The sequence below is a fragment of the Mesoplodon mirus genome, assembly GCF_964341445.2.
Source record: "Mesoplodon mirus genome assembly, chromosome: 18".
NCBI classification, from domain to species: Eukaryota; Metazoa; Chordata; class Mammalia; order Artiodactyla; family Ziphiidae; genus Mesoplodon; species Mesoplodon mirus.
Window position 1 is genome coordinate 8,091,040 of NC_138994.1, and position 105,552 is coordinate 8,196,591.

At 52.2% G+C, this 105,552-nt stretch overlaps 2 protein-coding genes across 6 annotated transcripts; both read right to left on the bottom strand.

Moving 5' to 3' along the window:
- Positions 1 to 11,372: 11,372 nt before the first annotated feature.
- ARHGAP27 (Rho GTPase activating protein 27) lies at positions 11,373 to 44,381 on the bottom strand (the record flags this gene model as incomplete). 5 transcript variants are annotated; one of them, XM_082605096.1, is made up of 19 exons in its annotated part: positions 11,373 to 13,092; positions 13,199 to 13,304; positions 13,461 to 13,595; positions 13,682 to 13,759; positions 13,950 to 14,048; positions 14,122 to 14,244; positions 14,398 to 14,503; positions 15,480 to 15,578; positions 18,152 to 18,256; positions 18,787 to 18,877; positions 19,183 to 19,250; positions 19,641 to 19,724; positions 19,794 to 19,874; positions 20,093 to 20,275; positions 20,527 to 20,934; positions 40,984 to 41,658; positions 42,949 to 43,081; positions 44,019 to 44,128; positions 44,317 to 44,381. In XM_082605096.1, the coding sequence occupies 16 exons, from the start codon at positions 41,638 to 41,640 to the stop codon at positions 12,915 to 12,917; spliced, it is 2,601 nt and encodes an 866-aa protein (XP_082461222.1). In that variant the 3' UTR covers positions 11,373 to 12,914. The 5 variants fall into 5 exon arrangements, with proteins under 5 accessions (XP_082461222.1, XP_082461221.1, XP_082461219.1 ...); XM_082605095.1 differs by having other exon boundaries at positions 44,011 to 44,128; XM_082605093.1 differs by lacking the exons at positions 44,019 to 44,128; positions 44,317 to 44,381 and having other exon boundaries at positions 40,984 to 41,720; positions 42,949 to 43,032.
- Positions 44,382 to 45,870: 1,489 nt separating this feature from the next.
- PLEKHM1 (pleckstrin homology and RUN domain containing M1) lies at positions 45,871 to 92,606 on the bottom strand. The gene is made up of 13 exons (XM_082603435.1): positions 92,567 to 92,606; positions 92,089 to 92,250; positions 88,246 to 88,334; positions 85,345 to 85,592; positions 82,943 to 83,569; positions 74,027 to 74,432; positions 64,449 to 64,710; positions 60,164 to 61,087; positions 57,733 to 57,878; positions 53,934 to 54,127; positions 49,553 to 49,616; positions 48,866 to 49,023; positions 45,871 to 48,102 (listed from the first exon to the last, which is right to left on the bottom strand). The coding sequence occupies exons 3-13, from the start codon at positions 88,291 to 88,293 to the stop codon at positions 47,991 to 47,993; spliced, it is 3,189 nt and encodes a 1,062-aa protein (XP_082459561.1). The 5' UTR covers positions 88,294 to 88,334; positions 92,089 to 92,250; positions 92,567 to 92,606; the 3' UTR covers positions 45,871 to 47,990.
- Positions 92,607 to 105,552: the final 12,946 nt, after the last annotated feature.

The window sequence follows — 105,552 nt, forward strand, 5'->3', positions numbered from 1 at the left end:
GGACAAGGTGTGAGGTCCCTGCCCTCGTGGAGCTTACATTCTAGTGGGACAGAAAGCAAACTGATCAGCAACCAAAACATCAACCTCCTCCGGGAAGCCTTCCCCTTCCCCAGCCGCCCCTCCCCAAATCTGATGCCTCTTCTCTGGCCCCCTGTACCCCTCCCCCACTGCACTCACCACCCTCTTCTGTGAATTTCTGTCTGTATCTGCCTCCACTTAGGAGATAGGATGGCTGGGATTCCTGTCTTTTCCATCTCTTATTCCCACGGATCTGGTACTTGATGATAACTGTACCTTTGAGTTGAATTTCAGACGCTGAAAAGGTGAGGCATGTTGTTCTGGGCTGAGGGGCCAGCAGGGTACAGTGTAAGTGGCTGCATGTCGGGGGAGAGCACGGGGTGCAGGGGGTGGGGTGAAGGCGGCATGACCGTTGTCACCAGATCTTGGAGGGCTGCTCAGGTTTCAAATGGGGGTCTTGCCGAGGGAATATGTCCCGATTTACTAAACTGCCAAGGGAGCCCTGGACTCGATCACCTGTGAAGTCACATCTGAATGAGTTGCCCCCTTCAGTTACTCTCCTCCCGTCCTGCACAGCAACTCGTAAAAGCTGAAAACTAAGTGTCATTGTCTCAGTCAGCAAGTGCCTGGCTTAGGGAACCTGTTAGGCTAGCAAGAGGTTAAGTAGAAGTTAGAGTCCTCTCGTGGGTGACCTATCCATATAAGGTGGTAAAGGGAACTGGGATGACTTGGGGACATCCTAACCTTTGAGACTGACGTCATGGTGATAACCACTCACCCACAACGCCTCGTGTGGTACCCATTCTCCACAGAGATGGATGAGGCCCCTAACACGGGGCTGAGTGTCTGATGCTCTTACAGGCATGCAAAGGGAACCAGCCCTCGCCCCACCCCACCAGGAAACTGCAGAGAAGTTAGAATCATTTGAAGTTACAATCATTCTTTCGTTCGGCAAATATGTATCAAGGGTCTCCTCCTATAAGAAGGTGCCAACCACTAAGGGAATAATAAACCATGTGTAGGTACACCTTGGAGATATTACAGATTCAGTTCCACACCACCACAGTAAAGCAAATGTCTCAATAAAAGGGGTCACACAAAGTTTTTGCTTTCCCAGTGCATATAAATGTATGTTTATCCTGTACTGTAGCCTACTAAGTATGCAATAGCATTATGTCTAAAAAAATGTACATACCTTAATTTAAAAATACTTTATTGAGCTTCCCTGGTGGCGCAGTGGTTAAGAATCTGCCTGCCAATGCAAGGGACATGGTTTCGAGCCCTGATCTGGGAAGATCCCACATGCCACAGAGCAGCTAAGCCCGTGAGCCACAACTACTGAGCCTGCACTCTAGAGTCCGCAAGCCACAACTACTGAGCCCACGTGCCACAACTATTGAAGCCTGCGTGCCTAGAGCCTGTGCTCCACAACAAGAGAAGCACCCACTCACGGCAACTAAAGAAAGCCTGTGTGCAGCAACAAAGACCCAACGCAGCCAAAAAGAAAATAAGTAAAATAAATAAATAAATAAATAATACTTTATTGTTTAAAAATGCTAACCATCATCTGAGCCTTCAGAGTCCTAATCTATTTGCAATAGTAACATTAAAGATCACCATAACAATATAATAATGATGAAAAATTTTGAAATATTGTGAGAATTACCAAAATGTGACACAGACATGAAGTGAGCAAATTTGTTGGAAAAATGGTGCCTGTAGGCTGGCTTCACATAGGGTTGCCACAAACCTTCAATTAAAAAAAAAAAAGCAATATGTGTAAAGTGCAATAAAACGACGTATGCCTGGATATTGTATGTGTTCATGGGCGGGATGGCGCAGAGAGGGCGGGCCTAGCCTCTTGTGGGGCCTGGCATCAGATAGGAAGAGGTGCTTGAGCAGGGCATTGAAGGATGGGCCAGTGCGATCACCAGGTAGAAGGGCGTTCCAGGGGAACAGCATGCACAGACACTTGGGGGTGCAAAAAGGTGTGAAACAACAGGGCTTGGGCAGGGACCATCAGGCAGCTGGGTGTGGCTCCATTTATCAAGGCCATCCTGTGTGCCCCGCACTGGACCACGTTGTTCCACTGATCAAGCCCATCACCCTCTAAGGTGATTTATAGATGAAGAAGCTGATGCCCAGAGAGGCTAGGGAACTTGTCTGAAGTCCCACAGCCAGTGGCAGAGCTCAGATTCCAACTCAGGTTCATCAGGTTCCCAAATCTGTGCTCCTAACCACCACGCTGAACTGCCCCATGACATGATGCAGGACCAGAGGAGCCAGGTATGACCATTCAGACTTGAGTCCTGAGAGCAGAGCTCCCTGAACGCCGGTCATTTGCCCTCCATCTTCAAGAGACCTGTCATGTCCTCAGACTTTCATTGTCTGAATGCTTGTCTTTATTTTTTTTAATTTTTCTTTATTTTTAAATTTCTTAATTGACCTACAATGTTGCATTAGTTTCAGGTGTACAGCAAAGTGATTCAGTTATACATAAATATTTTTTTTCAGATTCCTTTCCCTTATAGGTTATTACAAAATATTCAGTATAGTTCCCTGTGCTCTAGGTAGGTCCTTGCTGGTTATCTATTTTATATACAGCAGTGTGTGTATGTTAATCCCAACCTCTTCATTTATCCTTCCCTAAATGCTTGTCGTTAAATGTTTCACTTTTTTTTTTTTTTGCGGTACGCGGGCCTCTCACTGTTGTGGCCTCTCCCGTTGCGGAGCACAGGCTCCGGACGCGCAGGCTCAGCGGCCATGGCTCACGGGCCCAGCCGCTCCGCGGCACGTGGGATCTTCCCGGACCGGGGCACGAACCCGTGTCCCCTGCATCGGCAGGCGGACTCCCAACCACTGCGCCACCAGGGAAGCCCTAAATGTTTCACTTTTTAAAAACTAAAATTTAAGTAATTTTTTCTTGACATACACACATACGAAGAAGTACACAAATCAATTAACTTTCACTCATGTTAAAAAAAGCAAATTTTCACCCAGGTCAATAACAGAATATTGTGAGCCCTCAGCAGCCGGTCTTGTGCCACCTGCCAGACATAGCCCCGCCGGTAGCCACTCCCTGAGTTGTAACAGCATAGATTAGTATTGTTTGCTTTTGAACGTCATATAAATGGAACCATAAAGGCTGTTCTTTTTATGTGTCTGGCTCAACATTTGTGTAGATTAACTTATTCATTCTCACTTTTATACAATATTTCATTATGTGTATATACCAGAATGTTATTTCTCCATTCTACTGCTGACATGTAGCTTGTTTTCAGTTTCTGGCTGTTATGAGTAAAGCTGTTATGAGCATTCTTGTGCACGACGCTTGGTGAACACATGTACTCATATCTATTGGGATCATACCCAGAAGGTGAAGTCCTGGGTCAGAGGGGAGTATGGAAGTGCCCAACATGAGTGGATATGGCCAGTTTCCCAACGTAGTTGTCATAAATTACATCCTTACTACCAGTGAGTCAGAGCTCCGATTACTCCACAGTCCTGCCAACGTTTGATACTGAAAGTCTTTTTCTTTTTAGTCCTGGTGCAAGTACAGGGATATCAAACTGTGATTTTAATTCATACTTCTCTGATGACTAATGTAGTTGAGCACTTTTCATCTGTTCATTGGTCACTTATATATGGTCTTTTTTCTTTAAGTGTTTAAGCCTTTTGCTCATTTTTCTATTGATTTTTAATTTCTATTCCTTTTTTCTTATTGATAAGTAAGAGTTCTTTATATACACTGGATGTTAGTCCTTTGATGGATATATGATTTACAATCTTTTCCCAAGTAAATTTATTTTATGGGCCATTACTACTATAACTAAAAAACCAATATCACATGTCACAGATAGTAGGCAAAATACATAAAATAAAAATAAGACAATGTTATTACATTCTAGCTAAATATCTCATGGCTGGCAGAATGGATAGAATCCTGTTAAGAGATGAGCAAGTGAAAAAGACATTCTAGCAACCCGTGGAGACTTTCTCCTTGATGTCTTCAGAAGGTCGGAAAAGATTAGAAAAGATATAATTTTCTCATTCTGCAGCTCCATGTTAATGATCACCCCAGTGCACCCTTTGTCCTCGAGCCTCCTATAATTAGGCCACCCACTGTGTGAGGCCTGCACAACAGTTAGGAGATGTGGATGCAAGGAGGGTTCTAACGAAGGGGTTAAACTAAGGGGTTGACATAATGAAACTGATGTTTTAGGAAAATCGTTCAGATAACAATGTGAATAAAAAAACAAAAATAGAGACGAGGAACCTAAGTTAGGAGAAGTTGAAGAAGTCCAGGTGGTTAAGTGTCAAGGGTCTAAACCAGGGGTGAGCCAGGGACTGGGGGTGAGCGTGGGGACTGGAAAGACAGGAGTTAGAACTGGGCAACGTAGTGGCTGATTGATGTGTTAAGAGAGAAAAAGAAGATGTCTGGGTGACTGTGGGATTTCTAAGTCGGACTGGGAGGAGGGGGATAGCAAAGACTGGAGAAGCAAATCACGGGAGGGAGGAGGTGGTGAAATCTATCTGGAATGCGTTGAATTTGAACTGTTTGCAGGACCTCACAGGGAGAGTCTCCGTTTTTTTATTCATTTCACAAATATTCACTGAACACGTATGGGTGCCAGGGGTACAGCAGTGGATCAGACAGATAAGATTTCTTCTCTGATGGAGCTTAACATTCATGGGAAAGATGGACGGTGGGAAAGACAGGTAAGGACCAGCAAAGTATGCACGTGGCTCAGGGCTCTGGGCCATGGGGTGGATTGGGGGCCTGTTGGAGTCAACGCAGCAGTTAAAGCTGTCAGTGTGAGTGAGCTTGCCTAGGGAGAGGGACAGAGTGAACTGTGCAGAGGGGAGGGTGGAATGCCAGTGTTTAGAGGCAGCAGGGGAAGGAACACCCTCAAAGTAAACCACGGAAGAGTCATCAGAGGTGGAGGAGGGTGGAAGTGGGTCACAGGAAGGGGGTTTCAAAGATCTTTCAATGGATGCATTCATTCATTTATTCAATCAAACTTTACTTGGTGTCTTCTGAGTACCAGGCTCTGGGGAATCAGAGATGAATGTGAAGTCTCTGGGGGAAGAAGCTGTGTGAACTACAAATGATTAGGCAAGGCTGCATGAGAAAGATTCTATTATGGAAGCAGTTGATGTATGTCGTGGGAGCGGAGAGGATGGGAACTCCCGCTTTTTGAACCTACTGTGCGCTAGGCTTCCTGGAGGGGTGGGCACGGAGCTAGAGAATGGGGGCAAGGGCCTTGACAGAGAAGGACCAGCCTGAGCAAGGGCGAGGAGGTGGAAAGCTGCTTGGTGAGTTCTGGCAGCCAGGATCCACAACACAGGAGGGCTGGAGCAAGCCAGAGGACCAGAAGCCTGGGACAGGCTTAAGATCATGCCGAGACAGTGGGCTGAATTCAGAAGGTGATGGGGCCAGTGCAGATTTCGAGGAGAGTGCCTGCCACCAAGCCCACGGGAGTCAGAGCCCCTGGCAACGCCCCTTCTCTTCCCAGCCCCCAGAGGTTAGGAGGCGCCCGCACGCTGCGCAGCCAGTGTCCACTCTGCACGCTCCATGCAGCCCGGAGCGCCCTGGAGAAGCCCCGGGAGAAGGGGTGGCCACGTGCTGGAAGACATCTTTCCGAGAGGTATGTGAGAGCCGGGTAGAGTATGGGGCGCTCCAGGGTCTTGGGAGCATTCTCGGAAGAGTGGACGGAGAACTGAGGGCATCTGTCAGGGATGGAGAAGGGTGGATGGGGCGGGAGGTGCCAAGGTCCATCCTGGTGGCCTGAGCTCCGAGCCACCTCCTGATGGGGAGCCCTGGGCTGACAAGGGCCAGAGCTCTCTCCCTCCGCATCTTCTACTAGTCCAGGCCTCACCTTGCCTCCTCCCCCACTACGGGTCATCAGCCTCATCCCCCAGCCTTGGAACTCAGGGCTGCACTGAAACTTGGGGGCGAGGGCTGGAGGGGGACAAGACTCTAGGTTCTCTTGGCGCACGCCCACAGCGGCCCAAAGCGCCAGCAAATCCTCCCTGGTGTTCGGGGTTGGGAATCGCCCTTTGGGCAAAAGACCTCTGGCGCCCCCTACTGCCAGCTCAGCTTCAACGACCCCAATCCCTCCTCTCTGCTGCCGACCCTGACCCATGTGGCCGGAACACATCGAGGGCCAGTTTCAGTGGCAGGAAGTGATGAGGAGCCCCGACACAGGTCTGGCTTGTGATGTTTACCTGGACTCCAGCAGCTTCCTAATTGGTCTCCCTCCCTCCCTCCTCCACCCACAGCTGGGAGAATCTCTTTAAAACATATCTGTGGAATATTACTCCGTGATAACAAGTAATGAACTATCCGTACTCGCAATGACTTAAATGGCTCTTAAGCACATTATGCTGAGTGCAAAAAGCCAACCTCAAAAGGTTACATGCTTTTTTTTTTTTTTTTTTTTTTTGCGGTACGCGGGCCTCTCACTGTTGTGGCCTCTCCCGTTGCGGAGCACAGGCTCCGGACGCGCAGGCTCAGCGGCCATGGCTCACGGGCCCAGCTGCTCCGCGGTATGTGGGGTCCTCCCGGACCGGGGCACGAACCCGTGTCCCCTGCATTGGCAGGCGGACTCTCAACCACTGTGCCACCAGGGAAGCCAGGGAAGCCTCGAGGTTACATACTTTATGATTCCATTATATAACATTCTTGAAATGACACAATGATAGAGATGGAGAACTGAAAAGACTGCCAGGCCTTAAGAAAGAGAGGGAGGGTGTGGCTATAAAAGGGCAGCAGAAGGGATTTCTTTTAAGGTGATGGAACAGTTCTGTATCTTGATTGTGGTGGTGGTTATATGAATCTATACATGTAATAAAATGTCATAGAATTAAACACAAAGACATACAAAAAAATAAGTGCATGCCCAAAATGGTGAAATTGAGTGAGGTCTGTAGTCTAGTTGTGTCTAATGTCAATCACTTTTCTGGTTTTCATAACACTACAGTTATGTAAGTTGTCACCACTGGGGGAAGCTAGGTGATGGGTACACGGGTCCTCTTGGTACTATTCATGTGACTTCCTGTGAGTCAATAATTCTTTCAAAATAAAAAGCTTATGAAAAGAAAAAAAAGCATACCTGGCCATATCACCTAGCTTTTTTTTTTTTTTTAAATACATTTATTTATTTATTTATTTTTGACTGTGTTGGGTCTTTGTTGCTGCGCGCGGGTTTTCTCAAGTTGTGGCGAGCAGGGACTACTCTTCGTTGTGGTGCGCGGGCTTCTCATTGCGGTGCCTTCTTTTGTTGCGGAGCACGGGCTCTAGGCACACAGGCTTCAGTAGTTGTGGTGCACGGGGCTTAGTTGCTCCGCGGCATGTGGGATCTTCCCAAATCAGGGCTCGAACCCGTGTCCCCTGCATTGGCAGGTGGATTCTTAACCACTGTGCCACCAGGGAAGCCTCCACCTACCTGTTTATCTTGTGGCACCTGGTGGGCCACATAGGATGAAGTTCATGGAAGGAAAAGTGCCAACTCCTTTAGTATACCAAGCCCTCCTCCGAGGCTGGCAACAGAAGAATATTCCCTCTTGGAGGGCACAGGGGGCTGGACCTCACAGCCCCCATTCTACCTGGGGGGACTCGCTTGTTAATCCCAATGCATCCCCTCCTGTACTGGCCTGAGGGCATGCTCTTCCACCTCTGATGCTCTGGTCGCCAAGTGGACAAAGTACGCTTCCCTTAACACTGCTGGGCCTCAGTTTTGTTTGTTTGTTTGTTTTATTGTATTTCTCTTAAAAAAATTTTTTTAACAATCATGTAAAGTTTTAAATCAGGAAATAAACTCTTTTAACTTAAAAAATTTTAAGACACATCAAACTTCCTATCTAGATATAGTCATGTATGAAAATCGTATCTTAGCACTTTTCTATATCACTTTTATAAATGGGATCATTTCAATGGCTGTGTTCCTCTATATGAGTTAGAAGGCTAATTAAGCATTGAAAGGCAAGTTTTTCACCAGCTAAATATTTAGTCTTATTTCAGTAAGATATTTCATTTAGACATAAAATTTCACAAAACTACAGCTTGGGAGTGGTATAGCTATCTATTGAACAGAAGCTACTTACATGTGTAACACAATACTAAACCTTGATGAAAATGTTTCTGCAGGTATGCTGGTGCCCTCCTGGGTATCACAAATACATCTGTGGGGATCATTCTTGGATAAAAGTCTGCTCTGGAGCTCCGGGAAACAAAAGCTGAAATAAATTATGTTTTCAGACAATGCAAAGTAAGCTTTTAAGCTTCCACGATGTTGGGTGAGGCATTATAATGAGCTGGTTGGTCCCCATTTTTTAAAGTGCAGCAAAGGATAACCAGAATGAATTTTCAAGATTTCTTATTCACTTTCCCCTTAAAATGAAACTGGAGAATGGTAGTCAGTGCTTGGCTATTGTTAACTTTACCCCCCAAAATGTTGATGAATGAATGAATAAGTAATTTTTACTCTTCAAAAAAAAGAAAGAAAAGAAGAGGAAGAGATGAGCTCTCTCTCTCCCCCCATGCCGTGTGAGGTCACAGCAAGAAGGCAGCCATCTGCAAGCCAGGAAGAGAGCCCTCACCACAACCCCACTGTGCTGCCACACTGATCTCAGACTTCCAGTGTCCAGAACTGTGAGAGATAATTTCTGTGGTTGAAGCTACCCAGTCTGCGTTATTTTGTTATAAAAGCCCATGCTGACTAAGACAGTATTTCCCATAAAAACTCGCACCTGAATGTTCACAACAGCATTATAACAGCCCCAAAGTGGAAACAATCCAAACGTCCATCAATTAGTGAATGGATAAAAAAATGTGGCATATCCATACAATGGAATGTTATTTGGCCGTAAGAGTGAATGATGTACCTCCATGGACTACATGGATGAACCTGGAAGACATGTAGCCCTTAGCCTAGCGGGGAAGTGAAGGCTATGAAAGCACAATTACGTTACAGCGAGGCAAGTATAATGAGGGAGAGAGGCACGTGTGAGAGATGTGAGGCGGGGTGTGGGGGCAGGTGTGAGCTGAGGCTGAGAGGAGAAGGAGGAATTAGCCAGGAGAAAGGGAGGAAGACAGGGGACTGTGGGCCCAAAGGCATGCAAGCAAGGAACATTCTGGAGTGTGCTGGGAGCTATAGGCATGGGCACAGCTGGTGTGCGAGAGGTGGGAGGCATGGCTGGGGAGGGCCTCAGAGGCCACACACCAGAGTGCCATGGTCAGATGGCTGCTAAGTGGACGATGGAACTGGAAGTGGAGGAGTCCATCCAGATGAGAGGCTGAGCAGGGGTGGGAGAGGCAGATCCAGGAAATCTTTAGGGGGTAGAAGATAGGGACTTGGAGGCTGACTGGATACGGAGGGGAAGGAGCCTTGGGGGCATGGATGTTCTGTGCCCTGAAATAGTGGGAGGGGCTGGCCTCAGTTTTGTTTTAGGCAGGTTGCACTTGGGGTGCCTGGCAGCCACCCGTGCAGGTGAACATTTGAACTGGGAACACGGAAGCGAGCGGTTCAGACTGGTGACAGAGATCTGAGTGATGCACATGCAGGCTTGATGACAGTCCCCAGAGTGGAACGGATGAGCGCCATCAGGGAGGGTGGAGAGGAAAGAGCAGTGGGCCGGGGCATCACCATTTACAGGCTGGGCAAAGACCCATGTTGCTGTGAGCAAAGGACAGCTTGTCTAGGAGGATGACAGGCAGTTCACGAGTCCACTCACATGAGGGCTGGGCGTGTCCACGGGACTTAGCAAACAGGTGGGCACTGGAAGCCTTTTCTAGGGCAGTGTCAGGGCAGACGCCTGGCTGTCGGAGGACCTGAGGTATCTGCTGGGAGGGGGCCAGAGACTTGGGGAGAGGCCGCCCTGTGACAGCCCTTATCAACTGTGTCACTTATTTTTGTCTATCCCCCAACCAGATGGCACTCCAAGAGGGCAGATACTCTTTCTATATATATGAGTATATATATACTCTTTCTATGTATCTTTGTGTCTCCAGACAAAATCCAATTCACCCCAGACGTATTCACTGTGCATCTGCAGTGCTCAGCATGCACTGTGCTCGCAGTTGAGGGTTTATGGCTGAGCTCAGCCTTCTGGTGGGGCTCACTGTAGGTGCTCAGACTGTGTGCATGAAGCTCTGGGCAGGCTCTGCTGCCAACCTGCCGTGTGACCTCAGGTGAGTTACAGCTTGTCTCTCCAGGAGTTTACTCTTTGGCAGTAGGTGATTTCTGAAGCTCCTCCTGGGGATGGCATGTGATGATTCTGGGACTTCCGTGCCTGCAGCTGCCCACATTACTTGCTTCCCACCAAGCTCTTGGCAGGGTCAAAAGCTTGGGGTGGGGTGGGGAGCTGACATTTCCCAAGACCTTCCTGCCCAAGGATCCTCCTGCCACTGTCCTGCCACAGGTCCCCATTCATCGTGGTCCACAAGGCCCTGTGCACTCTGCCCCGTCAGCCGCTCCAGCATCACCTCCCACCCAGGCCTGCTGGCTTTGTAGGCTCCAGTCACGATGGTCTTCTCTCAGATTTTGTTCTCTCCACAAGTCTTCTTGCCTCAGAGCCTTTGCACGTGCTGTTCCCTCTGACTAGACACCTTTCCCTTAATTCCTCACCTTGTTGACTCCTCCTCATTCTTTAGTGCTTGGCTCAAATGTGGCTTCAGCAGAGACATCTTGGCCCCCTGGGGGACAGTCACACCCCAGTGACACACCTTCAGAGCACCATGTGCTTTTCTCAGCTCCCCTACCAACACGGGTAACCAAGTAGTTGGGTGCTTAATATCTGTCCAGTTCTGCCCTTAGACCTGTGACAGGGGTCTCTGCCCTGCCATGGGTCCCACTTTAGCTCTGGACCTTCTCTGTCTGTGCCTCTCCCCCCCAGGATGAGGAATCTTTGGCGCCCCCTTGGAGCCCAGGCCCATCCCTTTAGACCATGCTCCTGACACTTGGGACACCAGGCTCATTCCCTCAGAGGGTGGACGATGTGGGGTGACCAAGGGGCAGCAGATTGCACTGCTGTGTTCACCTGTGTGCACCTCCCCTTGGGCCAGGATGCTCTGAGGGTGGGAAGATATGGTGGGTGTGGCTGAGAGCAGAGCCAGCTCTTCTCATGCCAGCCACCTGGGCATGGAATTCGGAAGAGTCAAAGAAGTTTATGTCAGAACCTGGCCTTTGGGGATTCCCTGGCAGTCCAGTGGTTAGGACTCCTTGCTTTCACTGCCAAGGGCGCAGGTTCGATCCCTGGTTGGGGCACTAAGCTCCCACAAGCCGCATGGCAAGGCAAAACAAAAAAACAAAAAAACCCTGGCCTCCCAGGTCATTATGAGATATTTGTCAAAGTAGGAGAATAGAACACATTTTATTGAACACTTGTTAGCTTGATTTATAGCTTTACATATGTTGACGTATGGTATGAGGCCTCCACGTGTACTCTTGCCCCAGCCCCTCTGGCATTAGGGGTGGGCTTCGGTCAGCCCTGCCCGCCGAACCATAAGCTCCACCACGGAGGCAATGTGCATAGTGCCTGGCACAGAGGAGCAGATAATAAATATTGGCTGTGAGAAACAAATGAGATAATCCAAGCAAAATGCTTGGTATGGTGCAAATGTCAATAAATATTAGCTATTATTGTTTGAACACATGAACGGGTAGGTGGGGCAGGGGGCTGAGACCCATATACTGAGGTGGTTTGTGTGCAAGAAGGGAAGGGGGGCTGATGAACGCAGCGTTCACGCTTCCTTTTCTGAGGATGTGCCCTCCTTCCCCCTACCCATCAGGCCTCTCTCCCAGCTCTTCACGGCAAAGTGGGCACCAGGGAGGCCTACCTGACGGCCAAGGCACTGAGAGAGGCTAGGAGTTCCTGCCAGTGCTATTTCCCCTCCCCGAAGAGAAGAACACCTGGGACAGATTCCCTCTTTGCCTGCAGGGACCTCCCCAGGCCCAGACAGAACCCACTCAGCTTAGTTTCCCTGCTTTACCGTAAGGCCATGCTGGGGTTGAGGGGTAGCTGAAAGGATTGATTTCACCCTCACAGGAGGCTGTGCTCTGGTGTGAGAGGAGCCTGAGCTGGGGAGTCAGATCACCCACCAGACCCTGAACAAGGCACTTTGCCTTTGTACGCCTCAGTTTCCTCATCTGTAAGACGGGATTACTAGTAGAAATGGTGCATGTCAAGTGGCAGGTGCAGGGTACACACTTAGGGACCAGGAAGAACCCTTGAGCAGAGCACAAGTGGATCAGGGAGGGCAGAGGCCCAGAACCCCAACAGGAAAGTCAATGAAGAGGGTCTACAGCCAGCCAGTGATTGGGCCTGGCAGGAGCTTCAGCCCAGAGGCCTGGGGAAAGGCAGCTTCAGCTGCCCGCTGGAGGCCCGGCTCAGTCCTGTTTCCGCAGCAGGGAGGTTGTCGATTGCTGCTTCATGATGGGCACAGTGCCATGCACGGGGCCGGGGACCCACAGGGTCTCCCTGAAGGCCTCCACCAGGTGCAGGCCTGACGAAGCCAGGAAGCCCTTCGGCCAAATTCCTCCTCGCAACAGCGGCCGTCCCAGAAAACTCTCCCCCCACCCCTCATTCTCGCACACGCACAGTAGGTGGCGCTGTGATAAAGAACAGAGCCCAATTAACCCGCAAACAGGCCAAATCAGAGGAAAAAAAAAAAAAAATCACATTTTGCGAACTGCCCACCAGGGGTCACCATACCCTCAGAACCGAGAGGTGCAGAACTCGCACCGGCCTGCGGACTGGTGGGAGGCGGAGGGTCTCAGAGATAGAGTCCAGCCGCGTGGCTTCCAGCCGCCCCGCTTCTATGCAGGACCACTGTCGCCGCCCCCACTCCCAGGTCCGCAGCGCCAGCAGCGGGGGGTAGGGGCGCGGGCCCGCGGTCAGTGCGGCGGGAAGACATCTGCGCACTGCTGCAGGATGAGCTCCACCACCTGGTTCTGGAACACCATGGTCATGGGCATGCTGGTTTCCTCTGTCTCGGGCCGCAGCAGCGTGGGCCCGAACACTATGGCCACGCTCTGCACGGACATGCGGTTCTGTTCTCCGTGCTCGATCACCCTGCGGTGGGGGTGGGGTGCAATCAGGGCCCAGAGCTGGGGGGAGGCGTGCGGGGGAGGGTCCTGTCAGGCCCGCCTCCCCATTCCAGTGCGGCTCCCCGGCGCACCTGCACAGGTGCTGGAAGAGCAGCCGCAGCGTGTCGTAGTTGGGGGCGGGCAGCGTGCGCACCAGGTTCCGAACACAGCGGCTGCGCTGGGCCTGGTCCTGCAGCTCTGGGCAGGGGAAGGGTCAGAGGCGGAGAGAGGAGAGGGAGGGAAACAGAGAGGCTGACTTCCAGTATTTTGCGGGGGCGGTCCCAGCCAGACGGGTGCCTGAGGCAGCCCAGCCCCACCCCTACCCCATCCGCCCCACCTCCCCCAGGCGCTCACTGATGGCCGCGATGAACTGGGGGAAGTGCGAGAAGGGGAAGAGGGGCTCGGGCAGCTCTCGAAAGAAGAGCTTCAGGGCGCCGGTGATTACGTGGACGTCCTCCCAGCGTCCGTCGTCCAGGTCCAGACGTTCATCTGCGGAAAGGGGGGAGGGGAGGAAGAGGAGGTCAGCATCCCTTTGCGCCCTCGGACCTGGGGCAGGGACAGGGGACGGGCCTCACCGTGGTCCACCTTATAGCGCAGCTTCTGGATGGTGGCCAGGTTTCCACTGATGCGGTATAGACCGTCGATGTCCAGCCCTGGAGCAGAGGGAGGCGCTGACAGCGGGTTCCGTGGGATGGCCCTAAAGCCCCTGCTATGATTCCTGCTCAGGAACTCCCGTTCTTTCCCCCTCGACCCTGCGCTCCCCGGGGGTTCCGTCTGGGGCCCTGGAAGGAGGCCTTCAGGCTCCCGGAATGCCAGGCCCAGCCGGCCGGCGCGCGTACATACCCCGGGCCTCGACGGTGCGGATGCACTGCTGCACGAAGCGCGGCACCTGGCTCTTCTCGCGCTCACACAGCACGGCCAGCGCGCAGCCGAACACCTGGTCTGGGGGAAAGGCTCGTCAGCGTCGCCTCGCCCCTGCGCCACCGGCGCCCAGCTCTCCGGGTCCCTCCTGTACCTCTGATGTAGCCCTTCTCCCGCAGCGACTGCAGCGTGGGCCGCTTCAGCAGGAACTTGCGGAGCTTTTGCCGGACCTTGCTCAGGTCGCTCTCCAGACCTCCGGGCCCCGGGGTGGGCACGGCTGCCCAACGGGAATGGGAATGCGAGGGCTGGGTCAGTCGGTGGCGCCGGGGTTGGCCCGGAAGCCCTAGCCCGGTCGTCACCACCCCGCCTCCCCCACCCCGCCCAAAAGGATGCCCACCACCCCCTCCACCAGCCTCACCCCCAAGCACACCTGCACCAGGCCGTGCTTCATCCTCCTGCCAGCTTCCTAGGCGCTCACTCGACCCAAAGTCCACGGTGCTGCTCTCACTTTCCTCCTCGGGGGGCAGGTCTGCGGACTAGAATCACACAGCCTCAGAGAGGAAGAGCCTTGGGCCAGCCGCGGGTCCTTCTGGGATGGGGTGAGAGACCCGAAGTGCCCTCCCAGCAGGCCTGGACTGGAGACCCCCAGGCAGGGAGTTTGCTGTTTCCTTATCCAGGTCAACCCCCTTCACCTCCACCAGAGAACCAGAACCCCAGAACGCTCACCCCCCTTGGCTGCATGGAGCCCTCCAGGTGTTGGAGACAGTCATCCTGTTCTCCCCCACCTTTTCTTATCCTGACTACCCCTACCGACCTCCCAGTTCCTGGTCCACTTTCCCCATAATTTTCCTTAGCTCCTCTGTACACACTCCAGTAGGTCAGTATTCCTCAATATGTGGCTCCCAGTTCGAGCTTGCAGTTTGAGCTGGGGCCAGAGCGCTGCCAACGACCTCACCGGCATCGCCTCCCTGGATCTGGATTCCTACCTCTATTAATACAGCCAAGCAGGGCACCCAGTGTGTCTTGGTCCCTTAATAGGGACTTAAGGATCAAAAAGCCTCAGGTAGTTTCCAGGTGAAGAGCTGTCAGAGCGGGCCTGCCCCATCTCTACTTATGCAATTGATATATTGAACTTAAAAGACAATGCTAGACTCATCAATTCAATCCTTTTAAATTCTGTCTTCTGGTTTCAGCCTGTCTTTCCAGCCTGAGGCTGTTTAGCAGAGTATTTACTTTTCTCTTGCCTCAGTGTGGGATGGGACACTCCTCTAGGATATGCCCACCTGGAGAGTCCTCCTGTGCGGCCAACCCCAGAGGCTGGATTCACTTCCTTAAGAAAGGCTAATTTCTTCAGCAGCCCATCTGCATCTGCAGAGAGGGCTACTTACCCACCGGTGCCATGGAGCTCCCAGTGCCCGAGTGGAGGGTCCCACCCACAGTGGACACAGCTGCCCTGCATAATGGCTGCCCATCCCCTCCCCACCAGCCTTGGCGGACCCCAGCTCTGCCTACCAGCTCCTGGATGCCCTGGGCGATGGCCTGATGCCAGGTGCTGATGATGGCCTCCGAGTCATGCTGGATCAGGTACTCTGAGCCATCTCTGCTCCGCAGCTGGTGGGACACAAATCACTCAGTCATCTCTGGTTCGCTGGGTCTGTCCCAGGGGGGATACAGAGGTAGAGGTGATCTGTTCCTGTCCCCAGGAGCTCAGAGCCTAATAGAGCAAGGGCCTCACCCCAAGCCAAGGTATTTCACCTCATTAAAGCGGTAGGTGACAGTATCTCCGTGTTACAGATGGGTAAACTGAGGCACAGTGCGCGTAAGCAACTTCCTCGTGGACACATAGCTAGTGAATGAAGGAGCAAGGATCTGAGTGCAGAAGATCTGCACATCTGTCAACGGCCTGGTGTGCTTTTCCCTGCCCCATCCTGTCTCTGCATGAGCCACAGAACACGGCAGGCCTACCCAGAGCACAGGCCAGCAAAAAAGTCAATGAAAGAAACTCCCGGTGGGAGACCCCAAAGCCACTATTTTATACTATTGAGGAGCAAGCAGATATTAACAGCCTGGGCTATTTTTCAGCTGACTGCTGTTTCCCTAACAAAGTCTACAAAGAACAAGGCAACTTGGATGGATCTCTCCTCAACCTCTGGCTCTGAGACCCAAGCATTCAAGGTTGATGGGAATGGTTGGTTGCCACAGCTTTGGGTCAAATGAGAGTCAGAGTCAGCAAAAACTGTCTCAGACAACACGGTACAAACTTCCAGAATCAGAGAGGGCTGTGTTTGGCTGTCTACCTATTTAACTCAGACTTGAATGCTACTTAAAATGCTTTCCAAGACAAAACCAAACAAACCTGCAAGTTCTATCCCATCCCCCTCCCCGCAAAGACTAGAGAAGCTTCAGTGGGCACACCTCGTGTGTGCCCACACATAGCACAACCTCGTGCTAACCTAAACTGACAGGAGCCCTGTCTGTTATCCCAGAGAATGGCCTAACAATGCCTCTAAAACAATAGCCATTATTTTTGGCAGCTGTCTCAAAACATAATCAGTTCATATTTGAGTTTCATACAGAAGGCACACCTGTCTAGTTACATATCAATATACTGCTCAAGACATTCATTCTGTTGACTGCACAGGCACGCCGAGCTCAAACCAGCCATTCTCAGGGGACTGTTACTGAAGTTTTCTGTGACTCTGGGGTGACTAGAAAGACCGGCCATCCTCAATAATATAGAATTTGGGGCGGTCTCTTGAGAAAAATCCAAAGTCACCTACAGGTCACCCCTGAGTGGAGGAAGGATGGCTGCCAGCCAGTGGGAAGCAGGGGCCTCCAGGATTTCCATTCAAGACTGTCAGCCTTCCCATCGGCCTGAGGAGCTCTCAAGAGCACCATCTGCCTTCCAGTCCTTGCCAGAAAAGACAACTCAGAAGCATCTCCTCTGAAACTTTCATCAAAAGCCCGGTCAGAGAAGTGACATTCAGAGAGCCCTGTTTGAAGGATGTCCCTCCAGATCAGGAAGGAACATACCTAGCAAATATGATGTCCCTCCTCAATCTGACGTCCATGGCAGACATTGCTAGTCGATTACAGCGCTAAGCCTGGAGAAGGCTCCAGACCTACTGATCAGAGTGGCTCATGAGACAAAACAGGTTTCCAGCTCTGCTCTGTGGATACTCTGGTTCTAGAACCGAATGAAGCTGGGTGAATTATCATTAAATGACACACTCAAGCTCCTTGCAGAATTGCTTTTTCTGAGCTGAGATGGAAGGTCATGCTTTTTGGGCTTTCATCAGATGTTAGCTGAACCAGCCCAAGAGTCCCTTTACTAAACTAGAACGGAGCTGCACACTAGAAACTGATTTCCCTCAAAATCTAGGAAGGTTTCCCCCCGCCCCAATAATAAGAGCCATGTAACTGATTGCTGTTCTCTTTTCACTCTGGCGACCAGGAAACCTGGAGGTGATTTTTTTCAGCAACGACAACTTTAGTACCTGTACATCATCCTAATCCCTCTTCACACTGCCCTCTTCCTCTAACTTGTTTTGTGGGTCCTGGTTTTCAGTGGCTTTTACCAGCTCACCGTATGCATTTTTATTGTGAGCTGCCTCAAAACATTTGGGGACTGAGGTGAGGGTAAGAGTAGTTTAAAAACAAGACAACACATGGACAGTGAAGGGAAACACAACAGTGAAGATGGTGAAGACAACACATGGACAGTGGCCTGGGAGGGTCTTGCCTGGGCCCCACCTGGCCTCTCTCTTCCTGCTGCAGAGCCTGAAAAACATGTCCACTACCCTAGTTTATTCACTGCCAGTTGGAAGCTGGGCTCTTACCAGCTAGAGCAGGTGTCCCAGCGTACCAGAGTAAGTAGCTGGGGACCCAGAGCCTCCTGTCTGTCTCAGGCCAAAGCAGCTGGGGTGAGGACTGCGCTTCTAGGCATGACAGTTTCATTTCCCAAGGACCAAGGACTCCAGTGAACTCCACTCCTGGAGAGGGAGCTGCAGAATCTGTGATGCCAGGAAACACTGTGGACGGATCCCCAGGGTGGAGGCAGTTTTGGTTCTGACCCCCGAGAATTCCAGCCCTAACTCCCCAGGTCCACCTTCTTGGGGCTTGCTTAGTGAGGGTCCCTAGCCATCAGTAAGCCCCTTCTCCTCCTCCCCCACCCCACCACTCACCTCCAGCACATTCTTCTTGCTGGATTTGTCTTTGGGGGCCCAGGCGAGAGAGGCCCCCTTCAGCTCCACCGTGTACTCGGGGATGGAGAGCTTGGAAGGCTGCCTCTGTGGGAAAGGGAAGAAGCATTGGAGGGAGCACGGTTACAGCGCACCCTCAGCTCAGCTTGGGCCCGTCACAGCGTCCTGGCTCCAATCTACCAGGCTCCCTTGGCTTCAGGGACAAAATGGGGTCACAGCTCTGGGGACAGGGGGCCCAAGGGTTCCTGGACCCCAGAGATCCTGGTACTTCCTAACCATGGAGCCTGCAGGCTGGCTGGTTGTTTGCTACCTGCCCACCTAGGAGAGGAAAGGAGAAAGGAGTGCAGCCCCGTCTCTGCGAGCGGGTGTGTCCAGTCCTCAGCCTCCCTGCCCACCAGGCTGGAGCTGTCCATCCTCAAGGACTGGTCCCCAGGCCCAAGGTGGCTGGAAGTGCTTGTCCTGGAGTGACCTGCTCTCATCACCCACTGCCAAGGCCCAGCTCCCTTGACACTCATATTCCATCGTCTCAGACCTAGCCTTTGGCAAGGCTGATGAGGTGAAGACCCACAGGAGTCAGGAGCAGATGGGGTGGCCCCTGCTGGGCGCCTGGGCCTTACCAGGCCACCTGCAGTCGAGGTCTTCGAGTCCTTGAAGAATGTCAGGATGCCGCCCTCCAGCACTGTCCAGGAGGCACTCCAGTTCTTCTTCCTAGGCGGGGCAGTGGTGGCAGGGTTTGGGTTCGGTCCTGGGCTGAGGCCCCCCTCCCACTCCCAGGAGCAGGGCGCAGGGTTTAAGAACACAGCTTGGGGCACCCAACCATAAGGGGTGGACTCCCAGCGCTAACACCTGGTAGCCAAGGGACCTGGGGCAAGTCACTTCCTCAGTGCCTCAGGGTCCTCACAGGACCTCATAAAGTCGCTATGAGGGTTAACAAGAGCCTGGCATACGGGAAGTGCTCAGTAAACGTCATCGTTAAGCCCCCCCGTGGAGTCTGGGGGCAGACGGGTTCTCACCGGAGCCGCTTTCCTTTGTCCACCGTCTTGGTTCGATGGAGCACGCCTGCCTTGTCCAGGGTCTTGATCTTAGAGAAAGGGGAAGGAGGAGGCAGTTAAGGGCGGAGCCACGGTGGGGGCGGGGTGGGGGGGGTGCGAGAGGCTAGCCCCCGTCTCAGCCAGCCACTCCCCACAGGTTGGGCCTGAGACTCCACTGAACCCTCTTTGCCGGCACCTGGCCGCTGCTTGGTGAGGTGCCTGCTCCCACAGCAGGAGCAGCAGCACGAGAGACTTCCTTCCAGCTCCGAGCCTCGCCCAGCTCTGAGCCTGGGATGACCCAGAACCCAGGTTCATTCAGCCCAGGCTAGTGCTCCGGGTGGAGACGTGCCTCCAGACCCAATCCCAGCCTCCAGAGCCTCCAGAAACACCTCAGTTTTTCTGTGGGGGTCCTGCCAGGTCCTACATGCCGCCTCCCTTACCTTCTCCTCAGGTGGGCTGGCCTGGGCCGGGGTCTCACTGTCCTGGCTGGATTTGTGGATGCTTCGAGGGGCAGGGACAGGGACCTGGGAAGAAAGACACTGTCATATATAACCCCCCCCCTCCCCGGCACTCTCCCTTCTCCACTTGGTTACCTGGGGCAACTCCCACTGAACGGAGGCGTCATCTGGATTGTAGAAGTAAGGCTTCCCGTGCTGGTCCTCCAACCTCATCCACTGTGGGGAGAGGGATGGTCAGGGACCTAGCTCACCTCATGATGGGGGAGCAAAAGGTTCCCTCCAACCAGAGCCCAACATAGCCCCAAAGAGTTTACACGGGCAGGTGTGGGTGATTCGGTTTTGGGCTGACTTGGAGCCCGCGCGGGAACTTCAGTTTCGAGTGTTAAGGGGAGCGACCCCGAGGCTGTCTGGGACCATCTGCCCACTGCCCCTACCTGTTCTTGGGTGAAGTTGTTAGTGTACAGCGTCTGCCCATCCTGGCTCACGTGGCAAGACCAGCCTGGGGGTGTGACCAAGGGAGAGGCGGGGCCGGGCTCACCGCAGGAGCCCACGGGGGGATAGTCTTCCTCTGGGTAACTGGTCAGCAACTCGGGGTAGTCCGTCTCAGGGGTGGGGGGCTGCAGGGAGCAGAAGAGTCAGAGGCTCTCAGAGCCAGCAGTGACCCCAGGGGCTCGGCCCTTTCGGTCCAGGCCACGCCCCCTCACCCTAGTTCCCCCCCCCAGCTGTGGGAGACAGAGGCGGGGTCAAAGTCTCTCAGAGATAGCCCCGCCCACCCACGACCACGACTCCTCTCTCTCTGAGGCCCTCAGAGCCAGCCCCGCCCACCCTGGCCAGGCCCCGCCCTTTCAGACGAGGCCCCGCCCCTCACCCTCTGGTTCCTGGGGCTGCCGGGGCTCAGGCCAGGCTGCATCTCCTGCTCGTCCTCCGGCTGGTCCTCGGACTCGTCCTCCCAGGCCGTCTCGCCCGTCAGCGGGTTGTAGAAGAACACCCTGCGGCTCTCCTCATCCCAGTACTGGCCCCACTCGGTCTCGAGGCTCTCGTGGCTGCCCACCGAAGCCGGAGACGTGGCCGGGCTGGCGGCGCCCTCGGCAGTCTCGAAGGGCGACTCCCAGGTGGTCACGCCCGTGTCCGGGTTGTAGTAGTAGGGGCGCCCGGTGCCCGCGTCCGTGTGCGTCTCCCACACCGAGCCGGGGCAGTGGGCTGCGGCGGCGCCAGGCGACGTGGCCCGAGGCTGCCTCTCTACGTTGGCGTACACGGGCTCTGGGAGGTCATCCACCTGCGGCAGGAGGAAGGAGACGTGACCTTCAGGGCAGCCCCGCGGTCACATCATCCCCACTCAGGCACTCGCCACTTGGGCGACTTTCAGCAAGTCACAGCACCTCTCCGCCTCGGTTCCCCCAGCTGCAAAATGTCTGCCCTGCCCACTCCGGAAATTGTAGTGAAGAGAGAATGAGGAAATGTTCTTGAAAGTGCCTTGTAAAGTATGAAGTGCCCCAGATGCGTGGGACAATTAGATTATTTATTAACAGTAGTAAAATATCGATAACGAAGTTCTCCAGCTGCACACTCACAGGTGTGAATCAGAGTTTGCACAGGAACAGAAATGGCCTGGGCCCAGTTCTTTCTCATCCCAGGCGCCAGGACACTTGGGGGCGGGGCCCTGCTCCATTCTACAGCCCCCACGAAGAACCCCCAGCCCTCCTTCCTCCTCTGTCAAGAAAGCTCTGAACTGGAACCAGTACTGCCTCCGGTTCCACATTTGGAGCTGGAACTTCCCCAATACAGGGTTTGCAGGCCTCAGAATCAATTGCAGACAAGAGAAAGAGAAAGAGCCAGATGGGAAGAAGGAAGGAGGGCAAAGAAAGGTGAGCCCCGTGTCCCCCTCCAAAGTAAAGTGAGGTGGGCTGGAGGGTCCAGTCACACAGAATATAAGCCTGGTCATGCTTAACACCCTCACGGCTCCCTGCTACCTGCTGGGCAAACTCTAAGCCCTTACCAGGGCCCCAGAGGCCTTCCGTCACCTGCCTGTCTTCCCCCCTATTTCCTGCCACTCCTGGCCCTTGCCTTGAACTTTAAGCTCCAGTAGCACTGGGTTGCTGGAGGCCCCCAGCCTCTCTGCTGTGTCTGCTGCAGGCCTCGGCTCCTTCACAACCTGCTTCTCCTGGCTGACTCCTATTCCTTCTTTAGGACTCAGCTCAGGTGTCAGGATCCAGATCTCTCCTGAGATTTCTCCTGTGTGCCCACCACTCCCAGCCTAGCACCCACCAGAAAGATAAATAATGACACTATCAAACCCCAGGCAGCAGAATAGCATGAGGAGATTAATACTGTTTTCTAAGAATGCATAATGGTACAAGGGAAAAGCAGATTTCAAAAATGTAAACTTAGCACAATTCCAATTTTGTGTTTTTAGAAACTCTCCAAAATGCTAATGGAGGTCATCTCTGGGTAGGGTAATTATAGGACTTGGATTTGGTCTTGTTTAGTTTTTTTCTTTTCTGCAGCATCAAAATTTTGTTCAATAAATCTTTTTTTAAAAATCATAGAGGGACTTCCCTGGTGGCGCAGTGGTTAAGAATCCGCCTGCCAACGCAGGGGACACGGGTTCGAGCCCTGGTCCGGGAAGATCCCACATGCCGTGGAGCAACTAAGCCCATGTGCCACAACTATTGAGCCTGTGCTCTAGAGCCTGCGAGCCCCAACTACTGAGCCCACGTGACACAACTACTGAAGCCCGCGTGCTCTAGGGCCTGCATGCCGCAACTGCTGAAGTTTGTGTGCCTAGAGCCTGTGCTCCGCAGCAAGAGAAGTCACCGCAATGAGAAGCCCGCACACCGCAACGAAGAGTGGCCCCTGCTCGCCGCAGCTAGAGAGAGCCCGCGCGCAGCAACGAAGACCCAACGCAGCCAAAAATAAATGAATTAATTTTTAAAAAATCATAGAAGTTCCTCTGTTGCTGTAACACCTTCACTAAGCTATAAACCAGGGGTCCCCAACCCCCTGGCCACGGACCAGTAGTGGTCCCCCGCCTGTTAGGAACTGGGCCGCACAGCCCAAGGTGAGCAGCGGGTGAGCTGCTGCGCCCCACCACTCCCCATAGCTGGCATTACAGCCTGAACCATCCCCCCCCTCCCGCCCCCTCGCCCCGGTCTTCCATGAAACTGGTCCCTGGTGCCAAAAAGTTTGGGGACTGCTGCTATAAACTACTCGAGAGGGGAAGCACCTCCCGCTCAAGGCAGCCTCTCACTGGGCCTTGGGCAGGCGCCTACAAAAACATTCACTTGGCCAGCAAAGATCTGCCTGCTCTGTGCCAGGCACTGTTCTAGGCACTGGGAATGCAGCCGTGGACAAATGGACACAAATCTGCCCTGGCGGAGCTGACACTCTAGTGCATATGTGTGTAAATGGTGGTGGGGTGAGGAGGGCACCAGCCAGGGTGATAGGGAAATGCACCGCACCTCAGTGATGACTGCTGCTAACAAGAAAACAAAAATAGAAGGGGGTGTTGCCATTTGAGACAGTGTGATGGGCCCCAGGCATGGAGGGGGCAGGAAGACGTGTGTACACCAGTCCACTCCTCTCCCTCGCTCCACAAGCTCCTGTGTGGCTGAAATGGGACCTTCGCATGACTTCTCTCTCTGTGTCCACAACAGCCCTCCTGTGGCATCCTGTATTCCAACCACACTGGCCTGCTGACCCTCCCCCAAACACAAAAGGCATCTTCTTACCCCCATGCCTTTGCTCCAGATGTTCCTGCAGCCTGGAAACCCACCACCCTCCCTCCCCATTCCCTGCTGGTCCAAATCCTGCTCCTCTGCTGGTGCTCAGCTCACAAGCCTCACCTGGGGGAGGCTTTCTCCCTCGGATGAGAAGTCTAACCCGCTGGCACTCTGCTTGTCGCTCTGTTGGGGCCCGATGGCATTCTGCCTTGGTGGTCCGTTCATTGGCCACCCATCTGCCTAACTTCTCTGCCCCCAAAAGGCAAGAGTTTCTTGAGATCAAGACCCAGGATGATGTAACTGACCATAGTCGACGCCCAGGAGATGGCCCAATGCCCTGAGCCACACAGCCGATCCATCAAAAACACTTACTGAGACCTCCCTGGTGGTCCAGTGGTTAAGACTCCGTGTTCCCAATGCAGGGGGCCCTGGTCAGGCCCTGGTCAGGGAACTAGATCCCACATGCCACAACTAAGAGCCCGCATGACGCAACTAAAGATTCCGAATGCTGCTACTAAAAGGTCCCACATGCCGCAGCAAAGATCCCACGTGCCGCAAATAAGACCCGGCGCAGCCAAGTAAATAGATAAATATATGTTTTAAATGCTTTATAACAAAACAAACAAACAAACAAACACACTTACTGCATGAGTACGCAAGTCAATTCCATGCCAAACTTCAGTAACAAACAAAAACCAAACACACCTGATATTACAGGAGAGACTGGGGTTAGCTTTGAGCAAGAACTTCCTGAAAATGAGAGTTCAGGCACAGGAACCAGGGAAATCCTTGGGAGAACAGGATGCAAGCAGCGGGTGGAGGAAAGTGGATGACCGGACACACCTCCTACCCACCCCAGCTGGACCCACTGAGGCAGCGGCCTTGCTCATCCCGGGGACAGGGGCTGGAAGGGTGCCAAGGAAGGAGACAGGCTCTTGGGAGTGGGGATTTCCACGTGGCCAGGCTGCTGGCCTTGGCTCTGAGTCCACAGGGAGCCCCAGGCTGGTCGGGCTGATCGGGACCTTGTACAAGGAACACCCCCAGCCGGTAGAGAGGAGATTTGGGAGATAGAAGTTGAGGCCCCCCATGTGACTGTCACCAGGAAGAGAAGACACAGAATTACACTGGGGAGCTCCAGACTGCAAATCAGAGGCCAAACGGGGGCAGGGCAATGCCCCTTGGAGGGAAGCACAGTCTAAGGATTGGAGCTGCCCCAGAGACACAGGCAGCTTTGGAAGGTTGTGAGGGGCCTTCGTCTGAGGTGGGCAAGCAGAGTCGAACCCCTGCTAGGGATGCTGCAGCGCTGTGGAAAGAGCTGGACTGCAGTGGCCCCGAGGCCCTTTCAGACTCTAGAACTCTCTGTAGAGCCCCCGCAGTGCTGAGATAGAGGTACTTTCCTCTCCTGGCAGAGCCTCAGACAGGCTCAGACTGGCTCCTGGAAGCCAGGTGGTGAAGCCAGGCCCTCCAGGCCCTCAGGCCTTCAAGGAGGAGCGCTCCCCGGTTAGAGCAGGGCTGCCGCCCCTCCCCCAGCTCCTGGAGGCCCAGACTAGATGCAGACACAGCCCGTCAACAGGGGTCTGACTAGGGCACCAGGGGCTCTTGGGCCCCAGATCCCAGTCGTGTTAGAGACACAGGGGACACTGAGCGGGAAAGAGATGGTGGTCTCCCACCTCAGTCCGGAGAACAGAGCCAAGAGGGGCCTGGCTGTCACCACACCCAGCTGCCCCTGTGCCCCTCTCAAATCCAGTCCCCTCCCCTCGCCCACAGGCAGGTGACGGGCCTTGCCTCTCCCCTCCCCCCGCCCCAGCCCCGAAGCAGGTCACCACCTCTCAGCATCCCTATGCCGCCCCTCTCAGACAGGCGGGGCCTCAGGGGAGGAACGAGAAAAGGAGGGAGGAGTCCCAACCTCCGGGAGGCTCCCTCATCGGGGCCGGAGGATGGAGGCCCGCCGGCAGCGCCTGACCCCACAGACCCCTCTGCCATCCCCTTCAGAGGCTGAGCTCTCCCCCCCGTGCCAGGGTCCCCCCTACCTGTCCCCGCAGGCCCCGACTCCGCCTCCTGGTCAGCTTGGCCATGATGTCCACCATCCTGGGCCCCTGAGCTGCTGGGATGGAGCCCTGGGAAGGCTTTGGGGGTGGAGCTAAGAGGCACAAGCCCAGGGCTGGTACAGGGCAACAGGGAAACAAGAAGTTGCCTTGCGATGGCGGGAGGCTGAGCCTCCAGCCCATTTCCTGTCAGGGCTGCGGAAATGCTGCCTGAGAAGGAAGCCGCCTGAGACAGGGTGGGGTGGAGTCAGGTAGGGGTACCTCGGGGCAGGGGTATTTTATGTCCAGGGAAACCACTGACCCCCCCCACTCAGTGCTCTGAGTACCAGGGAGTTCTGAATCCCAGGCCCAGACACAGACGCGGAGCGGGCTGCACAGAGGGCGGCACTGGGCCCGTGGGTGGGGGAGGGGTGGGCTGCACAGACGGGGGCCAGCAGAGGGGGCAGCTGGGTGCTGGGGCCTGGGCTGGTGTAGACAGGACAACGAGTGGCCGTCAACTCCTCCAAGGCCCAGGGAGGATGTGATGGAAAAGAGGAAGCTTGTGTGTGGGGGGATGTCTCAAAGAGGAAGGGGTCTGGGCAGACGTGGTAACGCAGGGAGCTGGTGTCTGGACCCCTCCAGCCACGCGGACGACAGGCGGGGTTCTGGCCACACCACCATCTACCCGCCTGACCGCCTGGGTCCGCCTCCTCCAGCCTTGGTCACCAAGACGCATGTGTGCACCCTCACCTGCGTGCCCACACACACGAGCAGGTATGCCCGGGCCCCTCCCCCACCCTCCATGGACCCAGAGAAGGGGATGGGGACTCAGCCCCCCACCCCACCCTACCCTCAGAGCTTTCTTCTGGCCTCTCCTCTCTTCACCCCCTCACCAGGTGGGTGCCCACAGAGGGCACAGCAGGTCCTGGATGAGAAGCTGTGGCCTCTCCTCCGAGCCTTTGGGGTCCATCTTGTCTTTATTAATCCCCTCAGAGGTGCTTCCTCCTCAGCCCCAAGTGCCCACCACCCGGCAGCCCGCAGGCTCACCCGCAGTGGCTGAACAGGACGCTCTGACCCTCACCCTCCCACCTGCATCCCAGGGCCCTCATCTCCCATTTCAGCAATCCCTCACCCCCCAGCCCTGGCTCTCCTTCCTTCCCGGCCCACATCCCCCAGGCTCTCCTCCCCTGCACCCACTGTGGGCTCAGGACAGGGACACCCAAGTCGAGCCAGGCATGGTGTAGATTTGGGGTGTGGAACACTTGGGGAGACCCCATTCAGAGCAAGTCTGAAGCCTATGCCCTACTCTGCCCTCAGGGCTCTAGTATCACTTCACTACCTTCCCCTGTGCCCCAACTCAGAAGCCAGCAGCCCAGGGGCAAGACTAATCCCCCAGAGAGGCCTGGAGTCCTCACTTGTCACACATATGGCACATCACATTGCCCCCACCCTGAGGGCCAGGGAACACACACACACACACACACACACACACACACACACAGTCACCAAGAGAGAAGGAGCCAAGCCCCAGAGAAGGGAAGAATCTCTGTAAATTCCAGAGCAGCTGAGCCACCAGGGAGGAGCTGGGGTGGGGAGGGAAGACAGGAGGACAGGTGCGGGCACCTAGGCCCTCAGCACTGCCCCGCAGGAGAAACTGGGGAGCAGGGTCTCCCTGTGGCAGGGACCAGGAGTGACAGTGAGGGGATGGCTGGGACCACAGAAAAGGCAGGCAGCACCCCGCCCACTGCTCCTCCCCTCTAAGAGGCCTGGCTCCCACGCCTGGGGTCTCCCTCTGGGCTCTGGCTCCACACTTCAGGGACCGAGCAAAACCCACGCAGCTGTGGCCTGTCCTGGTCACCTAGGCTGGCTCCTGAGGCCTCCTGCCTGGGCTTCCCCTCCCCCGGGGAGAGGAGGTGTTGACCACAGCGGCTCCCCAGCAGGGTCCTCCTCGCTCACCACACCCTGGTGCCTGGAGAGGCATGTGCGGTGGGGAGGGGACACAACAAGCCAGCTGCATATCGCCCATCTCTCCAAAACTCTCATAGAAGTATCGGGCCAGGAGCAGGTGCAACCAGAAAACCCTATCAGCTCTCTGGGACCAGAGGCAAAAGAAATGCCCACAGACCAGTGACTGAGCCTAGGGGCTGGCTAAGGGGGGCCGGGGGAGGGGGGACAGGAACTCCTTGGCTGCCTCTGAGCCTGCTCTGTGCCACCCGGGCTGGGGTGGAGGGGGGAGCGGGAATGAGTCGTGATCTTTGTCCTCAGGGCCTTAGCCGTGTACAGAACCGCCCCTGTTCTGACGTCTGTCCCTCCTCTGAGCACACCTTCTCCAGCACAGAGTCCAGGCCTCACTCCGTATCCACCCCTAACCCTGAGCGAGGGGTGCACCACCGTGCAGTGGGGAGCCATGCCTGGCCCCGCCCCCTGAGAGGCACTTAGTGTGAGATTCCAAACACAATGACCTGGGGTGAGGTTCTTCTCCTGGGTTTGGGGCAGAAGCGCCATTCAATTAAAGGGAAAAAAGAATGGAGCCAGAGTCCAGAGACCTGGCTTCTTGTGTAGACTCTGTCTCAGTGTCTCTCTGGGCAGCCCCTGGAATCTCTGGACCTCAGTTTCTTTATCCATAGAATGGGCTGTCATTCTCTCCCCCCCTCAAAGGGTTGGTTGGTACAAAAGAGTCAGGCAGGTACCTGAGTTCCCACACCCACATGGGGACATGGGGAAGAAAGCAGGGTTGCACTTCTGCTTTTCTGGTTTGGGGTTTCAGTTGGGTGCCCTTGGCTCTGGACTCTGCTCCCAGCCTCTTGGTGCCCATCTCCTGGGTGCTTGGTGTCTCATCTCTGCTTCTCACTCCACTGTGCTAGGAAAGCTCAACCAGCTTTATTAGCTTAACAACTTGCAACTGTATCTCCAGGTTACTTGGTGGGGTGAGGCCTGGGGTGGGGCCCCTTCGCCACTTACCACCCCCTGTGCTCTGAGGAAGGCTGGCAGACACCCAGGAGGTCTCCTGCTGCTGGGCCAGGAGGAATCAGAAATGGTCTGTTGAGGACCCCACTGGCCAGCAAGCGCGGTGATTATGAGCCAACCTCAGGAGGTGGGAAAATGTGACTGGGTGGTCATCTTCTGCCACCCCCTCAAGCGAATCTGTCCCTGTGCTCACCTTTCCTTCCCTCCCCTGATGGAGGTGCAGGGTCCTCCTGTCCAAGCCGACCTCCCCAACGGGCCCGGGAACCCGACTGACTGTCATTTGCTCAGAAGCTGCCTCACCTCTACTCTCCAGGCCCTTCTCCAGCCTTTGTCCCTTTGGCATTTCAACAAACTCAAGGTCTCTCCATCTTGGAAAGAAAAAAAGTGTGTCCCAGGACTCAGCCCTCCCCTCCTCCTTTTCAGAGCCAACTTCTTGAAGGAGTGCGTTCACCCACCATCTCGCCCAGATACCCAGCCCCCTGCCCGGGTCTCCCACAACCTCCTCAATGACTAATTTGGTCCTGGTCTGTCCTGACTCCTCTCTGGTCCTTAGTCCTTATAATTCTCCCCGTCCTGGACTGCCTCAGGCCGTGGCCTCTTGGTCTGTCTCCTTCCTCTGTCCATCTCCTGGGTGCTTGGTGTCTCATCTCTGCTTCTCTCTCTACTGTCCTGGCAAAGCTCAACCAGTTTTATTAGGTTAACAACTTGCAAGGTTGAGAAATCCAACTCCCCCCTCCCCCCGCCCCAGGATGGCCTTGGTACACTGAAAAGACGCACAAACCGAGTTCATCTTCATCCTCCTCCCCATCTCAGCATCACCTCTGCTGCTCAAGCAGAAACCTAGAATCATCCTCGATTCCTGCTTCCCTTGTATCACCTGTCTCAGAGCCCTGGCGATCCAGCCTGCGGAAACCTTTCAGACCTCCCAGTCCCCAGGTAACACCAGGGTTAGGGGAGCACGGGAACATCACCACAGGGAAGCCAACATTCAGATCTAAAACAGACATTCTACAGGACAACTGGTCTGGTCTCTTTAACAAGTCCACGTCAGGGCAGAAGAAAAGGAAGGGGGTTGTCAAGGGAGATTTAAGAGACAAATGCACTGAATGCATAGGATTGGATCCTGGTTTGAACCGGCTGTGAGAGACTTGTCTTAGGATAATGGGGGAAATCTGACTATGGCTTGGATCTTAGAGGATATTAAGGCATTAATGTTAATTTTGTTAGATATAATAACGGTATCACGGTGATAGAGAAAAAGATAATTTTTTATCATTTTTAGGAGGTGCATGCTGAAGTTTCCAAGGGTGAAATATAATGAACTCTGGAATTTGTAACTTTTATCATTTTATTCTTGGCAAAAAAGATAGAACAAACATGGAAAACAGTAACTGTTGAATCTAGCTAATAAGTATAATTATATTCACTTCAGTATTCTTTTTTCTTTTTGGTATGTTTGAAAAATTTCATAATAGAAAGAAAAAAAACCCTCAAACTTTTTTTTTTTTCTATTCTTCATCCTCACTGTTGCTACTCCACAAGGTATTCATTATTTCTTATCTGCAAACAGACCGGCCCTTCCAGCTCTCCCCTACTCCCAATCTGTCATGGACAAAGGAATTTCTCTCCCTTTAAGATATAGTTCTGGGGCCAGGGATTTCGAAATATAGCAGCTTAAACATGCCCTGCTTCTCTTCTTCTCCCAGCTGCTACCCTCTACTGCCCAAACCAAGTGGGAGCTGGTGCAGGTGAGTGGGCAGGACCTGGCTGGCACAGGTGAGAGGTCCTGAGACAGAGGCTGGGACCCGGGAGACCCTGGTGTAGACTGCCCCTGCCACGGGACTTCACCTAGGGTGAAGGCAGGGGGAGCCTTGTCCAGACCCCTTGCCCCCAGGAGCTGACGGGGAGCCAAGCAGGTGGGCTAAACACCCTCTGTCCTTAAGGCTGGGCCTGCCGAGGAGGCAGGGAGAATTCACACTGGCAGAGACCACCGCTGCTCTAGGGACCCCCCACCAAGCTCACCCCCAGCCCTGATGAGCAAAGACTCATAATAAACTCCACTCCTCTGATGGCCCAGGGGCTGGAGAGAGGTGGAACAAACAGAGCCACCAAACTGGCCACTGCTATCAGACCCCAGTACGACTGGGACGCAGGACACGCTAAAGACACCATCACAAATCATGGCAGGAAGAAGCACTTGTCAGTAAAGGGGGATGGGACGACTGGATGACCATCTGGAAAGAAAAGGTGATTAAAGGTGAGTCGCCATCGCTCTCTGTCCACTCAGACATACCCCCAAAGGACCAAAGATTCAGATGTTAAAAGTGAAGCCGTAACAACCATACTCAGAGAGGAAAATATAAGCAAAATTCTCTTTTAAAAAAAGCCTTTGTGGGATTTCCCTGGAGGTCCAGTGGTTAAGACTCTGCACTTCCAATGCAGGGGGCGCGGGTTTGATCCCTGTTGGGGAACTAAAATCCCACATGCCGCATAGTGCAGCCAAAGGGGGGGGGAAGCTTTAGTAACAAAGACTCTAAATCTAAACGCCATAAAATAAGTGAGTTATACATTTGACTACATAAATGTATTTTAAGAAAACTTGTGTGGCCAAAAATTACCATTAGCGAAGTCAAAAGACAAACTTTGACAAGGGATTACAACTCATGTAATAGACAAAGGGTGATTTTCCCTACAGAAAGACCTCCTGGAAATCAACAAGAAAAAGACCAATAATTCAACAGATAAATGGGCAAAGGATAGGAACAGGCCATTCACAGAGAAAGAGAAACAAATAGTCCTCAACTATGTAAAAAGATGCTCATTCTCACTGGAAAGAGAAATGCAAATTCAAGCTACCTTAAGATAATACATTTTACTGTCAGATTGGCAGAAACCAAAATTTTGATGACACTCAGTTGTCAAGGCTGTGGAGAAACAGTCGTGCTCATTTGCATTGGTGGGAGAGCAAATTGGTATAAGCCCCACCCACAGCAATTTGGCAACATCTAACAAATACCTACTGTTTACCCTTCAACCCAGCAACTGTACTTCTGGGACTTATCCTCGATTTACCTGTACAGGTGTAAAAGATTATTTATTATAGTGTTGTTTGTCATAGCAAAAGATAGGACACAATCCAAGTGTCCATCAACAGCGGACTGGTTAAATGAATTATGATACATCCCTACAATGGGAAACCATGTAGCTATAAGGAAGGATACTTTCTGTGTACAATCTCCAAGATACACTGTTAAATCAAAAAGGCAAAAAATAACAAGATGTAGGACCCTGTGTCCTGCATACTATCTTTGTGTATGAGAGACAGAAAACAATCAAATATATATTGATACCAGTTTGTGTTTGTATAAAGAAACTCTGGAAGAATAGAAAAAGAATTAATAAAAGTGGTGACTTTTGAGCCAATGGAGAACAGGGCATGGAAGCAACGGTGTGTGTGAGAATTATTGCTATATACTTTTTAATATTGCTTTGATTTTTTTTAAACCATGTAAGTATACTACCTGGTTTTAAAAAAACAAAAACAGCCTGGAGGGGTGGGATAGGGAGGGTGGGAGGGAGACGCAAGAGGGAGGGGATATGGGAACATATGTATATGTATAACTGATTCACTTTGTCATAACGCAGAAACTAACACAGCATTGTTAAGCAATTATACTCCAATAAAGATAAAAAAAATCAAAAACAAAAACATCTTGAGGCTATTCGAAACATAGAGGGCTGGAAAATATAATTACAACATAAACAAAAAATAAAAACTCTTAAGGAGATTCAAGTAAGGCACAAAAGAAGGAAAAAAAGGACTATTTTAGAACTCAAAATATATTGTTGTACTACTAATTGAAGGAGAAGATAGTCACTCTTGAGATTCAAATGTGTGGCCTGGGAGATCAAGCAGAAAAATATCTCAAACCTCAGAGCAAAAGCACATAGAGATGGAAGTAAAGAGGGAAAAGATAAGAAACTGGTGGGATCCAGCCAGGAGAGCTAACATGCAAAGGAAAGAAAAAGTAAAAGAAACAATAATCATGTGACAAAAAGATTTCCCTAAGCTGGAAAAAGACCCAAGTCTACAGACTGACAGTGCTCTGAGAGCTCCAGGTGGGTTGCTGAGAAAAAGAATCCTCATCACACACATCCTCTACAACACACTGGATTAGGAAGCCCAGGGAAAAGCAGAAGCCACTAATGACGAGCAAAGTGCAGCAGGACAACAGATTAACAGGGAGAGAAAAAGGGAATCAAGAGCAACCTGAGGGCCTCCCTGGTGGCGCAGTGGTTGAGAGTCCGCCTGCCGATGCAGGGGATACGGGTTCGTGCCCCGGTCTGGGAGGATCCCATATGCCGCGGAGCGGCTGGGCCCGTGAGCCATGGCCGCTGGGCCTGCGCATCCGGAGCCTGTGCTCCGCAACGGGGGAGGCCACAACAGTGAGAGGCCCGCATACCGCAAAAAAAAAAAAAAAAAAAAAAGAGCAACCTGACTGAAGGGGAAAAGAAAACCACAAGGTAAACCACTAAATGTAAAATAAACCATTAGTGGGATTTCCCTGATGGTCCAGTGGTTAAGACTCCGTGCTCCCAATGCAGGGGGTCCCGGTTTGATCCCTGGTCAGGGAACTAGATCCTGCATGCCGCAACAACTAAAGACACCACGCGGCAACGAAGATCCCCGCATGCCGCAACTAAGACCTGGTGCAGCCAAATAAATAAATAAATAATAAAATAAAATAAACCATTAGTAATAAAATCAAGGACAGTGTATCAATTGTTAAATGAAATGTGAACAGATTGAATTATCCCATTAAGAGACAGCTTGGGTTTTAAAAAAAACAGTGATATGATATGTACAAGAAATACACTTAAAAAATGATAATGGTTGAAAATAAAAGGATACTGAGAGAGCAGCAAGTGCAAAAATTAAAATAAAATGAAATAAAAAGGAAGTATGGCCATATTAATAACAGAAAGGTGGAATTTCAGGTTTAAACACTAAGCAGGATAAAAAGGGACATGGCATAATGATACAAAGGAACGATTTGTGATGATAGGACAGTCAAAATCTGTATGCTCCCAATCGCATTATAGTTAAACAGAAAAGCAAAAACTATTAAAAGTACAAGAAGAGGGCTTCCCTGGTGGTGAAGTGGTTACGAATCTGCCTGCCAATGCGGGGACACGGGTTCGAGCCCTGGTCTGGGAAGATCCCACATTCCGCGGAGCAACTAAGCCCGTGCACCACAACTACTGAACCTGTGCTCTAGAGGCCGCGAGCCACAACTACTGAGCCCGTGAGCCTAGAGCCCGTGCTCCGCAACATGAGAAGCCACCGCAATGAGAAACCTGCGCACCGCAGCGAAGAGTAGCCCCCGCTCACCACAACTAGAGAAAGCCTGCGTGCAGCAACGAAGACCCAACACAGCCAAAAATAAATAAATTTTTTAAAAAAAGTACAAGAATAAATTTAGAGAGAATTTGAGTGGGAGATTTAATAAACCTCTATCAGAATCAGAACAAAAGACAAAAAAAGAAGCATACAAAGGAAATGCATCTGAATAATATAATCAATAAAATTGATTTGATACATATGGACCCTTACATCCCTTAAACAGAAAATATATACAGTTTTTGTAGGTCTATGAAAAACTTTGAAAACTTAAAAAGGAACACTTTCCTGGTAAAATACGAAAAGGCCAAAATTAACTACAGAACCAGTGGAAAACTTGAAAAGACTAATTACCATTGATGAGAAGAAGAAGAAAAAAATCTGTCACTGCAAAAGCACCAGGTCCAGAAGGCTTTGCAGGAGGCTGAACTGTAGAAACCGTTAGGATTCACCTCTGACATCCCCTCCCTGGACAGGAGGATTGTAGATTTCCCTCTCACCTGAGAGATCCCGGGAGGGGGGCTTCTCGGACGTGCCCCCCACAGCACCGTGCAGTGGCATTTGCCACAAGATACTGTAACTGTCATTTACTTGTCAATCTCTCCCCCTGGACAGTAAGCTACCTGAGGGCAGGGACCACCTCTGATTTTTCATTGTCTCCCAGAGCCTGGTAACATCACCTGCCATTTACTGAATCAAGGAACGTGGAAGTGAAAAAGTACAGCATAATTGTCAGCACACTGGGATGCCTGTAAAACTCCCCAACATGTAAGCCTAGGAAAGCAGAATGGATGGAGAGAAACCCAAATTCTAAATCATTAGACTGAAGTTCCCCCTCCCACCCCTTTATCCAAATATTTGCAAAGGGGTTAAACTATTTTTATAGGGAAACAGTAATTTACAAGTTCAGACAAGGCGAGGAGCGCTCCAGTGTATAATGAGGAGTGAAGGTGGCTGGCAGGGTCTGGAGGCAGGTCCCTTCTGGGCTTCCTCTCTCGGGCCCAAGTGGGCCCAGCCTCCAGGACAGACATGAAGCCTAGACATGGAGTCCTGGCCCACTCACCTTCATGCTCCCGGTGGACCTCCAGGCAGGGCGAGGAGAGGATGCAGGGCGGCACCATGGAGCCCAGAGCCTGGGCTGGATAAAGGGTCCTGCAGGCCTCACCTTGCCTAGGCAGTAGCTCTGGAAATCCCCTCAACACCACAATCCTTCCTCAATTTGGAAACAGTCTCCGAATTTTACCAAGCACCCCTTCCCGGGACCCAGCGCCGGGAGCCCCATTTCCCTCAACACCAGCCAACATCAACTATCCCCTCACTGCTCCACTTAGATCCAGCTCCAAATCTCCCCAACACTCTGCCGTGGAACCTTGGCCATGTTCTGATCATCAGCTACCTCCGGTCATGATCATGGGCTTTCCCATGCCCAGGACCTGGCACTGACTGGCCATCGGGGCTGGCTTTCAGTACCGACTGCCTGACCCCTCCCACTGTTGGACTGACAGCTCCAGGAAGGGCAGAGAAAATAGATACAGAGTGAGGCCAGCTGCCGGAGCCCAGGAAGGAAGTGGGGAGGCAGGTGGGCTTGCCGCAGGGTCGTCTCAGGAGGCCTGGGGGCTGAAGGGAACCGGGTGAAATGAGGCCCAGGCTGGGGGAGCGGGGGAATCACCCAGTGACAACAGTCTGCAGGGTGGGAGGTTGCTCCTTTCTGCCTTGGGGGCAGTGGGCAGGGGGGCCTCTCAGTGGGCAGGAATGCGGGGTGAGGATGGGAGGGAGCTCCCCAAGAACCTGCTCTTTCCCGAACCAGGTCATAGGCTGGGCAGTGGGGCTCCCGGGTCAGCCTGGGGCTGCAGGTGAGTCACGGGGAGGGTAAGTTCAGGCCACATGTCAAGAAAGTAGCTGGGTCACCCCAGGGCAGCTGCCCTTGCTGGGTGGGGGTGGGCTGAGTTGTTGGAAGAAGGGCGTATGGACAAGGGGACTCAGTAGGTCCTTCGCTTGGCCTCGGCTCCCCTGTTCTTACCAGCCCCCCGTTTTAGAAGGCCCCCTGGCTGGTCCCAAAGGGGGATCCAGGTGGGTCAGCCCAAGGCCAGTTCCCTTATCTCCATCACAGCTGCCTGGGGCTGGCCCTGGAGTCTGTCCCAGGGAGTGCGTGCCAGGGCTGGGATCCAGAGAGGAGAGTGGGGCACCTGGCAGCAGGGGTCACCGGGTGGGTTCTAGGGTACAGGGAAAGGCCGGGAGGGGAGTCGGGGAGAGCGTGGGAAAACCACTGTGGCACGCCCCTCCTCCCCCCAGGGTCCCAACTCTTTGGGAGGCGAAAGGTCACTCACGGTTCCTGGCAGAGGAGGAGGGAGCAACGAAGGCCCTAGGGTTCCTTCCAGTCCAGAACCCGCTCAGGTGCGGTGCCTCCTGGGCTGTTTGCATAAGCAGCTGCAGAGGCCAGGGCTGTAACGCCTTCCTCCCTGGGGCCAATGCCCCGGCAGCAGGGGCGGGCTCCAGTTCAGGTGGCCAGCCTGGGCCTTCCCACCTCTGAGTCATCTTGGGGCAGCAATGGTGACCACACCCTGAAATCCCAGAGTCAGGACGGCCCCTCGCCCAGGGGTGACCCCGCAGCAGCCACCGTGGAGGAGTCTCAGAGGCCCCTTCCTCACCAGGCTTCCCTGGGCTCTCAGGGTGCCTCCCGGCGGGTGTGCGTGGCTGGCGGGGATACAGCCCCCAGCTCACCTCCCGCCCGCCTCAGAAGGGTGTGCTTCTGGCCCCTCCTGGGACATCTCATTCTCAAGGGGGGCGTTTGGAATCCCTGCCTCCTCCGTGCCCCCATGCCCACGGCTGGGCACATATGGAGCACACAGAAAAGTGAACACTTGGGAATTCCCTGGGGATCCAGTGGTTAGGACTCGGCGCTTCCACTATCAGGGGCCCAGGGTTCAATCCCTGGTCAGGGAACTAAGATCCCGCAAGCCGCGCGGTGCCGCCAAAAAATACCCAGAAGTGAACACTTGTTTGCGTTGGGTTTGTACTGTCCTTGCTGAGAACAGGGTGGCCAAGCCTGAAAGCCACCTGGCTGAGACTGAGCCTGGTAGCCAGGGTGGGGTTTGGGGTCTGGAGGCCTGCAACTGCTCTGGAAGCAGCTACCTCCTGGTCGTGTGACCTTTGGCCAGTCACTAAAGCTCTCTGAACCTCTGTTTGTACTCGGGACAAACGTTGGGGGGTACCCATGCCTGCCTTCCGGGCTGCTGGGAGGATAAGTCTTTGAGAGCCCACAGGACCGTTAGCCCCTTTGGCACAGGGACTGTCATGTCTTACCGTGCTTTGTGTCCCAGTGGCCAGCACACGCTAGATGCTCACTGTGTGCTTCCCCAGCCAAGTGAATGGTTAATGACAAGGCTATGAAATGCCCCACGTGGTACAGGCTCCTCTCTTCTGGCGGGGACAGTCCCTGCCTCTGCCAATTGTCCTGCCCTCCTCGCCACCATCTCTGCTTGTCCAATGGTCCATCAAGTGGACACTGTTCCTACCCCGCCAATGACCCCATGTCACCTCCATGCACACATCCTTGCTCCTCCTCAGAGGAAGCAGGTCCCTTCCCCTCTGCTCTGGGTCCCTCCCTCACTCCTTTCTCCTGGGATCTCATCCCTTCAAGACCTCCTCACCATCCTCAGCCTCCCCCTCTTCCTGCACCTTCACTGAGATTCGGGGGAGTCTCCACCCTAGATCTGCACCCGCATCTGACCACACGGGTCTCCCTCCCTGCTAAGCTTCTGAGAGTTGTCTACATGCTCTCTGTGTCCTCACCTTCATTTCTCTGACCCTTTGCTCTCTGCCTTCAGCAACCCCTTGACCAGCTTCTGATAAGGTGGCCGCTGACCTTCTGGTGGCCACTACCGATAAATGTTCGATGGCCTTCATCTAACTCCCCTTTTCTCTGGGCACTTCCCCTCGGCTTCTGGGCCAGCACTCTCCTGCTCTTCCTCCTTGTTCCCTGACTGTTCTTTCCCCTTATGATCCTCTCTCCTCCCTCTGTCAGTCACCCAAATGCAGTAGCCCCAAGGCTGTTCGGGTGCTCCTGTCCTCAAGTCCACATTCTCTCCACACCCATGGCTCCTCCATCACAGGCTGAAGGTCTCCTCCTGGACGGCAGCCCCAGCTATCCGACTGCCTACTGGACCAGGCAGGGCCAAAGTGGGCACCGCGTCTTTCCTCCACCCCTGCCTCCCCAGTTATCCCGGCTGTGAACAGCACCACTGTCTGCCCCAGTGTGCAGAATGGGAGACTGGAGCTCCTCCTGATTTCCCACCCACCCCCTCGACCCATCAGCCACCAGGTCCTGCCGAGTCTACCTCCCAAATCTCCCATTATCACTGCGTGCCTGGGAGACCATGAAGGTCCTCATCATTCTCCAAGGCCCAGCCACAGGGGTTTTTCCTCAATCCCCCTCCCTTCTCTGCTGAAAGCCTTCCAACAGCTGCAGGATAAAGTCCAAATTCCTGGCAAGAGCCCATGAGCCCACGCTCAGCAAGACACCATCCACTCCCGACCCCAAGCCCCCATTCCTGAGCCCCAGCTGTAAGGCCCCAAAGGTGCCGCATCTTCCCGCACCTCCACCTCTGCCCACGTGCCCCGAGTGTAACTCCATCACAGGTGGCCTGTGTCAGGCACTGAAGCATCTGTCCCCTCCTCCCAATCTCCCATCCCAGACAGTGAACCCCTCAGAGCTGGAGCTGTGCCTCAGTCACCTTTAGATCCAAAGGCTCACCTGGTGCTTGGCAGGTGTTCAGTCCATTCACATGTAGTGAACGGAGGGGAAAGGTAGGACCTGCTTCTCCTGCAGCCTCCAAGGAGAAAACAGGCAGGCTCACCTTTCAGGAAACTGCTTCTCTAAATTCTACCTTGAACAACTGAGAGCAGGGTGGGATTTCCTTCCCAGGAGGGAGCCACCTGCCCACCCCTGGCGTTTGTCAGGGATGGGGTGTCAAGGGAGGCCCACAGCTGACACTCGAGTAAAGCACAGTCACAGGGAGTGTGGTATTATACCCATTACACAGGGGAGGAAACAGGACCAGAGATGCTAAGTGACTTGTTGAGGTCACACAGTGAATTAGGGCCAAATGTGGGACTGGGCAGAGCCTCTCTGCCAAAACCCAGGTGTCTGGGAGACACCCCAGTTCCTCCCTGTACAAGCCCTACCGCCATCATCACCTGTGTCCACATACTCCTAACACACCACTGCAGCTGCCGCAGCTACAGGAAGGAGGGGCAGTGACCCTGGCTCCTGGGGTGATTTCTCTTCTCAGGAGGTACCAGGATGCGGGGAGTGGGGTGGGGGGGTGGTGTCTCCTCTCCCTCTTTCTCCCATCTTGGTCCTGGGCTCATAGGTGGAGTCCCTTGGGCAGACCTGCAGAGCCCCGGCTCATGGTAAGGGGGCTGGCTCTCCCCGTCCCTCTTCAACACATTCGGCAAGGCTCTGGGCCAGGCCCTATGCCAGGTGCTGGGGTTCAGAGAGCAAGGCCAGTCCCTCACCTCAAGGATGGAGGAGTGCACCTCCAAGGGCCAGACAGACATTCCCACCATCACAAGGAAAGAGAATGTGGAGAGGCCCCGGAGTGCGCTGCCGAGAGCCTGCTCAGGAAACGGAGGGGCGCCGGCATCCAGCCATGTATTCCAGAGGAGCTGTCTGGTGGATTAGCAGAGGCGCTTGGCTGAAGGATTCGCCCCATCCCTGCTCCGCCCCCGCTCCGCCCCCGCAACTCTCCCCGCTCCGGGTCTGGGTCCCTATCTCCTTCCCCACCCACCGCATGCTGTTCTCCGCTCTGGCCACCAGGGGGCGGGTTGGCCCTTGCAGAAACCTTAGCAAAGGTGGCGTGCACCCGGAGGAAAAGATACCCAGTGGGACCTCAGCCAGTCTTGGCTGACCGCCTACTACGTGCCAAGCACTTCCACGCTTCACCTCGTTTAAGGCTCTCAACGCCTCGAATCCTTTGGTATTGTTCTGCATGTACACAAGAGGGCATCGTGGCCGGGGGAATGAAGCGGCTTGTCAGGAGCTGGCAGGTGACCCAGCAGAGTCAAATTCGAGTCTCTGCCTCAAATCCTGAACACTGCACCATAACGATACCGGGCGGAGGGAAGACCCAGGAACTCACAGATGGGGACGGTGCCTCTTTCTTCCCAGATCCAGTCCCTGCACGTGGCAGGCATCAATATTTATTGTCATCATATTGGGTCCAAAGAAGGAAATCAGAGACTCACAAGCTGCAGGGGTCGTCCATCCCCTACCCACTTGATCTAAACACGAACTGAGACCCTGAGAGAGGAAGTGGATTGCCCATAATTACACAGCTGTCAGATGTGGCACATGTCAGAGGGGGCCTGTGCCCTCCACCCCCCCACCTCTCCCTGAAAAGTCCCTAAACTTGAAGAAGTCCAGGCCGCCGAAGGATTCTGAGGATGTAAGAGTTTTAAAAAGGTGCTCTTATTTTAAATGATATTTAAATAAAAATTTAAAATTTCCCAAATTTACATATCCAAATTCTGAGGCAAAAAGAACATCCTTGAGATAACTGGACTTCTTTCTGAAACAAAACCATCGAAATTACAAAAAAAAAAAAAAAAGGAACTAAAATGTTAGAACCAGTCAAAAAAGGAAGCAGACCCCTGACTTTCACATCCATTATCTCCTCCGACGCCCAAGCTCATGTGAGAAAGGCAAGTCAGTAGAGCCGGCGGCGGCAGGTCCACAGTCCCCTATTTCATTCCGGATACGTTTCGGAATGGTTCGGATTTTAGAAGATTAACCGGCGCACACACCTGCCACGGGTGACATAACTCTCCCAGCAAGGCTTGGGCAGCAGCCTGTAATCGGGTTTATTTGCACTTCTGCAGCAAAACTTGAATATTCACACTAAATGGGATAAATTAAGACCGTCCACGGCCGCACATCGGTTCAAGTCAAAGTTTGCCATCAGCTGAGTTACAAAAACCCTTTGGGCTCCAGGGAGCTTTGACATTTGGGAATTGGAGGTAAGAGATCGTGAGTGAGCCTGTACCCTTCTCGTTTCGTGGTTGAGGAAAGTCAGGCTCGGAGTGAGTGGTCCAAACCCGGCGGACACCGCTGCTCCGTGGAGCCCGACGCAAGACTGAGCGGGTCTCCTAGCGCCGCCGCTCGCGGCGGGCGTAACTCCCGCCCGTCTGCCCGCTCCCGGCTCCCCGTGGCGTACCTGCTCCGGGTGCTGCTCCAGCGGCTGGTCGCGCACGTCCTGGATGGCCTCGTAGACGTTTTCGGAGTTGCTGCGCGCCAGGGGCCGCGGGCACAACCAAGAGCCCGCCACGCTGCAGGCCTTGAAGCTGCCCCCGCTCCCGAGGAGACCGGCAGGGGGCGCGGCGGTGCGGGCCAGGTCGTCCAAAGACTGCGCGGGCCGCACAGGTGCCATGGGCCTCGTGTACAGGCAGGCGGGCAGGCAGGGCGCCAGGCTTCGGCGCTGGGTTGCTGCGCCGCGCCGAAGTAGGCCGCGCATGGAGCCCGCGCGGCCCCGGGGCTCGGCGGGCGCGCCGTCGGGACCGGCGGGCGCCGACGCTCTCACGAAGCGGTAGTCATAAGCGAGCGGTTCGGGGTCTGCGGGACCCGGAAGGCGCGCGGGCGGCTGCGGGGCGGGGGCAGGGTGGCCGAGGGCCGGCAGCTCGCGCACGTACTGCGCCGGAAGGTAGAAGGGGCGGCCGCCGGGCTCGCTGCGCACGTGCCACCAGTGCTCCGTGCTGCGGCGCAGCAGTCGGTAGCGCTCGTTGGGCTGGATGGCAACGCGGCGCCCGTCCTTGCCCGTGTACTCGAAGGGATGCTCCACCAGCACGTACACGTCCCCCTCGACGTCCGCCGCCATCGCGGCCGCGGCGTGTCCCTGTGGGCAACGAGGAGGAGGGGCGCGGAGGTCAGGGCCGCCGAGCCGGGAAGCGCACCGCACTAGGGAGACGGAAAACTTGGGTTCGAGTACCGAAGCTACAATCGTTTGTGTACATTCAGGCCTCAGTTTTCCTATCTCTAAAACGGGGGACTTGGATCAAATAATCTCTAAGGTTCTCATTCTTACACTCAGTGATGGAATTAAGACAGCCCTTTCATTCTCTTGGTTGATTGTAAAATTCTATCCCTTGGTGGGGAGATTGTGGGTAATACTGGTCCAGCTTTACAGCCAGGGAAGCTTTGGCTCAAAGAGATGGGGGGTGATTGCCCGCGATAAAGTCGACACCACGTTTGCCTAAAAGTTGACTGGGCCTCAGTTTCCGCGTCTGTGAAGTGGGAAGAATAGCCCATTCCATTACCCCGTCCCACCCCTCCCCGACGCTTCCAGCCCTCAGGGAATCGCGCCCTTGGCACCCTGCTCCCCAGGCGTGTGCGCCCGAGGCCCGCGGGGACAGGGTTGGGGCGCGGGCTCCAGGAGCGGCCCCCGCTTTGCTCTAGTCTGGGAGTGTCCCTGCCCCGCTTAGTCCAAGGGCCTTGGCGTAAGGGGCCGCGACTGCCGAGGCCGGGGGAACCGGTTCTCTCGGTTGCTCTTTTCTTCCCCAGCGGCTTTGCCACAGACGTGAACCCGGAGCCCGGCCAGCCCAGACCGACCGGCACCGCCCCCTGCTCTCTGGCTCCCATCTCCACCTCCCGAGAGAGGCTCGGCCTTGCGGCCTGCTCCCCTGCCCTGTGATCTCTACATTGCCCCATGAGAATGGCTCCTAGGGAATGCACTTTGTGACAGTAACTACCCGTGCGGTGTACCCCGGGGCCTCCAAAGCTCTCCTGGAGTGATCACCACAACACGCCCCCCTCCACGCCAGCTCAGTCTGGCCCTTGGTATGTTGGGGGAGGGAGTCAGAGCCCAGTTGTAAGCCAGCCTGTGTGGCTGGTCCCTACAAGCCTTTACATCGACCACACCTACTGACCCACAAAGGTGACCTGGGACCAGCAGCTGGGAGTTTGGCCTCTTGCTGAGTCTGAGGGATCCAAGGCACAAGGTCTGGTCTGGTCTAGCGCTCCTTCTCTTTCTCAGGCTTTCCCCGATGGGGAAGGGGTGTAAACTGAGTCACTAAGCACACTGGGCCCTGGAGGCGGGGTCCTTGAGCTGACCGGAGCTAAGCCACCAAACCCTAGTGGGGGGACACCCCTTCTCACCACCTTCCCCTGGACCCCCGCGCTCACTCACGTCGGCAGGGCTGACCTCACGGAGCCCATGGGCTGGCTGGGCGGAGCCGGCGGGTGTATGCAGGTTAGGCCCCTGCCATCTCCTTGGGCGGGGCTTCAAAGAGCTAGGCTGGAGAGACCTCGGGAAGGAGGAGCTGGCAAGGAGAGCAAAGAAGGAGAGGGCTGCCTTCAGTTCCCAAAGCGGCTGTGTCTGGGAGGGGCGAGGAGGAGCCTGAAGAAGTCTGCCTGGGCCGGTGGGGACTTTGGGGGCGGGGCCTGGCGCAGGAGAAGGCCAGAGGGAGGGGCAGGGGCAGGGAGGGCTGCGACCGAAGGGGCGCTGGAGGGTCGCGAGCGGATCCAAGGGAGGGTAGGGTCCCGACCCTGCCCCGCCCCACCCCTACGCGCGAGATTCGTTGTCCGCGGGCATCTGCGTCCCGCGGGCGCGCTGCTTAGGGACTGCTCGACCCTGGCTTGCAGTCGTGCCGGCGCGTTCCCAATCCGAGCAAGGCCATTTGCATCCTGAACTGTGCGGATTGCAGGCACTACCGGCTCCGGTCCCATCTACGTCCTCCCTAGGCTCTTTCCGAACGCAACTTGGCCGGGCCTGGAAAAACTTGGAGCGGGGTTCCCACAGTAGGACGCTCCCCGGAGCGCAGGGTCACTGGCTGGGTGGGGAGGGGACCCAACCGTCGGCTCCTTCCCGACCCTGGGGGAGCGAAGAGAGCGGAAGGGATGGGGGAGCGGGGAGGATCCCTGGAGAGCGAGGACGGACCCGTCACCAGGAGGTGCACTGCGTCCACTGCCCGGGAGACAGACAAGAGCCACAGCGGCGCCAACGCCTGGGTCGAAGCTGGGGGCCTGGGCCTGCGCCCCTCCTGCCCCGGGACGGAGGGCAGCCCTTCGCCTCCCACCTCCTCCCGGGGGAGGGGAAGATCCGTCCCGCGCGGCCCTCCTTCCGAGCCCGCGCAGCTCAGGCTCCAGCGCAGTGCGAAGGGGCTGGCTCGCGATGCTCCCGGGTGAGGACCCGCCACCTGCGGTCCCCTTCCCCGCCCCAGATCAGCACCCCCGCCCAGTCCGGCCCTACCCTGGCACCTCGGGGTGTCCGATCGCTGGCCTCGCCTCCACTTGTCCTGGCAGCCGCGCGGGGGCTCGGCGTCCGGCGCTCCCTCCTCCACCGCCCTGCTCCCACGCTGCCCTGTTTCCTGTTCAACAATATAGCGAGGGAGGCACCGGCGGAGAGCACCCGGCAGAACTTCCTCCCGGACTGGGGTTGCGGCTCCGAGAGACAATCCCCGGTGTCCTGGCTTCCTGTCCCCTCTGGGACGGGCCAGCGCCCGAGGAGCGGAGGCGCCACCCCTTCCCCTGCACCTCCCGGCATCCTGGGCCACACCTGGCGGTCTCCCGGAGGTGGAGGCAGCAGAACCAGGACGGTGGGATGAGAGGGGAGGAGGCCTTCTCACCAACGCCGGCCAGATTTCCCTCCACCGTTCTACTCCACCCCTTCCCCCACTGCCTTGCCTTGATCCCTGTGGGGGAAGAGGGCCTCCTCCAATCTGTCCGTAGGGTAAGCTCAGAGCAGGCTCCTGGGGCTTGAACTCAAGATGCTCACCGTATCTCTGCATCTCAGTTTTCTTTCCTAAAAACTGGGGATAATAACACCTACTTCATAGGATTGCTGTGAAGGTTAAATGAGATGCACTAAGCAAATGTATTGTTATGATCACGTTCTAAGAACACACATTAGTTATTACCACTAATTTTATTATGAGGTGAGCCGTCCTCCTCTTTGGGGTTGAATTGAGGTCTCCAATCCCCGCCCCCCCATCCTCCTTTAGGCAGGAGGGGGAAGGGAGACACAAGTGTTCTCAGAAACACCTTGTTAAGGATGGAGGATTGAGTCCAAAGGCAGCACACAGGTCATGTGCTCCTGGCCCTCCTCTGGGCCCGCCTCCTCTAGCCCTCACACCAGGTCCCTCAGGTTTCCTCGGAGCCCACCACTACCTGCCCTTGATGGAAGCTGGGGCTCATGCAATGGGCGGAGAGTGAGTGGTCCCTTGAAGGCTGAGAGGCATCTTCAAGGACAGGAAACTGCAGACCTCTTTCAGTCCCATTTTCCTGCAACCTGATTTCCCTGGGAATTAGTCTGTTTCCTTCTTCTGTCTTTACAGTGGGCAGTGGAGGGCTTCCCCCTGCAGGCGCCCCCCCACCCCACTCCTGGGACTTCTTCTGGAACTTCAGAGGAAAGTTGGCAGCCAAGTAAAGGCCACATTGAGCCCTAAAACCATGAGCCCTGAATCGGGCTCTGCTCACAAACCTTTCCTTCCTGAGCCCCTTCTCTTGCCTCGGATAACCCTGTGGGAAATGGTTTCACATGTTCCAGTGTCAGAAGTCTGTGCTTTGACATTTAAGGAACAGGAAAGAAGCCATCACGGTGGGATTTCAGGCATTAGCTTCATTAGTTATATGAGTATATGTAAGTAAAGCTCCCCCAAAGGCCCTGAAATCCTATCCCACGGTGGGGGAGGGGGGCTGACTCCGGGGAGAGGCAAGGGTCGGGGGTAGACTGAAGAATTACTTCCCCTCTTCTCCATGCCCACTCCTGGCACACAAGCCCCCTGCTTTGCAAATGTTTACCAATAACCACCCTCCTTCTGCCCTCCATTGCCTACGGTTTGACTGACAAAGAGAGCAGGGGCGGCTATCAGATGGTAACTGAGGGCCTGTGGTCTCCCCAAGTCAGCAGCAGCATTAAGATTCAGAAACCAGGGACTTCCCTGGCGGTCCAGTGGTTAAAACTCTGCGCTTCCACTGCAGGGGACCTGGGTTCGATCCCTGGTCTGGGGAACTAAGATCCTGCATGCCAGGTGGCACGGCCTAAATAAATAAATAAAATAACCGAATTACTTATTTAAAAAAAAAAAAGATTCAGAAACCAGACCACAGGTTAGAAAGATCAGGTCTTTACTGCAAAATCATTCAAAAATCACACGCAGCAGTTCCTTCGGTACATTGCAAAGCACTTCTCAGGGCCAGGGCCCCTCACTAGAAACAGTTTATTGCATAAAATGAAATTTTAAAAATAGTGTGGGCACTACTGAGGTTCACATCAGCTTCCCATTGGAGGTGAGGGTGTTAAAAGTCAACTCATCTGAAAGCATCAGCAGCTTTTTGGTATGGGGGAGGGTCAGCTCTAATGCTACTTACTGATCTCAGGGAGGGCGGGGAGTGGGGCGTGCCAGGCCCCGCCAGACCAGAGTGAGCTCCTCCAGGGCCTCACTCCTGCTGCCTCCTAGGGACCTTCTGGAATACAGAATATACTCACAGGCCCGAGGAAACAGGGCTGGGCTCAGGCGGTGCTGCCCACCCCAGGCCCACTCAGGGATCTGGACCAATTACGGCTCTGATCAGGCTGTGTCTGTGGTGGAGCATTAATGCTGGCTATGGGGGGTGGGGATGGGGGTAAGGATCCACTTTCTTTGGTGCGCTGGGCACAAGTGTGCACCATCTTCCGTGATGGGGACAGAGAAGCTGTGTGACAGCCCCCTCCCCCATCCGCCTATCACCTCCTCGATTCTATTGCACAATTTATCCAGCTCCACAGGGCCGGGCAGGTGACTCAGCAGCCAAATCAGCCCAAGGGAGAGGTGGGAGTAGTTTCGTAACTTGACAGTGAAGGCGGATCTCCACCTGAGGCCCCCAATCCAAGCTGAGTGCAGATAGGATGGCCAGAAGACCCCAGGGCTGAGTGGGGCCTGCTGGATCCAGGAGAGGTTGGGGGGAGGCAACAGAGAAATCATGCCCAGATTTCACCCCCCAACCCCAAGGGTCTAAATATCACTTTGAAAACAATTCCAGGCTCCACCCCAAGACCCCTTCAAAAGGCAATTGTGCTCCAGTGAAATTTTCCAGTCTCTCGGCAGCGCCCCTCCTGGGCCGGTCCAGCAAAGCTCTGTGAACTCTCATGGCTTTGTAAACTGAGGCTGAGCATCCTTCCCCGAGGGTGGCTTCTCCTGCGTGTCCCTGCACATCTCAGCAGCAGGGCTGACACTCTTCGTGGAAGGACGAGGGCCACTGTTCCACGGTGGGGACCCAGCCTCCCTCTGTCCTGGTGGGGGTCAGTCAGGCGGGGATGCATTCCTGCGTCGGCAGCAGTCCCCCGCCCATCTGGCTGCTTGTCCGTGGTAGGAGTGAGGAGGGCAGGGGGCTGGGCTAGATGACGACCCTTCCCTGGACCAAGGAAGGCTCAAAGTGCTGACAGTGCTGGTTCTGAGTCATTCCCCTCCTCCTGCGGGACCGAGATCCTGGGCTATAGGAGAGCCAGGGGCTCTGACACGGAGGAAGTGATGGCCTTTTCAGGTGAGAAGGGGGCGGGGAGCAGAGAGGAGAGGAAGAGGAAACACATGGTCCTCAGGACTGAGCCTGCCTGGCCCCCCGGGGGTTTGGCACATTGTACAGGAGCTGTCGGCAGCGAGTGCTCGGTAAGGGGGAAGGAAAGGCACCCGCCAGCTGGCAGGCTCTGTCCTAGGGGGCCTGTCCACCAGCCGCCACCCGCCTACAGGCGTGGCCTGAGCGGTTCCTGCACATCTGCTCAGGGTGAGAGTGCCTGGATTTCTTGGGTGACTTGTGGAGGGTCAAGAATAAAAAAATATTTTCTGTTGAAATATGAAGGGAAAAAACCCACCTTAAAAAAACTAGGCCTTTTCATCCGGAATGTGGAATTGAAAATGCTTCCCAAGTCTTATTTCCACAGTGTTTGAACAGCCCTAAAGGAGATGGTGCGTCAGTGAGGGGATCCGGGCCAATTAGTGCAAAGCCCCTCTCCTCCCGCATCCTCGGACAGGGGCATCTGCTGGTGTCCCGGCCTCCTGGAGCAGATGGGTGGGGGGCAGGAGGTGTCATCAAGAGCTCCCAAGGCTCCCTCTCATAGGCTCATGCTGTGGTCACATCCGAGAGTCTTCCTGACAAGGGAGACATCTGTGACACCTTGAAAGTGTGACCCAGGCTGATGGCCAACCCAGCTGGGATGGCTGAGCCCCGGGTCCCGGGTGGGGACAGGACACGGGGTTAGGCGAGGGTGCTCTGTTGCTGGTACTTGCGCCGGCGGGCACAGCGGGGGCAGCCCTGCTTCATCACGGCCTGACAGCTCTGGTGGAAGACGGTCTTGCATTCGCCACACCTGGGAGAAAGCAGCAAGCACTGCTGGGACCGATGGGCCTCCCGGGGCTCGAGGCTGGTCAGTGTTCCTGACGGGGGCCTGCCACCCACGGCACATGGCACTGCCTCTCCGTTCTGGGACAAAAGGTTCTCGCCACAGTGCTTACCCCTAAGCCCTGCAATGCACACTGATACTCTGTATTCTATTTCCCTTTTTATAAATACTGCTGAGACTCACAAAATGATTTCTTGCCTATGTTTCAAACACTCTGCAGTTTAAAAAACTCAGCCCCAGGTCTGTTCAGAGGTCAAATCCGGGTCCGGGGACACCTACGGAAAGTGAATGAACGCTCCCACCATTCAGTTTTCCACTCCCACATGGGTTGGAATGGAGGTTTGGTGGATGAATGTTTCCATTTAGAGGCTTCTGATAATGAGCAATAACTGGGGACAGGAACAATTGTTACAGGGGCAGAGGCAGTGGCAGGTACCACCCGCCAGGTGCCCGCTTTATGCCCGGCCTGTGCCAACACTCCAGGCCAGAAACTCATCCAGTTCCTCCTCCACCTGCTCACAGAGGACAAAACTGAGGTCCTCCCACCGCAGCTCAAAGAGGCAGCGGCCGCCTCTTCTCCAGAAACGTGGATGGCTCGGTGGAGGCAGGGAGTCCTGTGAGGGCTCGTCTTGTCCCCCTCCCTGGGCACCGGGCCTGCCGCCCGGGGACTCCAGGGGGGGCTGGGTGGGAATGGGGGTGGGGCGGGGTGGCTGGCTGAGGGTCCGCGTACCTGACTGTGGTGTCAAACTCAAAGGGGAAGATGATGTCATGGTGGTGGCAGATCTGGCAGATGAAGCCACGCTGGGTGCACAGGTCGCAGTGGTAGACGTGCTGGGAGGCAAACTCGATCAGGGACTTGAGGAATCCTTCATACACCCCGTCCGCGATCTGTGGAGGGCAAGCGCGGGCCACCGGGCCTTTTAAGCAGCTGTGCCGAGCCTGAGGCCGTCTGCAAGACGTGGTCTGCTGCTGCTCCTGGCACCCTGCCTGAAGAACTCCTACCCCAAGAGGAGATTCCTTCCACTTGGGCAAGAAAACCTCCCGGAATCAGGCCGAGCACGTGCAGCCCTTGCGCACGGAGGAACCCACTGTACCTTCCCTTGAGGAAAGGAACGTCCCAAACCCTCACCCCTCCCTCTGCCCTCCCTGCCCGGGAGGAGTCCAGACACGGGGAAGGGGCCGAGCCCTGTGATCCTGGGCTTTGCTGCAGAGCCTGCTTGTCCCAGGGGCGCTGGGGGCTCAGCCACTGCCCAGGAAGCGTGGACGGCGGGACACCCGCTCCGAGCTACCAAAGAGCTGAAGACGGCCGTCTTGCCTCAGTAAACTGCAGGCACTCCCCCCCGACCCCATCATCTCCCTTTCTGATTTCTCCAGGAATCAGGTCCCTCTAGAGAGGTCTGGGGGGTGGCATTCTCACCTGCTGGAGGTCTGCGACACTGTACTTGTGAGGAGACTCCAAGAGATAATTCCTGTGGTTGAGCCTTCAAAGAAAACACAAGAGATTCCTTAGAAGGAACCTGGGCCAACCTGGGTTTGGTTTCATTCCCTCAGTGCTGCTGACCAGGCATAAACAGCTCCCGCCTGGGCTTGGGACCTGGGCTTCCAGGTGACAAGCTGTTGGGACCTTGGGCAAGTTACTTAACCTCTCTGAACCTCAGGTTTCCTCACCTGAGAAAGAGAGCTGTTCTGAGGATGAAATAATTTATTTAAAGCATCTGGCACAGTGCCTCATACATAGTAAACAAGGAATAATTATTAACCACAGTTGATAACACTGCATTGTATAATTGAAATTTGCTAAGAGTAGAACTCAAATGTTTTCTCTGTCTCTGTCTCTGTCTCTCTCTCAGACACACACACACACACACACACACACACACACACACACACACCATGTATATATATAAAAATATATAAAATATGTGAGGATGATGCATATGCTAATTAACCAGATGGGAGGAATCCTTTCACAATGTAATCATATGTCAAATCATCGCAACATACACTTTAAATGTCTTACAATTTTGTCAATTATACTCAATAAAGCCACAAAAATTTTAATTTGAAGATATAAAAAAATAAACATCTATTTAAAAAATAATAATGATGAGGATGACGAGGAAAGCTAACGCTTGGTACCAGGAACGGGACTAAGAGCTTTATATGTATTAACTCACTTAATCTTCACAAGACTCCTGTGAGGTTGACACTATTATAACCCCCATTTTGCAAGAGGAAATGGAGGCCCAGAGAGGTTAAATAACTTGCCTGTGGTCACACAGCTAGTAAGTGGCGGAGCCGGAGTCTGAACGAACGCAGGAGTCTGGCTCCAGAGCCTGCATCCTTTCCACCCAGTGAATGCCTGTAGGTGTTAACTGTTGTCATTATTGCCACCATTACATACCAGGGACAGGGCTGGGGACAGAAATGCACAGGACGTGGCCTCTGCCTTCCTGTAGCCCCTGGTCTAGTGCAGAGACAGACATTCAAGCATCTGGTTTCGGTGCTATGGGAGAGGAGGTGAGACATGTCCTGAGTGCAGCAGATCCCATTTCAGAGGTGGGGGAGGGGGGATGGGGGAGGCAGAGGACGAGGGCTCAGCCGCCAACCCAGCTCTAGTTTCCACCTCACCAATGGCACAGATCCCAAGGGTCACATCCTGAGAGATGCAGAGGAAACACCTGCAGAAATTCCCCTGGTACAAAAACTTGTCTGGCCTTGCTGTGTGTCTGTGTTGGAACTGGGGTTGGGGGGAGAATTCTCCCAGTCTGAGGAAGCGTGGGAACCTGCCCCAGGATGCTCTGGACATCTGGGGGCGGGAAGGTGCCAGGCCCCGCGGCATCTGGAGTGGGTGCTTGGCTTTGCCCACGCCGTGGCCTCAGTTGTGGTCCAGGGGGGACACCACCCGGGGCCGAGACGGCAAGTTCCACCAGGCAGGCAGGCCAGGCTGTGCTGCACGGGATAAGGATGCGGCCACTGTCCGCTCAGCTCAACATGCTGGTCTCCCCAGTAAAACTTCCAGCTTTCTGGGAACAGGACGCTGCCGTTTATCACCAGGAAGATGCAGGGGGTGCGGGGTGCACAGGCTGTTCCTGCGCCGGCAGGAAGGGTGGGGCTGGTTTGGATGGAGAGTCCTCTGCCTGCAGTAGTGGAAGCCCGGGGGCCAGCCAGGCCCAGGGTCTTCCCTACGAGCCACCTACCCTGGGTCTGTCACACCCTCAAGTGAGGCCATACAACTGTTGGGGGAGATGACGTCAGGGAGGAGTCCCCTTCGCCAGGGCAGCCCCCTGAGAGAAAGGGGATCCCACACCCAAAACCTGCCTTTCTCCTCAGCCCTTCCCGTCCTCTCACCCTGCACTCTGGCCGACTCAGTCCAGGTCTCCTCACCTCCTGGGCCAATTCCTACACCAGCACCCATGCCCCACTGCTGCTAAACTGGTCTTTCCTAAACCCCTGACTGAACGTGACCGTGCCTTGCTCAAAACCCCTCAACAGCTCCCCACTGCCAGCAGAACAAAATCCAGATGCCTTTGCTGTGGCACAGGGGACCTTCGAGGTCCGGCCCCTGACCCACCACCTGGATGCCCTGAGCCCCCCGAAGGCCCTGGCGAGCCATGCTCCTGCCCCGCCCCCATGCCGTGGGTTTCCTCCCTTCCACTTTCTTCTCGGCTTCTTTTGCTGAACCCCAGTTCACGACATACATGATGCCGTTTGTGTTGTGGCAACTCCGTCCTCCTGTGTGAGGACCGAGTGGGGTCTGGAGCATCTAACAGAACTGATGGTGGCCAGACTAGAGAAGGGGGATCCCAACTTTCTGCTCGACTCTCTTTCCTACTATTTGAATACTATCTTTGTAAAGAAGAGAAAGAAAAGCACTTTCTCTTTTGAAAAGAACAAAAGAAACGAACTTCACAAACCCTCAGCTGATGCCACCTCGTCCGGGAGCTCCCCTGGCCCTCCCTTCCTTCTTCACGGCACACGCCGCCCTGACCCAGGGCCATCTGTCCACCTGTCCCTGTCCCACCCCAGACACCGAGCCCCTCATGTGGCCCTCACCACAACTCTGGTGGGCCACGTCAACGCAGGGATCACTGGCCCATTTTACAGACAAGAAAGCTGAAGCTCAGAGAAGTGAAGCAGCTTCCCTGAGTCACACAGTGGATGCGGGGCCAGGCGGAGGCTGCGCCTGAACTCTTCCCCCCGCCCCATGCTGCTTCTGAAGTGGGACTTCCACAGGCCTGGCCCTGCTTTCTCAAAGGCTGGGAGCACCATGTGCAGTGCTGCTGCCCAAGGATGGGAACAGCAGGGCCAGAGAGAAAGAGGCAGGACTGTCCCCAGTGCCCAGGCAGGGCAGCCCGGACAGGCCAGTAAGGCTGCTGACCAAACAATCTCAGCCCGGCAGGGATGGGTGAATGAGGCCGGCACCCAGGACCCACCTTACAGGCACCTGGTCTTCTCAGGTCTGCAGAGAACCCTGGACTGGGGAGGGTGACAGGGTCCCACTTGACCTGAGCTTTTACCACCCTGGACAGGGGGGCAGGAGGGCAGACTCTGGAGCCCTGGGTCCTGGAATCTCAGGAAGGATGGGAGTGAGTAGGGACCCAGGCACTCAGCTGATGATGGAGACAGAAATAGCCTCCCCAGAAGCAGCCTTCTAGGTCCCTCATGGTGGCCCCCAAAGGGCTTTCTGTTCTTCTGGGCCCTGCGGAGGAGACCAGGGCTCAGCCGGCTGCTCTGGGAGCCTGGGAGGGGCCAGCCTCTGCTCTCTGCCTAGGAGACGGCTCCCCGCAGCAGTCTCTCCCTGCGCCGCCCTGAAGGGGACCAGGACTGAGCAGGGAGCCTGTCAGACAGGCGGTCTCTGGGCCAGCGCTGTCGGGAGGGGTGGCTGCAGGGGGAAAGGGGAGGAGCTTGTGAGCCGCTCCAAGACCTCAGAAACCCAGCAGCGAAGCCCAACTGGGCAGCCCGCAGCAGCTCATCCGCCTGAGCTCTGCCCTCCTAGGGCCCCACAGAAGGTGTCACCCCTCAGCCCCGACTGAGCACTGAAGGGCCCCTCAGGCCCTGGGTACCAAGAAGCTTCTTGAAGGGCATCCTAAGGGTCCCATGCAACCCTGTCCTCTTGTGAGGATTTGGGGACAGATGCTGCCACAGCAGCAAAGCCAAGCCACCATGGGGTGAATGGCTGGGGGGAACCAGAGGAGCCAGGACGACACAGCCCTTCTCACCTCTCCAGCCTCCTCTCACCACATCCCTACCTCCCTCCTCACCCCCCGAATGGGGGGCCTTCATTCACAGCCTGAGCACACCACTCCTTCTACCTGCAACAGTCTTTCCTGCGTCTCCTCGCTTTCCCGCTCGTTTGGCAGGTCTTACCTTGGATGTCAGTTCCTCCAGGGAGCCTTCCCCACTCCGCCCTCCTCCAGGCTGGGTTAGATCCCCCGCCCCTCTAGTAGGACTTCCAGGGCGTCCGACTCTCTCCTCCAGCCCTCACTCTTGGTGGCAGCTGCTGCCTTACTCACCTGCCATGCCTTCCAGAGGGCAGGTCCACCTTGCTCAGCACTGGGGCCCATGCCCCAAGCCCAGTGATGGACCCTGAGCACGTTCTCAGTAAATATTTGTCAAACGAATGAATGAACAAATACACGCACATATAAAAGCCACTCCTAAACGCAAAGGGAAGGAGTTCTCCACCCAGCCCTGGCATTTCTCCCAAGAAGCTGCTTTTGCACCGACCCTGTGTGTGTGTGTGCGCGCGTGTGCGTGTGCGTGCGTGCATGTCCATGCACGCCCAGGGTGCTCACCTCTTGCTCAACTCCTTCAGGGCTCCGCTTCGGCACAGGCCCAGGTAATCCCCCAGGAGCTTCAGCTGCTCCCGGCTCTTACCGATGAGGTGCATCCGCTCCACGTGCTCGTACAGAGACGCGTTCACCAGCTGCAGGTTGATGAGGGGCTGGGCCCGGATCTGTGTCAGGAACTTCAGGGCCTGCCTGCAGACCTGGGGACACCACCAGGCAGCGAGGGTGAGACGGGCGGGCCATGTGGTGAGCACCCGAGGGCCAGGCACTGTGTTACCCACTCACTCGCTCACGCCTCCCACCACCTGCCGAGGGAAGTGGTACCATCTTCATTTTACGGATGAGGAAACTGAGGTTCAGAGAGAGGAAGTGACTTGGCCAAGGTCCACAGCTCGTACAAGTCATGATGTGAACCCAGTTTATCTGACTTCCAAACCCACTCTTCCCCCTTGACACCAGCTGCCGCCCCTCCTGACAGTGCTGGGACGGAGGAGGGGGCTGCTCCAGTCAACACGCCTCTCCTCCTGGGCCTCACAGATCCTTCCCACTATTTCCTGTCGTCCCTGCCCCCATCTTCCTGCCGAAAGGAAACAGGCACTACCCCGGGCCGACTCAGGAACCAGGTGACGGGTGTGAGTCAGGCTCCAACCACAGGAAGCTACGGATCAGACACAGCTTAACTAGAGGTTTCCTGAGCTCCCTCCACCCCTGCCAGCAGCACCAACCAGGGCCCCCCAAGTCTCCATGTGGATTTGAGTGATCAATCTGGGCCTCTCCCACGCGATAGGACTTTGAAGGTTCTACCCTCAGCCCTGACCCTGATGCCAAAGCCAACTACTGAGCACCTACTATTTGCCAGACGCTGGGCTAAGGACCTCGACCACATCCTCACAACAACCCAAAAGGGAAGGTGTCATCATCCCCATTTTACACATGAGGAAACTGAGACTCAGAGAAGCTAAAGTGGCTTACCTAAGCCACCAGAAGAAAGCAGAGCACGGGTCTAAACTGAGGTGTTGTCTCTGCACACTTGGCTGCCTCACGTGCTAAAGAGAAGCCCCTCTCCCCTATAGTCTCTTCCTTGCCGTGATAAGGATGGAGGAGCTGAGATGTTCTCCACTGTCAACCACCCTGCAGTGCTTAGGAGTCGGGCTCTGGCGCCTGGTTCACCCCTTCCCAGCTGTATGACCTTATGAAACTTACTTAACCTCTCTGTGACTCAGTTTCCTCATCTGTAAAATGGAGAAAATAAAAGCACCTACCTCATGGGATAATTTTGAGCTTAGATGAAAAGAAAATCCATGTAAGCATATCCACAGTAAAGGGGAGCTGCCATCAGACTCTGTGAGTGCCTGTGTGGTCCCGATGTCTGTCCCCTGGCTCAGGGGGATGTAATAGGGCCCTCAGGAGACTGTTAGGCTGGGGGCTGCTCCACCAGCTTCCCCAGCATCTCTTGCCTCCCCCAGCAGCTGACAACTCCATCTTTTCCCATTTCCCAGAGCCCTGAGGAACCAGCCCCCAGCCAATAGGCAGCCCACTGGCAAAAGCCTGGTGGGTCCGTGACTCGGGTCAAATTGCTGTTCCCCAGCCCTTCCCACGACTCAGCCCCAGGCTTCTGGCGAGGCTCAGATGAAATACCACGCAGGAATGCGCGCTGAAAACTGCCAAGTGCTGCCGACAGGCATGGGCTTCGAGCTCCCCAGGGACTGTTCCTCCCCCGTGGGCGTGGAGGAGACAGACAAAGAGAGAAGCCCCAGGCCTGGGCTGACATCCTGCCAAGTAGTGCCAGCCAGACCTCGCACAAGTGGGTCAGCCAGAGTGGTAACAGTGGACAAAGGGCCCCTAACCCGCCGATCAGCCACTTCCTAGTGTGAATTTTCGTGTCCTTCCCAGGCCCGGGATCTTTGAGACAGCTGGATATTTCCTGACCTCAGGCATGCCAAGGGAAGTGTTCTAATTCTCCAGTTGGAAAAAGGAAGTGGCACCAAAATTACAGCAGTGAAAAGAAGATGGCTCAACAGAGGTATCTGGGTGTTGTAAACAGTGAGGGTGTTTTATGGCCAGAGGGTTCTTCCCATCTGTGGTGATCTTGAGGTTTCATTTTCTCCATGTAGTTAGTTAAATACTTAACATTGAGGGCAGGGGTGGGGATGAGGTAACCAATAAAAAAGCCAAAGTGAAGCTAATGTCTTTGGGAGGTTCTCACCCCCAGGGGGGTGGAGGTCAGGGTGGTACGGGCTCTGAGAACCATGTCTTCCCTGGACTCTGATGGGGACACGTGAAGACACCTCCACATAATGCGACAGCACGGCCGGCAGGCCTGGGTCTTGAGAGAAGCAACCAACCTCTTCCCGGTGTTTCTGTGTCTTGTCTTAGCAGAAATCTGTGCCTTTGGAAGAAAGCCAAGTTTGCGTCCCTTGAGGCAGACCCTCAAGCAAATTAGGGGCAGGTGAGGCCTCAGGGCGCTAATGTAAGGCACCATCTAAGTGGCTGGTGGGTACTGTCTCTTCTAGTCCTCACACAGCTTGGGGACAGACGCTGTTATTAATCCCCCTTTACAGACGAGGAAACTGAAGTTAAATAGTTTGCTCATGGTAACACAGCTATGTAAGTGGGTAAGCTCAGCTGAAGAAGAGGAAAATCTGAAGGATCATAGAATACATCTTATGCAGAAGCATTTGGTGAACATAAAAAAGTACCCAAGATGTAATACGAACTAAACAAAGCACGTTAGAAAGCAGTATGAGTCCAGTATGATCCCAAACTTTACAAAAAGTAGACGCAGGAGCTTGTCATCTTGGGGGTGGGGAAGAAAGGCTAAACAACTGAATAAAGACGATTTTGAATGGTGAAAAAAAAAAGATGCATATATAAAAAAAAAAAATGCACGGAAAAATGCTCCCAGGGAAAGTGCAGCCAGCTGGCTAGCCCATCCATCCATCCACCCCCCCACCCATCCAACTACCCACCCATCCATCCATCCATACTCATCCACCTACCCACCCATCCATCCATCCACCCACCCACCCATCCATCCATCCATACTCATCCACCTACCCACCCATCCATCCATCCACCCACCCACCCATCCATCCATCCATACTCATCCACCTACCCACCCATCCATTCATCCACCCACCCACCCACCCATCCATCCATCCATACTCATCCACCTACCCACCCATCCATCCATCCACCCACCCACCCATCCATCCATACTCATCCACCCACCCACCCATCCATTCATCCACCCACCCACCCACCCATCCATCCACCCACCCACCCACCCATCCATCCACCCACCCACCCATCCATCCATCCATACTCATCCACCTACCCACCCACGCATCCACCCACCCACCCATCCACCCACTCATCCTTCCATCCACTCATCCGCATCTATCCACCAATCTACCCATCCATCCATGCACGCATCTACCCACCTAACCCATCCACCCATCCATCTATATCTAATCTATCCTATCTGTCATTTCCATCTATGTATCTAGTTGTTGGTGATTTAAACAGTTTTATCTGTATCCATGGGGAGCTGCAGCAAACCATCCTCAGATTCCCACCTGAGGACCAAGGTAGGCACTGACAGAGCTCTGTCCAGGGGCTGGAGACCAACACCCAGTTACTTTCTTGGTCAACTCCCCCACATCACGGGGCCTGAACTAGTGACCCGGGCTTCCCTACAGCCAAACTCCCCCAAACATACGAACAGCAGCCACAAAGAGGAACGACCCCTCCTCTGTCACTCGGCAGCCCTGTGCGGCCACAGCAGGCTGGGCTCCAGACTTACCGGGCGCTTGGTGAGGTCCCAGTTGTGGATGATCCTGGCCGGGATCACTGAGGCATCGTCTTGATGGCAGATGTCACAGTAATAGAGGCCAGAGAAGGCACAGAGCTTGGGCCGTACAAACGAGAAGCCGATCTGCCGGGAGCAGCCTGGGGAGAAGAACAGGGAGAGGGTGAGCAGCGGTGGGGATGGAGTCAGCTCCTGAACGACACGGAAGCGGCCAAGGTAGAAAGGGCCCGCTGTCTAAGGAAAGTATCCATAGAAAGATTAAAAAGGAGAGTACGAAGATGAAAACCACCACCACTCATATTCCCACCAGTCAGAATCAACCCTATTAATTAATCTTTACGACAAAACACTGCTAAGAATTATCAGCGGCATTTCACAGCTGAAGAAGCTGATGCACAGAGAGGTCAGGAAACCTGCCCAGTCACACAGCGATTGAGTGGCACAGCTGGAGTCAGATTTGGGTGGGGCTGGTGTAGAGCCCTCATTCTCTTATTCCCAGCTGCCTCTCTTCACTGCTTGCACAAGAATGCCAGCCTCCTCTAGGTCCACCCTTCCACGGGGGCCCAGAAATGGAAGCCACGGGTCTCGGCAAGCAGGGCAGGAGCTGGGGACATGGGGCTGGCCACAGGGAGTGTGTGGGGAAGCCAGCCAGAGGCAGGGCTGTCTGGACATGGCCTGGTGCCAGCTGGAAGCCACAGCTGCCTGATACCTCGGGACAGTGGTTCAGGGCCAGCTTCAGTCCCTCTGCTGGAGGGCCCTCCACAGTGAGGCGGGGGGAGGTGGGGGGACCGGGAGTGGGGTGTGCCCAGGGCACAACAAAGGCCTGGCTCGAATCCTGAGCACAGGCCCTGCCTCCTACAGGGCCAGGGAAAGAGTCCCTTCTGCCTCCCAGGGACTAGAAGGACTGGTTCTTCTGCATGCTAGCTGTCTCATCCTGACCTTCACCCAAGTTTTGCAAGGTTCCAGTTCCCTACTACTTGCTATTCTGTGGGGTTATTACAAAGTTTAAGTGGAGTTTTGAAAGTGCCCTGTAAACTATGAAATACAAGCCAGATGTCAGAGGTTGGTGTCTGCCCGGCCACCGAGCTGTGCTCACAGGCAGAAAGGAGGCCTGAGCTCCCCAGTTTGTTTGGCCGGCAGGCTGGCAGGTGGCAGGCGTGGGGAGAGCCACCCACCAGCATCCACATCCCCAGCGAGGGAGCCCTCCTCCCAGCCCCGGAGGCCTGGTCTCCTCCCTGCGACTGGCACCCACGTGCAGAAGGGCAAAGTGTGAGTGTTAGGGTTTGGCAGGTGGGGGGCGAGACGTGAGCAGCAGCTTGAAGATATTTTCTGCAGGAAGTTCTGCTCTGCTTAGCTACTCCATCCTCCAGGGGCACCAGCTGCAGACCACTCCCTTCTAGATGCCTGAAGCAAGCTTTCCCCTCCAGTCCCACAGGCTCCCCCACCACGATAGGCCAGCTCCTAGACCACGTGCAGCCGCAAGCCTCCCTGTGGCACACTCTGCAGCAAGGCCACCTCCTCACACTTCACCCGGAGGACCCAGGGTGATGGATGTGGGTGTCTGGGTTGGGAAGAAGAGCCAGAAATGGAACGTGAGCAGCAGCAGATCACGAAGCCCTGAAAGCAAGGGAGTGGAGAGGCCCTGTGAGGGCCTGGAAAAGAGCACAGGTTCTGGGACCATCACGTCCTCTGCGGGCTCCACCATCACTCGCTGTGTGAACGTGGGACAGGCACTTAGCAGCCCTGTGACTCAGTTTCCTCAGTTATAGATAGAGACAAATCCCTACAGGGTTGTTGTGAGGATTAAACAAGACAATCCAAATAAAGCATCTGGCCCAGTGCCCAGCACAGGATCTGATGATGCTAATGACAGAGCAGATGTACTGACGTAGAAGAATATGCATAATATGTTCCTAAGTAGAAAAAAGCCAAGTTGCACAGCAAGAGTTATAGCTGCACCGTCTAAAACAGTGGCCACGAGCCACAGGTGCCCATTTACATTTAAATATATTTACATTAAAGCAAATTAAAAATTCAGTTCCTTCCACACTAGGAAGCCACATTTTAAGTGCCCAGTAGGCACATGTGGCTTGTAGCGACCGTACTGGATGGCACAGATCTAGAACATTTTCATCATCACAGAAAGTTCTGCTGGACAGCTCTGAGTAGTACGAGCCCATTTTTGTAATTAAAAAAAAACTGTGTCCACTTGCAAAAGCACGCAAACATTTTTTGGAAGGGTACCATGCCCCTGCTCCAAAAGAATACAGTGTGATCATGGAACGGCCTCATTTGCTGCCACTTCCCCGGGGCAGGATGGGGGCACTCGTGGGGAGCAGGAAGGGGTGCAGGGCCTAGAGTGGGAACCCCACCGCGGGCAGAGCAAGGCTAGCAGGCTGGGGGCGGCGGGACGGCGACTCGGCACCTGCACAGAAGCAGCCCTGGGAGTCGAGGCCTTTCTCCGTGGGGATGGCCACCAGGTACTGCAGCAGGAAGCCGTTCTCCCGCGTGGCGAACTTCAGCACCTCCTGACAGTTTTCATCCAGGCTCCCACCGAGGGTCACTGCCTCCTCAGCCGTCTCCAGGTAGGACGCCAGGACCTTGCGCACCAGGTCCCTCCATAGGGCGGCCTCCTCAGCGTTCCCGGCCTGCAGCTTCAGGACGGCCTTGGCCGTGATGATTTTGAAGAAGGAGGGGCCCCCAAGGCTCGTATCCGGCAGGATATCTCGGATGGTCTCGACTCCATGGCTGTCACTTAACATCTTCTCATTGTTTCTCACGCGGAAGCACTTCAGAGACTCCAAGGACAGGGAGAAGATACAGGGCATCCAGGTGCGGTCTGTGTACAGGTACAGAAGGGATTCTTTAATAGCGTCAGGCTCGGGAACCTGGGAAGAAGACCAGGCAAACTGCGGGCCCTGGGGGGTTTCAGGCTCCGAGAGCAGGTCCGAGTGGGAGGGGCGGCCACCTTGGGGGGCCTCTGGAGGGTCCTCAGGCTGGTCTGGGTACTGGATGGTCACCCATTCCTCCTCCTGCTGGGGCCGCCGGCACTTCTGCAGCGCCTCGCGCACACGGTCCAGCCAGTCCTCAGCTTCATCGCGGGACGAGGAGCGCAGGGTCAGCTTCTTGCCCGAGAAGACCAGCTCGAAGCGGCCGTCGCTGTGGGCTGGCCCCACGGACTCACAGCGCAGCAGAGAGCAGTTCTCCACGCAGGTGCGCTCCCCACCGCTCAGGTAGAGGCGCAGCTCCAGCGGGGAGAGCTCGCAGAAGAGTTCCTTCCAGATGCCCATGGCGCCCCGCCGCTCCACCGTGCCCAGCTTCAGGAGCCCCCGGAATGGGTTAGACAGCCCTGGAGGCAGAAAGAGGCGCTTTAGATGACGGGCCTGACCCTTCACCACCCAGGAGAACGTCCGGGGCCTGAGTCCTGTCCTGGGTGCAGATGACGTGACCACCGGGAGATCACAGACCCGCCATGGGCCGGATGGGAACATTTTTTGAGAGCCTCCATTCCATCCTCACCCCAGCTGTTGACCTTGCTCTTGAATTTCACCGAGAGAATAAAAGCACTCAAACAATCACCTCCACATGCCCCTCACTACCGCTCCCCCTTCCAGCATCTGCACCCACACTCTGACTGCCCCCGCCCTGTCGCCAGGGATGAGCTGCCTATGCTTATGTCTGAGGCCAACCCTCCCATTTGTGCATCTGTGCAGGGGTCCCCCCCCCCCACCTACTCAAGGACAAGGACATCCCTCCAGCAATCCTCCCTCCCTCTCCTGCGCTGCTGTTTCCTCCCTTCTCTACTGGATCGTTCCCACCAGCCCAGAAACACACTGTTATTTCTCCCAGCTTTAAAAATAACCTCTTGACTCCACTCGCATCTCTAATTACCACCCTGTGTCTCTGTCCCCTTTACAGAAACCTCCCTGGGGAGGTGTGGGAACTGTCTCGGGTCCCCCTGCTCCCATTCCTTCTGGAATCTGCTCCAGGCAGCCTTCTGTTCCCTCATTCCACAGAACCTGCCCTTGGGAAGGCTACCAGGCCCTCCTTGTCGCCAAGTCCAAAGGCCAATCCTTGGTCCCCATCTGGCCTGGCCCATCAGCATCACTGGACACAGCTGAGCCCCCCTTCCCTTGGCCCTTCTCAGCCGTCACTGGCCCCCCTCCCGTCTCCCAGGCTCCCCCTCCTCTCGCCGGCCTCTCGAGGCTGGAGGCCCCGGGCTCAGCCCTGGATTCTCTTCTCTACTGACACCAGCTTCCTAGCTGATCTCCCCCGGTCTCGGGGTTTTATGCCAACAACTCCCCAGTTTTTATCTCCAGCCTAGACCTTGCCCTTGAACTTTAGATTCTGATCTTCAACTGCTCTGTGTATGTCTAATAGGCTTCTCAAAGTTGACATGTCCAAAAACGAATTCCTGATTCTCCCACTCCAAACCCGCTTCTCTCCTGAAGTTCCTCACCTCATAAAATGACAAACTTCATCCTTCCAGCTACTTCGGCTAAAAACCTTGGAGCTATCCTTGATTTTCTTTCTTTCACGCCCCACATCTAATCCATCAGCCAATCCTCTTGGCATATCCGGAATCTTCCTCCACTTCACACCGCCTGCACCACTACCTCAGGGGCTCAGTCCACCGTCATCCCTGGCCTGGCTTATGGCCGTGGCCTCCTAGCTGGTCTATGTCCCCTTGTAGCCCTTCAACAAACGAGCCAGTATGAGTCCCCCTTTCAAAAGACAAGTCAGATCACGTCTCTCCGCCCCAAACCCTGCAAGGCTGCTGTATCCCTCAGAGCAGAAGCCAACGTCCTTTCTGTGGCCCATGGGACCCTCCGTCACTCTGACCTCATCTCTAACCACCCCCCTCCCCATCTCCTCTGTTGCAGCTACTCTGGTCTCCGCTCTTTTCCTGGACACGCCAAGTACGTTCCCATCACAGGGCCTTTGCACGTGGTCTCCCCGCTCGAAACACAAAGATCGTCCCGTGCCTTCCTCCTTCCCTTCCCGATTTACTATTCTCCACAGAAATTATTATTACCTGCCCACACTGTACGTTTACTGGTTTATTTGCTTATTTCCTGCCTCTCACACTAGAATATAAGTCTCATGAAGATAAGGACTTTGCTTTGTTTCCTGCTGTGTCCCCAGCACCTAGAACAGTGCCTGGCATATCACAGATGCTCAGTAAGTATCTGTTGAGTGAGTAAGTGAGTGCGTGTCTATGTACCACACACAGCCCAATGCTCCCTGCTCCCTGGGGGTCAACTATCCCCTGAACCAGGGGGTCCAAAGGACACACACGTCTGTCTCCCAGCCTGGACTAGCCTTAGAGATTTCAAACCATTGTGTAGGGTCTTCCCACCACCCTTCAGGGTACCTGATGATGTAGGCATAAAACACACCTTCTCTGGTACGGTTGCAACCATCACATGGGCTGAAAGAAAAACCTAAAAGGAGGCAGCATGGAGACAAGGGCTCTGCCCAGAGTCCCCGAGCCAGGGCCCCAGGAACCTGGCCAGAATTCTCCGCTGGGTCATTTCAAACAGAAAATGAGGAGAGAAAGAAACTGACTCTAGAGCACACGTGTTTGTTTGTTTGTTTCTGAGGGTTACAGAAAAATTAGGTTATGGTTATTTAATGCTTTCTGGAATTTCACAGGGTGTGGAGATCAAGGTGGCCTCACTGTAAACTGCACATAGAGGACACTGAACAAACAGCAGATCTAATAAACCCCATCAGAGCTGTTAAATAAACTAAGAGAAAGGCCTTGGGAAGGAGCAGTTGAAACACCTGGGCCTTTAAGAGGCGGGGGTTTGCTCTGGGCTACAGACAGAATCACGATGTCTATATACTCATAAGATTATCTTACGTATTTATGTATAATCATAAGATTTATAGGAGAGTTTCAGGGAAGATATTTTCCATTTCAATATATGAAACAGTATTCGTGTATTCTATAGGCAGTTTTGAGCATTACTTTATTAACATTTTATGGGAGGGACTTCCTTGGTGGTCCAGTGGGTAAGACTCTGCACTCCCAATACAGGGGGCCCAGGTTCGATCCCTGGTCGGGGAACTAGATCCTGCACACATGCCGCAACTAAGAGTCTGCATGCCATAACTAAGTGTCCCCATGCTGCAATTAAGAGTCCACGTGCCGCAACTAAGACCTGGCCCAGCATGCATGCATGCATGCATAAACAAACAAACAAACAAATAAACAAACAAATAAATAAACAAACAGGGCTTCCCTGGTGGTGCAGTGGTTAGGAATCTGCCTGCTAATGCAGGGGACACGGGTTCAAGCCCTGGTCCGAGAAGATCTCACATGCTGCGGAGCAACTAAGCCCATGTGCCACAACTACTGAGCCTGCGTTCTAGAGCCCGCAAGCCACAGCTACTGAAGCCCACGCGCCTAGAGCTCATGCTCCGCAACAAGAGAAGCCATCGCAATGAGAAGCCCGCATGCAGCAACGAAGACCCAATGCAGCCATAAATGAATGAATGAATGAATAAATAAATAAATAAATAAATAAAGATTTTATGAGAAAATATAGTACTCTTCCTGAAATGCTTTCCTGAATTACTCAGCAACGGTGCTCCTTATTACAGTTTGAGATGAGGTTTTTCTTGGGAGAAGACACTGCCCAGTTGGTAACAGAAAAGGGGACTTTTGAACTGCTTTCTGAAAGGAAGCCTGCAGAGTCGCCTACCCATCTGCCTGCGATGCACCACCCTGAAGTTCTTATGCTCCGGCGTTGGGGCGGCCTTGCTTCTCCTGCTTCCTGGGGAAGGCACACAAGCTTTGTCTAAAGCCTCCATGGAACAGCTTCTTCTTGGTCCTTGCGTGAGGAGACCAGGCCTTGGCTCTGGAGTCCCTCTGGGAGAAGTCACAGAAGCATGGGAAGGGCTCTCTGTGGGCTGTTCCTGGGGAGGCCGGTAGAAGTCATCTTCTGAGATCCAGCTCGTGCTTTTCTATTGGGAAAGAAGTAAAGACAGGTTGTTTTTAAAAACATCTTTATTGCAAGATGGAAGAGATATGGGAACATATGTAAAATCAACGCATTGAAAGCATGTAATTCAACAGTTTTCATGTGTTCACAGAGGTGTGCAACCATCACTACAATCTAAGTTTAGAACATTTTCACTGCTCCATAAGGAAACCTCGTACTCATCAGCAGTCACTCCCTGTTTCCGCTCAATGCCTCCAGTTCTAGGCAACCGATAACCTACTTTCTGTTTCCAGAGATTTGGCCATTTTGGACATGCATAAACGAAATTTTATAACATGCAGTCTTTTGAAACTGGCTCCTTTTCCTTAGCATGATGTTTTCAGGGTTGATCTATGTTGTGGCGTGTATCAGTACTTCATTCCTTTTTATTACCGAATAGTATTCCAACGTATGGATGTACCACATTTTGCACATCCACTCATCATCAGCTGATGGACATTTGGGTTGTTTCCACTTTTTGGCAATTATGAATAATGCTGCAGGGAACCTTGACATACAAGTTTTTCTGTGGACACTCGTCTTCTATTCCCTGGTACATACCTAGGAGTGGAACTGATGGGTCATATGATAACTATGTTGAAGTTTTGAAGAATTTCCAAACTGTTTTCCTAAGTGGCTGCACCACTTTACATTCCCACCAGCAACATATGAGGGTTCCAATTTCTCCACCACCTCTCCATCATTTGGTATCATCTGTATTTTTGATTATAGCCATCCCGTATGGCTGTAATAAGAAATGCAATCTTATGGTTTTGATTTGCGTTTCTCTAACATCTAATGACACTGAGCATCTTTCCATGTGCTTATTGGTCATTTGTATATTTTCTTTGGAGAAAAGTCTATTCAAATCCTTTACCCATTTTTAAATTGGTTTATTTGTTCTCTTGTTCTTGTGTTATGGGTTGAACTGTGCTCCACTCCCCAAAAAAGATATGTTGAAACCCTAACCCTCAGTACCTCAGCATGTGACATTAGGTGACCGAATGTGGAAACAGCGTTGCTGCAAATGCAGCTAGTTAAGATGAGGTCATCCTGGGGTAGGGTGGGCCCTTCATCCAGCGTGACTGATGTCCTTATAAGAGGAGAAAAGACACACAGAGAGAGAACACCAAGTGAAGACAGAGATACAGAGGGAGGCCACCATGTGATGATGGAGGGAGGGCCTGGAGTGATGCGTCTACAAGCCAGAGAATGCCCAGGATTGCTGGAGACACTACACGTTAAGAGAAAGGCATGGAACAGATTGTTCTTCAGAATCTCCAGAAGGAACCAATCCTGCCTGCCTTTGGATTTGGACTTCTAGCCTTCAGAATATCAGGTACACTAGTTCCCCTTTATCTGTGGTTTCACTTTCTGCGGTTTCAGTTACCCACAGTCAACTGTGGTCCAAAAATATTAAGTGGAAAATTCCAGAAATAAACAATTCGCAAGTTTCACACTGCGTGCACCCTGAGTAGTGTGGTGAAATCTCGCACCATCCTTCTCCATCCCGCCCGGGCCGTGAATCATCCCTTTGTCCAGTGCATCTCACCCATTAGTCACTTAGTTAGTAGCCCTCTTGGTTATCAGATCTCCTGTCATGGTATCACAGTGCTTGTGTTCACGGAACCCTTATTTTACTTAATCATGACCCCAAAGCACAAGACTAGTGATGCTGGCAATTCGGATATGCCAGACAAGCCGTAAAGTGCTTCCTTTAAGTGAAAAGGTGAAAGTTCTCAACTTAATAAGGAAAGAAAGAAATTATATTCTGAGGTTGCTAAGATCTACAGTAAGAATGAATCTTCTATCTGTGAGACTGTTAAGAAGGAAAAGGAAATTTGTGCCAGCTTTGCTGTCACACCTCAAACTGAAAAAGTTATGGCCACAGCTTGTAATAAGTGCTTAAAGGCATTAAATTTGTACAATAAGATATTTTGGGGGGGGGCAGGCCACATTCACATAACTTTTATTACAGTATACTGTTATACTTGTTCTATTTTATTATTAGTTATTGTTGTTAATCTTTTACTGTGCCTAACTTATAAATTAAGCTTTATCATTGGTATGTATGTATAGGAAAAAATACACTATATATAGGGCTAGGTACTATCCATGGTTTCAGGCATCCACTGGGGGTCTTGGAACGTATCCACTCAGATAAAGGGGAGCTACTGTAATACATGTCTGTGGTTTCAAGCCATCCATTTTATGGTCTTTTGTTACAGAAGCCCTAGGAAACAAATACAAGTTACAATGTTTTTTTTTTTTTATATTCTGGATACTAGGCCCTCGTCAGATACATGATTTGCAAATAATTTCTCCAATTCTGTGAGCTGTCTTTTTACTTTCTTGGTGGTGTCCTTTAAGGCAGAAAATTTTTAAATTTTGATGAAGTCCAATTTATCTATTTTTCCTTTTGTCTCTGTGCTTTTGGTATTGAACTTAAGAAACCATTGCCTAAGCCAAGGTTACAAAGATTTTACTCCTATGTTTTCTGCAAAGAGGTTTACAGTTTTAGCTCTGACATTTAGGTCTACAATCAATTTTGAGTTAATTGGTTTTTAAAAATAATTAATTAATTAATTTTTGGCTGTGTTGGGTCTTCGTTGCTGTGCACGGGCGTCCTCCAGTTGTGGCGAGTGGGGGTTACTCTTTGTTGTGGTGCGCGGGCTTCTCCTCTTGCTGCGGAGCACGGGCTCTAGGCACGTGGGTTTCAGTAGTTGTGGCACGCAGGCTCAGTAGTTGTGGCTCGCGGGCTCTAGGGCGCAGGCTCAGTAGTTGTGGCGCACAGGCTTAGTTGCTCCGCGGCATGTGGAATCTTCCTGGACCAGGGCTCAAATCCATGTCCCCCGCACTGGCAGGCAGATTCTTAACCATTGCGCCACCAGGGAAGTCCTGAGTTAATTTTTGTGTAGGGCGTGAGGAAGGGATCCACCTTTATTCGTTTGCATGTGGATATCCAGTTGTCCCAGCACCATTTGTTGAAGGGATGTAGGGTTTTTCAGCACTGCTTGTAGGGTTTGAGATGAGGGAGGCGTGGGTGAGCAGGACCCAGAGACCTCACTAGCTCCCTCTGCCTCTGCTGCCCACTTCTGAACAGGCTGCTGTGGCTCCAGGCAGCCAGGGCCTGGCCCTTCCCTTCTGTTGCTGTCTCTCCGAGTCTGAAGTTGCTCACTGGCTGAGGAAAGCGGGTGGGTCTGGGGTCAGGAGGCTTGTAGGAAGGGACTCTACCTCCTTTTCTTCACTATTTCAAGTGCTCCCTGCCTTTTCGTGCCTCAGTGTGGAAGAGCAGAGGTGAGGAAGCTGGCTGGGCGCCTAAGTGGCTGTCTACACAGAGGAAATGAGTCACCTGAGAGGTGGGACGGCCCAGCTGTTTTGTTAAGTGCCACCGACCTCATCCTGATGTTGCTATTTCCAACCCCTAAATTAAGACTGCCCTCCCTGCTCCCGAAGACAGGGAATGGGGGAGCAGGGCTGGAGCTACACAGAATGCCCGGAGGGACTGGTTTGGACAGTTTAATCCATTCAGATGCTGCCAAATTCCTTAAGCCAAGAGTGGCGAGTTCTGAGTCAGGAGCTTGGAGGTGAGCTGGGGGCGGGGGCGCTCACAGAGCTGGGCCTCCAGAGCTTCCTCCCCAAACCCTCAGATTGGCAGGTGCTTCCTTCTGCCAGTGACAGGACAACGTGTCAATCAGGGTGACTGCTAGGGACTATTTACAGCTCAGGATTCTGAACAAAGCCTGTCTAAGTCATCATGACCCAGGGGAACTCCCCAGGGAAAATGGGCTGGAGGAGCAATCGCATGGCTGTCCAGGCAGCCTCCTGGAGCCTGGCACACACACCTGGGAAACCCTGCAACGCTGCAGCCCCGGATAATGGCCCTAATGGGAGAGACCACTCTCCCTTAAGGCTCAGCTCAGGGGTCATCCATCGCCCTCTCCTGGAAGCTGTCCTTACTCACCCTCAGCCTACACCCCCTCCTACCCACCCCCAGCTGGGTTAGGGACCCCTTCTGGGCTCCCACAGCATTCTGTGTTTACCCCCATCCTGGCACCTACAAAGCTGTTTGGAATGGTCATCCATCTTTGTGCCTGGCACAGAGTTATAAAAGATGAGGGAATACACCTCGACTATCCAAATATCTTTAACATAAAATAACAAGGATGGGGTGAGGAAACAAGGAAGGAGACAGATGTGGATTTTGAGATGGTGTATGCTCACTGGTGAGGGCCTCTCTCTCCTTGGAGGAGAGGGAGACTGCTAGGAAATGTTCACACACCTGGTCCAGTGGCCACAGGCCGGCCACCAGGAAGTGATACTCTAGGGAAAACCTTTTGTTCTCTTAAGCAATAGAGAAAAACAGCAGGAATACTGGGTCCTTGGAGCTTCTGCACATGGGCCTGGACTGAGCTCTGCGGCTGTGCCCCCCTCCAGGACCCCCAGTTATTACACAGAGCGGGGGAGAGGGCAGCACACCACTGTTTCCCCTCCCCCCCCCAACCTTCCTGCCTCCTGCTCACTCAGGGTCCCATATCTGGCCCGTTCCCTGCCCCTTTAACAGTGGGGGGAAATCACCAATGACAAAGGATCTAAGCCAGAGCAGCACCTGCTGCCAGGACCCAAGACAGAAGAATGCCACTTGGAGTTACTACAGGGACCAGGACACTGTGTACAACGGCTAAATCCCAGAGAGGGGTCTGGTAGAGGAGTGAGATGTCAGGTCTCTGGACCACTTTCAAAAAAATCCCTTTTGTTCAGTCTGTCCTCATTATGTCAGGCCAAGGGACTGCCTGTACCCCCTCCTGGGGGAGGGGACCACATGCCAGAGGCCAGTGGTCCATGAGGGCAGTGATTAGGGCCAAGTCTTAGAATTCAGACTGTCCTCTGGGAGTTAAACTGAGAAACCAACTCACGACCTTCCGGATGCCACAAAGGCAGAGTCACCCTAGTTTCCCCACTCCTGTCCTTCCCAGCACTTATCACAAGTGTAATTATGATGCAGATAGTTATTTGTCTAACATAGTGTCTGTCCCCAAGGGGCAGAGCCTTTGTCCTGTTCCATCGCTGTACCAAGTGTAGTGCTTGGCCCATAGCTGGGGCTTTTAATTAAGTTAATTAAAAACAAATTTTTAAAGAAAGACTGAATGGCTCTCGGGATTATAAAACTTGATAGTGACTCCCTCCCCCCCATAAAGTGTCAGATAAATAGCAGTGACTAAATGACAGAAGCATAGAAAGATGAGAATCGCAGGGGCAGCACTGTGACTATCTCCTGAGAAGGGAATGGACGGACGCACAGCTCCCCTCTAGAGACAGACTCCGGGAGGGGCGAGCATCCAAGGTTCTCACGCTGAACTCGGCACGCCGTGCTTCGATTCCACGGTCCCCAAGCAACGCTGCAGCAACCAGACTCCCCTGATGCCGGCCAGGAGGTGGAGGGTGACCTGGTCAGACCAACCTGCCCGCCCCAAGCACCTGGTGGAGCACTTCTCAGTGTAAACTTACAAGCTGGCATCTCGGGAGTCTCTGGACAATTTGAGAACTATTCACTGATACCTATGCTTTCCCAGGTACAGTGCTCAGAGCTGACACTATAGAAGTGAACGTGCGACTTCCCTGGTGGCGCAGTGGTTAGGACTCCACGCTCCCAATGTAGGGGCCCCGGGTTTGATCCCTGGTTGGGGAACTAGATCCTGCATGCATGCCACAACTAAGAAGTCCACATGCTGCAACTAAAAACCCCACATGACACAATGAAGACCCCGCGTGCCGCAATTAAGACCCGGTGCAGCCAAAGTAAATAAATAAATAAATAAATTTTAAAAATTAAGAACTTCTGTTCAACAAAAGATACCATTAAGAGATTTAAAAGGCCAGCCATAGACTGTAAGAAGATATTCGCTATATACATATATTTTTCTCCAGTAAAAGACACATCCACAGTATATAAAGAGCCCCTACACATCAATAAGGAAAACACATACAACTCAATTTAAGAATGAGACAATTGTAGTGAGGTGGATGGACCTAGAGTCTGTCATACAGAGTGAAGTAAGTCAGAAAGAGAAAAACAAATACTGTATGCTAACACGTATATATGGGATCTTAAAAAAAAAGTGGTTCTGAAGAACCTAGGGGCAGGACAGGAATAAAGACGCAGACGTAGAGAATGGACTTGAGGACGTGGGGAGGGGGAAGGGTAAGCTGGGACGAAGTGAGAGAGTGTCATGGACATATATACACTACCAAATGTAAAATAGCTAGCTAGTGAGAAGCAGTTGCATAGCACAGAGAGATCAGCTCGGTGCTTTGTGACCACCTAGAGGGGTGGGATAGGGAGGGTGGGAGGGAGATGCAAGAGGGAGGAGATATGGGGATGTATGTATATGTATAGCTGATTCACTTTGTTATAAAGCAGAAACTAACACACCATTGTAAAGCAATCATACTCCAATAAAGATGTTAAAAAAAAAAGAATGAGACAATGACTTTAAAGGATACTTCCACAAAGCAAATGAAAAGGTATCAATATCATTAGTCATCAGCGAAATGCAAATTAAAACCACGGTGAGATACCACTACACACCTACTAGAGTGGCCAAAATGTAAAAGATTGATAATACCATTGACTATGATAAATAGCAATGAAAATGCTCATATATTGCTACTGTGAGTATAAGTTAGCACAAGCACTTTAGAAAACTGTTTGGCAGTATCTATTAGAGCTAAACATATGCCTACCCAGTGACCTGGCAATTCCATTCTTAGATGTACACCCAGAAATGAGTACACAGGTTCACTGAAAGGCAAGTACAAGAGTGCTCACAGGGCTTCCCTGGTGGCGCAGTGGTTGAGAGCCCGCCTGCCGATGCAGGGGACACAGGTTCGTGCCCCAGTCTGGGAAGATCCCACATGCCGCGGAGCGGCTGGGCCCGTAAGCCATGGCCGCTGAGCCTGTGCGTCCGGAGCCTGTGCTCCGCAACGGGAGAGGCCACAACAGTGAGAGGCCCGCGTACCACAAAAAAAAAAAAAAAAAAAAAAAGTCTGTGACAACTGTAATCTGTTAAAAAAAAAGAAAAGAATGGGCAAATGTTTTGAATGGACATTTCTCCAAAGAAAACACACAAATGGCAATAAGCATTTAGATGAAAAGATGCTCGATATCATTAGTCATCAGGGAAATGCAAATCAAAACCATAATGAGACACCACTTGTCACCCACTAGGATGGCTATAATAAAAGCAAAAACAAAAAAAACAGACAGTAAGAACTGTTGGTGAGGATGCAGAGGGATGCACTGCTGGTTGAAACATAAAACAAGGCAGCGGCTCTTGGCAGTTCCTCAGAAGGTTAAATATAGTTACCATATGAGCCCGAAATTCTACTTCAAGGTATGCATCCAAAAAAGTTAAAAACATATGTCCAAGCAAAAAATTCTACATGAATGTTCACAGTAGCATTATTCATCATAGCCAAAAAGTAGGAAAAACGCCAATGTTCATTAACTTATTAATGGATAAATAAAATGGGATACATCCATCTAATGAAATCTACAATGGGATATTGCTCAGCAAGGAGAAGGAATGAAGTACTGACACAGGCGACAACATGGATGAAACATTGTGCTAACTGAAAGAAGCCATCACAAATGTCACCTATTATATGATTCCATTTATGTAAAATGTCCAGAACAGGCAAATCTATAGACAAAGGAGATTAGTGGTTACCAGGGGTTGAGCGGGGTGAGGTAGGAGGGGAAAGGGACAGGAGTGATTGCTAATGGGTAGGTGGTTTCTTTTATGGGAGATGAAAATGTTTTAAAATTAGACTGTGGTGATGGTTGTACAAATCTGTGAATATACTAAAACAAATTGAATTATACACTTTAATTAGGTAAATTGCATGGTATGTGAATTATATCACAATAAAGCTGTTAAAAAAAGAGAGTGGAGGGCTTCCCTGGTGGTGCAGTGGTTGGGAGTCCGCCTGCCGATGCAGGGGACATGGGTTCGTGCCCCGGTCCGGGAGGATCCCACATGCCGTGGAGCGGCTGGGCCCGTGAGCCATGGCCGCTGAGCCTGCGCGTCCGGAGCCTGTGCTCCACAACGGGAGGGGCCGCAGCAGTGAGAGGCCCGCGTACCACAAAAAAGAAAAAAAAAAAAAAAAAAAAGAGAGTGGATATGCCTCTTCTATAGTCTGTTTCATGGCGCTGGCCCATCCTGAGTTATAGGATCTGGAAGCCACAGGCCAAAGGAGAGATGTGTGTGGATGGAACTGAAAGAGCAAGACTATATCCCCAACACAAGCTCTAGACAGCAGCTAGGATGAGCTCTGGGTTTTATGTGTCTGTGTCCACGTGCACTCCAATTCTTACTTCTGCTTTTCATGACCCAAGAACAAATGTGAAATGGCACTAGAGCTTGGGTTCACAGCTTGACTACTGCTTCCCGGGGCCCACAGTTCCAGCCTCTACCCTTGGGGCTCTCTCCAGGACAGTCCCAGGGCTGGCTTCCTCCAGTCATCAACACACTGGATTCGCTTATTCTAGAACAGCGCTGTCCCACAGAAATACAATGCAAACCACATAAGTCACCTTAAATGTTCTAGTGGCCACATTTTAAAAAAACAGGTGAAATTTAATAATATATTTTATTTAAAATATATATTTTAAATGTTTTAGCATGATCAATAACCAAATTATGAATGACACATTTTACATTCTTTTTTTCCTACTAAGTCTTCAAAATCCAGTGTTTATTTTACTCAGCTTATCTCAATTTGGACGAGCCATGTTTTAAGTGCTCCAGAGCCACATGTGGCTAGTGGCTGCCCAAGTGGACAGTGCAGCTCGAAATCTGGTTCGTGTTGCAAAATGAGTATTTTCAAAGCCTGGTGCTTTATGAAAATGTTAATTTAATAATAACAAGTACTGAGGAGGAAACCACAGCTCAGTGAGGTGAAGTGTCTCGCCTAAGGGCATAAGGGCATAAGGGCATAACCCCTGAGGGGCAGGGGTTAAGAGAAGAGAGTCTGCAGTTGGGTGAGAATTAGCTTCTCCACAGGGCCCATGTGCAGATGACAGGAGACACCCATGGGAAGAGATGGGCGCACAGCCTGTCTCACATCCACCACTCACACCCCAAATCACCACAATGCTATTAATACCAAACCATGCAGGGCGAGAGGCTCAGGGGGAAAAGGCAGAGACCACTCGGGGTCACTAGCTGAAGAAACCCTGCACCGCCTCTGAGACATGAACCAACACCCCCCAAAAACACCCAGCTTGTACCACTCACCGGACTGGTGGGTGAGGGAACCACAAGGCTCAGCCGAGGTCCATCCTCCTCCGGAGGCTTCCGCTGGCCACTTCCTTGGCCGACTGCTCTGGTCGCCTCCCTCACAGGACTAGGAGGCTGCTGGCCTGCAGTGCTCCCCGAAGGGACAGCTTGGGCACTGCCTGGCTGTGGCCAGCCCAGGGCGCCAGGTGCCTGGGGAAGCGGCTCCTGCTTGCGGTCCCCATCTCGAGTCCCAGGGGATGCTTGGGCAGGGCGGGGCTCTGCAGGTACCTCAAAGTGCAGGGGTGTGCTGGTGTCCAGGCCGCGGAGGGCCAGCAAGGCCTGCAGCGTGGGAACCTCCGCTTCTTGGCTCAGTCTGTTGGTTGGCACAGAGTTTACCTGGGCTTTGCTGAATTCCGACAACACCCTGGAAGTTTTTAAACAAAGAAACCTGTGTGACAGGGTTGTCAGCTGGAATGCCCAAGGCTAAGTGGAAAACTGCTATTTTGTGATTGAACAAAAAACAAAAGAAAACAATCCCCAACCCCTTAATCATCGCTGTGCTCCCAGCTCACACACACAGACACTCCCACCAAAGTTGCTCCCCAGCTCACAAAGCAGAGGAAAGGACTAGAGGCAAATGGGAAGTGACAGCCTTTCACCCTCTGAACAGGCTAACTGTGGACCTGAAGAGTCGGCTCAGCCAAACAGCTGTGTGGCCGGTCCCTGCCCCAAGGCGACCTCAGCAGTGCCTCGGTGAACAGCATGTCTCAGAGCTGGACTCCAAGCCTCCGGTCCCTGGGACACGGGCTTGGGTGAAGTGAGGACGCACTTTGTTCCTGGAACAGTAACTGGGCAGCAGGGTCGGGGTGAGGGGCTGGGTGTGGATCCAGAGAAGCCTCGAATCCCTGGAAGCTGCTGCTGGAGCACAGTGCATACAAGCTGTGCAGTGTATGTGCCCATGTACATGGGGATGTGTTCCTGATGGGACTGGCACTTTCTGCCCCTCAGTGGTGAGTCTGGGGCCGGGGGAGCCAAGGTCACTGCCTTTGTGTGTACACACACACACACACAGAGTTCTGGGACTTCTGGAATGTGTACTGGCTAGTGGCTGCTCCTCCCTCCCTCGCCTGAGGCTTCCAAGAACCCAAGTTCTGTTTCTGAAGTAAACCTATTAGCTGTCTCCACCTCTGCTTATGAATCCAGTGAGGACATCAAGGGCAAATGCAGGTTCTGGTGGCAAGAAAGCTGTCCGGAGCCCAAGAGATCTCACAATCGCACGTATCTGCCCTAATGGCTTAGACTGGGTGCAGAAGACACATCAAACTCCCATTAACGCAGTTATGGAAAAGAGGATTTTAGAACTCAAGTTTTCATCTGATTGTCTTCTAGGTGAGCTCTGCTCTTATTTACACCATCATAACCCCAAACAACATTTTAAGACATTTTAGACAAGAAGAGGTGAACAACCCATGCATTTCTGGGCAACTGATTTTCAACAGAGGTGCTGAGACATTTCAGTGGGGAAAGAATAGTCTTTCAACAAATGGTGCTGGGATAAGTGAATAGTTCCATGAAAAAGAATAAAGTTGGACTCATCTCACACCATATAAAAAAATTAACCCCAAATGGATCAAAGACCTAAAGGTAAGAGCTAAACTATAAAACTCTTAGAAGGAAAGAGGTGTAAAGCTTCATATCTTTGGATCAGGCAATGGTTTCTTAGATATGACATCTAATGCATAAGTGACTAATAAAAAATATAATAAAAATATTTGCACATAAAATGTGCAAATATTATCATATATCTGATAAAAGAGTCTAGTACCCAGAATATACAGAGCTCTTACAACTCAACAATAAATAAATAACCCAATTTAAAAACACGCAAAGGACGGGACTTCCCTGCTGGTCCAGTGGTTAAGAATCCACCTTAAAATGCAGGCGACGCAGGTGTGATCCCTGGTCAGGGAACTAAGATCCCACATGGCACACGGCAACTAAGCCCACGTGCTGCAAGTAGAGAGAAACCCGTGGGCTGCAACAAAGAGCCCATGTGCCACAACTAAGACCCGACGCAGCCAAAAATAAATAAATAAATAGTACAGATGAACTGGTTTGCAGGGCAGAAATAGAGACACAGATGTAGAGAACAAACGTATGGACAACAAGGGGGGAAAGTGATGGGGGGTGGGGGTGGGGGTGGGGGGTGGGATGAATTAGGAGATTGGGATTGACATGTATACACTGATATGTATAAAATGGATAACTAATAAGAACCTGCTGTATAAAAGAATAAAACTCAAAAAAAATAGTTTTAAAAAGAAAAAAAGCACAATGCTTTCAAAAAATAAACAAATAGGGCTTCCCTGGTGGCGCAGTGGTTGAGAGTCCGCCTGCCGATGCAGGGGACACGGGTTCATGCCCTCGTCCGGGAGGATCCCACATGCCACGGAGCGGCTGGGCCCATGAGCCATGGCCGCTGAGCCTGCGCGTCCGGAGCCTGTGCTCCACAACGGGAGAGGCCACAGCAGTGAGAGGCCCGCGTACCGCAAAAAATAAATAAATAAATAAATAATAAAATAAAATAAACAAATAAAAAATAAAAATAGGCAAAGGATTTGAATAGACATTACTCCAAAGAAGATATATAAATGGCCAATGAAGACATGAAAAAGTGCTCAAAATCATTAGACAATAGTGAAATACAAATCAAAACCACAATGAGATACTACTGTACGCCCAACAGGATGGCAATAACAAAAGAGACAGAGAGGGCTTCCCTGGTGGCGCAGTGGTTGAGAGTCTGCCTGTCGATGCAGGGGACACGGGTTCGTGCCCTGGTCCGGGAAGATCCCACATGCCGCGGAGCGGCTGGGCCCGTGAGCCATGGCCGCTGAGCCGGTGCGTCTGGAGCCTGTGCTCCGTAACGGGAGAGGCCACGGCAGTGAGAGGCCCGTGTACCGCAAAAAAAAAAAAAAAAAAAAAAAAAAAAAAAAGAGACAGAGAATAGTAAGTACTGGCAAAGATGTGGAGAAATTGGAACACATATATATTATCAGTGGAAATGTGAAATGGTGCAGCCCCTGTGGAAAACATTTGGTAGTTCCTCAGAAAGTTAAATACAGAGTTATCATGGGACTCAGTAATTCTACTCTTAGGTACTTACCCAGAAGAATTCAAAACATATGTCCACACAAAATACTTGTAAATGAACGCTCACAGCAACATTATTCATAATAGCCAAAAAGTGGGAAAAAATGTCCATTAATTGACGAATAAATAAACAAATTGTAATATATCCATACAATGGAATATTATTTGCCCATGATATGTGCTATATAACGTGGTTGAACCTTGAAAATATTGTACTAAGTGAAAGAAGGCAGTCACAAAAGGCCACATATTGTATGACTCGATTGATATTAAATGTCCAGAAAAGGTAAATTCATAGCTAATGGGTAAGGGACTTCCTTACAGGGTAATGAAAATGCTCTTGAAGTAGACAGCAGTAGATGTTGAATTCACGACCTTGTGAATATACTGAAAACCACTGAACAGTACGCTTTACAATGGTGAATGTTATGGTATGTGAATCATATCTTGATAAACAGATGACCTCTCAGAGAAAGGTGTAAATGTGTTTGTGGAATAGTTATGGGGGGGACGCAGGTGGGGACTCGCTCTTGCTCTAAAAGCCACACTCTAAAAACAGACCCACAAAAAATCCAAGAGTGCAATTTGCAGCGAGTAGGCAAGGATGAGTTCTGGAAAGAAAGGGGTAGTTTCCACAGGCAGAGGAGGAGGGGCATTTGCTAACCACTTATATGTGTCCAAACCACGGGCCCCCTTCTGAAATGAACTAGGGTGTCAGACTTTTTACAAGGTCCTCTGTGAGGTCCCGGCTCCTCATGGGCTCCCGGGAGGTGGCGTGGTGAGTGATTAAAAGCAGGGGCTCCCGAGTCCACCTGGCCTTGGTTAACGCATGGCTGTGGGCTCCACAATGTGAACATTATGTTCATGGACTTAATTCCCTTATCTGGAAAATGGATGTGGCATCAGCACCCATCTTTTATGACTGTGACAAAGATTAAGTGACATAATACAGGTAAAGTGCTTAGCACAGTGTCTGGCACAAAGTGATCAATAAATGTTAACCTCATTATCACTGATAAGACTGCTTAGCCTCTGTGTACACAAACATAAACATGTAAGGAAAGGAACAGATTTACTGAAAATACTCACTAGCATTACCAAAACAGTTATCAATTAGAAGTGAATCCTAACTTATAAGAAAGATTTTAATGACAAGCGTAGACTGGGTGTTAGAATAAGTGAGTGACTTAATGCTTAGAGAAATGTCACCAAACAGCTTGTGTGATTAATTTGAGCTTCTGTCAAATCAAAACCAAGGTCAAGGGGAATTCCTTGGCAGTCCAGTGGTCAGGACTCTGCACTTCCATTGAAGGGGGCACGGGTTCAATCCCTGGTCAGGGAACTAAGATCCTTCAAGCTGCAGGCACGGCCAAAAAAACCCAAAAAAAACAAAAAACCCAGGTCAAGGTAAAATGCAGCTCACAGAGCTTCACCAGAATTGGTGAAGGACCCAGTGAGAATAAGAGAGACACGTACATCAAGTGGAAAAAAGGGCTAGAGATGAGATTTTGAAGGAAAGGCAAAAGAAAGAACAGTTTTAAAAATTTTGAGGAAAATGAAACATAGAAATGAAACTGGGGGAGAAAGAAAAAAGGAAAAGAAATGAAACTGAAACCACTACAGTCCTTCCACTTTGGTCTGGTTCAGGGCCATGTTTCCCAAAACCTTTCTATTCGAAAATTGTTTTTTTTTTTTTTGGCTGTGCTGCCCAGCATGTGGCATCTTTAGTTCCCCGACCAGGGACTGAACCCAGGCCCCTCCTGCATTGGAAGTGCGGAGTCTTTAACCACTGGACTGCCACGGAAGTCCTCTATTCGAAAATTTTTAAACTTTGTGCTTTCATTTAGAGAACAATCTGGAAAAAAAGTATATGTATTATAAATACTTACGTATGAAGTAAATTAAAAGCATGGCCTGGAGAATCTGAATGGCCACCTTATAAAGTACCCCTGAGAAGTGATCCTGAGCCTGCGGTTTTCCTGAACATGCGGACTATTGTGTTGGTGATACACAGTACTATTTGGCAGTCAAGGGCCACTAATAAAAGCAAAGAGGGCTTCCCTGGTGGCGCAGTGGTTGAGAGTCTGCCTGCTGACGCAGGGGACGCGGGTTCGTGCCCCGGTCCGGGAAGATCCCATATGCCGCGGAGCGGCTGAACCAGTGAGTCATGGCCGCTGAGCCTGTGTGTCCGGAGCCTGTGCTCTGCAACGGGAGAGGCCACAACGGTGAGAGGCCCGCGTACCGCAAAAAAAAAAAAAAAAAAAGCAAAGAGGTGGGCTGCACATGCTAAGAATCATTTCCCCCAAGAGAAGGCCTCATTACAATGACCTCTGACAAATATTACCAACCAAGGTTTTGCAGCAGTGTATGTGAGGACAAGCAGTAGGAGAACAGATGCGACAGGTACACAGTAGTAAAATGACACCACCCAGTGAGCACGCATGCTGCGTCAGACACTGCTCTAAGCATCTGACAGATCTAAATTCATTTCATCTCCCCAGCATTCCTTTGAAGCATTCTTATCCCCATTTTACAGATGAGGACATCAAGGTCAGAAAGGTTGACTAACTTGCCCAAGATGGCAAAGCTGGTTGATGGAGGGCTCAGGCAGTCCGGTTCCTGAGACCACACTTTTTACCACTAGACTGTACCTATGTGTGATATAATTATAATTATAATTCAGACCCAATGAATACAAAAGAAGCTGTGTGGGACAGTCGATCCTCTCTTCACAAGGCAAACTGTAATTTGGCTTCTGCAAAACATTAATAAGTTTCACTTGGAATGTTATGGGTTTTGCGCTTCATGTTTAATTTGTAGATTTTTTCTTTTTTTTTTGGCCGCACAGAGAGGCTTGTGGGATCTTAGTTCCCCGACCAGGGATTGAACCTGGGCCCTGGCAGTGAAAGCGCAGAGTCCTAACCACTGGAGCACCAGGGAATTCCCAGTTTGTAGATGTTTTGACTTTATAGTTGTAAGAGTTTTAAGCACAACGTGTTTATGCCTAATTTTAAGTTATACACATTTAAGTAACACAACAATTTAAGCAAACTCTTACGTGTTGGTGAGAATCTTTACCCTTAAAACATATACTCTAAGAAATGCTGGTCTCTGTGAATGCTCCAAGACAAACTTCCAGCCCAGCTCTAAGAATGATGGTGCTGTGTGCTTGTGTGTGTGTGTGCGTGTGTGTGTGTGCACGCACACGTGTGTGTGTGTGCGTGTGTGTGTGGTGTCTGCCGCTTCCTCACATCACTGTCCAGTGTTGGTCTGTACATCCTGACCCTCTTCCCTTGAGTTCCCCTGGAATACCCAGGACAACATTTCCCATGCAGGGTGGATGGTCACTGATTCAGTGACCTTAAGCTGGAATTTTCCAATCACAAGACTCATGAAAGATAAAGGCAAGGCACATGACAAAGAGAAGGCTGGCTGGTCTGCAGGAGGAGGGAGAGACAACCAAGGGCTAAGACAGGTGACTGAGCCTCAGTCACGCCACGGGCCCAGCCATCTCTGGGGCGGGGGCTGCTCCTTCCCAGCACGTTATATCTAATCCTTCCGTTTGACATGTGAAAATTCTATCTGATGTGCTCGATGTTCGGAGGCCATTTCTGGGACCTACCAGACATTCTTATGTGTGCATCTCACTCATGGGTATCTCACTTGATTCTCAAACAGCCCTATGAGGGAATTTCCATTTTGAAGATGAAGAAACAATAAAATAGGTAACTAATAAGGACCTATTGTATAACACAGGGAACTCTACTCAATATTCTGTAATGACCTATATGGGAAAAGAATCTAAAAATGAGTGGATATAAGTATATGTATAACTGAATCACTTTGCTGTACAGCAGAAACTGAAACAACATTGTAAATCAACTCTACTCTAATAAAAATTTAAAAAAAGAAAAAGATGAAGAAACAGAACCTCAAAAAGAGTTAGCCATGTACGAGACATTACTGGGCTTGTAGGTGGTGGAATGGGGCTTGAAACTAGATCTGCTCCAGGGCCAGTCCATGACACCCAATCCTGGTGCGATTCCCACACCGGGTGGGAGCCCTGTAAAGACCTGAACCAAGGTGGGGGGAAGGGTGGGGAACAGCAGGAGTGGAAAGGTCCTAAACACAGCTGATGTAACACAGGTCCTACTAGAGGAAATGCTTCAGAGACGGCTACCATTTTTTACCTATGAGACGAGCAAATTTCCAAAACTTTGATGATACCTTCTGTTGACAAGGCTGAGAGGACACAAGCACAACCCTGATAGAGTGCAAATAGGCAATATCTGTGAAAATTACAAATTAATTTATTCCTTGGCTCAGCAATTTTGCTTCTGGGAATTTACAGAACAGAGATAGCTTGCGTAGGCCTAAAGGACCACATACACAGATTATTTATAGAAACACTGAACTCCAAAGTCCATTAAACTCAGGGCTGATTCAATGAACTAGGGTACATTCATACAATGGAAAAATCTGTAATAGAAAAAAAAAAAAAAGAAGCTCTGATATGAAAAGATCTCCCAAACAAGGTATAGAGTAATGTATTTACAGTTTATACTAGCTTTCGTGGAAAGAACGGAATAAGAAATAAGAAAGATAATAACCTATAAGGGAAAAGAATCTGCAAAACAATATATTTATATATATATAACAATATGTTATATATATATTTATTTATATATATTATATATATAACATATTTATATATATGTATAAATAACTGGATTACTGTGCTGTACACCTGAAATTAACACATTGTAAATCAACTATACTTCAATTTAAAAAAAAAAGAAAGAAGAAAGAAAATTTTAAAATTTGTACATTCATATTTGTTATAGATGCATTTAGAAACTGGAAAAATATGCAAGAAATTAATAATTATGGTTACATAAATAGAGTGGGAAAGACTTTTCACTGTATATATTTTAGATTTTTTTAAACTATAAAAATATATCATCGGGCTTCCCTGGTGGTGCAGTGGTTGAGAGTCCGCCTGCCGATGCAGGGGACGCGGGTTCGTGCCCCGGTCAGGGAGGATCCCACATGCCGCGGAGCGGCTGGGCCCGTGAGCCATGGCCGCTGAGCCTGCGCGTCCGGAGGATGTGCTCCGCAACAGGAGAGGCCACAACAGTGAGACACCCGCGTACCGCAAGAAAAAAAAAAATATATATATATAATCTATTCAAAAATTAATGTTAAAAAGCCTGAAGGAAGGAAGGCTCTGGCCAGGCTCCCTTCTCCAGTCAAGTTCATCACTTCACGTCCTCCTCCTCCACACACTTGCTCGTCCCTATTTGCCTGCCACCCCCGTCCTGGCATCACTCAGGTTTTGTGTCCCCCAGAAGGTCTTCTGTGAGGTCCCAGAAGATCACCCTTATGCACTGTGCTTCACTGCACTTTTTTTGGGAAGTGGTACACAGAGCTCTGAGCTATAAGTTTCCTTCTCTCTAGATGAAGATGACAATAATATTTCACACTACATCTCAGAGAGATTAAATAACTTGTCACAGGTCACCAGGCCAGAGCTGGCGCTGGAACCACCTCTGAGCCCCATCTAGATGCGTTCTCCCCACTGGCCCCGGTCTGCCTGAAGGTACAGCCCCCAGCAATTCCAGTCCCCGGGGGAGAGTCCCTGCCCCCTTCGTCTGTCTTTACGCCATAACAGAGTTCCGTGCTCAGTGACAGGCAATCACATGCCCCAGGCAGGGAGGGAGGGCAAGAGGAAGAGACGGGAGGAAGGACAAAGAGAGGAAGGGGTGGGGGAGGGGTACTCACTCTTGCAGAGACGGGTCCGAATCGTCAGCATTTGCCGTCCCCAGGTCTGAGTCGCAGGACATGGGCTCCTCGGAACGGTCTGGACTCTTGGAGCCATTCTCTTGGAGCAGGCAGCTGTCAGAGTTGAGGCTGCAAGAGAGCTGGGACGAACTGGCCGTGTCCAGACTGAGGGAGGAGGCCGTGAGCCCCCTGTTCCGTCGGATCTTATGGCCCGAGTGCTGGACCTCGATGTCCTCCGAGCCTGAGGAATGGGAGATGGAATCCAGAGACTCCTTCCGCTGTAGTTCCGCTCCAGAGGTAGTAAAGGGGTCGAGCTCCGAGAGCGGGCAGAGACCGGAGAGGGCCAGCGGGGTGAGCGTCCACTCGTTTAGGATGGCAGACTTGTAGGAGAGCTCGAAGGACAGGGACGTCAGGCCCTGCAGGAAGCTCAGGAGGAACTCGCCCTCCTCGGCGTCACGGAGCAGGGCCGTGGGCTGGTAGTACTCGCACAGGCGGGCCTGCTCCTGCAGCAGCAGCTTCAGGTAGCACTCCATGAGGCCGTCATTGAGCGCCAGCCGCAGCCAGGCCCGGCAGCGGCCCACGTCCGTGCTCACGAAGATCAGGTGCTCCAGTTCCGAGATGATGTGTCTGGGAAGGCAGAGAACACACGTGTTTCAAGAAACAACTCCAAATCACGGACATGTCATTTTATCCACTGGTTAGCAAGAGCCAGTAACAACGACCGCAAATACACATAGGCATGAAAAGCTCCTGGGTAACAGCGTTCAAAGGGGAATTTATAAAGGTTCAGCTCTAAACCCCCAACTTTTTTACGTTTAGTGTCATGAAGGATTGTTGCCATTTTCACGACAACTACGCATCCGGCCCCTGACATCATCCGCTCATCCAGGACATGTCTGCTAAGCCCCTAAATTTTAGGTTGAGGTCCTTGGAGCTGTGAAGACAGAGGGTAAAGTCATGGTCCCTACCCTCGGTCCAGGAAACCGCCTTTCAAGGGCATATTGAGGTGAGCCCTGTTGTTAGCAGAGCTGGGGTGAGGGCTGGGTGATCACCTCTGGGTTGGAGTAAGAAAAACGCCACAGAAGAGGGTAGTATCTGAGCTGGGCCTTGAGGGACTACAAGAGGCAAAGATGGATGGAGAACCTTTGAGGCACAAGGGGCTGATGGAGAAAAAAGCATAAAGGGTAGGAAAGCAACAGACTGTAACAGGAGTGGGGAGCACTCCAGTTACAGCACGGGGACGAAGAGTGGGTGATTGGGTTGCAAAGCCAGGTAACGCAGGGCCTTGAGTATCAAACGGGGGAGGCAAAGCGGGGCGATGCTCCCCACACCTGGCTGTGCATCCGAATCACCTGGGGGACTAGGTTAGGATACAGGTGCCGGGGCCCCAGCCAAGTGAAGCAGACCCCAGGCTGGCGTTTGGGAGCCTGTGGGCTACAGGTTTTTGCTCAGGAAAGTGACGTGCTCGCAGCTACGCAGACTTCAGGGTGGGGCGCTCCTACCCAACCCGACCCCACGTGTACCAAACTCAGCTCCTGAATGCCTCGGTCTGATGTAAATGCCCCTCCTCTGACCACTGCCAGCCCCTGCGCACGTCTCCTCCACGGGAGTGCGGACCGCACTCTGCAGAACCCAGTGATGGAGCTCCGGTCAGCTTAAGCTCAGTAAATGTTGGCTGACTGACCAAAGGAAAGACAGAATGAGATAAGGGGGACAATTAGAAAGGCACTGCCACCCAGGAGTCAGGTAAGAGCCTGAGATGGGGCAGCAGCAGTAGCACGGGAAGGAAGATTAGAGACTGACAAAGGCACCTTCGGGCAGGAGGTGGCATTTAATAGCCCCGAGAGGCACAGTGTCAGCTGCCGGCTCCAAAGCCCAGGAGGTTCAGGGCAGGGCCAGCAAGACAAGTGTCTCAGAGCACACATTCAGAGGCTCTAGCTGGATGCCACTCTTCTTAAAAAAAAAGAAACAAACCCTACCTTTTGTACTTGTACCTTGTTACAAGTATGATACGTAGCACAGATGTGCAAACATCCTAAGGCAGGGTCAGCAAACTTCTGGCAAGGGCCAGACAGGAAAGATTTCAGGCTCTGCAGCCCGCACAACCTCTGTTGCAACTACCGAATTTGCCAGCGGGTGGTACAAAGAAGGCTCCTGCTCTTGCTCAGGGCGCCCAGCCCAGGGGCTCGACGCTGCCCCAGGCCATGGTCTGAGGGGCTCACTGAGCCCTGGTCTAACATCCCCCCCCAACCCCGCTTGGTCCACCATCTCCTCTCCGGGACACAGGACTCTCTGTGTCTCTCCCACACGGCTGGAGGGAAGAGCCCAGCGTCCCAGACTCCGAAGCTCCCCCGACATGAACCGCCTCCACCCCCCGCCCCGCTGCCCCCAGCAGCTCTCACTTGTGGGTGACAGCTTTCAGGAGGGGCCAGAAGACGGGCTGAGGCAGAGGATTCTGGTGGGCACTCTTCTTTCTTTTCCCTCCGGCCTCGGCTCGGATGTGCTTGGTGTGCAGGCCGTGGATGAAGACGGCTTCCAAGGCGCTGCACATGCTGTTGGCATCTCCGTCTTCGCTTGTGACCACTGTGTCCAAGGACACGTACTGCTTCTGCAGTGCCTTCACGGAGCCCACTAGCTTCTTCTTGATGACCTGGGTGGCGCCAGACATAACACAGGCCTTTAGAGGCTCCTGTGGCGACCCCTGCAATGTGACTCTTCCTGTGGCCAAACACATGGGTCCACACGCATGCACAAATCTACATATCTGTGTAGCAAAATGAGTACAGGCTAACGGCAGAAAATAAAAGAGAAAGCAGAGAGAAGAAAAGGAAAATCGCCCCAAGATGTGTTCTTAGTTTTTGCAAAGATACGTGTGTTTTTTAAATTTCTTTGTTTCCTATTTTTTATTTACTTATTTATTGGCTGCACGGAGAGGCTTGCGGGATCTTAGTTCCCCGACCAGGGACTGAACCCGGCCCACGGCAGTGACAGCGCTGGGTCCTAACCACTGGACTGCCAGGGAAATCCCTGTTTGTTTTTTAAACCAAACTTCAGTGAGCTGACAGCCATATAAACTTTGTGTTTAAATACTGGCTCCATCAGAGTTACAGCTATGGGAGCTTGGGTAATCCATCTAGGGCAGGGGTGAGGCTTTCCACCTTAATCACATGACCAACATTCCACTGAGAGTCAACAAGTTAAGAGGCAAAAAGTGCCGCTTTAGTACAATAAAAATACCCAGAAACAGGAGCACGGTTTACATGAAGAAAGATCCTAGACCTGGCAGTCAGAGCCTGGGTTTAGTCTCAGCTCTGTCAGTCACCAGTTGGGTCACCTCAGATATTTCACTTAACCTCTCTGAGCCTCAACTTTCCCATCTGTTAAATGGAAATAATACTTGGTGATTTACAGCTGGGGGTATTACTCTTTGAAGGTAGGACTAGTTTTTTATTCATCCTTGTGCCCTCAACAATGGGCCTGGTTCCTGGCACATGTACTCAGTAAATGTTTGCTAAATGAATAAATTATAAAATATACATAAAGTCCTTTGAAAATACAGAGTTAAGATCGTTCTATCATAATATAAGTACATATGTCAAAATTACCTAAGGGTTTGGAAAAGGACTGGAAGGGACTGCAGAAAAACTGGTTTGAATTATTAGGTGATAGGATTATGGACAAATATTTCACTGTTTCATTTTTATTTTAGCCAACACAATTAATGTTAATGTTCTTTGAAAAGTTAAATGTTCCTTTTTTAGAACAGCTTTAATGAGACATAATTTACATATCATAAAATTCACTCATTAAAATACACAGCTCAGTGGGTTTTAGTACATTCACAGAATTGTGCAACCATTTCCGCTATCTAATTTTAGAACATTTTTATGACCCCCAAAAGAAACCCTGCACCTATTAGCAGTCACTCACTATTCCCCTCTCCTCCAACCCCTGGCAACCACTGATCTACTTTCTGTCTCTATGGACTTGCCTATTCTGGACATTTCTTATAAATGGAATCATATGATATGCAGCCTTTTGCATCTGACTTCACTTAGTGCGTTTTCAAGTTTGTCTGTGTTGTAGCATATACCAGTCCTGCATTCCTTTTTATTGCCAAATAATATTCCATTGCATGGATATATCACATTTTATTTATCCATTCATCGATTAATAGATATTTGGGTTGTTTCCACTTTTTGGCTACAACGCTGCTATGAACATTCATGTTCATAGCTTTTTGTGTAAATATATGTTTTTCAATTCTCTTGGGTGTATACCTAGGAGTGGAATGGCTGAGTCACGTGCAACTCTATGTTTCACTTTTTGAAGAACTATCAAACTGTTTTCCACAATGGCTGTATCATTTTACACTCCCACCAGGAAGGTACGAGAGTTCCAACTTCTCCACAACCCCACCAATACTTATTATTGTCTGCCACTTCGATGACAGTCATCCTAGTGGATATGAAGAAGTATCTCATTATGGTTTTTTTTTTTTTTTTCTGGCCATGCTGCACGGCATGTGGGATCTTAGTTCCCCAACCAGGGACTGAACCCATACCTCCCTGCACGGGGAGGAAGCACGGAGTCTTAACCACTGGACCACTGGGTAAGTCCCTCATTATGATTTTTTTTTCTTACTATTTTATTTTACTTTTAAAAAAAATTTGTATTGGAGTATAATTGATGTACAATGTTGTGTTAGTTTCAGGTGTACAGCAAAGTGAATCAGTTATACATAGACATATATACAGCTTTTTTTTTTTAGATTCTTTTCCTATATAGGCCATTACAGAGTGCTGAGTAGAGTTCCCTGTGCTATACAGCAGGTTCTTATTGGTTGTCTATTTTATATATAGTCGTGTGTATACGTCAGTCCCAATCTCCCAATTTATCCCTCCCACACCTTGTCCCCGGTAACCATGAGTTTGTTTTCTACCGTGGTGACTCTACTTCTGTTTTCCTCATTATGGTTTTGATTTGCCTTTGTCTAATGTCTAATGATGTTGAGCATCTTTTTATGTACTTATTGGTCATTTGTATATCTTCTTTGGAAAAATCCTTGGTCCTCTGGTAACCTACATGCAATCTCCATTGTTTTTTGTAAATCTCCATTTTATCACCAATAAGATGATCTAGAAAGGGCAGGATCTCCTCGGAGCCTGCTTCTGCTATAACTTTTTCTCAACTCCAGACCTCTCTCTCTGAACAGTGCAAATGCATTTCAAAGTAAGAAAAAACAATGAAATGGCTGTCCCAGGCACCCCTCCCCCTACACTTGATTCTCCCTTGTTGCCTACCGGGATGGCAGCCCGGGGGTCCAGTCCATTCTCCACCGCTGAGAGCATTTCCACTCAAGGAGCAGCTCCCCAGAAGAATCACATGACACCTGCAGAGACAGACACGGCCGGATGAACAATCACTGTGCCCAGACAATCTCCTCCCCATGCCCCACCCCCATCTTACTCAACCTGCAACTGCAAGGATTTTCAATACAAAAGTGAAAACTGAGAGTGGATTTTAAGGATGGAAACAAGGAAGGAAAAAAGATCTTGTGGGGTGTGCCATGGGCAGGTCTATCCCAAAGGGTGGGTAGAAAGGGCTTTTGACTCCACTCCAAATGCTGGCACAAAAAAGCAGGGAATAAAAGGCTAATTTAGGGACCTCCCTGGTGGCGCAGTGGTTAAGAATCCGCCTGCCAATGCAGGGGACACGGATTTGAGCCCTGGTCTGGGAAGATGCCACATGCCGCGGAGCAACTAAGCCCGTGCGCCACAGCTACTGAGCCTGCGCTCTAGAGCCCGCGAGCCACAACTACTGAGCTGGCATGCCACAACTACTGAAGCCCGCGCGCCTAGAACCCGTGCTCTGCAACAAGAGAAGCCACAGCAATGAGAAGCCCGCACACTGCAACGAAGAGTAGCCCCTGCCCGCTGCAAATAGAGAAAGCCTGTGTGCAGCAATGAAGACCAAACACAGACAAAAATAAATAAATAAATTTATTTTTTTAAAAAAAAGGCTAATTTAGATACAGAGCTGAGGCTGCAAGGGGGAATGCTGCAGCTGAAGGTGCCAAGAACCCACAGGGGCTGGGAAGCAGGGGCTCACAATTCACATTCAGGGCCTGGGCTCTGCAACTGTCCCGACTCCCGTCCCATCCCAGGGTTGGCCAGCTCAGTGGGGAAAAGTACAACTGAAACGCCTTCAAAAGGAAGGGCTCTCTCGCCACACAGCTGCTTCTCCTTTGGGCTGCAAAGGTCTAGCTTGAGCAGCACAGGGACATGTCTAAAGGGGAACAACACGGGTTCTGATCTCAATTTGCCACTAACCAGCTAGGCACACTGGGGCATGTATCAGACCTCTTAAGTGGAGACTATGAGTATGGAAAACGCTGAGCACAGGGCCTGAGATTTACCAAGGATAAATGGTATCTCTAACCCCAGTGGATGCGGCCGCCCAAATCTACAGGCAAAGAATGCCACTACCTAATTAAGCGTGTGCCAGCAGCTGAAGTCAGTACACAGAGAAATCTCTCGGGGCAGCTGGCTCTCTCCTGGGGTGGCTGAGGCTAAGGGTGGGGTGGGGGTGAGGACTGTGGCCTGAGCCTGAAGGGGCTGCTGCCTGGCCTGCCCCACCCCGGGAACTTGCACAGAGCAGGACTGGACAGGCACACTCACATCTAAACAAATCTCTAGTGGCCACACAGCTAAGCATGAGGGGACACCACCAACAACAAAAAATAATAAAGAGAGAGAAAATCAGGTTACTGCTCTCTGCTCTCAAGTACCCATGGCCCAAAGAAGTTAGTAAAACCAAGACCTGTTAAATGGTTTTGTGCCCTTTACATGTATTACCCCATTCATTCCTGATAACCATCCTAGGAGTGTCTTATCATCTCAGTCTGATAGATAAGAAGTAGAAGCTGACCCAGGTCAAGGAAATTCCCAAGATCCCAGGGCTGGTTAAGTGGCCAACTCTACAAGCAGCCGCAAGGACAACAGCAACCCGAGCTCAAGAGAAATCCCCAGACTCCAGGAGTGCGACCACCTCCCTTCTGGAAGAGGTGGGTGTGGGCTAGGGCTAAGGGGGCGACGGGCAAGGGGGCAGGCGAGGCCTGGGAGGAGGGCTCTTCAGCCGGGGGGCCCAGGTGAGAGGCCACAGTGGAACACTGAGGTCAGTCTGGCAGGAAAGGTTTACAGGAGGACATGAGCGTGACGCTTGGAGATGAGAGAGGCAGAGTGGCCCTAAATGGTAGGAGCTGCTCTGATTCAATCCCTGGCTTCTGGAGTGGGCAGTGGGTGAACAGGACCCAGAGCCAACCTCTCCAAGTGAGGGAGGCAGGTGTGTGGCGGGCGGCCCCCGCAGAGCCAACTCTGGTCAGGGTGTGAGAGACCCCAGAACACGGGCCCCCGGCCTCAGGCCTTGTCTGACTTACCTCACCCTCACCTCATCCCCCTCCCACCTACCAGGGATTCTTCAGGGCCCTCCTCCACACTCCAGCTACCAGCGCCCCAGACAAGGGGACATGTGCTGCAGACAGTCCCTCTGGACAATGTTCCTTCCAGGCCACCCTGGGGCAGCCCAGGAGGCCAAATCCAGGTTCTCTGGCTCCAAGACCCTGGGTTCCAATCCCCTTCAGCAGTTCCAGCAGCCAAAGGCCTCCCCTTCTAGACAGAGCCTCAAGCTGCAAAACTGCCTTTCCCTCAGCCACAGGCCAGGCCCGGAAGGGCTTAGGCCTCAACAACCTGAATAACAGCCTGGATCCATTAAGGCCTCATTAACTAATTAACCAAAAATAATATTCATGGGAAGGAGGGAGGCCTGTTAGTAAGTGGGTGCTCCATCCCAGTGAGGGTCTGCTAAAAACCCACAGCAAACTGATGCTGAGAGGTCAGAGCAGGCGGAGACACGTAATCGCCCCCTAAAACCAAGAGTCGGAAAAGCCACAAAATGACTGACAACAGTGCAGAGGAGTCCAGAAGGAGAATGGCCACTTGACAATTCACAAAATAGGACTGAGGCTTTGGGGTTCGGGCCACAATTCAGGGCGCAACTTTCTCTGCAAGAAGCCAAAGCACCCCACCTATGTGGGTCTGCTCCATCATGCGTCAGGGGGCAGGAGACACGAGAACTTGCTGACGGAACCGTAAGGGGGCTTTGGGTCTCCTGACTGCTGGGTCAGCACTCCGTCATTCTCCAGACCCCCAGTGCACCTTCCTATGGGACTGGTTTCACTTCCTGTCCTCAGAACAGTCTTCATTGACACCAAAAACCAAAGCAAAGAGAGGCGTGGCTGCAAGGAGACCTAGGCTAAAAAGAGTTAAGGAGAGAACGCGGGCAACATTACCAAAGGGCTCTTCAAACATTACTGGTGGAGTTTAGCAGAAAAGGTGACTTCTGTCTGCCTTCTAGGCAACTCCTAACCACGAGAAGTCTACCTCTCCCCCTAAGTATTGATCCATCCTGACATGGCTCTCCTAGCTTCTCTAATCTCATTTAATTCTTAAAACAATCCTGGGGACTTCCCTGGTGGCGCAGTGGTTAAGAATCCACCTGCCAATGCAGGGGACACGGGTTAGAGCCCTGGTCCGGGAATATCCCACATGCCACGGAGCAACTAAGCTCGTGTGCCACAACTACTGAGCCTGCACTCTGGAGCCTGAGAGCCACAGCTACTGAGCCCGTGTGCCACAACTACTGAAGCCCATGCGCCTAGAGCCCATGGTCTGCAACAAGAGAAGCCACCACAATGAGAAGCCCATGCACCACAACAAAGAGTAGCCCCTGCTCTCTGCAACTAAAGAAAGCCCACGCACAGCAATGAAGACCCAACGCAGCCAAAAATAAATAAATTTTAATTTAAAAAAACAAAAAATAATCCTGTGAGAGAAGGATGATTATCCCCGTTTTACAGAGGAGAAGACTAAGGCTCAGTAGAAAAGAGCCCCAGGTAAGGGACAAAACTGTCTGGTTTCCTCATTCTAAGTCTTGTGTCAGACTTCACCAGATCAAACTGTCTCAGGTCTCTGGTTCCAAGAGTTTCAGGCAAACTGATTACTTATAGACTAAGTAATAATTAACTTAGTACTCAGAAAACTCCATTTTTATCAAATAAGGCTAAAATCAACAAGAAACAATCTTACCCATCAGGTCTGTAGTCCCAACCAGCTGAGGCTAGGTCCTTTCCATGGTACACAGGTCTCACAGCTGTCCTTTCTTACATGTTCCAACACACAGGAAGGAATTGTTCTGGTTGCTTTTCTTTATTATACTGCCTGGGCTTCTATAAACGTCCAATTTCACTTCTTCCAGAGACCAAGGAAGAAAGAAAAGAAAAGAATGGCTTATATGAGACTTACATTAAAAGAAGAAATAGATGGCTTGGCTTCCCCGCTTCTGAAACACTCCATCCATAGGTAAACAGCAACCTCTTCTCCTTAGAGACTTCTCAGCCATTCCCAACAGCCTCCTCTCTACAGCCTGAATCCAATCCTGTACCGGGCTGTTAGAACAAACAGCCTGACGGTTAAGCCATCCAGCTGCTGTACCAGTTGATGAGTCATGGTTTTCAGTTGTAGAAGAATGACAAAGTTATCAGTTGGAAAAGAATGACAAAGTTACCTTCTGATTCAGAAAGGCAGCTGATCTTTCAGACATGCTGAGTAAACTGCACCTCCTCCCACCTGAAAAAAGCTGGATTTCTGGACAAGTGTCCTGGAGGGAGGGGGATGGAGAGAGTGTGCTGGGGGAACTGCATCTTTGAAGCAATTGGATACCAGGTGGAGGGCAAGAAACGTCTAGCCTGTGATTCCCAAACCAAAGGCTAGTGAGTGAGCCCAGAAATGTGAATCAGTGAACATGGGGTATCTTTCTTTCCCCCCTCCTTGCTTCCATTCAATAACACCCATCTCGGGCTTCCCTGGTGGCGCAGTGGTTGAGAGTCCGCCTGCCGACGCAGGGGACACGGGTTCGTGCCCCGGTCCGGGAGGATCCCACATGCCGCAGAGCGGCTGGGCCCGTGAGCCATGGCCGCTGAGCCTGCGCATCCGGAGCCTGTGCTCCGCAGCAGGAGGGGCTGCAACAGTGAGAGGCCCGCGTACCGCAGAAAAACAAAATTAAAAACAAAAATAACACCCATCTCCCCCATATTTTTGTCCCATCCTTAGGATTCCGGCAAGGACCAAACTTTGAATGACTAAAAACAGGAACTTTGCTCAACTCATTCACCATTATATTTCTAGTGCCTAGAACAACACAGAGCACGCAGCGGCGCTCAAGAACTACCCGCTGAATGAACAGAAGAATAAAACAAAAATAAGGCTCAGGGGCAGGTTATCTCCATTTCACAGACCGAGGAAAGCTGAGGTATACAATTCTCAGCCACGATGGAACTCTTTTCATTAAATCACCCTGCCAGCAGGCTGAGACCACTCTGATATATTGCACCTTGGGGGGGGATACTGAAGGGAGAGCTTCAACTTTCAAAGGAACAAGACTATAAAAGGCAAGCAAAGACAACGGGTCCTGTTTGGGGCCCTTTAAAATTGCTGCCAGGGCCTCCCTGGTGGCGCAGTGGTTGAGAGTCCGCCTGCCGATGCAGGGGACACGGGTTCATGCCCCGGTCCGGGAGGATCCCACATGCTGCAGAGCGGCTGGGCCCGTGCGCGTCCGGAGCCTGTGCTCCACAATGGGAGAGGCCACAGCAGTGAGAGGCCCGCGTACTGCAAAAAAAAAAAAAAAAAAAAAAAAAAATTTGCTGCCAAACGGCCAACCCTCTGAAGCCAGGTCACTAGAATTTGGAGAGAATGTGTGCCCTAAAAGCCCAGGAGATGATAAATGCTGAGCTTGGGGCCCGGGTGCCTCAGGAATGTCCCTCTGCCTCAGCTGCTCAGATATCTCAACTCCCCATGTTCATGGGTAACCAAATGGCCAAAACTCAAAGATTCAGCACCTGCAAAAAGAGGAAGTGGTTCAACAGCCTCTGTACTCGCCTTAGCCTCCTGGGAACCCTCTCACCTACACTCTTCACAACATGTAACATCATCTCTGGCGTCCACTGTGTTCCCTGTGTTAAGCGTTGGGACAGGTCTGCTGTCAGCTCCAGCCGGGAGGGACACTGGGTGAGGAGGGTCCTTTACAAGTGCCAGGACAACACACATGGACGTGGTTCTGTGACCAGTCACACAGTGGTACTCCCTGAGTTTCTCCTGGGCCAGAAAACCAGCCAAAAGGAAGTGATGGCTTCCACTGGCCCAGGCTATGAGTGAGCTAGGTGAGTGGCCATTCCTCCCCTTCCAGGTATGTGGGCGATACCCAACATTCCAGCAGTAGCACAAGTCATTTAATATGAATGCTAGACCCATAATCCCTGGGAGCAGGTACAGGGGACAAGACACCCGCGAAAAAAAATCCCTGACCCTGACCCGAGGGCGGATCTCTACTTCTCCACACTTTTTTACCACCTGAGGCCCTGCATGCACCCATCAAGCTGCTCAGTCTCTAACTGCTGGGCTCCTAGCAAGCACCTAAATTTGGCTGTTGAGGGGCAGCCGGTGGGGTTGGCAGGGGACTCTGCACTAAATTCTCAGATTGAATGGGGACGGGGTCAAGGGAAAAATGGGTGTAGAGCTGAGGTGGGGACAGCAGAGGAGAAAGGGCAGGAGATCTCATTTTTAACAAGATTGGCTGAGGGTGGTAGTAACTGGGGCACCAGGAGTTGGGGGCGGTTTAGCAAAGACTTAGGGATGGGGGTGTCCTCTGATGGCTGGAGATGGAAAGGAAGTATATGGTGGGCTAGGAAGTTAGGGGTTGAGTCTGTGAGGACAAGACACATGTAAGACTTGGGATAGGGCTGAGATCAGAGTTATCAAAAAGAAAAGGGTGTGCTCAACAGGGCATCTACTTTAGTGGTGGGTCTTAAATGAGAGTGGGACAGAGGTGGGGTGTTCAGGAGGGGCTGACCTTGGGGAGCTGACCAGGGGGTGTGGGAGATTCGGATAAGAAAGCTGATCCCGAAAAGGGCAAACCAGAATGGTGGGTCTCGAGGAGGCCTGTGTGCAGCACTAGCACGGCCAAAGGGGTTGAGAGGTGAAGACGAGCTGTGTTGGAGGGAGGCGGAGGGATGTGGCCAAGGTCGGGGTGGGAAGTGGGCTACAGGGAGGTCAAGGGTGAGCCTGCATTTACGCAAGACTGGCGGTGAGAGGGTGGGGGTAAGGGCTGGGGTCAGGTCACGAGTGGCAAATAGAGGGGAGAGGCCAGCAGCGGCAGTGCGGGCCGAAGGCTAGTCGGAGTGGGGCGCGGGGCTTGGGCTGGGAAGGGTGAGGACTCTGAAGCAGGACAGTCTCAAGGTAACCAGGGGTCTGGGATCACGGAGAGGGCTGCTGTTCCCTGTTCGCCTGTTCCCGTCCCGGCCTCGCCGCCCCTCTGCTGCCCGCCTCGCCCGCGACCCCTAACTCACCAAACGGAGTGGGGAGGGGGGCGGGGGCACTCCCGGCCGCTGCCGCCCCTAAGCCTCCGACCGGACGCTGCGGCCTTTGGACCACTGACAACAGGAAGCGGTTCCCGCGGCGCCTGACGCCATCCATCACGTCGACTGGGCGTCCGGCCCCGCCCTGGCCCGCGGAGCCAATCGCGGGGCGCGGAGGAACCGCGGGGCGGGGCCAGCGCTCTCGGACGCCCCAGGGTTCCCAGGCCCGGAGCAGAGACATGATCTGGGAGGCTCGCGATCCCCGCATTTGTGTTGGGCGCAGAGAGGCAACGCCACAGACTCCGGGCGGAGTGCGTCCTCACTGCCTTCCTCTCGCAGGGTCTGCGTCAGACGAGATTCTGGCTTGTGGGTTCCTGACCTTATCTGGCCGCAGCACTATCTGCGTAGAATTGGGGCCGACACATGGCCTCCTTCAGCGAAGGTTGCCCACTTGTAAAATGGGACCAACGCCTACCCCGTTTTTGCCTCCCCCAGGGCATCAGCGTAGCCCGGTGGGCAGAGCCGAGGCCCAACTTAGAGCTTCCCTCCTGCTCTCAGGAAAAAAAGCGTAGATTTTTTTTTTTTTTTTTTTTTTGTGGTACGCGGGCCTTTCACTGTTATGGTCTCTCCTGTTGCGGAGTACAGGCTCCGGACGTGGGCCCAGACGTTCCGCGGCATGTGGGATCTTCGCGGACCGGGGCACGAACCCGTGTCCTCTGCATCGGCAGGTGGTCTCTCAACCACTGTGCCACCAGGGAAGCCCTATAGTAGCATCTTGCTTTGTTCACTTAACAACATGTACATCTTGGAGATAGATAGTCCGCCTTATCTATCTATCTGTCTGTCTGTTTATTTATTTATTTATTTATTTATGCATGCATGCAGTACACGGGCCTCTCACTGCTGTGGCCTCTCCTGTTGTGGAGCACAGGCTCCGGACGCGCAGGCCCCAGCGGCCATGGCTCACGGGCCCAGCCGCTTCGCAGCACATGGGATCCTCCCGGACCGGGGCACGAACCCGCGCACCCTGCATCGGCAGGCGGACTCTCAACCACTGCGCCACCAGGGAAGCCCAGTCTGGCTTATTTTTAAAACCTGCTCTCGTAATCCAGTAAGGCAATCCCTTACCCAGCCTAGAGAAGTCATCACTTTTAATAAAAAGCTCTAAAATCTTTTACATGCATCATAACCAACACATCTCTCAAGAATGCTGTGTTCCCACCCCTCCACTTTTACCGGCCTGGGCCTGAGTAGATTGACATTGAATAGTCCGTTTTAGGGACTGGAAGCTACGACTTACCATGAGTCACTGCCCTAAAATACGCTTTCCACCCTCATGCCCTGTGCCTGGAATTCAGTGGTGACGGTGGCATTCTTTAGGGTTAATCATGGCTCCCTTTAAGTGGTTCTCCTTTAGGGTGAAAAGTCTGCAGGGCAAGGCAACAATGAATGGAGAGCATCTGGGGCCAGTTTTGCTTCTGCCCCGGTGACAGGGACAAAGACGTGATGAGAGGGGCCAAGGGGCTTTGTGGAGCCATGCGGGCTCTGATGATGAATCTCACTCTTCTTAAAGTTGTTTTTAAGTCCACGTGGATCCCTAACTAGGATTGTGCTTTTTCTTAAAATTATTTTTTATTTTTATTTTTGGTCACACCACACAGATCGTGGGATCTTAGTTCTCCGACCAGGGATCGAACCTGGGCCCTAGGTAGTGAAAGCGCCTAGTCCTAACAACTGGACTGCCAGGGAACTCCCTAGGATTGTGCTTTTAAACAGCCTTCCTCTTAGGATATTTCAGGCAATGAGTCTCTTTCCAGTGCCAAATGGAGTCTAGAGAAAGACAGTTCACTAACCTGTTTTGATGTTTACCCTGTACAAACCTTTTCTTCTGTGAGGTCCCTATGTGAGGCTGATGTGGGTAAAAAACTCAGCTCCAAATGGCATAGTCCCTTTGCAGCTTATGGGGCCAATACATAGCATCTTGTGCTGACCTCTAGGAGGTCGGTCTATATTTCACAAGGAATCATATGGGGAGAATGAAGAAATGGTCTAAAATTCACTGAAGAATATTCCTGAGTCATCACTGGGGGCAGGGCCTGCTACTAGACATTGGGGAGAGGAAGGAGATATGATTCCTACCTTGTCAGCGTTCCTGACCTAATAGAGAACAGTGTTCGGGTCTGCACACCGATGGACACTCTTTCACAACGTTCCATTTAGAGGTGACACCTGAAAGAGTGGAAGGTGTGCATTCTTCCTTCCACTTACTTCTGTTACAGAACCAGGAATATCCTTACCAACAGGTCCTATGGCTGCTGTTCATTGATGCAGAATAAAATCACAATCATCTGCACACAACCCAAACCAAGACTCAGCCACATCCTGGGACAGATAGAACTATGAGTCCCGATTCCTCATCCCTGCCTGCATCCATACTCTTTGCCATGTCTCACTGTGGGCAGAGTGTACTGTCCAGTCCCCTGGCTTGGGTCTTGGCCATGTGACTTGCTTTGGCCCATGGAATGGGCAGCAGTGAGAGTGTGCCAGGTCCGTGCCCAGCTGGAGGGAGCCTGATGATGCTCGGCCCCCGTATGCTTCTCTTGGGTAGCTGCTGCCTCTTCAGCCTGGGCCCCAGAATGAACACACATGGAAAAGAGCTACCTTGGCTGATCCACAGACCAGCAATGAGAAGCACAGCAGACCCAGCCAGCACAGCATTAAACCATAGCTGTACCAGCCAAACGGCAGACTGATGGGAATCGTTATTCCAACCCACTGAATTTCTGGATGGGTTTATTACATAGCATTATTGTGGCAATAACTAACCAATACATGTACCCACTCTTTTATTAGGTTATAAGTTCAGCAATAGAGATCCTAAACAACAGTGGGTTAAATAAGACAGACATTTATTGATCTCTCGTGTAAGAATCTGGTTAAGTAGTCCAGGGTTAGTTTGGTGGCTCGGCTCCACCATTCTCCATGTGACCCTCTTCCACCCGAAGCCTTCATATTGTTCACAGATCGAAGTCTTACCGAAATATTCCACAGTGTGGAGCCAAACCCTCTTTCCAACATCACCGTCCAGCACCTAAGGCCTCACCTTGAACCATGATTCCGCTTCTCTTTCAGGCCTCGGGACCTGTCCTCTTCTTGAATGGGCGTGCTCCCCCCACGTCCCCAAACTGGTGCTCCACTGCCATCCTCCAGGTGTCAACAGCATCTCACTCTCACCAGGACCTCAGGGGCCAGAACTGGCTGAGGCCTGGTGCTCCCCAGGAGTGAGAGGCCCTGACCTCCATGGGGGGTGGGAGGAGCTGTCCAGTGTCCAAGATAAGAGTCCAGTCTGCCTCCCAGTCATCCTCGCACCTGGCCTCTCCCACCCTGAAATCCAGGCTCACCTCCAACCCCGAAGAAGCCAGAGAACCTCAGCAGCCCCTACTTCCCTGCCCCCTTTCCTTCCACACCTCAGCAGTTCAGTGAGCGTAACAAGGCTTGTTAAAATGGGTCCCTCTGCTTCTGAGGTTGACTCAGGACGGGTGGGCACGTGGGTTTGGAGGGTGACAGGCTCTCTCCTGGACCAAACTCTAGCCGGGCTCCTCTGAGCCTTCCTCTAGATCCAACCTTGGCCTATAAAGACTTCAACAAACACTAACATAGTTTCTAACAGCTCAGACCACATCTCTAGGATGACCCTAGCCCTCCTTAAAGTGGCTGCCTGAAAAAAGCTCAAGGCTGCCTAAAGGATTTGCTGTTTGTTCTAGCCAACACCTAAAGATAGGGCCCTTGTCTCCCAGCTCCTGGGACGGGGTAGGAGCCTAACTTTGAGAAGCATCAGTGAGCCAGCACAGATGGGTTTCACATGACCACCCCCCCTTCCCCTCTCACTTCTCTGACTAGAAAGACCCTCCCCCCTCCTCATCCCCTCATCCTCCCTTTAAAACCCCTGTACCAGTCGCAGTTGAGTTCAGTTCGTGATGGTCTCTTTCCCTCTACCACTGCAATTGTACATTATTGATTGAACTCTGATTTTACCACTTTAAGTAGCATGTGGCTTTGTTTATTTTTGATAAGGGGGGGGGCGTGTGTGTGTCCAGGACTAGACTGTTATTTTTATTTACTTATTTAGGATCAGTCTTTTATTTTTTAATTTTTATTTATTATTTACTTTTTGGCTGCATCAGGTCTTAGTTGCAGCATGTGGGATCGTTTTGTTGCAGCGTGCAGGATCTTCGTTGTGGGGCTCGGGCTTCTCTCTAGTTGTGGCAAGCGGGTTCTCTCTCTCTAGTTGTGGCACAGGTTCCAGAATGCATGGGCTCTGTAGTTTGTGACATGCGGGCTCTCTCGTTGAGGCGTGTGAACTCAGTAGTTGTGACACGTGGGCTTAGTTGCCCTGTGGCATGTGGGATCCTAGTTCCCCGACCAGGGATTGAACCCACATCCCCTGCATTGGAAGGCAGATTCTTTCTTTATTTATATTTTTATTATTATTCTTTTAAAATTTATTTTTGGCTGCGCTGGGTCTTCTTTGCTGCGCGCGGGCTTTCTCTAGTTGCAGTGAGCAGGAGCTACTCTTTGTTGCAGTGCACGGGCTTCTCATTGCGGTGGCTTCTCTTGTTGTGGAGCACGGGCTCTAGGCAAGCAGGCTTCAGTAGTTGCGGCACGTGGGCTCAGTAATTGTGGCTCGCGGGTTCTAGAGCACAGGCTCAGTAGTTGTGGCACACAGGCTTAGTTGCTCCGTGGCAGGTAGCATCTTCCCGGACCAGGGCTCGAACCCATGTCCCCTGCATTGGCAGGTGGATTGTTAACTACTGTGCCACCAGGGAAGTCTGGAAGGCAGATTCTTTACCACTGGACGATCAGGGAAGTCCCAAGATCAGCCTTTTAAAGAAGCATCCCAGAGATGTTTGAGTGTCGAGGTCCACAGACCATATTTTGAGAAATGATATTTCCCTGTGGACACCTTTCCTCTGGCAGCCCTTTTGAATGGCAGCTATGTTCTCTCCAAGGCTGCACTGCCTGCCGTCTACCCAGCTTTCATTCCAGTGAGAACATTCCAGAGACCAACTAAGGATCAACTCCAGGTGTTTCTCCAGTCACCTCTGGGGCTGGCTGCATGTCACCAGCAACCAGTACCTCACCTGCTGCCCAACTACAGTGACGCCTTCCATAACTGTGACTCAGCTAGCTCTCCACCATGTTATTCTATGTAGACACCACCCCCCTTTTACAAAGCCTTGGACACCCCTAAGCCTATAAAAAAAAAAAGGAGTGGGGCTCCAGGACTTCTCCAAGTACAGGTGGTGCCTCCTCACCATACTTGTGTACGGACGCATGTTGGATTGGTTGGCTCTTGACACCCATTTCTATCCCCTTCTCTGCAGGTGCTAGAAGCCTGGGAACCATATTTCACAGATCCCCTCGACAGCAGGGTTCTGCCAATAAAATGTACTTGTGTGAAATCTGGAAGGTGGAAAGCAGATGGAAATCATCCTTTCCTCCTCTGCAGCAGACTCCACATTCCCCATCTAGTCACCACCCTTGGGGCTTTGGGGCTGCAATGACCTCATCCGTGGTTTCCCAAAGTTTCCTGACTCCTGAATGGCAGCAGCAGCTTTGAGTCTATGGGAAACAGCTGTGGTGGAGTAACCTGAAGGCTGGTGCTACGATGCCCCCATCCCCAGCTTTCACCGCCATTAGCCCCCTCAATGATAAGCACCAACTATTTGGATATAATCTTCCTTTCTTTCTGGCTTTTTTTTTTTTTTTTGCTTGAACTATCTAGAGTGCTTTCTATTTTCTTGTCTGTGGTAGTTTAAAAATATGTCCGCAAATTCTTTGACTCTTCTTTCCTCAAAAGGTGGAGTCTCAATCCCCTCCTCCTGGATGTGAGCTGGAACGAGTGACTGACCTCTAACCATGCTTACGTGGCCGAAGTGGTGCTATGTGCCTTCTGAGGCCAGGCCATAAGAGGAATGACCTCTGTCTCTCTCCTGGACAGCTCCCTCTGGAGGAAGCCAGCCATCATGTGGTGAGGACATTCAATCAAGTAGCGGGTGGACAGACAGGCCCATGCAGGGAGGAAATGAGGCCTCCCCCTAACAACCAGCACCACCCTGGCAGCCAGGGAAGGGAGTGAACCATCTTGGAAGTGGACCCCGCAGCCCCAGTCCAGCCGTCAGATGACTGCAGCCCTGGCCAATATCTTGAGGACCTCATGAGAGACCCAGAGACACAACTGCCCAAGATATTCCTAAAGGCTTGACAGAAATTGTGAGGAATAAATGTGTATTGTTGTTTTGAGCCACTATTTTGGTGTGATCTGTTACATACCACCAGATAATCAATACACTGATTCAGGGCTTGAACCAGACAGACTTGAGACCCTCAATATATTGAACTGGCATATTAATGAATGATGCCCTCGTAACCGTTGGGGACTTCGGTCCTGGGCTCCAGGTCTTTTCCTCTATCACAATACTTGCCATGCCAACAACCCACAGATTTTCCTGGGCACGAAATTCCTCAACCCCCTACTGTGCAAATATACAGGAGGGTTTTATTGTTCGGGGGGGAACTTATAAGCAGAACAGAGTGCACTCAATCCCCCAAGCTTTCAGAGAAGGGGATTAGACCAGACTTAGCTGGATTGTGTGTCCCATGACCAGAGTTCCCGTAGAGAAGGAGCCAGCCTGGAGTGCGTCACAGTTACAGGGATGGTGAGGCAGGGAACGTCTATACTACTAACAGTGGCAACTGCTTGGTGACAGAAATGGTCGCAGTAGGAGGGGGAACCTATTTTTTCCATTGAGCTCGCTGGTACCTGCTGAGCTAGCTTTTTGCTGAGCTACTGAAAGGGGAAAGGAATGAGTGTCCAGGACTATCCGAATTATTTCTCATCACCTTCTGGATTCTCAACACCTCACTGATCTCCATTCCCAGGTTACATTTGGACTTTATCATCATCTGGAATTTGTCATAAAAAATCTTAAAAGTACAATCTTTCATTCTCTGAACATAAGCTCTTGTCCTTTCAGTTCTCACTCATATGTATCCACCATACATGCTCTTCAGTTTCATCAAAACCTCTGGTCTGGTGCCCCATTTTCTCCCAGGTCCTACTTGGTCTAAACACCAAAGTTGACCTCTCGGCCTCTCTACTTTTAGGCCACCATCAAAGTACCCTTTATAAAACTCAAGCTTTGGGCTTCCCTGGTGGCGCAGTGGTTGAGAGTCCGCCTGCCGATGCAGGGGACACGGGTTCGTGTCCCAGTCCGGGGAGATCCCACATGGCACGGAGCGGCTGGGCCCGTGAGCCATGGCCGCGGAGCCTGCGTGTCCGGAGCCTGTGCTCCACGACGGGAGAGGCCACAACAGTGAGAGGCCCGCGTACCACAAAACAAACAAACAAAAAACCTCAAGCTTGGTCATGTCTCTGTTTAAAACATTGTAGTTTGTGCTCTGTATGGTCAAGGCCATGTGCCTTGACCAGGCCCTTTGGGATTGGTTCCCTGCTCGCTCGCACAGCCTCACCTACTGCCCTTTTCTCCTTGTGCTTCATGCTTGGGAACACCAGACTGCACACGCTTCAAGCCCACCCAAGGTTTCATGCCTCTTGCCTCTGTACTGTCCTCCGTCTAGAATGCCTTTCCTTCATCTCATCCTCCCAAGAAACTTCTGTTTGGCTTTCTTCTTCTTCCCCTCCTCTAAGCCATCCCTCACATTTACTCCTTTCCAGCCAACCAAGAGCTGAACCACTTCTTGGTACACTGCCATTGTCATGTCAACACACTGTCTTTTATGTATAATATGTCTTCAGGTGTCTGTGCCTTCTCTCAGTCTTAGGGCCCCGCAAGAGCAGGGACTTTGTCCTAACCAACTCTTTCCCCAGCACCAGGCACAGTGTCTGGCATATAATCCAGGCCCAGATCAAGTTCTACCTTTTTCATGGACCCTCCCTAGTTTCCTAACCTTCCCTCCTCTGAATCCTATAATTTTCTTCTCTGTATCATTTTTGCCCTTATCATATATTGTCTCATTTCATTATCTTTTAAAAAGTGGCTCATTTCTCTGACAGATTTCATCAGAATCAGAATTTTCATTATTTAGTAGCTGTTGGCTTTATATCTCCCTCTTCCCTTCTATCTCTCAGGTCTCAGTAAGGAGTTGGGCTCTGAGCTAGTTTGTCCATCATAAGATGGTGACAGAGGCAGCCCCAGGCGGCCATGTTTTGTACCATCTGACCCTGGGCACCCCTCCTGCTTCTGGGTCACAGCCAGGAATGAGTCCCTGATCCAAGGAGAGACAGCTCACTCACAGGCTGGCCAGGTGAAGTCTCTGGCTCTGGCAAAAACACTGCCCAATCCAGGTCAAGCTGGGCAAAGCAGGATCTTACTCTTGGGAATTTTAATTTAGAAATATGCTAGGGTAGCATTTGAGACTAATAAAAACTTGTACAAATCTGAGGTAGTATGATACAAAAAATATTATCTAAGCCTCATTTATGTACCAACTTTGAAATAATGGAAATATCCCAAAATAGGAACCTGGAGCTACCTGGAACCCTGGTCCACACTTTGGGAAGCCCAGCAGTACAAGGATTTCTACCCCTGGTTTCTCGTCAGCTCCCTGTCTTTGTGACCACCTCTCCTATTGAAATCAGAGCCCCACTCATTACAGAGTCTGAGCGGGCATGGGGTCCTTCCGCGCTTGTGACCTAATAGTGTCACCAAAGTGCCTAGTACTGTACCTGGTCCATAGCAGGTGCTCAATAAACAGCAGCTGCCTCCTTCTCCTCATTATTATCATTGTTATCAACTCTTTGGTGGCAAATACAGCTTATACTTCTCTGCATCCCTGTTGGAGTCTAACAGTTCTGGGCTCCAACCTTAAGTCACACTTTTGGACGTGGGGCCTTGGGCCCTTGAGCAGGTTACCTACATTCTTTAAACCCTGTTTCCTATCTGTCAAACGAGGATAACAAGATATGCTTCCACGGACTGCTGGGCTAAATAAGACCATGAGATGCCTAACCCAGGGCTTGGCACCAAGCAAGCAAGTGGTAAATGTTAGCTGCTGCTGCTTCCTATTGTTCGTAGTACTAGTCACGCACCTTCAACACAGTAAATACTTGTTGGCTCACTGAAGTCACCGCCCAGAGAAAAATACTTGTTTTTCATTCTCAGTAAGAAACTTTGGGAGGTGACTTGGGCAGGCACTGAGACAACAGATGTCTCTCATGCAGCATCAGCAAACATAAATCAGAAGAGTTGACCGACAGTTCACTTTGCTTGGAACTCCAGCCAACCGGCAGAACCTGCTGGGCTATCTCCCAGGCCCACTGATCCTCTGGGGGACCGTGTGCTCTCACCCCATGGCTTGCACCGTTCTTCACCTCATATTACTAAACCACCAGCACTATCTGTGGTCATTCTGGTAGATTATCAAATCTTGTTCATCCAGAATTTCTTTTACTCATTCATGTATTTAACTCTCACTGACTTAATAAATGTGATGAATGACTTTCTTTGCAGGAGTGGAAGAGCCCTTGCACCTTCCGCAGGTGGCACTGTCATTATATAATCAATTGGAATCATGCAGCCCTGGGCCTGTGCTGGGTGAGGCAGGAGGTGGCTAGGTTTGGTGCCGGGCTGAGCTGGAGGGAGCCGAGCAGCACACAGCTGACCCGCAGTGGGGTCAGGAGAGGCCAGGGCCTGAGGAGGGCCGTCTTGGGCAATGGCTGCTCTCACACATTCTTCTTTACCCTGTCTTTTTGGCACCTCCCTGCTAGTTATCCAAGGGTTGGGATTTTTTTTTGAAAGAAAAAAAACAACCCAATGGGAAATTTCCACCAGCTTGAAATGGTGGACAACCCCCTACCAAGACAGGGTACACATTTGTACATGAGTTTGAGAACTTGGGAGAAAAGTCAGGCCTTGGCTCCACAGTGGAGGGAGGCTCAGTGATCCAAATATTCTCGCAACCCCAATGACCGTACGAGAGGGGCCAGAAGTAGATGATCCTCTATAGGCAGGAGGTCGAGCAGGTTGTAAATAACTGGTACTTGATGAACCAGGAGAGAGAGCACCAGAATAAATTGTTATTTGATTTAATGATCTATGCCCCTTGAGGATGGTATGTT

Coding starts and splice junctions, on each gene's coding strand:
- PLEKHM1 (XM_082603435.1), bottom strand. CDS start 88,293: ATGCTCTCAGCGGTGGAGAATGGACTGGACCCCCGGGCTGCCATCCCG. Junction 83,570..85,344: donor CTGAAAGCTGTCACCCACAA/GTGAGAGCTGCT, acceptor CTGCCTTCCCAG/ACACATCATCTCGGAACTGG. Junction 57,879..60,163: donor CCAGGGCTGCTTCTGTGCAG/GTGCCGAGTCGC, acceptor TCTTCTCCCCAG/GCTGCTCCCGGCAGATCGGC.